General features: G+C 38.7%; 5 protein-coding genes, 2 long non-coding RNA genes and 1 pseudogene across 10 annotated transcripts; 3 read left to right on the top strand and 5 right to left on the bottom strand.

The window, feature by feature from the left end:
- Window positions 1-34,028: 34,028 nt before the first annotated feature.
- On the bottom strand, window positions 34,029-36,509 carry LOC103415017 (putative disease resistance protein RGA1). Its single transcript, XM_008353374.4, has one exon. It carries the CDS (start codon window positions 36,507-36,509, stop codon window positions 34,029-34,031), a length of 2,481 nt encoding a protein of 826 aa, XP_008351596.3.
- Window positions 36,510-39,842: 3,333 nt separating this feature from the next.
- On the top strand, window positions 39,843-52,071 carry LOC139191320 (uncharacterized). Its single transcript, XR_011575334.1, has 3 exons — window positions 39,843-40,162; window positions 40,635-40,915; window positions 51,851-52,071. It is a non-coding gene; the product is annotated as an uncharacterized lncRNA (long non-coding RNA).
- A 685-nt stretch (window positions 52,072-52,756) lies between these two features.
- Window positions 52,757-55,211, bottom strand: LOC103454448 (disease resistance protein RGA2-like). The gene is made up of 2 exons (XM_070811697.1): window positions 53,579-55,211; window positions 52,757-53,484 (listed from the first exon to the last, which is right to left on the bottom strand). The coding sequence occupies exons 1-2, from the start codon at window positions 55,209-55,211 to the stop codon at window positions 52,757-52,759; spliced, it is 2,361 nt and encodes a 786-aa protein (XP_070667798.1).
- Window positions 55,212-76,722: 21,511 nt separating this feature from the next.
- Window positions 76,723-83,032, top strand: LOC103431022 (magnesium-chelatase subunit ChlH, chloroplastic). The gene is made up of 5 exons (XM_008369169.4): window positions 76,723-78,814; window positions 79,129-79,211; window positions 79,840-81,642; window positions 81,757-82,233; window positions 82,383-83,032. The coding sequence occupies exons 1-5, from the start codon at window positions 77,413-77,415 to the stop codon at window positions 82,758-82,760; spliced, it is 4,143 nt and encodes a 1,380-aa protein (XP_008367391.3). The 5' UTR covers window positions 76,723-77,412; the 3' UTR covers window positions 82,761-83,032.
- Window positions 79,215-79,794, bottom strand: LOC114820857 (uncharacterized). Its single transcript, XR_003768317.2, has 2 exons — window positions 79,655-79,794; window positions 79,215-79,449 (listed from the first exon to the last, which is right to left on the bottom strand). It is a non-coding gene; the product is annotated as an uncharacterized lncRNA (long non-coding RNA).
- Window positions 83,033-83,799: 767 nt separating the features above from the next.
- Window positions 83,800-88,263, bottom strand: LOC103431023 (probable glycosyltransferase STELLO1). 2 transcript variants are annotated; one of them, XM_017331115.3, is made up of 4 exons: window positions 86,138-88,257; window positions 84,686-84,812; window positions 84,077-84,549; window positions 83,800-83,916 (listed from the first exon to the last, which is right to left on the bottom strand). In XM_017331115.3, exons 1-3 carry the CDS (start codon window positions 87,826-87,828, stop codon window positions 84,079-84,081), a joined length of 2,289 nt encoding a protein of 762 aa, XP_017186604.3. In that variant the 5' UTR covers window positions 87,829-88,257; the 3' UTR covers window positions 83,800-83,916; window positions 84,077-84,078. The 2 variants fall into 2 exon arrangements, with proteins under 2 accessions (XP_017186604.3, XP_008367393.3); XM_008369171.4 differs by having other exon boundaries at window positions 83,800-84,549; window positions 86,138-88,263.
- A 23,600-nt stretch (window positions 88,264-111,863) lies between these two features.
- Window positions 111,864-121,488, top strand: LOC103454420 (exocyst complex component SEC6). 3 transcript variants are annotated; one of them, XM_008394012.4, is made up of 26 exons: window positions 111,864-112,089; window positions 112,173-112,406; window positions 112,618-112,656; window positions 112,910-112,998; window positions 113,142-113,232; window positions 113,367-113,456; window positions 113,659-113,738; window positions 114,035-114,127; window positions 114,755-114,781; window positions 115,220-115,330; window positions 115,484-115,622; window positions 115,716-115,760; window positions 116,210-116,265; window positions 116,843-116,951; window positions 118,063-118,203; window positions 118,303-118,482; window positions 118,766-118,849; window positions 118,941-119,027; window positions 119,400-119,444; window positions 119,677-119,755; window positions 119,897-119,966; window positions 120,088-120,175; window positions 120,327-120,416; window positions 120,579-120,695; window positions 120,997-121,059; window positions 121,172-121,488. In XM_008394012.4, the coding sequence occupies exons 2-26, from the start codon at window positions 112,278-112,280 to the stop codon at window positions 121,301-121,303; spliced, it is 2,274 nt and encodes a 757-aa protein (XP_008392234.3). In that variant the 5' UTR covers window positions 111,864-112,089; window positions 112,173-112,277; the 3' UTR covers window positions 121,304-121,488. The 3 variants fall into 3 exon arrangements, 2 of the variants coding, with proteins under 2 accessions (XP_008392234.3, XP_070667692.1); XR_001785623.3 differs by having other exon boundaries at window positions 111,868-112,089; window positions 119,677-119,760; XM_070811591.1 differs by lacking the exon at window positions 111,864-112,089 and having other exon boundaries at window positions 112,145-112,406.
- An 11,908-nt stretch (window positions 121,489-133,396) lies between these two features.
- Window positions 133,397-139,487, bottom strand: LOC103454439 (insulin-degrading enzyme-like 1, peroxisomal; annotated as a pseudogene).
- Between the last annotated feature and the right edge of the window lie 4,692 nt (window positions 139,488-144,179).

Genomic DNA, 144,179 nt, shown 5'->3' with positions numbered 1-144,179 from the left:
TGGACTACCGCCAGATCGAGAAGTGGATTTCACTATTGATTTACTTCCAGGTACTAATCCTATTTCCTTAACTCCATATCGAATGGCTCCTACTGAGTTGAGAGAATTAAAAACACTGTTGCAGGAATTGGTTGATAAAGGTTCTATTCAGCCTAGTACTTCACCTTGGGGAGCTCCAGTTTTATTTGTATGGAAGAAAGATGGGACTTTGAGGCTGTGTATCGACTATCGATGGCTAAATCGGGTAACAATTAAAAACTGTTATCCGTTGCCGCGTATAGTGATTTATTAGACCAGCTTTAAGGTGCCTGTGTGTTCTCCAAGATTGATTTTATTTCTGGGTATTATCAATTAAAGATTAGAAGTGAAGATGTTCCTAAAACAACTTTTAGGACTCGATATGGTCATTACGAATTCCTCGTGATGCCATTTGGGTTAACTAATGCACCTACAACTTTTATGGATTTGATGAATTGAGTATTTAAGCAGTACCTAGACAGGTTTGTTATGGTCTTTATTGATGACATCTTGGTGTATTCTAAGTCTAAAGCGGAGCATGTTCGACATCTCACGTTGGTTTTGAAGAAATTGAGGGAACACCAATTGTATGCTAAGTTTAACAAATGCCAATTTTGGTTAGATCAAGTGGCATTTTGGGGCATGTAATATCGGCCCAGGGTATTCAGGTGGACCCTCAGAAAGTAGCTGTCGTTGAAAATTGGGACCAACCATGAACCGTCACTGAGGTATGAAGTTTTCTGGGCTTGACAGGTTATTATAAACTGTTTGTTAAAGATTTCTCAGCCATAGCATTACCACTGACAAGGTTGACGAGGAAAGATGTTAAATTTGAGTGGGACGATAATTGTGAACGGAGTTTCTAGCAGTTAAAGTATTGTCTCACTCATGCACCTGTTTTGAAACTTCCAGATAACAGTGGTAACTTTGAGATTTATAGCGATGCTTCCTTGAATGGGTTAGGCTGTGTGTTGATGCAGAATGGTAGGGTGATTGCGTATGCTTCACGACAGTTGAAGCCTCATGAGATGAATTATCCTCTGCATGATCTTGAGTTACCAGCCATTATCTTTGCCTTGAGGATTTGGAGGCATTACGTATATGGGGAAAAAGTGTAAGATTTTTACAGATCATAAGAGTCTTCAGTATCTTTTCACCCAGAGAGATCTTATCTTAATATTCGACAACGAAGGTTGATAGAATTGCTTAGGGATTATAATTGCACGATTGAGTATCACCTTGGTCGTGCAAATGTGGTGGCAAACGCGCTTAGTAGGAAATCTCAAGGCCAAAGTAATGCTTTATATGCTTGCCGTATTCCTCTTCTCACAGATTTGAGGTCTACTGGAGTGAAGTTAGGGGTGGAAGATCAAGAAGAAGCTTTACCTGTTAACTTTCAGGTTAGGCCAATTTTGATTTATCATGTGCTCGAGGCTCAGGTGAATGATGAAGAAACTCAGGAATTAATTGAGGTAGTATCACAAGGGAAAAAGAAAGATCTCAGGATTCGAGAATCTGATGGCATGCTTATGCAGGAGAAACGGATGTACATGCTGAATATTGCTGAACTAAAGAAAAATATTCTTGATGAGGCGCATGTTTCAGCCTATGCAATGCATCCTGGAAGTACTAAAATGTATCACTATCACACGATTCGACCTTTCTACTATTGGTCGGGCATGAAAAGGGAGATTGCCGAATATGTGAGTAGATATGCGATTTGCCAACAGGTTAAAGCAGAGAGAAAGAAACCTTTTGGGTTGATGCAGCCACTTCCAGTTCCCCAATGGAAATGGGAAAATATTACTATGGATTTCGTGTACAAGCTTCCTCGTACGTGGAATGGTTATGACGGCATTTGGGTGATAGTGGATCGTTTACTAAGTCAGCACACTTCATACCAATTCGAGAAAACTATTCCTTAAGCTGATTAGCTGAGTTGTTCATTTCAGGGATTGTTAAATACCACGAGGTTCCGGTTAGCATTATTTCTGATCAGGATCCTCAGTTCACTTCGAAGTTCTGGGTGGCATTTCAGGAAGTTCTTGGTTCAAGAATGCTTTATAGTACTGCTTATCATCCTCAGACGAACGGGCAATCTGAGAGGACTATTCAAACGCTAGAAGATATGTTGAGATCTTCGGTATTGCAGTTTGGTGACGCTTGGCATAAGTGTTTGGATTTGATGGAGTTTGATTATAATAATAGCTACCATTCCAGCATCGAGATGTCACCTTTCGAGGCATTATATGGTAAATCTTGCCGTACCCCTCTTTGTTGGTCAGAAGTTGGTGAGAGAGCATTAATGGGCCTAGATATTGTGGATGAAACTACTCAGAATATTCAGGTAATTAAATCTAACTTGAAAGCGGCCCAGAATCGACAAAAGAGTCTTGCTGACAAACACGCCACATATAGGGTGTACAACGTGGGAGATTGGGTATTTTTGAAGTTATCCCTGTGGAAAGGCGTTGTACGGTTTGGTAAGAAAGGTAAGTTAAGTCCTTGCTACATCGGACCATACCAGATCACCGAGCGAGTCGGTGAAGTTGCTTATAAACTTGAGTTGCTTCCAAAATTATCTAAGGTGCACGATGTTTTTCATGTCTCCATGCTTCGTCATTATGTTTCTGATCCATCACACGTGAAACCTCCTCAGCCATTAGAAATTAATCCAGATTTGACATATGATGAGGAGCCAATGACGATATTGGATTGGAAAGATAAGGTTCTGAAGAACAAAACTGTGTGCATGGTGAAAGTTTTGTGGAGGAATCACTCGGTAGAGGAAGCCACTTGGGAAACGGAAGATCGTATGCGAGATATGTATCCACGCTTGTTTTATGGTTATTAGTGGTTGTTATGTTAATGTATGAAATTTCGGGGATGAAATTTTCTTAAGAGGGGGTAGGTTGTGACGATCCGTCCCGAATTAAAATATATTTTATCCTAGAAAGCGTGGAAATGACGATTATGACCTCGGGGCGTTGTGATGTGGATGTATGCATATGGTTTTAAATTATTTTTCCGTTGACGTAATTAAGTCATGCTTGATGTCACGAGCGCTATGACGTGAGTTAGGTTTAAATTGGGTTCGTAACGAAAATGTTACAAATAAACGAAGGTGTAAATTGGGCTAAGGAAATGAACCAATCACCACATATGTTATGTGCTTGGGTCCAATTAGAATTTTGGGTTTGCTATTGGACCAATTGCTAGTTTTAAACCTCATGGCCTAATCAAGGCCTTGCTTCTCTTATTTCCACCCATTCCCGTGACCAATACACACACATATAGACGTGCCAAAACCTCCCACACTCTCTCTTTTTCTCGAACTCTCTTTTTCCGTACAACCTGAGCTCAAAGCTTTCAAAACCTTTCTAAAACTCACAGATCGAGTGATTGGAGGTCACTATTGTTTTCCTTGTGGCTCCACGAGTCTAGTGATACCTTTGGGACGAAGAACAGTTCACGGGAACCCGAGAACTTAGAAGCTCTGGCGGGGTACCCTGTTTTCTCGACATGATCGTCGAGGTTTTACTTGCTATTGAGACTTAGAAAGGAGTAGCCGATTTTTCAAGGATTTTTCTGGTCAGTTTTTGTCGAATTTAGGACTTCAAATAGAAACCGGCGAGTGCAGCGACAGTCGGCGTTGGAATTCGGCGAATCATCGAAGAAGGAAGGGGAATATTGCGTCAACTTTGACGGAATATGCTAACGATGTAAGTTGTTTCACATATAGGTGAGATGTTTCCAGAGGATGAGTGCAACTAGGCGAGACTTAGGGGTTACGACCTGGCTACATACTAGTGAGTGGGCTTTTGGTTTTATATATATGCGTATATATGCCTTATGTTTTCCCATAAATTGTTTAAATGGTTTTTACGTTTTAAATGCCATGTCGTATGCATTACATATTAGACTATGCATTAGTATAGTTGTGAATAGTACTGCTTGACGCTGTGGACGCTCAGGTAAGCTTCAGATGAGTATATATTGATGGTTGTGATGGTAGTGTGTATGATTATGATGAGTTACATTTATTGATTAATATCCTGCACCCCTGTGTTAGTGTTCCTCCCGAGGTCAGGGCCTAGCCTTCACGTGATCGTTCACCTCCCGCACCACACGCTCACCTTGGATCCAAGGCAGGTGCCAGCCTGTCGTACAGACCACCTTAGGTGGTTCCGACTCATAGGTGACTTGCAATACTTTGCACAACCTTCACGTGATCGTAGCACTTGAGTGTATTTATTTACACCTAGCTTGTCATACAGACCACATTCGGTGGTTCCGACTCGTGTGCAGGGTTTGATTTGATTGTTGAGCTATAGATTCAGCCATATAGGTCAAGTTAGGTGACTCCGGCTGATATGTCTCTTTATATTAGTTCATTTCACCTGGCTTACTTATTCATGATTGAGATGATTGACATGGCATATATCTGGTTTTATTATTCTCGAGCATGGTTCTTATATACGTATTGTAGTATTATTTTCTGGGAAGTTATACGGGTTTTACGGTGAGGGGTTATTACTTTTGGAAAGATAAATGGTTTTGAAAGGCTTTGTTTTTGCCCACTCACATTTTCTGTTTTGCGCCCCTCCAAGTTCTAGGTAGACTTCGGTGTTGGTGGCTCACGAGGTCTCTTCGACGGTTCTGACAGACATCCATCAATGTAAGGTTGCCTTTATGTTATGTATAAGTAGTACTTAGTCTTTTGGATTGCATTTTGATACCTATGATCTGGTTGAGTGTGTATCTATACTCTAAACACCCTTACTCGTACTTATATGCTAGTCTAGGGTAAAATAGATAGTGGTTTTTATTTATTCACAATTTCACATCATTATCACTTCCACACAGCGCACATGGCTATGTCACCCTCACGTGACGGCCAGCATGCCCCGATTGAGGTCGGAGTGTGTCATGATCTTTTTTGAGGTAAAACATAAAGGATAGACGATTGAATCGTTGAAGTACATTATAGAGTAGGTTCCACAAAAATGTGTGTAAAAAATATATGAATAATGATCCAAAGACAACTCTTCACGGTGGCATGCAGTTAATATCATTTATCCTATATTTGTAGTCCATCGCGTTGGTCTTTTTAAAGGGATACTTTGGATGCGGTCCCTAATCCTTAACATTCTTTGACTAAAACCTTAATGATATTCAAAGTTTGATCAAAGTCCCTTGACTTTGTACACCTCATTATATTACAATTAATATTTATATTTTTATAGTTTTGACATTAATTGTTTGATATTTTATGAGATTTATAATCCTATAAATTTAAAATCCCTCATAATACTATCAGAAACGGTTACAATAAAAAAAATTCAAACATTTTAATTGAATAAATGGATAAAAACTATGTAAAAATAAGAAATAATAAATGGCAAAAGAATGTATCCATAGTGTTAAAAAAATTGGTACATTTCACATATAACAAAGTGACACATTAATAAAAAAGAATGGATACATTATAAATAAATTAGGGTACAGATAAAAGATTAAAAAATTATGAGTACAAATGAATTTTTAAAAAATATAGGCGCTAAAGGAAATTAATACTTGGGTACGAAATAAAACTAAAAATAAAATACTACAAATTTAAAAAAATGTTGCAAATTAAAAGTGGGTACAAACGAAAAATATAAATATATGATACAAAGTTTAGGCATAAAACATAAATATACCATATGTAATTTTTCTATCATTGATTAAATATACAATGTCACGTGACAATATACACATGGGTACAAGCACAAAAAAAACTTTAAAAAATATGGGCACAAAAATAAACTAATATATGGGTACAAATTAAAAAAGGAAAAAAAATTGGTACAAACTAAAAATAAAAATATATGATAAAAAAATTTAGCCATAAATATAAATATACTAATTGTAACATTTTTAACACTAAAGGAATATATTTAAAAATAAAAATATTTTATTATTCAAATAATTAATGATGTTATTAATATCCAAGGACCTTGATTAAAAATTAAAAAATAATAGGTTTTTAATCAATGGAGTAGCAAAAAGAAGGATGTGAATCTAATTTCTCCCTTTTTAAATTACTAATTCTGAAACCGTAAAAGTGAGTTGTATGATGCTTAAGAAACTACTTATAAATGTTTCTTGTTTTTACCTTTTTACTCCTTGTGGCTAAAATCGATAAGCTGCCTTGTGAATGAATGAAACGTGCAAGGATGTTCTTTATGTTTTGGTATCATTTTGTGCTTTTTTTTCTTTTTGGGTTGGAAATCATTTTGAGCTTTGATTAATCGAAGTAGAATATTTTGTTTAAAATCACTCTAAAGTGAAATGAATGATACGAAAATGGGAGAATGCGTACTCCTTTTATATAGTTAGATGATGGTGAAATCGTCAGTAATCAAAATTCGTAGACTGGAGGAGGGTAAGCTGCCAATAGGGCTGTGCAAATACCCATAGGTTATGGGCAACCGCGGTTATCCGCTCATTTAAATTTTACGGTTACGGTTATGGGTAACCATTTAGATAAATAAACGGTTATGAGTATAACCGTTTACCTGCGAAATTTAAATGGACGGTTATGAGTATTAACCACGGTTATAAAAGGGTAACCTTTTACCCATGTATTTTATATATGTAAAATTAACACAAACCATGTTCTCTATCGGACAAAACTTAGATCAATACTATTGACTATAGTGCATGATTTATGTAGCTAATATAATATAGTTTTCCTTAACCACTTTAAATTTCATGGTCCATTATTTATATTATGTTAATACTTTACATTCCGAGTTAAATAACCCAATAATACTGTCTTTTAACAGTTTTCGTAACCCAAGAATACTTAGCAAATTTTATAATACCTTCATTGTTAACAGTTAAAAATATCGTCCGTAAACTATTATTTCAATTATTGGAATGGTATAAAGACTTAAAAAATTAAAATGCGGAAATGTATGATGTACCTATAACGGTGTTTAATTGTTGAAAAGAAAAATTATGACAAATTTTTCTTTTTTAATTTTCAAGTTGTTAAAAAAACACTTAGACGGATGAAAAATGAATAAATGGTAAAAAAGAAAGGATAAACAGGTTAAAAAATGATAAATGGGTAAACGAGTACTAAACGGTTTCGGTTAAATGAGTACACGGTTATGAGTATGGTTAACCATTTATAAACGGTTATGGATATGTGTATAACCGTTTAGGCAATTACCCAACGAGTAAACGGTTATGCGGATATGAGAATAAACGGTTATGGATAAATAACCGCAGTTACCCGCCCGTCATAACTGTTGTCCATCCCTAGCTGCCAATTGTTCCTCCAAACTGTCACAAGGTTGCCAATTACCCGTCGACCTATTTTTCTTTCCATTTTACTCTCCTTAACTGGTTTAAGGCAGTCAAATAACACCCTATCGTTGGATCTGAGAGAATTTCATCCAAGTTTCCGTTTAGTGGTGTCATGTGAGAGACATGAGACACATTTTTTTAGTCCAACTTCACATCGATCTCTGCTATATCTGTCCCTAATTAATAGCCGTATTATTTTCAGTTGTTTGCCAAATTCGACTTTTACACAAAGGGAATGTAGAGGGAGGAGCTAGCTCAAAGACAGGTTTGCGCTTGAAAATGTGTCTCGTGCTTCTCACATGACAACACTTAACATAAATTTGGATGAAATTCTCTTAAATCTAAAGGCAATGAGTTATTTTGTTGTCTTGTACTAGTTCAAGGGATAAATCGATAAGAAAAATAGTTAAGGGGTAACTTGTAGCCTTGTGATAGTTCCCGAGGGGTGGGAGTAGCATTTTCCTTTCTCTTTGGTGCTTCTGAGAATTGGATTTCACCTAAAAGATTGTATAGAGCATTGCATATTTAACTTGAATGACAAATAACAAAGTTTTCACTCTGTGTAAGTCTTCAGGGCTTGAAATTCAAGAAGTTGATTATTGTTTACTAAGATTTTTATTGTTGTGAGACGGGTCTAATATTTTCGCATAAAATTTGATTAGCGGGATGAGCACCTGCCTTTGCTTGTCCGACGTAAACTGTCAGCAAAATCACTTGTTGGTTTTCCTAGGTCGTGTTTGGTCTAAAATACATATACAAATACTGCAGCTTCTGTTTCGATATGCTTAATTAAAGTTTGTGGTTAGGTTGTGCCGCGTGGTAGCCCCCTCCGCCGTGCCCAAGCTTTAACTGCTTTGCATGTGCCTAATTAAACGTTCAATTCCTATGATACTTCAACCTAGTTTGATGATGGTGAAATCACCCGCCGTTGGAATTACTAGATCGGAGAATACCGCTTCTAATAAACTTCAGTTTCCAAGAAACAAATAAGCACGTACACAGAGACAGGACTTTGATGTAAAAAAGGCGTTGATTGATCTGGAGTAATACAAGCAACTAAATGACAATAATGTATATTCCAACCTCAAAAACTCAAGAACCTGCACAACAGCGAGGTTAAAGATTTTTTTTTTTTGGGGGGGGGGGGGGGAGGAGGTAAGATTCCACGCCATTTTTCAAAGTCGAGGGCAGAGGTTTTGATCGTCCGAAAAAGCAAGTTTGTTCGTGTTTTTACATTTTACAATCTCAATTTTAAGTCACATAACAAACTCATAACTCATTTTTTTAACATTGCAATATGATATATCAACTTATAAATAAAGAAAAATTAATGAAAAAAGCTTCAAAGCTTTGCATTTTAATAAAAAAATCATCTACTAACTTTATTTAATGATAAAAACAAAAGAATAAAAAACAAGGTTGTTAAGATATAGTCCCTTGTTGCTGTTAAATCAGCTGTTAACTAGTGACGTGACGCTCACGTGGACAGTAACTAAACACCATGTGTCATAGGGATCCACATAAATATTAAAAAATTAAAAAAAAAAAGTGTCCCCTCCCTCATTCTCTCCTCTACACACCCTCTCGCACACCCACCCTCAATTCCCTCTCCCAAACCCTCAATGCCATTAATCCCCACTTTCTCTCTCTAACACTCCTTTCTCTCCTCCACTTCACAACCTCCTTCACTCCCTCAGACAACTACCTCATCAACTGCAGCTCACCATCCAACTCCTCCGTCTTCAACCGTGTCTTTTCGACGGACCCGTACAGATCTAGGCGGGGCTCCATCTTGATCGCCGACCAAAACCCACCTCCCAATTCGACCCACCTCTATCGCACGACCAAAACCCATCATCCCTTCCCTCTGCACATTGTCGTCTCGAACCCAAGAACGAACTCCCGCCGGCCACCTCTTCTTCCAGATTAGATCTGTCGGCGCCATTTCTCTTGTCAAGAGACCCATCCTCATTGATGCAATGACTCCTTAGTCCCCGTCTATTCGTAGGCCCATCCCTTCCCGTAGAATTGTAGGCCCACCCCTTCCCCTCGTCAAATCTCCAAAATCCTAAATCATAATTGTTGATGCACAAGATCAGTGAGGACTTTGGTACAACAGAAAGTGTCAAGTTTGTGACCTTCGCTAGATTGCTCCGGTCACTAGTGTGGATAAGTATGTAAATGGATAGAGACAGGGAAGCAAACACAAGATATACGTGGTTCACCCAGATTGGCTACGTCCACGGAGTACAGGAGTTCTCATTAATTGTGAAGGGTTTACACAAGTACATAGGTTCAAGCTCTCCTTTAGTGAGTACTAGTGAATGATTTAGTACAAATGACATTAGGAAATATTATGGGAGAATGATCTCCTTTTATAGAAGAGAGTTTCTAGCTTTGTTTTGACATTGACACGTGTTGTGTTGTGATTGGCTTCTGATGTTGACATGTGTCGCGCTATGATTGGCTTCTGATGTCGACACGTGTCGCGCTGTGATTGGCCTTCTGGTTGGAGGGAAACTCTTCTGGGTCCTTAACGGTATAACGTTGATCGGTGCTCGGTAGTTTCTGGATTGGTCAAGTATGGTACAAACAATAATCAAAATCAAAATCCAAAATTTTCGAATTCGATTCATAAAATTAGGTCCATCACAAGAATTTAGCAGAGACTTGAAATTGAGGAATTACCTGAAAAGAAGCTCGAGGCTTTCGTCGGAGATCACCATCCTCTTGAGGCGGAGGTTTTCGATATTTTATGGGGCTTCGACGGCGGCGAGGGGGCGTATGTGGGTGTCGCGGTGGGTGAGGGAAGGATTTTAGGGGTTGAAGGGGAATTTGAGGGTGGGTTTGGGGGAGTAGGAGGGGGAGGGTGTAGCGCGACGGCGTTCGATGACGCCAATCCCTTTAGTTATGAACATCAGATGATGGCTGCGGACCGGCTTTTTTCCTAACCTTGTGGTTAAATGCTCCAGCATGCACACCCATGGTTAATGGCTTCGAAAGCTGGTACTGGATAGACCTATAAACGGGTCGGGTTAATTGGGTTTGGGTCAGGTTGAACCCGACCCGTTAAGTTAATGGATCACCCGAACCCAACCCGTTAAGTTAACGGGTCACCCGAACTCGACCCGTTAAGCTATCGGGTCGCTCATTTCACCTGTTAACACCCGTTAACAATTATTATTATTATTTTTTCCCATAGAGTTTATATTTTGTTGTTAAGACTTTATTGAAATTACTAAAACATCATCAACTAACGGGTGCAAACGGGTCTAACAGGTTGACTCAAAGTGACCCGTTATTTAACGGGTTGTTAACGGGTTCATCCGTTAGTGACTTGACCCGTTAAGCATCCACCCAAATACTAATATTAACGGGTCGGGTTGGGTTGGGTTAACGGGTCGGGTCCAAAATGCCAGGTCTAGTACTGGATACGATGGTGAGGAGATCATGAAATTGTTATCCCAAAAGGTCTGATGGCTACGGTGTGTTTTAAATTTTAGGGTTAGTTTTTCTAATTTTTTAATTTTTAATTTTTTTTAATTTTTTAATATTTATGTGGGCCCCTATGACACGTGACGCCTAGTCAATGTCCACGTGAGCACCACGTCACCAGTTAATGGCTGATTTAACAGCAAACTTAACGGATGTTTGAAAGTGTCCCAAAATTATGACTTTATGTACTACTCTGGGATGAAAAAAACTTCAAATGTTAAAAACCAAAAAACTTCAGAGTAGTAAACTGATATTAACACATATTATTATTACGCACCTTAAATTATGCTCAATGAGCAATGAGCAATGAGCTCCTAATTTAAAACCACGTATTACAAACTATTTACCTATATTTTAAAAATTCACTAATTTACCTACATTCTTTTGATGCAAACTAATTGACCTACTTTTTTGGAGGCAGATTCTTTGCCCTCCCACTTTTCGTGCCCTCCTGTTTGTGTGGTCACGGTTAAGCCACGTCAACATTTTATATTATTATTCATTTTTGTCTTATTATCTCTATAAAAAAAATAATATAAAATGTTGATGTAGCTTAACCGTGACCACACAAAATAGGAGGGCACGAAAAGTGGGAGGGCAAAGAATCTGCCTCCACATTTTTTTGATACAAACTATTTACCTATATTTTTTTCTTTACAATATCACGCTTATGGGGTAGGTAAAAGTTTTTTACAGTATTTCTATTCTAAGTGGGTACTAACATATAGATAGGCAAATTATTTTCTATGAAAAGAAAAATAATACAACCCAATATTTTGTACAATTGTTTTTGACACAAATTATTTGTCCATGTTTCAACGTAAAACACCATAATATTTTTATTTATATTATATATTGCATGCTAATAAGGTAAGTTAGTTTCAATATAAAACAATTGTTGGTAAAAAAAAAAATTGAGAAAACAAAGCCTAATAAAATATTAGGTTAATTGACATTTAAAATGAAAAATGTATTATTAATCATAAGTCAAGCCCTCACCTACGTTACAATCTATGAGGGTATTTTAGGAACACAAGAATTATAAAAACTGACATACCAGCTTGTTAAGGAAATTTGCTTAGTTAGACTCTAGTAAATGGGGTTTAAGTCTTAAAAATTAAAGAGGATGGGTTTTAAGTGAGAGAAAATAAGTTTTAAGGGGAAACTCTCATTTTTAATAAAAATGGTAGATAATAAAATAAAATAAAAAAACAAAAAATTCAACTCGCGCTGGACGCGTCCCCCGACCCACCCCAACTCCCCCTTTCCACACTTCCCTCTTTTCTTCCATTGTCAGTTGCATTAAGAGATTTTTTTCTTTCTTAGAATAAGAAAAAAAACTTCAAATTAAACTACATTTCCCTGTTTTATTTTTGTGATGTTGTTTCCTAATAGTAGTCAAGATGACGAGAGATTTTTCAAAGTGCTCGGAACACGGGGTGATATACCACATGTCTGTATATAAGTGGTGAGATTCTTATAATAACATAAAACATAAAATTTCCCACCACTTACATAATAACACGTGGTGTACTACTTGTGTTACGGGCACAAGGAAAAATTTCTCCAAGATGACACCCAAGATCAAGAAATTGAATGGAGAGCTACATTTATTATTGTAGGTATGTAAAAAATGTGAGGGAATTTTAATTTGGTAATTGAAAACAACCTTTTAAATATAATTACTGAGAATGTAATCTTCTCAAGGTTTTGATCTAAATGATCACTTCTGCGTTCATGTTTTTTGGCGTAATAGGTGCTTTTATAGGACCAAAAAGGGTCGAAGTTTCAAACCTTATAAAACAAAACCAAGAATTAGGCACTATTTATGGAATCAAACCAATAGGTTGAAACTATTATGAAACTGGACTATACACTATTTATGAAACTTGATAAAAAACTAAACATTATTTATAAAACATGACCAAGAACTAGGCATTATTTATGAAAGTGGCAATATTTATAAAACCAAACCAATAGGTTGAAACTATTATGAAACTGGACTATACACTATTTATGAAACTTGATCAAGAACTAGACATTATTTATGAAACATGACCAAGAACTAGGCATTATTTATAAAAGTGGATCAATAACTAGGCACTATTTATGAAACTAAACAAAAAAAGAGACACTATTTATGAAATTGTACCAATTACTATACACTTTTTATGAAACTTGATCCAATAACTAGGCACTATTTATGAAACATGACCAATAACAAGACACTATTTATGAAAGTTGACGAAGAACTATGCACTATTCATGGACCAATAAATAGTGTAGTACCTTTCAGTTTTATAGATAGTGTAGTAAATCGTTCAGTTTTATAAATAGTGTTCAATTTCATAAACAGTGTCTATGATGGACATACAGGTCCCGCGAGTCAGGTTTTTTTTTTAAAAAAAAAATTTATATTAAAATTTAAGTTCTTTTATCCTTTTGATTAAAATTTAAGGGATTTTCATTAATATTTAATTCTTTTTCATTAAGTAAAAGTATATCATAATTTTTTGTTAAAATAAATTTAGCCCAACCCTTTTCATGAAAGTTCTTTATAAATAATTGCAATATCAAAGCTTTGTTCGTCAATACATCAAATTGAACAGTAAGTGATGGCGTGTGACCTGTCAATCGTCTAGGTTTTCTTTAGGTCTTAGGGTTTTTATCTCTCCCTTTCTTCCTCACGTTCCAACGTCCAATAATATATATATAAGAGCCCAAGTGTTGTCATCCATGACTAGAGATCCGACGTAAATTGAAAGGGTCTGCACAATCCGAATAATAATTGTGCTTCTCTCTTTCTAAGTACCTTTCTTTCCCTCTCTCTCACTCAGTACAATGCACAATTTACATCGGCCAGAATAAAATTTTTGAAGTTCGAAAACATGTTCGGTGCTTTTATTTGGTGGTCTATAGATGTGTAATCTAAACATAGTGAATCTTTGATGATTCAAATCTGTGGGGTACCCATTTTTTGCAGCAAGTGAAGGAGAATTCATTTTCAAGCTTTGGTAGATAAGATTAAAGTTTGCTTTCCAGGTTAAAAATGTTGACTTTTCTCAATGGTTGGACGGCTCTAATTGGTGCAATTTGTTTATCAAAGCTTGTTATAGCTTCTTAGTTTATCAATTGTCAGATTGCCTTCTAAAGCATATTTTTGCGTGTGGGGAATTGGCTTCCCAATAGTTAGTAATTGTTCATTGGAATATAATGTGTGTGGACCTAAGCATGAAGGTGGGCTTGGTGTTCGTGATTTGGCTGCTTTGAACTTGACTGTTTTGCTTAGTTTTGGCTAGGAGCCTGAGATGCTTTACAATCTTCTTCTTTGCGGGATTCTTTCGCTCGTCTGCGTTTTCCTCTTACGCCTTACAAAAAACAAGTTAACTATATACAACTTTTCTGTGTGGCGTGATTTGAAGCATGCTTTGCCTGTTCTAAATAATAATAATCGTTGGATTATTGGTGATGGAAGGTCGGCCGTGATCTGTCATTACATGCGACGATCTCCACTATAGAAATAAAAAAAAGGAAAGAAGGAACAAATTCGTTAATAAATACTAGAAACAAAGGGTAGGCTTTCTACATATATATCGTTCAAAACAACGATTTTTATCAGCTGTAGCAAAGAAATAAACTTCATAAAAGTCGAAATATGAAGAAATAGGTATGCCTAGATACTTTATTCTATGGATAAATGATCTAATTGATAGAAGAAGCGCCGTAAAGATCAATTCGCGAGGTTTTGGTCCGATACAATAAGAACTGCTTGTTTATGTCATGATATGAGATAAAAGTTAGGAATCCACTTATGTAATAGAGTTGATCCCCTAAGGTATTAAGCAGCGGTGTAGCATCAAATCCCAAATATAGTAAGTCTTTTCCTTCTTACGAAGGAAGGTCTTTTTCAAAGATTCTATATCAATTTATATATGAAACCGAGATAGTTACCTTTCAGAAAATTAGAATGATAGTGAAAATGCTTATGCTTTAGTTTTATGAAGGTGGGAGAAAAGATAAAATTGATTATTAAGAAAAATTTGAGTTTGAAACTTATGCAATTAACCTCTTTCTTTTGGTTAACTTGAGAAAAAAAAAGGATATATCTCTGAGAATCTCATTCAATTAGATAGGGTAATTAAAAAATAGGACACCAAAAGAATTTAATCGCTGAGCCGTATGAGGTCGGAAACTCTCAAGTACAGTTCTAAGGGAAGGAATTTACCCCCTATTCCGACCGGAGAGAACATGTCGTTCAACAAGGAGATTCTGAAATTGCGGAGGCTTGGTTCGATCAAGCCGCCAAGTATTGGAAACAAGCAATAGCGCTTACTCCTAGTAATTATATTGAAGCACATAATTGGTTGAAGATTACAAGGCGTTTCGAATAAGAATAGTTTATTATTTAATTTAGATATTTAGTTTTATAGATTTTTTTATTCATTTTCTAATTAATTGTTTGTTGTCCCTATCGAGGATCATTTCTCTGGGAAGAACCAATCAAAGAATTTCATTATATCCCTTCTAAGATCATTCTATTTCGTAGGAATAAACGATATATACAGATAAAGTGGAGAATCCATTTTTTTTCTTCTATTAAAACTAATAAAAGAGACCTTCGAATGACTAAATTTAGATACTGAGATGTCTCTTAGTAATGACTTCTCGAGATATTTTGATTTGGAATAGAGTACGGAATAGAGTAATATGTTCTATGTAAGACATAAAGTATAAAGTAGTTCCGTTTAGGAACTTATAATTGAGATATGAATACACTACGTTGCACCAAAAAATGGTTTTTGCGTCAATTAAAGCCCAGAAAGGGGTTTTATAAGATTAAAAGGGTCCGTTAAGCGCCTCACTGCTATGTCATAATAGATCATTGATTATTGACCATTCATTATCTTCAGTTGTTTCACCTACAGTTCTTCCTCGGGTTTCAAATGCTATTGAAGCTCAAACGCGGTCTTTACCAAATTATTTTGTAGATTTTTCCCTTCTGTGGTCCATCAGATTCTTCGTTTACCTTTGCCTTTAAATGTAGAGGATAACAAAATGATATGGGAGCCTTCGTCTACTGGAAGATGTTCATTTTCTTCTAGTTATCATCTTATTCAGAAAAAAACATAGCGATTGTGCTTGGTCTAAGGTTATTTTGGCGACATTTTATTTCACCTCGACTATTTATTTTAGCTTTGCTGTTTTTTCATGATAAACTTCCTACAGAAGGTGCTCAACATTGACATGGTATTTCTCTAGCATTAATTTGTTTATGTCATAGTTCTAAGGAATCTACTTTTCATCTTTTCAATTTGGTACCTCTTTACCTTTTTTGAATTCCATTACTGTTTTTTTGTAGATAACTACGTACGTAAGCCCTTTTCCCAACAATTGCACAATCTCTAGATTTTTTAGGGTCTTTCTACTATTTCGACTATATGGAAAGCTCGAAATAAGTAGGGTCCCGCAATCTATTTTCTTTGTCTTTGCATGTCTCTCAATTCTAGGATCGTTCATAGTGGGAAGTCTATTCCTAGTTACTCTCAGGGTTTTGACGCTGGTATCATTTCTTCTTTGCTGATCCAATCTGCCACTCGCAAGGCACCAACTATTCTCCATGTTCTTTGGTCTTCTCCTTGATTTCCTTGGATTAAACTTAATACATATGGTTTATCTAAAGGAAATCCTGGTCATGCTGCTTGTGGAGTAGTTTTTCGAGATTTCCATGGTCAATTTCTTGGTGGTCAGACCAGGGGATCTGTCATTGCAACTCTTTTTTTTTAGAATTATTAGTAGTTATTATTGGTGTAGAACTTGTATATAAGTAGGGTTTGCATTGTCTTTGGCTGGAAAGTGACTCTTCTAGTGTTATTTATGTTCTCCGATTGACTAATTTTGATCCTCCTTGGTGTCTTTGTACGCAATGATCTATTTGTTTGGACTGCATTCAGAAGATGGTTTTCTACGCCTCTCACATATATCGTGAAGGAAATGTGGTAGCAGACAATTTTGCTAACATGGGCTTGTCATCTCCAACTTTGGTATAACATGATTCCTCTCTGATGGCGATTCGTGCTGCTTTGTTTTCAGACTATGTTGGCTTTCCTACTTCTACTTCTCAAATTAATGTGCATCTCGGCATACAAGTTTGTCTCACTTTCTTGTTTTTTTTTTTAACCTTGCAATGTTGATTGTTCTGTTTTGCATGTTTAGACCTTTAGGCTCGGCTTTAGAGGGGTTATGTTTCATGTCCCCCTTCTTTTCCTTGTATCTTTGTTGTTTTAATTTCTAGAGGGGTAAGGTTCATGTACCCCTTCTTTTCATGTATTTTTTTTTGAGAAATTAGGTTTACATCATTCTTTTTACTACTCCATTGATTAAAATCCTATTCATTTTCAATTTTTGTTCAAGGTCCTTGGATATTAATAACATCATTAATTATTTGAATAATAAAATATTTTTATTTTTAAATATATTCCTTTAGTGTTAAAAATGTTACAATTAGTATATTTATATTTATGGTTAAATTTTTTTATCATATATTTTATTTTTAGTTTGTACCTATTTTTAATTTGTACCAATTCTTTTTTCATTTTTAATTTGTACGCATATATTAGTTTCTTTTTGTGCCCATATTTTTTAAAGTTTTATTTCTGTTTGTACCCATGTATATACCGTTACGTGACATTGTATATTTAATCAATGATATAAAAATTACATATGGTATATTTATGTTTTATGCCTAAACTTTGTATCATATATTTATATTTTTAGTTTGTACCCACTTTTAATTTGCAACATTTTTTAAATTTGTAGTATTTTCTTTTTAGTTTTATTTTGTATCCATGTATTAATTTCTTTTAGCGCCTATATTTTTTAAAAATTCATTTGTACTCATAATTTTTTAATCTTTTTTCTATACCCTAATTTATTTATAATGTACCCATTCTTCTTTATTAATGTACTACTTTGTTATATGTGAAATGTACCAATTTTTTTTAACACTATGGATACATTCTTTTGCCATTTATTATTTCTTATTTTACATAGTTTTTATCCAGTTATTCAATCAAAATGTTTGAATTTTTTTATTGTAACCATTTCTAATAGTATTATAATGAGGGATTTTAAATTTATAGGATTATAAATCTCATAAAATATCAAACAATTAATGTCAAAACTATAAAAATATAAATATTAATTGTAATATAATGAGTTGTACAAAGTCAAGTGACTTTGATCAAACTTTGAATACCATTAAGATTTTAGTAAAAAAATGTTAAGGATTAGGGACCGCATCCAAAGTATCCCATTTTTTAAAATTTTTTTTATTGTATTATGAGGGGTTAGGTTTATCTCATCTTGACTAGGTGTATTTGTTTTATATATATATATATATATATATATATATATATATATATATATATATATATATATATATATATCAATAAAATTCCCCTAGTAATGTCCAGTTGTTTTTTGTGTGGAACAAATGGTAGTATCTACACTAGGTGGTGGGGGAGTAGTCTAAATCTTACAATGAGCTTTGCAATAACAATATTGTTCAACTTTACCTTTGACGAAAATCAAATCTAGAACATTTCATTTACAAATGTTCTTTAGTTGTTGGGCCTTGCATCAATTTTCTGATGAAAGCCTCCCTAGTTTTTTGAATGAAAAAAAAAAAAAAAAAAGAAGAACAAAGGCTAGTCGGACTGTTGTTTGGGTCAAAAATATCTACCAAAATGGATATGTAATATGTTAATATTGATTAATATATAATACTTTTTTATTTTCTTTTGGGTTTTGGATGAAGGGGGTTTTAACTGTGGGATGTGAACCGGCACCTCGTAACACTACCTATCAGTAAGATAATATCTAATTGAGAAATCCAAGAGAATACCCAATGCGCAATAAGTCATGCCCAATAGAACCCAAGTCAGTCAGACGCGAGCTTCATGATAAATATCACTTATTATTATTATTATTTTTTTTTTGGAGTAATTAGGTTTTCATCCTTATTTTTACTACTCTATTGATTAAAACCTTATTACTTTTCAATTTTTGATCAAGGTCCTTTGTATTAATAATATCATTAATTATTTCAATAATAAAATATTTTTTATTTATAAATATATTCATTTAATATTAAAAATGTTACAATTAGTATATTTATATTTATGGCTAAATTTTTTATCATATATTTTTATTTTTAGTTTGTACCCATTTTTAATTTGCAACCCTTTTTTAATTTGTACCAATTTTCCTTTCAATTTTAATTTGTACCCATATATTAATTTCTTTTTGTGCCCATATTTTTTAAAGTTTTATTTGTATTGTACCCATATTTTTTTATTTATTTGTACCCATTTTTATTTTTGCTAAATGTACCCATTTTGAAGAATGTGCCCATGTTTTGATACAATAATTTTTTGGTTATTTTTTATGAATGTACCCATGTTTACACACACACACACAATAGTATATTTATATTTTAATATTTTTAATCCCACAAATTATGTTTTTTATTTAAAATCTCATTAATATAAACAACTATAATTTTAATTTTTAGTTTAAAAAATATAGTAACATACATAGAAATAAATTATCAATTAATTTTAGGGACTTGGATCAAAAATTGAAAACCAACAAAGTTTCAGTCAAAGATTGTTCATAACTAGGGACCGCATCCAAAGTCTCCCTCTTTTTTTTTTAGAAAGAGAAAATAGTTTCGTCACGGTAGTCCACCATTTCGATAGTCAGAAATATTCAAATAGGCATTTCAGATGCTCTATAGTCACCATCGTGTAATTCATCAATGCGGAACCGAAACCAGGACGTGCCGTATGAAAAACGGATCTGAAATTCGTCTCCAACTACTAGGCCACCACACGGTGGTTGATAAATATCACTTATTTGAATGTCTTCTATGTTAACCGGAACTTGGTAGTTTGATACAATGCCTTGTCATTCACAAGGCTGGCCCTGATGGTCGCCCAAGTAGGCGCCGGCCTAAAGCCCCCAAAAAAAATTTATATTATGTAATTAACATATAAATACAAAAAAAAAAAGAGTAAGAAATATCATAATTCATTTGCTAGTGTAGTGGAAATGTTGGCTTCAATTTTCTTTGGGATGTTGAGTTTGAAACACGAAGTTGCCTTTCAGTCACTAGATTTTTCTTGTTTTTCAAATTTACTGCCAATCTATCTGTCCAAATCCCAATCCATCTGTCCAAATGCATATAAAGTTTTAAAACTCAAGTCTCTTTGCAATTTTTTTTCTTTCAACTTCTCATTCTCTCCATTTTTATCGAATGTTTAAACCAACTTCCCATTCTCTCAATTTCTATTGAATGTTTAAACTAACTATCATATGGTCTTAAAGATTGTACTTTAAGGTAATCAAAACTTTGAATTTATATTTTTCTTTTCAATAACTTTTTATTCAATGGATTATTTTAATATTCAATTCGTTAGTGTGATGTTGTTTTTAGAAGAAAAAAAACACAAGAGAAACAATTGGCTTTGAATTTATTGTACTTGTCAGTCAAGTTTTATTGTTCTTCACTCTCAATCTTAGACTCTTGATTGCAAACATTTAGTACATTTGTGTCAAAAAAAGTGAATCGTGTAATGTTTAAATAATGTTTGTATATTTATCTTCTTTTGATATTAATTTTTAATGATATTTGATGTGAAAATAGAACTTTTTATGACACACCCCGACCTGGGATGTCCACTAGGACTCTGAATCGAGCTGTGCTGGCCGACACCTGGAAGGTGACAAAGTCATAAAGTGTGATGATGTAGAAAAAATGTGAATAAATTTAAACCTAAGAGTGTCTAAATACCAGAGTGCGCTGGTGAGCAGGAATAATCCCACTTCACACGTGATGTCAGAGCATAAGTTGGGCAGTATTGTATCCATCACACGCGTGATGAAAGCATTCTATGTTCTTGAGCCTAATTTTCGAAACTTGCCACCTCGTCGACTACGAAAAATGTGTTAGTTTTTCCTAAGTTTTGGGCAGTTTTGCTGACTTGTCGATATTTTAGAAGGTCACTTTGGTGAACGTTTTTAGACTTAAAGCGAAGAACTTTCCTGCCAAGGAAAGATGTAGACTTGAGACTAGTTGATGGCCTTAAAGCAAGGTTAATGTATCGATATCGGTGTATCCAGGGATTTGTAAATCAATTCCATCATTATTCTTTAGCCATCGTTATCAACCCTTTAGAGATAGGAAACTAGGACTGATGTTGATCCCTTGGCAGTATCCGTTAGTATACCATTTATTGGGATTTCTACGAAGTTTACTACGACAAGATTCCAAAAATTATCTTAAGTGACAGTAGGGTGCTAAAAAGATAGCACTTGACGTAAGAACATCAGGGGGAACAATCATTTTTGGTCCCCGATAGTACAAATCTTCTTAAACACTAGTTATCATTTCGGATCTTAAGGAGAAAGATCGACTTCTGTTTAAACTTGTTTTAAAGTAGATTATTAGTAAATTTCCCTTTCTGGCTTGGGAATCCTAACCAATATCAGTACCCAAATTTTTTTGGTGATGTACTCGTCATTTCGATGAGTATAGGCACCAGAGTGCGAGTTGTTATACCTATGAATGGTGCAAAATCTTTGAGGTAGCGAGTATTTCCCCTAGAATTATGGAACCCCTCATAGGACCAATTCCTTAGCAGTCGTCTAAAAACCATTACCTAAGCGGGCTCTAGTCTATAATCATCCTATAATGGCGATACTAATTGACGATATTGTCCGATATCCATGAACTATCAATTAGTATTCAGGCGGTATGATTTTAGATACCAGAGACTTGCTAGTATTTGGAAGTGATACCCTTGTGCCAAAATGCCGAACTACAGTTTCAAGGTTGCAAACAATTTCAAAATAATCGTATATGCGTCAATTAGCGGCACAACTAATGGATTTGATTAACAGTGACTGCTGAAGCCGAAGAAACTAAATTTCGGAAACTTAGGAGCAAGCTTTGTAGTAGGACAGTAAACTCATAGTTGTTTCTACCTTATCACCTATCTAGGTAAATATAATCTTTTCGACTAGCCACCTTCTGGATCACTTCCACGGGTAGATAGGAGAATCGAAGTACGAGTTAATTTCTCACTGTTAGAGTGAGCTGAGTATCGAGAAAGTTGTGAAGACCTATTAACACGTGGAGTGGTGAAAGGAAATAGTATGGTACGTTTTGAGGACGTATATTAAGGCATCATATTCTAAAGTCTTACTTGAGATATTATCATCGATTTACTTTCTCATATTACACTAGTTTCCTTGCGTCCTTTCGAGCAACTCCTACCATTTGGAAGAATTTAGTTATTAAAGCTTACCAATTAGGGAATTATCCAATCAAGCATTTTATTTGGGGAACTTCAAACCTATTTGCGAAGGCAAAAGACTGAACCCTAGGTTTGTACCTAGACTTTAGCAACTTGATTGAGTTTGCCTCCATGGTTTGACAAATTTATAGTAGTCTCATCGACGACCTTCTTATCTACCTAGATAGTGAGACCAAATTTCTTAAGCTCTGTTAGTCAGCTTATTACCATATTCTTCGACTAAAAATCCTGAGTAAATTGATACTCTTCTTGGGATACGTGATCTTAGTGGACGAGATTATTTTCTTTTCCCAAAAAGCTTGTAACGGAAGAAAGTTGACATTCTCACAAAAGGGTTGTGAATTCGAGATATTCTTGGTCTTGTCAATTTTATCGACAATTTGTCAGTTAATTCTCGGCAACAATATCCTTCTTCACTTTTCGACCGAGAAAAGTTAGCTTGTTTTGAAAAGTTGGATATGAATAAAGTTTCTGGTAAGTAAATTATTGTCTTAGTTCACCATTGTTGTACACTCTTGGATGACGTTGATCTTTTGGAGATTCATGATGTATCTTTGAATGTTTCAGTTATGCAAAGGTAGCATGACGGATTATCATCTATATTTCCAGTGTGTAGAATTGTTTAGAATGAGCTAAGTATGGTTTTGAGATATGTATATATATTCTATTTTTTGGGAAATTATACAGGTTTTACGGCGAGGGGTTACTATCTTTGATGTTGAAATGGTTTTGAAAAGCTTTGTTTTTGCCCACTCACACTTTCTGTTTTGCACCCCTTTAGTTTTTAATTGCTGAAAGTTCATATCGACGAGGATTCTTGGCAAATCTCAGGATAGGTGGTTACTTTTGAGGGTATAATCCTTATCCACTCTACTGTACTTACTTATGCTCTAATGTCACGTGTGAAGTGGGATCATTCCTGCTCACCAGCGCACTCTGATATTTAGGCACTCTTAGGTTTAAATTTCTTCACATTTTTTCCACATCATCACACTTTATGGCTTCGTCACCTTTCAGGTGTTGGCCAGCACAACTCGATTCAGAGTCCTAGTAGACATCCCGGGTCGGGGTGTGTCAATTTGGTATCAAAGCCAATCCCTGGCCAGAAGTGTGCTGACGAGAACGTCGGGTCCCTAAGGGGGTGGATTGTAAGATCCCACATCGTTCCGGGGTGAGGATCCTGTAAGCCTTATATGTATATTTTCATCTCTACCTAGCACGAGGCCTTTTTGGAGCTTATTGGCTTCGGGTTCCATCGGAACTCCGAAGTTAAGCGAGTTCGTGCAAGAGCAATCCCATGATGGGTGACCCACTGGGAAGTTTTCATGTGAGTTCCCAAAAACAAAACTGTGAGGGCGTGGTCGGGGCCCAAAGCAGACAATATTGTGCTACGGTGGAGTCGAGCTCGAGATGTGGTGGGGGCCCGGGCTGGGATGTGAGTACGGGTGTTCTTTGTGAAATAACGTTGAAACTCGTCGATTTTGGATCAATTTGGATGCTGGGATATTGTGAAGGTGTTTGGGGGTGATGGGAGGTTGAAGAAAGCCGGAGAATTCAACGGAAAACTCGTCGAAACAGTCGTCAAAAGTCGGGTCAGGGTCGCAGGTCCAAGGGATCTGGCCGATCCTTTCATTTTCTCCCTTCTCCTTTCCTTTCCTTTCCTCTCTTCTCATTGGGCAAACTCTCCTCCTTCCTCTTCTAATTCATTCCTCATGTCCCTCTCTATGTTTTTTTTTTCCCGATTGGGCATCTTTGCCCAATCCTTTTTTCCTCTGTTTTCCTTCCTCCCCACTTCCTTCTTCTTTCCTCATTTTCCTAACAACAAACTATTAAAATAATATAATAATATTTATGAGAAATTAATAAAATAATAAATAACAGTCCTTACCACGTACTTTCCGAATTTGTAGTTCCGTAAAACCTCCGTTGTAGTTCCGAATTCAATTTTGCGTGCATCTACGCGTTTGCACCACCAAGTACTTTTGGAATATGGTAAGGTATAGTTCATACGCGACATAAACTAGCGGTCAACGAAAATCAATACCCTTGCCTCTAGGGTATTTTTGTAAATTCACATTTTAAAAATTTATAAAATTCTAAAATTAGGAACAGGTTGTCACAATCTACCCACTTTAAAAAAATTTCGTCCTCGAAATTTGAAATCACTAGTTATACATAAAATGCTCCGAAAGATCATAAGAAGATGTACACATAAAGAAGAAATCAAACTAGAGCGGTTGCATAAAAGAGAATGTCATTCCGTCGCGATCGGAGTGCAGTGATTCCTCTTTTATGCCTCCAAGCTCAAACTTTCCTTCCCATTCAGTACCATGCCAAAATATAATTGTAGACATCGAAATTTTGGTGAAATAAATGTTGATCAATAATTAAAATTTCAACGTTCATGTGTCACATAAATTTTACACATAGCATGTGACTCAACGAAAAATCGAGAATCATCAGAAAAGTCATCAAACATGACACGTGTCAACACTTGGCAGAAATGATTTATTTCATCTGATTATTTAAATCCAAAAATCAAGTTTTGGAATTTTATAAATAGGAAGCCAAGGCATTCATTTTGGGGACACCAATTCATAACCAATTCACCTCACACCAAAACCTTGAAGCTTTGAAACTCCAAAGCTCCCAATCAAATCCCGAAAGATCAAGAAAGCTCTCTTCGTTCTTCGTCAAATCCTCATTCAAGATCAAGCCCCAACGGCCCTTGAAGAGCATCCACCAAATCCCCCTTCAAGATCAAGCCCCCAACGGCCCTTGAAGAACTTCCTCCTTCAAGATCAATCCCCAACGACCCTTGAAGAACTTCCATAATTCAAGATCAAGCCCCGACGGCCCCATTGAAGAAAGCGTTCATCGTTCATCACCTGTTCATCCTAAGATCAAACCTCGAAGGCCCTTAGATCAACAGCACAATCCACAAATCTACACATTACAAAGATCGAATCAGAGGCTAAATTTGTAGAAGAGATTGTAACCCCTAAATCATTAATACAAATATTATTTTCTACACGTGTTCTTGTCTCGTTCATCGCAGGAATTTCCATGTTTACAAATTTCGCACGCTCGGTGGGACTTTCTCTACCTTTCATCCTTATCTTTGAATCCGCAAAAAGCACAAATGGCATCAAAGAAGGCTCAAGTTGTTCTTGCAACCAATGCAAGGAATAAGAGCGTCATCACCGCAGGTGGTGTCACTTCGGGTGTCATAACTTGAAGCAAGGCAAGAGCTTTTTCTGCCGCCTCTTCCACCCCTACATCAACTCCGTTGAAGGAACAAGAGCACCCGAGGCACAAACCTGTGATCACCCTGGCCTCGCTAAGGGCACCAAGGAAGTACTCTGGTTCCATGCTTTCCGATGCCGACTCAAGCGGCAACTCAGCCATGCAAGTCATGACCACTGGAACGACTTCAATCGATGAGCAGCTGGCTCATATGAATGAAGCCTTACTTGCTAATTTTCTGGTCAGGCCAATATTAATTGATCGAGTACTCAAGGCTGAAATGAATGATGAAGTAATCCAGGAATTAATTCAGGCAAGAAATGATGGGAAAAAGAAAGATCTAAGGATTAGAGAATCGGACAGCATGCTTATGCAGGAAAACATAATGTATGTGCTGAATAATGTGGAATTAAAGAAAGAAATTTTGGATGAAGCGCATTGTTCGGCTTATGCAATGCATCCTAGAGGTACTAAAATGTATCGTACCATTCACCATTTTATTATTGGCCGGGTATGAAAAGAGAAATTGCCGAGTATATAAGTAGGTGTGCTATTTGCCAGCAGGTTAAAGCTGAAAGGAAAAAGCCATTTGGATTGATGCAGCCACTTCCCGTTCCATAGTGGAAATGGGAAAACATTACCATGGACTTTGTGTACAAGCTTCCTCGTACACGAAATGGTTATGATATAATTTGAGTGATAGTTGATTGGCTTACTCAGTCAGCGCATTTTATTCCAGTGAGGGAGAAATATCCTTTAAGCCGATTAGCCGAATTGTTCATATCGAAGATTGTTAAGTATCATTGAGTTCCAGTTAGTATTATCTTGGATCGGGATCCTAGATTCACTTCTAAATTCTAGGTGGCATTTCAGGAGGCTCTTGGTTCGAGGTTACTTTATAGTACGACATATCATCCCCAGACAGACGGACAATCAGAGAGGACTATTCAGACACTAGAGGATATGCTAAGGTCTTCGGTATTGCAGTTTGGCGACGTCTGGCATCAGCGGTTAGATTTGATGGAGTTTGCATATAATAATAGCTACCATTCGAGCATCAATATGTCACCTTTTGAGGCACTTTATGGTAAATCTTGTGGTACACCTTTATGTTGGTCAGAGGTTGGTGAAAGACTTTTGGTGGGCCCTAAGATTGTGGATGAGACTACTCAGAATGTTCAGGTAATTAAGTCTAACCTGAAAGCGACCCAGGATCGACAGAAAAGTTTAGCAGACAAGCATGCCACTGACCGGGTGTATAAAATTGGTGATTGGGTGTTTCTGAAGTTGTCACCGTGGAAAGGTGTTGTACGGTTCGGGAAGAAAGGTAAGCTAAGTCCTAGGTACATCGGACCGTATCAAATCACCGAGCGAGTCGGTGAAGTTGCTTACAGGCTTGAGTTGCCTCCCTAGTTGTCTAAAGTGCACGATGTGTTTCATGTTTCCATGCTTCGTCATTATGTTTCAGATCCGTCACATGTGATACCTTCTCAACCATTGGAAATTAATCCAGATTTGACTTATGATGAGGAGCCAATGACGATTTTGGATTGGAAAGATAAGGTTTTGAGGAATAAGACCGTGCACTTGGTGAAAGTTTTGTGGAGGAAGCCACCTGGGAGACGGAAGAGCGTATGAAAGAGATATATCCACGTTTATTTTATGGCTATTAGTGATTGTATGGAATTTCGGGGACAAAATTTTCTTAAGGGGGGTAGGTTGTGACAGCCCGTCTCGAATGTGTATATTATTTTATCCTCGAGAGCATGGAAATTACTATAATACCTTTGGACGTTGAGTTATATTGTGTGGTGGTGTGGTTTAAGCTTAAGTTTTGGACCAATCTAGTTTATTCCTAAGTTTTTTGAACTTAAAGTAAATTGTTTTTGTTGTTGTTTGGTAGCCCAAAGCTGGACCACACACACACACACTCACACATACACAAAGTCGTTGACTCTCTCTCTCATCCCTCTCGGTTTTTCTTCATTTTCCGTACAATTGTACGGACAACTTCCAAACCAACCCTTTAAGTCATGGATCAAGGCTGTGAAAGTGACTTTCGTACTCCTTGCGAGCTTAGGAACTTATCCATACTCTTGGGTGGACGTGAAGACGTCGGGAACTCGTGAACCAAGAAACCCCGATGTGGTGCATAGTGACTCTGTGATGATCGTGGAGGTTTCATTGAATTTTAAGGTTCTAGTGAGCCTTAAGACTGCTTCACAAAGCTTAGGGAAGAATTTTGAAAGGTTTTGGAAGTCGGGAAGCTCAGTTTTGGCGAGTTGCAGAGGTGGCCGGATTATCAAGATTCTTCCGGTGAGATTTCGTGAGTTTTAAGGCATAAAAGTGGTAAGGATGTTTTCCTTTCATCCTAAGCTTCATTTTGGTATAAAATTCGTGAATTTTGGTTAAGAATTGAAAAAGATATGAAGATTTGAATATTTTCCAATTTCCGGCGACGCGACTCGCAGGAGAAGAAGATGAATATTCCTTCAACTTTGAAGAAATATTCCTAACTGCGACTAACGGCGTCAAGTATATTTAACGGTATATGCTAATTTTTAACGGAATATTCCCTAACGCCGTTAGGAAATCCGTTAGTGTGACAGGCACGTGCCTGCGTGTGGGCGGTGCATCTGGCCGTGCTTTGGCCGGCATATGACGGCGCGTGAGTGATCGAAAAAATTTTCTTAAAATATGGGGATGTTTGTGAGGTTGAGTAGATCACGTTGGTATATTCAAACACCTCAATTGAGCAATGTATGAAAAGTTATTACCTAGTTTTGGTTATGTGCTTTAAAATAACGTTTATATAGTTGTTTCGCATGTAGGTAAGACCTATTCAGAGGACGAGCGTAATCAAGCGAGACTCGGGGGCTACAACCCTTCCACATATTAGTGTATGGGCTTTTGGTTTTCAGTATATCCTTATATACTTGGTATTTTTCCCAGAAAATGTGTTTAAATGAAATTATGTTTGCCATGCCTATTGATTTATGCTTAGACTATGAATTTGTATGGTATGCATAAATGTGATTTGACGTTGTGGATGCTCAGGTAAGTACCAGGTGGGTTGTAGATTGTTTATGTGAATTGATGATTATGTGAAATGTGTTGAGAGCTCATAAACCTGCACCCCGGTGTTAGTGCTCCCACCCGTGGTTAGGGCACAGTCCTTCACGTGATGTTCACCTCCCACACCATACGCTCACCTTGGATCCAAGTTAGGTGCAGTCCTGTCATACAGACCACTATAGGTGGTTCCGACTCGTAGGTGACCCACAATTATTCGCACAGTCTTCACGTGATCGTAGCACTAGAGCGTATTTATTTACACATAGTCCTGTCGTACATTGTAGGCATACTTGTTGAGCTATGGATTCAGCCGTACAGGCCACTTTAGATGGATCCGGCTCACATGTTATTTCTCATGAGTTAATTCACCTGAGTTACTTATTTAGTTATTTTGAGATATTTGGCATGGCATACTTTTGAATATTACTATTTTGAGCATGGTTTTGAGATATTTATATATTCTATTTTCTGGGAAATTATACAGGTTTTACGGCGAGGGGTTACTATCTTTGATGTTGAAATGGTTTTGGAAAACTTTGTTTTTGCCTATTCACATTTTCTCTTTTGCGCCCCTCCAGGTTTTAGGTAGGAATGCTTGTTGGTGGCTTACGAGGATTTGACGAAGGTTCTAACAAATTATCACCAATGTAGGATCACCTTTGGGTGTTGTATAATTAGTATTCGTCATACTGGACTACACTTAGGCTACTTATGCTCTGGTTGTGCAATCACAATTCATATTGCACTTGCACCTTATCTTATATAGTGCTCTAGTTGGTTTGGTTTTTGTTTATTCGCATTTCATATATTAATATTGCTTCCGCACTATGCACATGGCTACGTCACCCTCACGTGACGGCCAACATGCCTCGATCTAGGTCGGGGTGTGTCAGTTTGAGTTTGGTATCAGAGCCAATCCTTGGCTGGAAGTGTGCCGACAAGGACATCAGGCCCCTAAGGGGGGTGAATTGTAACATCCCACATCACCCAGGGGAGTGGATCATGTAAGCCTTATATGTATATTCCCATCTCTACCTAGCACGAGGCCTTTTGGGAGTTTACTGGTTTCGGGTTCCATCTGAACTCCGAAGTTATGCGAGTTCGCGTGAGAGCAATCCCATGATGGGTGACCCACTGGGAAGTTCTCGTGTGAGTTCCCAGAAACAAAACCGTGAGGGCGTGATCGGGGCTTAAAACGGACAATATTATGCTACTGTGGAGTCGAGCCTGGGATATGGTGGGGGGCTTGGGCCGGGATGTGACATTTTATGTATTTAGTGAATTATTTTTTACACAAATCAATATACAAAGAACCAAATATTAGAGAATTTTAGGGCCCCACTTCGAAGGTTCGCCTAATGCCCCCAAATTCTCAGGATCGACCCTAGTCATTCACTAGTGAATATTTTTATGTAATTTTCTTTTTTTATCTATAAACATTTTACGAGGGTACTTACCAAACTTCTAACTCAATATTTGGCTATATGAACATGATGTATTCAAATTTAAACATGCTTTTGCACCTAGTTTTACGGCGTAAAGTTCTGGAAATACCTTCATAATGGATCCACTTTATGGATTTTTTTTTCTCATGTGATTCTTTTCTCTTTCAATATTGGGCTAAATTGCCAAAATGGTCCCTGAGATTTGCATAACTCATCACTTTGGTCCTTGAGATTGTCCACCATCCATAATTTTGGTCCTTCTGTTAAAAACTCCGTTAAGTGTCCCGGAGCTCTTGGCCGGAAGTTTGGGCAATTTTCAAAGCTTCGTAACTCAATCGTTTCTTAACCAAATTCGACTCATAATATATCAAAATGAAGATAGGAAAGTGTAGAATAAGATTATACCTATTTTGAAGCCCAATGGTTACCGGAGATGGCCGGAAAATAGCCTCAAAGTTGACTGGTCCGAGCGAAAACTGGAAAACTCGCCGGAAACTGGGTAAACTTTAAACGTTCATAACTTCTTCAATACTCAACGAAATCAAGTGATTCAAAAAATTAAAATCATACTTCTCAATGAGACAAATAGAATGGTACCTTTTTCGATTGCTAGATCGTCGTGGTTTTGCCGAAAACGGCTCGAAAATGGCTAACTCGAGACCAAGACAGCCACTTTCGAGCCATTTTCCGACCAAACTATGGCGATTTAGCCATCTAAAAAGGTACCATTCTCTTCCTCTCGTCTAGAAGTATGATTTTCATTTTTGAATCACTTGATTTCGTTAAGTATTGAAGAAGTTATGAACGTTTAAAGTCTACCCAGTTTCCGGTGATTTTCCAGTTTTCACTCGGATCAGTCAACTTTGAGACTATTTTCCGGCCATCTCTGGCAACCATTGGGCTTTGAAATAGATATAATCTTATGCTACACTTTCCTATCTTCATTTTGATATATTATGAGTCAAATTTGGTTAAGAAACGATTGAGTTAAGAAACGATTGAGTTACGAAGCTTTGAAAATTGCCCAAACTTTCGGCTAAGAGCTCCGGGACACTTAACGGAGTTTTTAACGGAATGATCAAAATGATGGATGGTGGACAATCTCAAGGACCACTTTTATCGATTTGGAATCTCAGGGACCAAAGTGATGAGTTATGCAAATCTCAGGGACCATTTTGGCGATTTACCCTTCAATATTGTGACAGGGCTCCTTGTGTGAAGCAAGGCGTGCTGCTGCTTTAGCGCGTGGGGATGATGTGCTTCAAAGTACCTTTAAAAGAGATATCAAAAAGTTCAAATAAATAATAACGGTAAAAAAAAAGACAGCAGTAATGTTTTCTGATCGAGAAGCTAAATTTGACATGGCATGACATGAAATGACATCTTTTCTCTTGCTGCCAAATTTGACAGTTGCTTTAAAAAATTATAATTAATTATTAAATACTTTTTATTAATTTTTTATTGGTTTAATTAAACCCTTGCCTTTTAATTTATTTTCATTACCAATGCAGTGTTTAAATATTTTTATACTTTTTAATGCATTTTCTTTCATTACCAATGTGATGCGTAAAATAACTAAACACACAAATTAAACCCTCTTGTTGACAATTGTAGTATGAATAAGTAGGGATCGTTCTAGACCGGGGATTAGGATGGATTGCTAAACACTTGAAAACTGACTTAGAAACGTAAAAACAAAGTTTAAAACACTAGATTAGACTCAAAGAATGCAAAACTAAAGTTTAAAACACTAAAACAAACCAAAAACTCAAAACAGCAACCAAAAGACTCAAAACTGCCTTAAAAACACTTTTTGGGCAGTTTTGAGCACGAAGCACCAAATTGGACGAATTTGGGTTTTAACTTGTACCAAAACACTTAAAAACATAAACCAAAACATTTTCTAACCAACCTAGGACTTCAAAATAAATGGGGATTTGATTTGGACGAAAATAAACTAACAAAACAGATTGCAAAGTAAAAACAGATTTGAAAACGATTTTGGGGTTTTAAATGGATGATGGATTAGTTAGAGGCTCTTTCTCCACACATAACAAGTATGCAAACGACTCGATTTCCAGTTATTCCTTCATTGAATTATGAATGACAATGCCCCAAATTAACCGTGACATCACCAGTTAATTCTCAAGTTTTCCTTGTGTTATTGGATTGGATGACATCATTCAACAACCCAAAGCATTCCTCAAAAGTTCCCTACATGACATCATAATAAAGATACAATCAAAGATCATTACGTTCAATGAAAACTATAAGCATTGACAAAGCATTTGCAACTATGACATCATGTCACTCATGCTAGGAATTGGACTTAACGCGATCGTGACTAGCGACCTTCACTACATATGAATATAAGTGTGTGACGATTATGTGAAACAACCTTATATTCTAGCATCATATTCATGCAAGCCAATTAAGTGTCGACCCCTAATTAACAAACACAAATAAGTTATTACTCGCACAGTTAAGCCAATTGCATTCACGATTCAAGAACTCATAACTGGAATTTATCAAATCAAATTGCACACATAGTCATGGCTTCGAAATCACCCCTAACCAATAGGGGTTTAGCCACTCATGTTCATAGCAAAACGAAAGGAAAAGAAATTAAACATTGAAATCATAAAACGAATTACACCTAGAATGCACCAACGATGAAGCTTGAGCATCCAAGAGTCCTTCCTTCTTTCTCCTTGCTACGGCACAAAGGTGGGTGAAGTGTTTGGGATGTGTTTTAGGGTCAGAAGTTATGGAATTAGGTGAATGGTGGGCACGGCAAAGGTGTAGTGATGGCTGAAAGTTTGTAGAATTGTGTAAGGTTGTGTGAATTGGTGAATGGTCCCCCTAAGGCTGCGGCAAAGCTTGGTATTTATAGAACAAGGCTCCAAAATAAATTAGGTAATCAGAAATTAAACTAAAACTTAAAGGAAATAGGAAATTAGAACCAAAATACTAAGGGAAATAGGTTAAAGGGTGCGGCAAAGGCTTAGAAAGGGGTAAGTGTCCTAAAACTAAAGGGAAAGGTGATTCCTTGTGCGGCAAGGCAAGGAAATTGGTGGGAAAGATGCGGCTGAATCCTAAGACTAAGGGAAAGGGTTTTTCAAAGTCCTAAGGGGAAAAGGAAAGGTTTTTACATGGTTTAAGGATAGGGAAACATAGCAAGGGGATTTGTTGCAACAAGGGAGACAAGGAGGGAACACAAAGGGGACAAGGCGCCACCTTTGTAGGGATGCTTCAATTTGTATCTTTCTTTGTCTTCCAAGCTTCCAAACTGATTTCTTATGTCTTCTAACACCTTTCTAGCCTCATTTGATCTTCAATTTCGTCTATCTTTCTTGCTCCATGCATATGCAATCCAAATAAGTCGCATAAAAATGCTCCTATCACAATGCAAATATATATATATATATATATATATATATATTAATCTTTATTTTATGTTTAAAATTTGACATGTTGGATGAAAAACAAAACTTTAAAAGATGTCAAAGTGCCACATAACTTGTCAAATGTAAATTTTATATAAAAAATTTGACATCTCTTTTGGAGATGGTCACTCAAGGTATTTACAGAACTGGCTTATCGATACAAGGGAACCTCAAACCTCTTGTTTTTTAAGGGGTAATGCTATATAGACTAAATTTATAAACAAAATTTTGTAAACTAAATGACATGAAAGTTGACGAGTGAATTATTGTTAAGTGTTGATAAATATGCTCATTTTCCATTGGTGACACATCGTTTAGTTTGCAAAATTTGTTTATAAATTTAATCTCCCTAGCACTGCCCTTTTCTAAATCTTCTATATTTTCATTTGTTACATTGGTTCGATATTATGTTTCAAGGAGGTGGATAAATTAGACACGATTTACACCGACGGGAACAAAATACAAGCAACTCAGAAACAAGAAAATATTAGACTATCAAATAGAGCAAATAAGAGGCGGGCGGCATTGAAGACTACAGCTATGTTTCTATTTGCCTCTCGAAAAATTCATATAAAATGAACAATTGGAATATGAGAAATCTTTGGCCATTCTTCTCCTGCGTCACGTTGGCATCTCCTCAACATATCAGGACAGTCTATTATCACAAGATGTGTTAAGGCAGTGAGGCGATGCATCTCCTCTGGCAAAGACAACAGTTTGGGACATGATCCGAGGACAAGCCTTCTTAGCGATGTGAAACTCGTCAACCACCCAGGTAATGCCTCCAAATTCTCACAATCTGATATAACCAAGACTTGTAGGGTGTTTGTGGCTCCTTGAAACCATTCAGGCAATGCCACCATTCGTGGTACTCCCACAATCCCCAATTTTTGGAGCCTTAGTGGAATTACTTGATAGTTTTCCATCACCAAATCAAGTTGTTTACAGTTGTCTATGATCAGAGTGCGTAATGATACAAGATAACTAGTATCACACGGCAAACACGTTAGATTACTACACTCCCAAATAGAAAGATATCGAAGTGATTTCAAGCATCCCACTCCATTCTCTGGAAAACTTGTTTGTTTTGTGGTTAATTCAAGGTATCTGAGGCTGATCAACTTGCTCATGTCTCTAGGCAACTCTTCAAGATTCACACATCCACCAAGATGCAGAGTTTGCAAGCTCTGCAACTTACAAATTGAATTGGGTAGTTCAGTGATTCCTCCATTGTCAGTGAAGTCCAGGCTTCTCAAATGCTTCAAAGAACCAACGGAACTCGGCAACAATTCCCAAGATACGTTGACTAACCTAAGAACCCGTAGATATTTGAACCTTGAAATGCAAGTGCGGAGGAAGGATTCATCAATATTTTTACAACTCACTGCTGATATAGTCCGCACTTTGTTCAACTTTTGCAAGGCTGTTGAAACATTTTGGCCAATTTCCAAAAATGTTAGATGTCTAACATTTTCAGAGAGGCCTATGGTGCCTTCAGAGTCTACTGTAAAACTCTCACCTTGTGCAACTGATTGTACAAGGTCATGGATGAGATCATGCATATCAAATGTATAGCAGAAAGTGCAATCTTTAACATTTTGAAAGAAAGATCTCTCCCATAACTCTTTGAAATACAGTTCACCAACATCTTCCAACTGCATATTTCCATGATCACGAGATTCAAGGATTCCATGTGCCATCCAATGACTGATTAATTCCCTGCTATCAAAATCAGTGTAATTCTTTGGAAGAATTGAACAGCAAGCAAGGCACTGCTTCAAATGAGAGGGCAATTGACTATAGCTCAATCTCAAAGCAGGTAGAATGTGACCAGCACCCTCTCGTTCTAATTCCCATATTTCAGAATCTTTAATCAATTTCCACTGACGCTCATCAGTCTTTGCGTAAAGTTGGCTCCCTAAGGTTTTCACAGCTAAGGGAACCCCTCCGCACTTTCTTACAATATCTTTTCCCATTTCATAGAGGATTGGATGTTGTCTTTCTTGTCCTCCTTCAAATGCACACTTTACAAACAAAGACAAACTATCCTCAAAAGAGAGAACGTCTAAATTTATGTATGTTCCAACCGTGCCCATGATTGAAGCAACTGGGATATTCCGTGTCGTCACCAAAATCTTAGTTCCTACCTTGGCCCCCTCTATCAACAAATCTCTCAACTCGGTCCATTTGATACGATCTTCGTTCCACACATCATCCAAGACAAGCAAAAATTTCTTATCCTTTAAAACGTCTCGTAGCTGTTCTTGCAAATGATCCATAGACAACCCTTCACTGATCCTTGTACCTAATGCAGAGCCAAGGATCTCTTTTGCCAATCTAGTGATATCAAAGTCTACTGACACATTCTGCCACATTCGTAAATTAAAACAACCAACGACTCTCTCATCATTGTACACCAACTTGGCAAGTGTGGTCTTCCCTAAACCTCCAAATCCCACTATAGGAATAACAGATACATTCCGATTACCTTGATGATCATCGCCTTGTACCAGAAGATCTACAACTTCATTTTTTTCTGTTTCTCTACCAATAACCTCCGAAGCGCGGACAAAGGAGTGGGTCGTATTACTATTCTCCCTCACATGATCACAGAGATGAACAGTGCGAAGATCAGCAAAATTCTTATCTTCTTTAAGCTCATGTAACCTCTCTCTTATGTCCTTAATTCCCTGACATACTCCTAAGCGGAACGCAACTGGATTAGAGCGGGAAAAGAAACGGCGTACCTTTCTAGTTGTGCCACTGCCACGAACCACTTGCCTTCGCAAAGCTTCGCATTCAAACTCGTCCAACAGATCCTCTGCATCAAGGAACGCATCTTTAAGTTGTAGTAGCCAACTGCGTAACTCCTTGTTACGTGCTTGCTTTTCTTCGGCATCCAAGAGCACGTCTTTGATGGTGGACATGGTGCGCTCAAGCTTTTGCAGATCAGCTTTAACGCCCCACGCCAAGCAAATCTCCTCAGAAGCAATGGGGCTGAGCCTTTCAATGAGTTTGGCTGCCAACGGAAATGCAAGCTCGGCCATCTTCTACTTGATGAGGTGAGCTCAAGGTAATTGAGATTTCCGTCTTAATTCAGTAATGATTCTGGATCTTAGCTAAGTTATGATCAAACTCTTAATATGCTTTTGAAAAATCAACAATTATAAAGAGAGACTTGTAATATAATATTTTTCCTTTTGTTTGTTAAGAAAAGTTGGGAATATTAGGAAATTACCAAGTGGTTACTGGCAAGTCGATAGTGGGGAGGACCATTGTTTAATCGAATACCGTGGCCGTCCACAAATACACAATGTCTGGGGCTGTCCCCACTCACCGACTTGTGTGTCTTATTTGGATCAATCACCGACTTGTGTGTCTTATTTGTATAATTTTTTTAATTTTTATTATTTGATATTCATTAATTCATTTGATCCGACAATCAAAAAGTAAGAATTGCGTTGATAATACCACTCTTAAAAAAAGTGTTGAAAGATTTTCCTTTCCGCATATCGCCCATCTGACACCATCGCGGCAGTAGGTAGGTCTGCATATATCATACAAAAACAAGAATAAGTAACAAAAATAAAACGGAGTAGGTAGGCTTCCATGTTCAAGTCCGGAAGAACAATCTGTGCAAGGGCAGATTATTGAAGTTGACGTTTGGGGTCTGCACTTCGGACTCTAGCTTAATGAAAAAGGCACATTTATATTAAGTATCGAGATGCACTCAACCTCTGCTGTGTTATTGTTGAACCAATATGTATAAGGTACTTTTCACCCTCTCGCCATCCTTTTGAAGAGTTGCATGGATATGATGAGACAAATTGCGCATTATGAGCTAAAACATATTTCCAGGAAATTGAACAATGTTGCAGATCAGCTAGCTGAATGAAGCTAGGATTTGGACCTTTGTTTGTATATTTTTGAGCTTCCTCCCCAATGGTTTATGCAACATTTAATAGATGATATTGTAGGAGCTTCTAAGGCCGCTCTATTTATATTAATGATATGGTATAGTTTGGTCCGAGTGTCTTCACTCCCTTTGTTCACCAAAAAAGCAAAGAACAAATCAATAACTTGTGCTAATTGTTACATGGATAAATTATATTTTACCCTCTCAGGTTTGAGATCGATTTCAATTCCTTACAACATCTTTAAAACATTTCAATTTCATACATTTTCTTATCCTTTTATTTCAATTTCATACATCCATTAGAAAATCCGTTAAGTAAACCATTAAGTGATGACATGAAAAATATAGAATCTACATTTGTACTGATGTGGTTGCCAAATTTATGATACCTGACAAAAAAAAAATTTTATACATTTAAAATATTATAATAATTTACCCTATTTAATATATAGATGTAAACCATCTTCTTTCTCGAGCCCTTCCCTTTTCCTGCAACCCAAACACCCCATCCCCCACCCCACCCAAAACCCCAAAAAAACCCAGCTGTTCACCCCCCCCCCTCCCATCCAAAAGAACCCACCACAAACTTCTCCGACGCCGCATCCACCGTCTTCTCCTTCAGCAGAGCTCTGCCGCGCCCTTTGACCAAATCGAGATTTGGGTCGACCTCATCGGCGCCGTCGACCCAACTAGCGAGCTTGGTCCTCCGTGAGCATGGAAGTCGGGACTCCAACAATGCCCCTCAATTCGCTGGATTTGAGGAGCTCGCCGAGCTTAGAGACCACGAAGGTGGAGGTGGAGCCGATGCCGAGGCCTAGGACCATTCCCGATTTGACGTACTTGACAGCCTTGTCGGCGAGCTTCTTGAGGCATTGTGGGGGGATATGAGGGATAGGGAGGAGGAAGCCATTGGCAAGGTGGAGGGAGAAGTGGGTCGGGTGTTGCAAAGAGGTGTGGGGGAAAGAAGCGGATATGGGTGTGGGTTTGTTTTTTTTATAAATAAATAGTGTAAATTATTATAATATTTTTAATGCATAATAAATTTTTTTTGATCACGTAACATAAATTTGGTAGCCATGTCACCTCTTAACAGATCAATAGATGAAAAATGTAACAGATGTATTATATTGAAATCAAATAATATGTGAGGTATGAAAGTAAAATGTTTTGAAAATATTGTATAAGATTGCAATAAATCTCAAACCTGAGGTGGTAAAATGTAATTTACTTGTTACATTTGTGCCTCCTGATGTTTTTCCTTTTTTACATCAATGGGGAGGAAGATAAAAAAAAATGGAGCTCTTTCGATGTTGAGAAAAGTCTACTTGCAACAATTTTATAAGTATGTTTAGTAAATTTGTTGAAGCACTCAATCTTCTTCTAATGCATATTAGAGTATTGACTATTTTATTGTACAATACTGATGAAACAAGCCTAGGCCAGTCTCACTTCTTCTATTTTTTATTTTTTTTAATTTTTTTGGAAACACACCAGTCTCACTTTTGTTCTTGCCTTTGTTATCAAACACAAACAAATGGACAAGGCTTGGTTGTTGTTGTTAGAGAAAATACAAAGTTCAATATCCATGTTGCTCCTCCACACACCTCATCGGTCGGCAACAACCAAACCCAGCACGGCCAAAAGGTAAAGCTCACTGATCCCGACCCGGAATGCAGTTCAAGTTCAAATTTTTTAGGCTTATATTTGATATGCCTTATGAAACTCAAACTTAATTCCACTCTCTTTAGAACAAAAATATCGCCATTTTGCCTTTAAAACTAGATTTTGCTTCACTTTGCCGAGATTCTGTCCATTCTGTCAAAATGTAACGAAATGTGTTGACATGGAAGGGTACATCAGTAATTTAATCCTAGTTGGCAATTAGGGTTAGATTTGTAAAGATGGCATGGCAATAAGTTTTGCACATTATAATCATAAACCCAAAAGACTACAAAGACAAAAGATCATCCTTGCAAAATATTAGCCAAATCGGAAACGGTTGAGACAGCTAATTGAGTTCATAAAAATTGATGAACGCTATGTTCTAAAAAACATAGAAATTTCACATGACAATCAAATAAGTGAATAGTTTTGGATTGAACTGATTAACAATAATCTATGAATGAAGACAAAAACATAAACAATTATAATCATTAAAGTTCAACGTATAATGAGCCTCACAAGTAGTCTTTACTTTTTAAACAACATGGAGGTCTCTTTAGATAAAGGCTCTGTATAAGTTGATAGCTCAAACGGGTATGATCATATAAAACCTACCTTATTTATTTAAAGGACCATTGCTACAATTTATACGTCATCAGAAAAATGAACAAAGAAACAAAAACCAAACCTGTTGCATTTAATAAGCAGGGGCTTCAAATTCCTCTCCGGGGTGTCAGCTTACAAATGTTTTTACATTACTGGGTTTTGTTCCTTTTTGTGAAATTTGAAGACGGGGTCTGTCAATTTTAGTTTTTTTTGTCTTCCCCTCCCCTCCCAATCTTCATTCCTAAAGTTCAGTGTTTTCAAGAACAATCTGGTATTTACTATGTTTCTCAATGTGGGTGTCTCTCGAGTCTGAGTGTTGAAACTGAAGTTTGTATCAATAACCTTTAATGTGGGTGTCTCTCGAGTCTGAGTGTTAAATGGTTGTCCACACTTTAACCTTTTCAATTTCCGGCTATTGAATTCCACATGCCTACAATTTGTTCTCCAACTGTTAGGCCTGGCAGGCCCGCTGATGCAGCACCGGTTGTGTCAAAGCAGCTATCTGACACTTTCAAGGCAAGTGAGTTGTCAATCTAGTTGTTTTTCATTTCTCAATTCTACCTGAAGTTTCTTTAGTTGAACTTCTCGGTGATATCAGTTTTGTTTGAATTGTCTTTCCACATTAATATAAGAGGTATTTTAGTTGTGTGCCGAATCTGCCGATTCCTATTGCTTGTAGGAGTGCTTCTATTTTATCGGTTCAACCAAGTCTCATCTCTTAGTGTCAGTTACTTTGAGTACTTAATGGATTCACCTGAGGCCATAATCGTATAAATGAATAAGTGATTGTCATTTTACGAAAGTAGTTTTACCGTTGAGGATCTCAAATGACTATTTTAAAGGGAATCTTTGATGCTGAAATCAACTTCGTGGTGGACAATGGCTTTAGTTGAATTGGTTTTTGTGCTTGAATTCAGAACATTTTAATTTTATGCTTAATTTGATATTTTCAGTTCTGGAATTTAGCACTTGTCTTCGTTTGTTGCAGTTCGGGCATGATTAATTTGAAGGAGCAATCCTTGATCAGTGGAAAAGCTGCTTGGATGGCCTACTTGGTATTTACTTAGAAACCTGGAAAATCATAGGTCTCAATGGCTCTGGCACTTTTTGGGGTGTCATTGTAGGATATATATTAGAATAATGTACGATTTGTATCATGCAAGACATATATTGTTTGGATGCTGATGGCGACCTTTTCAAGCCCCTTTGCTGTCAGCAGTTGCTGCCTTTTTTCACTCTAAGTGTTACAACCATCAGTTGTTGCGCAGGGTAAGTTCTGAATTCATCTGATACTTGCGTATAGTTTGATGATGGTGAAATCGTCAGTAGTTATAATTAGTAGACTGGAGAACGGTAATGTTTGGATCAAAATTTGAACTTTGGGCTCAAGGAATGAGCTGGCCCGAAAGGAGGCCCAAAGGGGAAGATAGCCAGAGCCCAGTCAAAGCCCAGAAGGCAGGAAAAGGCCTTTTCTGACTTGGTGCAGCGCATGAAGACCACTTGCTTACCTACCCAAAGGCCAAGTGGTGTAGACTGATCAGCTACACAGCCCATAAAGCACTTTATGGTGGCATTACATGTAAAATAGCTGATGAGTCATCACCCTCAAACCGCATTCGGGCAAAGCTGCTGCTACAGAAGGCCAAGCCGAGTTGTCTATATAAGAAGAAAGAAAAACCAGGAATAAGGACACTCAATCAAACAAACAAATGCAAGCACAAACTCTGCTCAAAGCCAGATTTGCCTTCAAAACAAAGCTGTAGTCAGCCTTCATCCCTCTCGGGACAAGCCTTCATCCCTCGCGGGATAACCCTCCCTCCAAACCTTTGTAATAGCTCTGCTACCCTGTTCAACCTTGCTGTAGTATCGATTCATCTTTTGTAATCTCTCTCTCTATCCCTCTAAAGCCTTCAGACCCATGACAAAACTACAAAGATAGGAACCTACAAGACGAGCAGCCTTACCCGATAAGGTTTAACCTTGCCCGACCTTCTTTGCTTTGTTTTTGTCTTTTCAATATGTTGTATACATCTAGTTATATGCAAGTTATTTCTAGCAATATGACTATTAAAAGGCTTTCTCAATACTTGAATCCGATTTGAATATATCTTAAGTGTTCAAACCAGATCCAAGTCCTAAGCCCTCGGGCATGTAAATCTGATCAGTTAAAAGTCCTTGGCCTCAAGGCATAAAAAAGAACTTTATGTGGACTTAACCCATCCACGACAGTCCTTGATAAACGAGAAGTCCGAAGTTACTTGGGGCGCAAGTAATCGACCTACCCTCTAGTTTTATTTCTATTATATTATGATTACCATAGAACGCTTGAGCATGGAATGGATTCTGATGGAAAGCCTCAAGGCCTACACCTAAGGCCCCACAAAGGCATCCATTTGGATTCATTCCGTTCTGCGATCTAGAGAGTCTAAGTATAAGAATGAACTCTGATGGGAAGCCTCAAGGCCTACAACTAAGGCCCCACAAAGGCACCTATTTGGGTTCATTCTACTTCTTAGACTCGGGTAATCAGAAGTATAATAGTTAGAAAACTCCGGCAATCATGAGAACAAATATGATGTGTTCGAGCACTGGTTTAGTTATTTATGGGAAGCTTCAAGGCCTACACCTAAGGCCCCACGAAGGCACCTGTTATAACTAACACGGTTTCTCGAATATATACATATATACAACTAAAACTCGACATCTATTTTACATCTGCCATGCTGAAGATGGCAGTGGCACACCTGAGCACCTAAAAGTTAACCTTGATTGTGAGCCTCAAGGCCTACACCTAAGGCCCTACAAAGGCACCTCTCAAAGTTAACTTTGTCCTTCTCTTTCAGCCTTGCCCGAAAGTCTTGCCCAATGAGACTTGCCCGACAAAGCCCGACAGCGAAGCAGAAGCCTGACAGCAGCCCTCAACCGGCGCCAACCTCCAGGGGAGCTGTGTGCTCGTCGGCCAATAAACATCCCCGACGGAAATTCCTGACGCGAACATAGTTTTGGCACGCCCAGTGGGACAAAAATCATTTGATCCGAAGATATATGTTAAAATGCCAGAAGATGTGCAAACCACGTTATTACAAATGTTACAAAGATTGGAGAAAGCCTCCACAAGCTCCAGAAATGATACAGACTTGGTTCCTCCCGAAGGAAAGAGACGTAGAGCCAGCCAGCCAGAAGAGTTGGTGATGACCAAACCTGTAGTTCCCTTCACAGAAGCCCCTGTAAATATGATCAATATGATATGGGTTGAGAAGGGAAAAGAAAGAATTACAAGGGAACCAGAAGAGGAAAGATTGGCTGAAAAACTTACAGGAGGGGTGATTAAAAAACCCGGATATCCAAAAGCAGCCATAATCAAGGGGATGGTTATGTGTAGTAAGTGCCAATGCGAGTGTGAGCTCGAAATTCCCCCGGCTGGAATCCTCATCGATGATGAACTGATCAGGAGAAAGGAAGAAGAAGTCAGAAGAGAAGCCCGCGAAAAGATTAAGTAGGCAACAAAAAAGGACATTTCCCGGAGCGTCTTTCAACGACTCGGAGGTGATTCCCAACCCAAAGCTTTGTCAGAAGTATTTCGAAACCATGAAGTTTCTGATGAAGCAGAAGACATGGAGGCCAAAATACGAAGGGGTGCAGATCATCCTCAATGTGGCCAGATGGGGAGGGAAATCAAGAGGATTGATAGCATGACCAATCCTGTTAGAAAAGGAAATCCTGCCCACCTCGGGCGAAAATGGTATGTAGTCGGGAAGAACGGACAGCCTACCAAACCGATGGGAGCCTCCATGGTCAGGAGGGTTCAAAGGCAGCACAAAGCCTACATGAATTCCTTGAAGACCCCCACAACATCTGAAGCCTCAAAAAATCAAAAGTTGGAGAAAACAGCATCTGAGGGAAGTAGTCAGCTCCGTTGGAGAAGTAAGAAAGAGGTGGAAAAGGCCAACAGCAAGACAGAAGGCGAGGGAAATCACGTGCCGCAGAGCCAACACCCTGGGAAGTATAGGATCTTGAGGAGAGCTCAAGAAGATCTAATCATGGTGCCAACCCCTGGGTGGAAGCCAGGTCCTACCTGTGCTGGAACTATTTCATCTGAAATGAGACCACCTTCTCTGCCATTAGTGGATCCTTTTGGTGAAGTTCCAAAACAAACACTGTATGCGGGCATGAATCAACAGCAATAGGAGGGGGCACCAGAACCATTACTTCCAGCTGATGCGATGGCCTGGTTGGATGAATTTATGGACCAGATTGGGGGCAATAAAGAAAGTCCGCCAGAGCCTAATAATTTCCATATCAACATGACATATGTATTGTCCGCCACGTTTGGTGCCAGACCTGATCAACCCGCTACTATGGAGGGTGATTACTTGACAACTGAGCCAATGATGGCACATGTCAATGTAGAGGTAGTTGAAGAAGAAAACTCGGACAAGGCTGAATCTTCAGAAGCATCCAAAGGTGGTCATCTAAGGATTTACACAGACGAAATGGTGTTTAGTCGCCCGAACGGCTCGTTGGCTAATCATCTGAAACCCATATATGTTACAGCTCACTTAGAAGGTGTACCCTTCAAAAGAATTCTAATTGATGAAGGAGCAGCTGTTAATGTGTTGCCAGCCAAGCAGATGAAGAAAATAGGAAGAGGCACGGATGACCTTATTCCCACAGACCTCACGGTCTCTAGCTTCTCAGGCGCTATCACCAGAACTCATGGGATATTACCTCTAGAAGTGAATTTGGGATCTAAACAGATAATGTTGGCATTCTTTGTGGTGGACTGCACTTCCACTTATGGGGCCTTACTCGGAAGAGATTGGATCCACCAAAGTTTGGCCATACCCTCCACTCTTCATCAACAAGTGGCTGTTTATCATGAAGCGGGCACAGAAGGACCAGGCTTTTGGGAGATGGTAGAGGCCGAATCACGGCCATTTCTCCCCACAGCCAATGTTGCGGAAGCAAGTTTCTACAACCCCAATGTAGGAATCTTGAATTGTTCAGGAGCTGACGAGAACGGCCGCCCTACCAAGGTGACGGCCCAAAAGCTTTTGGAACAATGAATGCTCTTTACTAGAGAGAAGTGGGATAGACCTTGTATCCTCCCAAATCCCCTATTCCATCAATGACTGGACAAAAGAAGAGAGATCAGGTAATGGCACTTAGATCCCTGATTAAAAGACTGCTGGTATACGGGAAGGGAAGAAGACAAGAAAGTGAGCTCTTGGACAGGGAAGAGCATGAATGGCATGGGGAAACTTCAACCAGCCAGCATGAAACCAAGGAGGAATCTTGCAGAGAAGAACTGGATAGGGCCATTCAAATGGCCGAGTGCATATATGATCTAGACGGACCAGACGACTTGCCCGAGAGCCCGGAGCTGGTCGAATTTTTGTGTACAGAACCGGATAAGCCACCACCAGAAGTCCAGGATCTTCTGGAAGTTATTAATTTAGGAACAGAGGAGGATCCGAGACCAATACAGATCAGTGGTTTATTGGGGGTTGATGATCGGGCAAAGATTATTTGTCTTTTGCAAGAATTCAAAGACTGTTTTGCTTGGCATTATACCGAGATGCCAGGGTTAGATCCAACCTTGGTGGAATATAGAATGCCCATCAAGGAAGGATATAAACCTGTCAAGCACGCACCACGGAGGATGTCAAATGAGATAGAAGAAAATGTCAAATAAGAGATTGAAAGGCTAGTGAAAGCTGGCTTTATTAGACCAGCCAAATATGTGGAGTGGTTGGCCAACATTGTACCCGTTTTAAAAGCTGTAACAAAAGCGGTACGATGTTGTGTGGATTACAGAAATATTAATGGCGCTACACCAAAGGATGAGTATCCTATGCCAATGGCCGATTTATCCATAGATGCAGTAGCAAAGCATAAAGTCCTATCTTTTATGGATGGGAATGCCGGGTATAATCAGATAAAGATGGCTCCAGAAGATATACATAAAACAACTTTTAGGTGTCCCGGTCATGTGGGGGCATATGAATATCTGGTCATGCCATTCGGACTCAAGAACGCTGGTGCAACTTACCAGAGGGCAATGAATGCCATCTTTCACGATCTGATTGGCCAAAGAATAGAGGTATACATCGATGACGTAGTGGTGAAGTCCAAGACAGAAGAACAGCATCTGGAAGATCTCAAACAGACATTAGTAAGGATGAGGATCCACAAATTGAAGATGAATCCAAAGAAGTGTGCGTTTGGAGTAAGAGCGGGCAACTTCTTGGGATTCCTGGTGCATCAAAGAGGTGTAGAAGTAGATAAGAACAAATCTCGGGCAATAATGGAGTCACCTTCACCCACCAACAAGGTGCAACTCCAGAGGTTACTGGGCAAAATTAACTTCTTGAGGAGATTCATTGCTAATTTAGCAGGCAAGATCCAGCCGCTGACTCCTTTACTAAGATTAAAAGATAAAGAGAACTTCGAATGGGGACCACCACACCAACAGGCCTTTGATAGCATCAAGGCCTATTTAACTTCTCCACCAATGTTGGTGCCACCCCAAAGGGGAAAACCTTTGAAGCTGTATATTTCTGCCTCTGAAAAGTCAATCGGGAGTTTGCTAGATCAAAATAATGAAGGCGGGAAGGAGCAGGCAGTATACTACCTCAGTAGAATTCTGACCGAGGTAGAGACAAGGTATTCCCCGGTAGAGAGATTATGCTTGGCTTTATATTTCACTGCCAGTAAATTAAGGCATTACATGTTACCTTGTCACGTGCACATCATCGCCAAGACGAATGTGATAAAGTACATGTTGTCAAAGCCAATGCTCACAGGAAGGATTGGGAAATGGATTCTAGCATTATCGGAATTCAGTTTTCAGTATGTACCCCAAAGGGCAGTCAAAGGTCAAGCAATTGCCGACTTCCTGACCGAGCATCAAGAATCTCCAAGTGAGGTGATCAATATCCTGGGAAGCTTAGAGGTTATTAGCATTTGGATCCCGCCAAGAGAAGATATTTCGGGCAAAGAAGACTGGGTCCAGTGAGAGATAAGAAGAGTAGCTGGTCTCTGGATCACTCCTTGGAAGTTGTATTTCGATGGGTCCCATACTCAGAAGGCTTCAGGAGCGGGAATTGTAATTGTAAGCCCTCATGGAGTTTATCATTATTATTCATTTCTCTTGGACTACCAAGGAAATACTAATAATCGGGCAGAGTATGAGGCCTTAATTATTGGTCTGGAAATCTTGATGGATCTAGGGGCAGTGGAGGTAGAGGTCTTTGGGGATTCAGAGTTAGTAATAAACCAGTTAAATGGGGAGTTCAAGTGCAGACATATTACCATGGCAAGGTATTACTTGGCAGCTACGCAATTATTGAGTTTCTGGGATTCTGAGATATCGGTCAATCATGTTCCCAGAGGATCCAACTTAGCGGCCAACGAGATGGCACAACTAGCCTCAGAAGTGCCAATACAAGAGAGGAAATATGGGGTAGATGTCGAGATCCAAAGAAGAAACCTTCCTTCCATCTTAGAAAGGGGATTCAGTCTAGATATAATGGTATTGGAGGCCGAAATAGAAGATTGGAGGTCACCTATCGTTCATCATTTGAAGGATCCTTATTCACCTACAAGCAAGAAGGATAGACAGCAAGCAACCAAGTATGTCTTATGGGCGAAGAACTTGCTAAGAAAAACTCTAGATGGGCTACTATTGAAATGCTTGGGCCAAGAAGAATCCATAAGGGTAATGGCCGAAGTACATGAAGGAGTATGTGGAGCACATCAGGCTGGAACGAAGATGAGATGGTTGCTTAGGAGGTATGGTTATTTCTGGCCTGACATGGAAAAAGATTACAAGTCTTATGCCCGAGGTTGTGAAGAATGTCAGAGGCACGGACCTCTCTAGCATGTGCCCTCGGTGTCTTTAAATCCAGTGGTCAAGCCTTGGCCCTTCAGAGGATGGGCGATGGACTTCATCGGGCAAATTTATCCAGCTTCTAGTAAAGGGCATACCTTCATAATTGTAGCAACGGATTACTTCACCAAGTGGGTGGAAGCATCAGCAGTAAAAACCATAAACTCAGCCATAGTCAAGAATTTTATCGAGACCAAGATTCTGCACAGATATAGGGTGCCCGAGACCATAGTAACGGATCGTGGGCCATCTTTTATTTCAAAAGAAGTTGAGGAATTTACAAGCAAGTACAAAATAAAGATGATCCAGTCCAATCCGTACTATCCTCAATCAAATGGTCAGGCAGAAGCTAGCAACAAGATCCTGGTCAACATTATCAAAAGGATGGTGATTGATAGTCCAGAAAAATGGCATGAAAATCTGGGGAACACTTTATGGGCATACAGAACTTCTAAGAGAGCAGGAACAGGAACAACTCCTTATGCTTTAACTTTCGGGCAAGATGCAGTGCTCCCCGTGGAAATCAACGTAAGTTCTGTAAGAATTCAAAGTCAGTTTGAGTTGCATAGTGAAGAGTATATCGAAGCCATGTGTCAAGGGATTGATGACTTGGATGCCGCCCGAATTGAAGCTTTGAACCAGATTCAAGAAGGAAAGCGAGTTGTTGCCCAAGCTTATAACAAAAAGGTGAAGATGAAATCTTTCAAGGAAGGGGATTTAGTATGGAAGACAATCCTCCCTCTAGGAGCTCAGCTCAGGGGCTTTGGAAAATGGAGCCCAACATGGGAAGGTCCTTTCATTATTAGTCGTGTTTTAGATAAAGGGGGATACTACCTGGCGGACCTTGAAGGAAACAAACATAAACATCCCATTAACGTTAAATTCTTAAAGAAATATTGTCCTACGTTGTGGGATGTCAGAGATTGTTATATCGAAGAGGATGCGAGGTAAAGCAAGCTTCAGGATATCATTATGCATTGTGTATTTATCAAACATTCAAGAAGATGGAAATACAAGAATTGCTGAGATAATGTATATTTCATTTCGAAAAATTGATGAAATTTACAAAAGATTCAAAGCCAACGTATTACAATCAATTCTCCTCCTGGATGCAATGGTATCTTCAGCTGATTTTCCGATGTCTTCATCGATGGAACCCGATCAGGTGATCGGGTTGTGCGGCCAACATGGGCCTGGTAGAGAATCCTCAGACAGGGCCATCACCGTAGGTGATGGTCAAGCCCGATTTATCACCGCAGCAAGCAGGGAGACAAACCTTCGAGAGGAAACCACCTGACCAAAGATGTTGGAGATAGCGGGGTGTTCGACCAAGGGTGTTGGAGATAGCAGTTCTTTGATGAAAGCCCTTTTTCTCACGGAAAGGAAGTTTTAGGAAACCCTACTCAAAGACTAAGGAACCCATTTTCTGAACGCTCGAGGAAGATGGAAGAAAAGAGTGAAGAGGATTTGATGGCTTGACAGAAGAAATTCCGAGCCAGAATTTATAGAAAACCAGAGGGTAGTTCAGAGGTTGTGAGAAGCGCAAGGGGCACGTGGTTGCCTTCATCTTGTCTAGGAAACACGAAGTTCCAAAAGATTGAGATACACGCATGCGGATATTCAATCAATGATGGCGCCTGGGATTCCAACCTTAACATTAATTGAAGGGGCACTGTTTGGATCAAAACTTGAACTTTGGGCTCAAGGAAGGAGCTGGCCCGAAAGGAGGCCCAAAGGGGAAGATAGTCAGAGCCCAGTCAAAGCCCAGAAGGCAGGAAAATGCCTTTTCTGACTTGGTACAGCTCATGAAGACCACTTGCCTACCTACCCAAAGGCCAAGTGGTGTAAACTGATCAGCTACACAGCCCATAAAGCACTTTATGGTGGCATTATATGTAAAATAGCTGATGAGTCATCACCCTCAAACCGCATTCGGGCAAAGCTGCTGCTACAAAAGGCCAAGCCGAGTTGTCTATATAAGAAGAAAGAAAAACCAGGAATAAGGACACTCAATCAAACAAACAAATGCAAGCACAAACTCTGCTTAAAACCAGATTTGCCTTCAAAACAAAGCTGTAGTCAGCCTTCATCCCTCTCGGGACAAGCCTTCATCCCTCGCGGGATAACCCTCCCTCCAAACCTTTGTAATAGCTCTGCTACCCTGTTCAACCTTGCTGTAGTATCGATTCATCTTTTGTAATCTCTCTCTCTATCCCTCTAAAGCTTTCAGACCCTTGACAAAACTACAAAGATAGGAACCTACAAGACGAGCAGCCTTACCCGATAAGGTTTAACCTTGCCCGACCTTCTTTGCTTTGTTTTTGTCTTTTCAATATGTTGTATACATCCAGTTATATGCAAGTTATTTCTAGCAATATGACTATTAAAAGGCTTTCTCAATACTTGAATCCGATTTGAATATATCTTAAGTGTTCAAACCAGATCCAAATCCAAAGCCCTCGGGCATGTAAATCTGATCAGTTAAAAGTCCTTGGCCTCAAGGCATAAAAAAGAACTTTATGTGGACTTAACACATCCACGACAGTCCTTGATAAACGAGAAGTCCGAAGTTACTTGGGGCGCAAGTAATCGACCTACCCTCTAGTTTTATTTCTATTATATTATGATTACCATAGAACGCTTGAGCATGGAATGGATTCTGATGGAAAGCCTCAAGGCCTACACCTAAGGCCCCACAAAGGCATCCATTTGGATTCATTCCGTTCTGCGATCTAGAGAGTCTAAGTATAAGAATGAACTCTGATGGGAAGCCTCAAGGCCTACACCTAAGGCCCCACAAAGGCACCTATTTGGGTTCATTCTACTTCTTAGACTCGGGTAATCAGAAGTATAATAGTTAGAAAACTCCGGCAATCATGAGAACAAATATGATGTGTTCGAGCACTGGTTTAGTTATTTATGGGAAGCCTCAAGGCCTACACCTAAGGCCCCACGAAGGCACCTGTTATAACTAACACGGTTTCTCGAATATATACATATATACAACTAAAACTCGACATCCATTTTACATCTGCCATGCTGAAGATGGCAGTAGCACGCCTAAGCACCTAAAAGTTAACCTTGATTGTGAGCCTCAAGGCCTACACCTAAGGCCCTACAAAGGCACCTCTCAAAGTTAACTCTGTCCTTCTCTTTCAGCCTTACCCGACAAGCCTTGCCCGACGAGACTTGCCCGACAAAGCCTGACAGCGAAGCAGAAGCCCGACAGCAGCCCTCAACCGGCGCCAACCTCCAGGGGAGCTGTGTGCTCGTCGGCCAGGAAACATCCCCGACGGAAATTCCTGACGCGAACAGGTAAACCGCCAATTACCCCTCCAAACTGTCACAAGGCTGCCAATTACCCCTGGAACTGTTTTTTTTTTTTCGATTTACCCCCTTAACTAACATAAGACAGTCAAATAACACTGTCATTGGATTTGAGAGAATTTCATCCAAATTTCCGTTTAGTGGTGTCATGTGAGAGACACGAGACACATTTTCGAGTCCAACATCGATCTCTGCTCTCTCTGTCCCAAATAACTGTAATCTTTCCTGATGGTTGCTCTAATTCGACTTCTACATGAAGGGAAGGTAGAGGGAGGAGATATATCATAAGCCTTCAATACCTTGCTTGTTCTTCTTTATGCTTTAGATGAAACCATTCCTCATTCAAAAGTATCTGATTCTTGTTTTTCAGATTGTCACTTCTTGAAAAAATAATGAATGTGTGGAACTCCCTTTGGTTTTTTTTTCTTGCCATCAAGAGGGTAACTCCAATATGATTTGTTCTTATAGTAATGCCATATAAGGATTGAAACTGAGCCTCATATGTGATTTCCTTCTAAGTAGCTGGATGGTGCATAACTTGCCTGTGTTCAGGTTCATGCCAAGCTCATGCTTCTTGTGGCCGATTGTTATAAGTTCTGTTTAGATTGAAAGAAGAATCGTTTTGTATAAATTCCCTAACGAGCTACATCAGTCACGTGAGAACCATTATCTAATTCTTAAGATGTATCAGATTCTTGATTTTGGATTGTCATTTCTTAGAACTTCCTTTGTTTCGTGTTTATGCGATTAAGAGGGTGACTCAATCTAATTTTCTCTTTTAGTAATGTCAGATAAGATTTAAGAAAATTGGTTGATTTTTAGATAGTAGCTGAAAGGTGCAACATGCTTCTTATTGTCGATTGTTATAACTTCTATTTTTTTTTTGTTCTGGCATTGAACTTCTAAAAGCTATTTGCCAAGTGAGGTGGCGAGTAATGCACAACAGAAGTGAATTTATTTTTCATGGGTTTAGTAAACTTGTGCAGATGGATTGTACACAACCTGGATGGTTACTTTCAAATCCGTGCTGAAGATGCAGTGACAAGAACAGGAGTTGATGTGACTAATGCAGTTTTTACTCAAAAGCTTAGTGTGGTTGTAACAGAAAATCAGCTGGAGTTCTTCTTTTCCTAGCTTCCCTTAATGTATGGTAATTCTCTTGTCAGCTGGACCTAGTATATATAAAGCCCTATCTTTTTCCGGCTTCCGACTGATTTACTTACTGCTTTGCATTTGGGATTAGTTCATTCCATTTCCAGCTGCATCTTCCTTTCTCTGTAGTGCTTCTGAGAATTCGATTTCGCATATACAAAAACTGCAGCTTCTGTTTGTGAAGCTTTTGATTTGCATAATTAAAGCTTGTGGTCAACCAAAAACTAGAAGGGAAGCCCCCTGTGCCATGGCCAAGCTTTAACTACCAGTTGTAACAATGGAACGGCTTTGTATATGCCTAATTAAATGCTGAATTCCTTGGATACTTTCGCCTAGTTTGATGATGGTGAAATCACTTACCGTCGGATTTACTAATCGGTGAATACCGCTTCTGAAAAACTTGAGCTTCCTAAAAACAACTAGTCAAGCAAAATAGTGAAGTAAGGTTGACTGAAAGTATGACTGATAAGGAAGGAGTCTGATGTAAGAAAAGGTTGAATGAAATGGAGTAATATTCCAATAAACCAACATGTTTGCACGCATCTAAGCAAAAAAAAAAAAAAAAAAAAAACACACGTTTGCACGCATGCTTAAATCTACTGAAATAATAAATCAACACAATTTACATCGACCTGAACAAAATACAAGCAACCCAAAAACAAGAAAATATTAGACTATACAAAAACAAACACAAACACAAACAGAGAAACTGAGAGGCATTAAAGACAGTGCCCATGATTCTATTCAAAATCAACATTTGGAACATGAGAAATCTTTGGCCAATCTTCTCCTGTGTCGCGCTGGCATCTCCTCTCCAGATCAGGACACTTTCTGATTCTAAGTGTTGTTAAGGCAGTGAGGCGATGCATCTTCTCTGGCAAAGACAACAGTTTGGGACATGATTTGAGGCCAACCATTCTAAGCGATGTGAAACTCGTCAACCACCCAGGTAATGCCTCCAAATTCTCACAATCCCCAATAACCAAGTCTTGTAGTGTGTTTGTGGCTCCTTGAAACCATTCAGGCAATGCCACCATTCGTGGGAATCCTACAATCCCCAATTTTTTGAGCCTTAGTGGAATTACTTGATAGTTTTCCATCACCAAATCAAGTTGTTTACAATTAAGTATGGTCAGAGTGCATAATGACGCAAGATAACTCGTATCATGCGGCAAACACGTTAGATAACTACAATCCTGAATACAAAGATATCGAAGTGATGTCAAGCATCCCACTCCATTCTCTGGAAAACTTGATTGTTTTGTGGTTAATTCAAGGTATCTAAGGCTGATCAACTTCCTCATGTCTCTAGGCAACACTTCAAGATTCACACATCCACCGAGACTCAGACTTTGCAAGCTCTGCAACTCACAAAATGAATTGGGTAGTTCGGTGATTCCTTCACTTTGATAGAAGTCCAGGCTTCTCAAATGCTTCAAAGAACCAATGGAATTTGGCAACACTTCCACTGATACATTGACAAACTTAAGCACCCGCAGATATTTGAATCTTGAAATGCATGTGCAGAGGAAGGATCCATCAATAGTTATACAACTCGGTACCTCGCACTTTGTTCAACTTTTGCAAGGCTGTTGAAACATTTTGGCCAATTTCCAAAATTGTAAGATGCCTAACATTTTCAGGGATGCCTTTGGTGCATGCAGAGTCTACTGTAAAACTCTCACCTTGTGTGACTAACTGTACAAGGTCGTGGATGAGATCATGCATATCAAAATTATAGAAGAAAATGTGATCATTAACATTTTGAAAGAAAGATCTCTCCCATAACTCTTTGAAATATAGCTCACCAACATCTTCCAACTCCATATTCCCATGATCACGAGATTCAAGGATTCCATGTGCCATCCAATGATTGATCACTTCCCTGCTATCAAATTCAATGTAATTCTTTGAAAGAATTGAACAAGAAGCAAGACACTGTTTCAAATGAGAGGGCAATTGAGTATAACTCACTCTCAAAGCTGGTAGAATGTGACCAACTCCATCTCGTTCTAGTTCCCATATCTCAGAATCTCTAATCAATCTCCATTGACGCTCATCAGTCTTTGAGTAAAGTTGACTCCCTAAGGTTTTCACAGCTAAGGGAACCCCTCCGCACTTTCTTACAATATCTTTTCCCATTTCATAAAGGCTTGGATGATGTCTTTCTTGTCCTTCTTTAAATGCACACTTTACAAACAAAGACAAACAATCCTCAAAAGAGAGAATGTCTAAATTTATGTTTCCAACTGTCCCCATGATTGAAGCAACTGAGATATTCCGTGTCGTCACCAAAATCTTAGTTCCCACCTTGGCCCCCTCTATCAACAAATCTCTCAACTCGCTCCATTTGATACAATCTTCGTTCCACACATCATCCAAGACAAGTAGAAATTTCTTATCCTTTAAAGCGTCTCGTAGTTGTTCTTGTAACTGATCCAGAGACGACCCTTCACTGATCTTCGTACCTAATGCAGAGCCGAGGATCTCTCTTGTCAATCTAGTAACATCAAAGTCCACTGTCACAGACTGCCACATTCTTAATTCAAAACTCCCAACGACTCTCTCATCATTGTACACCAACTTGGCAAGTGTGGTCTTCCCTAAACCTCCAAATCCCACTATCGGAATAACAGATACATTCCCATTATCCTCACTTTGATGATCATTGCCTTGTACCATTAGAAGATCAACAACCTTATTTTTTTCTGTTTCTCTACCAATAACCTCCGAAGCACGGACAAAGGAGTGGGTCGTATTCCTATTCTCCCTCCCATGATCAGCAAAATTCTTATCGTCTTTAAGCTCATGTAACCTTTCTCTTATCTTCTTAATTCCATGACCTACTCGCAAGCGGAATGCAACTGGATTAGAGCGGGAAAAGAAATGGCGTACCTTTCTATTTGTGCCACTGCCATGAACCACTTGCCTTCGCAAAGCTTCGCACTCAAACGCGTCCAACAGATCCTCCGCATCAAGGAACACATCTTTAAGTTGTTGTAGCCAACTGCGTAGCTCACTGTTATGTGCTTGCTTCTCTTCGGCATCCAAGAGGACGTCTTTGATGGTCGACATGGTGCGTCCAAGCTTCTGCACATTCGCTTTAACGCCCCACGCCAAGCAAATCTCCTCAGAAGCAATGGAGATGAGCTTTTCAATGAGTCTGTTTGCCAACGAAAATGCAAGGTCATCCATCTTCTTTCTTTCTTTCTTGATGAGGTAAGTGCAGGGGAATTGAGATAGTACGAAAGATAATGATGATGCCTCCTTATGATAAGGTATGCAGAAAAGCAATGGACGATATAGTATGAAAGATAATGATGATGCCTCCTTATGATAAGGTACGTAAAAAAGCAATGGACTGTAAGTAGTCAAGGTGGGTCTAACAGCCCAGTTCCATCTGGTTTCTTGTCATAACAAATTGAGTTGTCCAAGAACATTACGAGTTCACCTAAAATTTTGCTTAGATGTATTAACACACAAGAAATATGATTAACTCACCTCAATTTTGTCCCAACACGCCCACTATATGCATATATACATATGGATCGTTAAAAAAAGTTGTGGAATAACACCACATGTTGTCCCTCACTTTAGACACATATTTTGACATTCATTTTAGACACATAGTTTGACACCCATTTTGTAGGGTCTACTTTGTAATATTTTCAACGATCCGAATCATCTATATTTTAGTATATCATTCATAAATCATTCTTGCAAAAAAATAAGATAAATCCAAAATCATTAAAATATTCATTTGTATTGAAAAAAAAAAGATGAATATGGTTCAATAAAGCCACACACTATATATATATGGGTTTCGTAAATTTGTGCAAATGGAACTGTACACAGCCTGGATGATTACTTTGAGATCCGTGCTACAGATGCAGTGACAAGAACATGAGTTGATATAACCAATGTAGTTTTTACTCAAAAGCTTGGTGTGGTTGTAACAAAAATCAGCTACAGGAGTTCTTTTTTTGGCTGCCAAATGAGTTTCTCACTCGATCGCATTTCGGATTAGTTCATTCCGACTGAGTTACTTCCTACTAGTATTTTGGTCTCGTCCTCCGATGTGGGTTATGTCAATTAATCACTTGGTCTAGTCATCTTAACTAAAGAATTTCTCCTACCATAGGTGTTTGGTTTGACAATATAGTCGACTAAAGAAAAATTGACAAAAGGAACAAAGGTTCGTTCCTACTAACAGAGAGTCACTTATTTTTCTCTTGGAAAATGATTCACTCCTATTTTTTTTTCTTCTGCACTCTACCCTTTGCAAGGCTTTTAATTTACTTAATGCAACGGTTAGGATTAAAAAAAAAGGTGTGTTTGGATCAAAACTTGAACTTTGGGCTCAAGAAAGGAGCTGGCCCAAAAGGAGGCCCGAAGGGAAAGACAGCCGAAGCCCAGTCAAAGCCCAGAAAGCAGAAATGGCCTTTTCTGACTTGGTACAGCTCATGAAGACCACTTGCTTACCTACCCAAAGGCCAAGTGGTATAGACTGACCAGCTACATAGCCCATAAAGTACTTTATGATGGCAGTACATGTAAAATAGTTGATGAGTCATCACCCTTCAAACCGCATTCGGGCAAGGTTGCTGCTACAGGAGACCAAGCCGAGTTGTCTATATAAGAAGAAAGAGAAACCAGGAATAAGGACACTCAATCAAACAAACAAATGCAAGCACAAACTCTGCTCAAAGCCAGATTTGCCTTCAAAACGAAGTTGTAGTCAGCCCAAGCCTTCATCCCTCGCGGGATAAACCTTCATTTAAACCCTTATAATAGCTCTGCTACCTTGTTCAACCTTGCTGTAGTATCGATTCATCTTTTGTAAATCTCTCTCTCTCCCTGAAGCTTTCATACCCTTGATAAACAACAAAGATAGGAACCTGCAAGACGACCAGGCTTGCCCGACAAGGTTAAACCTTGCCCGACCTTCTTTGTTTTTGTCTTTTCATTCATTAGCCTAGCAATATGTTGTATACTTCCAGTTATATTCAAGTTATTTCTAGCAAGATGACTATTAAAAGGCTTTCTCAGTACTTGGATCCGATTTGAATATATCTTCAGTGTTCAAACCAGATCCAAGTCCTAAGCCCTCGGGCATGTAAATCTAATTAGTTAAAAGTCCTTGGCCTCAAGGCATAAAAAAGAACCTTATGTGGACTTAACCCATCCACGACAATCCTTGATAAACGAGAAGTCCGAAGTTACTTGGGGCGCAAGTAATCGACCTACCTCTTAGTCTTATTTCTATTACATTATGATTATCATAGAACGCTTAAGCATGGGAAGGATTCTGATAGGAAGCCTCAAGGCCTACACCTAAGGCCCCACGAAGGCACCTATTTGGATTCATTCCGTTCTGCGGTATAGAACGTTTGAGTATAAGAACGAACTCTAATAGGAAGCCTCAAGGCCTACACCTAAGGCCCTACAAAGGCACCTATTTGGGTTCATTCTACCTCTCGAACTCGGGTAATTAGAAGTATAATAGTTATAAGACTCATGCATTCACAAGAACAAATATGATGTGTTCGAGCACTGGTTTAGTTATTGATAGGAAGCCTCAAGGCCTACACCTAAGGCCCCACAAAGGCACCTGTTATAACTAACACGACATCCATTTCACATCTGCCATACTAAAGATGGCAGTGGCACGCCTGAGCACTTAAAAGTTAACCTTGATTGTGAGCCTCAATGCCTATACCTAAGGCCCCACAAAGGCACCTCTCAAAGTTAACTTTGTCCTTCTCTTTCAGCCTTGCCCGACGAGCCTTGCCCGAAGAGTCTTGCCCGACGAGACTTGCCCGACAAAGCCCGACAGTGAAGCAGAAGCCCGACAGCAGCCCTCAACCGGCGCCAACCTCCCGGGGAGCTGTGTGCTCGTCGACCAGGAAACATCCCCGACGGAAATTCCTGACGCGAACAAGGTGCAGTAAGATTTCCCTTTCTGCTTAGGCTATCTCCAACTAGGGAAGGCAACAGTTTGATTTAGAGACGGAAATGTTATATCCATCCTTATAACCACGAAAATTAACCATATCCATAACGACTAATTAACCATCGGGTATTATCCATAACTATACTCATCGGGTAGCGAATTTCGCATTGGTTAACAGTTATACCCATCTTCATCAATACAAAAAATATATTTGTTCAATTGACTCATGATAATTTAGTAAATATTAATTTCATCATTATATGTTTGTTATATAAAATGATTTAATGAATGGATCTTGTGGAGCATAAAAATTAAAGCTAAACATTGATAATGTTGGCTGATGTTTGATATCTCCTATAAGTACTATTGGTTTGGATTCTCGTAGATTTTGATTCATATCAAAACTTTTTAACTTACCCACAAAATGCAACTCACATAGTTCAACTTTTGTATTCTCAAGGTAATGGATTGAGTGAATAATAAATATATACATATATATATACACACACTATATATAATACAATTATATTATTTATAAATACTATTATATGTATATAATTATATTATATATAATTCAGTTCGGATTCGGGAACGGATACGGATTAGGGACACCTATAACCATATCCAAAATCATAACTAAATATTATTCACGGTTTTTCCCTATATCCAAAATATACCCGAAGTTTCATACCCAAATCCAATCCATTCGGGCGGTTATCCACGGTTATCGAGTTTAATGGTTAGAATTGTCATCCCTATCTCCAACCCAAGGGTCTGAAATCTCATATTTTAGCCCCGCATTTTGAACTATTCCTCTATAAATATGAGGTTAGGCAGTTTTTTCCTCCAACGGTAGTGGACCTATAATTCCCACCTCCAACTTTATAATTTGTTAAAATTTTGTATTTCATTGATTTCTTTTTTTTTTTTTTTTTTTTTGTCTAGGATTTTGTGGAATTAATTTTTGTATAATCTGTTTTGTTTTATTTTTACGAACATTTTGATGTAAGAAAAAAAATTCAAATTACAAACCTTTTGAGAAAATTGAACTTTTCATGGATTGGTATTCATAGAGTTTTGGTGTCGATTTGATTTTGATTGATTAATAATATTATTTTGACCGTTAGATTTAAGTTTGAGCCATTGGATCTTTACTTTTGCCATTAAAATTGATTAAATTAGATTTGAGCTGTTATATTTAAAAAAATTAAAAGTTGGAAACAAATTTAAAGCTGACTTTTGAACGGCAATGTGAAGTCGTGAGCATCAACATCCATGGATTTGGGGCTCAATTTTTTGTTGATTTCGACTGGCAATGGAAGTAAATTGAAGAAAAGAAAGAAGACATGATAATTTTACCAAAATAACCTTCTCTCTTAAGTTTTAATACAAGCCACATTAGCACATACTTTCATATTTTGACGGAATAGACGGAATCTAGATAACGTTGAGCAAAAATTGAATTTTAAGGGGCAAAATGACGATATTTTTACTATAGAAAAAAATGAGATTAAGTTTAAAGTTTAAGATGTTGTAATATTATAAGCCATTCAATGTGCGGATGGCCAACCCACTACAATCCCACTCATCCTACTCTGCAGTCCTCCCATTGCAACTTTGTCTAAAGTTTTGCCTATAAAATTGATGAGGAGGATAACAGATATATAGAGAAACAAAAAGCCATATGGCTGAGAGAGAAAGAAAGAAGAGAGGAAGAAGAGAAGAGATAATACAAAGAGTTGTCTTTGTAATCTTATTATTTCAGATTATAAATAAAAGCATCACTGCTGCCATGAGGACGTACTACAAGCACACTGACTATAGAGGAACCTCGTAAATTTTGTGTATTGTTTCATTCATTCCATTGCACACACCGTAGATCATGTTCACCTCTGTCGGCTGAAATCTCACAGATAAGAAAATCTTTTCATTTCATCTTAAAATCTTTGTACAATTAATTTTCTTGAAGTAACTATATATATATATATATATATATATATATATATATATATATATATATATATATATATATATATATTGTTGTATGACTGTATATCATCTTTTGCAGAAGCAAAAGGGTACAGACTAAAAAATTCGTATAGAATCTGACAGCCATGTAAACAACCTCGGAACTCTAACCTGCAGACCTCATATCGAAATACTTTCTCTTCAAAGTTGTTCATCCGCCCAGTACCTACAACATATAAAATTTTTAGAAAATTCCAACGGTTCGATCATCGCAGATGCCTGAAATAACAAACCAGTTTCCAATTTCCGCTGAAAATTGGACAGGCACCTTATGAGTACCAAAACTTCATTTTGGTAGCTCAGATCGAAATTGTTTTTTCATAAAAGTTGTTCGGTATCCTCTTATCCATATCATACTAAAATTTGAGCTAAATCTAACAGTTTAATCTTCTCATAAGTTGCAGACACTCTTGACTTCAAAACTTATGGGAACCGTTTCGACTCTTTCGAAACTCACCGGAGGAGGAACTCCAATTGAAACTTATTGTTACTATTATTTCCTGAGTGACCAAAATGACTTCAGAACTGTGAAATAAAAATAAAAGGAATCAAACGAAAGAAATGGCAGACCAAGAAAAAGAAAAAGCAAAAGATGATGACTTAATCATTGCATTTGTTTTTGCATATTTATGTGCATGGTGTTGGTTTAAAGCCCTATCACAAGTTCTGTTTATCTACAGTGGGTAGAATTATTACCCATTACTTTAAAGCTTTGATATTTATGTGAATGGTGTTGATTCAAAGCCCTTGTCACAAGCTTTATTTACTTAAAAGAAATTTATTTACCATGGCTGGAATTACCGCATATTGCTTTAATTTATTTATTGTACTTCTTTTGTTACGATAAGTACATACTAGACCCAAAGTTCCTTGATCAGATCAGAACTAGAAGTTTCTTGATCATCATCACATAAAATGATTAGACTCGAAGTTCCATCGTGCAAAAAGATCAAGAATGAAGTCCCTAGATCCTCAAGATTGGACATGAAGTTCCTTGATGAGTACCTTAAGTTTGAAGAGCCAAAGTGCCACAACTTAATTGTAATAAAAGCCATGAGAATCCCAATTCATAGGCTATTAAATAAGGACCATAAGTTTCTTGATTTATGTAAATGATGATATAATGCATATTTGCTGGAGAGTTTACATCTCAAAGTTTTGATGATTATTGCATGTCATTGGGCATTGATTTTGAACATCATGTTCCTCATGTCCATACCCAAAATGGTTGAGCAGAAACATTTATTAAGCGAATGAAATTGATTACCCGCGCTCTGCTCATGAAAACAAAATTGCAAGTTTTCTACATGTGGACATGCCATTTTACATAATTCACTATTAAGTTTGGTTGAGATCAGTTACCAACCATCGATATTCCTCAGTACAACTCATGTTTAGGCATTAGCCAAACATTACACATTTACGAGTTTTTGGTTATGTTATCTATGTGCCTATTGCACTGTCATAACGTACTAAAATAAGGCATCGATACAAACTGGGAATTTATGTTGGATTTGATTCACCATCTATCATTCAATATTTAGAACCCTTTACTAGGGATATGTTTACCGAATGGTTTGCAGACTGTCATTTTGATAAGACAATTTTCCTGCTGTTAGGGGGAGAAAATAATACCGTTCCAAAAGAACAATGAGAAAATATCATTCCAGAATTATGATGAGAAAAGATCGTTCCGGAAGAATGAAGAGAATTTGTCTTATTTTGATTCACGAAGCAATCAATGAGAAAATGAAGTAAGAATAATTGAATGATGCAATGAAAGTGATAAAATCACATATATTTGCTACAAATGTGCCTACAAGAATTGATGTTCTTGTTGGACAAAATAATATGGCAACAAAATGAGTTATCTATTGCACACCTGAAGCGTGGCAAACTCTCAGACTCAAAATTTTCAGTCATTCGAAAGAAGAAGAATATAACACTGCTAAATTATTGCATTCCCGAAGCATAATTGTTGCATGTCAGAAGCATGACAGTCGCCGCATGAATACACGTCCCAGAAAGGACAATCTGCGGACATGGGAATGTTGATGTCTCATGCATGAAGCATGATAGACGTATAGGTTCCAATGACTCAACTCCCGAAGTAGGGATTAAAATCCAAGCTCTATAACGCTCAAGAGGAGGTTATGATCTGCATTCTCTAAACCATGACTATCCTGGAAGAGATAGTGTAATACCCTTGAAGAGGCAATGGATATCCAAAGAAATGAAAAGCTTTTATGCATATGCATGCACATGAGAATAAGGGATCACATATTGATGATAACCAATGGTAATGTTGGTTTTTACAAGTAGCTACTAAATTCATCAATGAGCTATGTTGATATCAAGTCCCATTTTTTTCCGTCAACAAAATTTATTGGCCAAAAATGGAGAAAGGTAATTTCATTACAATTTTGTAAGAGTGTGGAAAAATGGACTTATCTACTTGAATACAACACAAATAGCTAAAAGATGTTGAACCTAGAAGGTTACATATGAGCATTTGTAATACAGTGAAATACACTTACATGATATGACATAAGGTTACTAATTGAAACCTGAAATTATACTCATGTAAATGAGTTCTTATAAATGAAGAATTATATACAAAGGGTTATGAGTCACCCACATCTTATCTCCGTAAGTAAATCCCTCAAATATACATGGGAGCAAATTACTCTGTATAAATTCCAAAGGAGAATGTGTCATGAAGTGTTGAAAATCCATGAAGGATTCAGATTGCTTGAAGTAAGCCTCCGAAAGCGTAAATTATGTACTCCATATCAATGGATGATATAAATTGCCTTAATGAGTACTATCATTATGATATTGTTGCAACATACTAAAATCTCTTGATATTATTAAATTGGAACTCCTGAAGAGTCAAGAGAGATTATAAAGTGTTGAGAGAAATATTGTCTCGAACTGCAAATCGAACAATATGCCAACACGAATCTTATCCATGATGTTTATGATATTAAAGAATCATATGGATTGAAGATCATGAGTTGAACACTCTGGTTATTAATATTTAGACACTAAGAAAAATCATTCATCCTCGTGAGGGAGAAGATGAATTGATATTTGGTCCAAAAGTACCGCATCTTAGTGAAGTATATGCTTTATTGTATTTGAAACAATACATTGAATGAAATAAAGTTTACATATTGATATCTCTGAGAAATTACAGACATGTACATACACATAAAAACATGAGGAAGCCTTCACAAAGGTTGCTCATGTGAAACCTCAGTGCTCGAAAGTACCCCAGAAAGATGAAGCACCAGAGGTTGATTATGTCGAGCCTCAATACTTGGTAAAACTCCGGATGGCGAAGGCAATACATGCCTTTGGAATAAAGCATCGAACCTTTGATTGTCACTTTGAGTCCGACTTTCAGATTCCAGCAGCTGGTCAAGCTTTCTTTTCATGCTCATTGAGTAATTATTTGTAAGCATGTGTAACACTCTATTCTCGTGCTTGAGCCCTCTGATCTCTTGTTTAAGACTTGCCACCTCAGTTATCAATGATTCAACTTGGCGAGTTCGAGCAAGTAGGTGTTGGCCCATATTAGAAATGGAGCCAGCACACTGAACACTGAGAGCCAATAAGTCTTGAACGGCTGCCTCATCAGACCGGTTTGAAAGGGTTCTGTTATCCTTTGGAGTAAGAAGATTCCTAACTACTACTGTAGCGGTTATATTATTCTTCATCACATAGTCTCCAACCGTAAGAGGACCATTTGAAGACAAGAATGATGGACGCCATATATTATCATGACACGGCTCATCTGTATCAGTCATAAGACTCAAATTTAAGCAAATGTTAAATGGGCAAGCCTTTTTTAGAAATTGATGAAAGAAAAATGTTAGATATAGTGAAATCTCAGAAATACAGCAGAGACAATTCTCACAAATGGTAAATCTTCAAAGTGTGCAAATTTGAATACAATCAATACCTTTATAAAGAAGAAGCAACATGGCTACCTGTTCAAAAATCGAAGAGACATTGCTCTCCGAATTTCAAAAGCCGGATTTCCTTGCATAAAGTTAGTCAACATTTTTCAGACGCAATCTTAGCTTTTCGGATATCACGTGTAGCTTTGTCAAAATATCTCTTACAGAGTTGAAAATACGTGAATTTCACTATTCCAACTACAACACTGTTGCTGACAAGCATGGATGACAAAGTCATATCCACACCACTACCTGTTATTGGGGAAATCCCTATATATGTCGACCTTCATCCTCCATGGCAAGGCACACATCCAAAACTCCTAACTCTCTCTCATTGCTGAAAATGCATCTGCAACCAAACCTCTCAACATACTCAGTTTTCTTTCTCTCCGAGAATACCTCTTCAAAACAAGTCACACCAGAGCAATAGTATCTCATATCATCAGGGTCGAGAGCAAGAGTATCTCATATCATGCAATCTCTCTGTCATTTCCTTTGTACTTGTTCTTACCTGCAAGACAAAGATAAAGAAAGCAATATGTTGGAACCTCCAATGAAACTACCAGTAAGGAACCGACTGCCTGGAAACTTTCCTGATTGCTTACCTAGTATTGCTTTCTAGTAACCATCTTCAACTGTTGATGAAGGTGGGTCTCAAGTCACCAATATCGCATAATAATTGGTCTGTTGTTGGCTCTTTACAATGAAGCTGCCAAGCATGATGAGTCGTTGAGAAGCGATGTTTTGAAGGACCATCCAAATGCAAGGTTTGCATTCCACTCCTACATCAGAGGGCAAATACTACAAGAGAAGATGCCAAACCTGCATAGGGAAAAACCAACGAAAATGATATATTGAAGCATATGGAGACAAGCATAACAAAATACGTGCCGATTCATCCCTGACGGAGCTGAAAATCACTTGTCACATGGAGCGGCTCATAGTCTCATTTCATTCAAGAACAAGTCTCAATGCTCTTGAAGAAATCACAAGTCTGATTCAAGATCAAAAGTCCACCACTCTTGAATAAAATTTAGCTCCAGATAAATGAAGTAAATTTAGACCCTTGGAGGAAACCAGAAGGCCCTTCAGCCCAGTTCAAGAATAAGCCTGTGGAAAATCAACAATAAGTAAAGCAAGTGAAAAGATACATCATCTTAACCATTAACAGAAAGTACAGGGGTAGGTCCCCAAACATCACTGTGAAGTAATGCCAAGCTTTGAGATGCAGAGGAACTTGTAGCTTTAAAGAGAAGCTTGTGGTTTTTAGCTATAGTACAATCAGAACAGAAAAATTCAACTGAAGATGCACCTTGCACAGCAAGTTTATTCCTAGAGATAACCTTGCAAAATATAGGAGAAGAGGGATGGTCCAATCTACTATGCCATATCTTTACTGGAGCTTTAATACTAACTAAAGCTGATGCAGTGAGTGAAGGAGGAACGGTACCAGAGGCAAAATTACCAGTTGTAGGAATAGATTGCAGAGGATAGAAACTGTCTTTAACTAAGCGCTGCAAAAGCGTCTTCCCCGTAGAACGATCCTTAATGACGCATCTATCAGAATCAAGGGTCAATGAACAATAATTGTCTCAGATAAATTGAAAGGTAGACAATAAATTGTGCTTCATGTGAGGAACATGAAGGACATTGTTCAATTTAAAGGAAGCAGTAGGTGTACGTAATGTAGAGGAACAAACATGAGAAATGGACAGACCTTTACCGTCATCGATGTATACTTTTTCTTCACCAATGTAAGGAGTATGAGAGTTGATGTTTGAGATGTCATTGGTGTTGTGCGAGATGGCTCCAAAGTCAATCATCTAAAAAGGAGAAGGCTTTGCAGTGTAGTATGCACACATTGCTTGAAGTTTGGCAAGAGGAATACGACCAGAAATCTCTGGATTCATGTGATCAAAATAGTCAAGGGCTTCATGACTATGATTGCCACAGATTTGACATAGAGCTCGATGACCAGAAGATGAACCACGAGAATGAGAATTGTTATTGTTGCAATTAAAGCCACTGGTATAATGATTTCCTCAAAAGATACCTCTAGTGCCACGAGTATTATTGTAACGGTTGGTCCGTCCTCAATTCAAATTGTAGCGAAAAGAGTTTTGAAAGGGTGGATTCTATATTGCATACACCTGAGGCGGTGTGGGAATGAGCGGTGGTTGAGCTTGGACAAATAGAGCATGAAAAGGTTCAACATTACTGGATGAGGCAGCTTTCATGCGACGATTCATAAAGAGCTCCTTGGTGAGTAACAACCCATGCAATTCATCCAAAGAAGTGGAGGATAACCTGAGCATGATGGAATCGGTGAAAGACTCAAAATCATCAGGAAGACCGGCAAGAGTGGTTGCAATCAGATCACGATCAGAAATTAAGGCTTCAGCGGTAGTGAGAGAGTTGGAGATCTCTTTAAGTTCTTGCAAGTAGTCAGACATGGATTGTGAACCTTTTTGAATGCTTTGAAGTCGTGACTGAAGCTAATGAATGTGTGCATCAGAAACACCTCCAAATCTTTGCTTGAGTTTGAGCTAGAGATCGTGAGAAGACGAAACTCCAACCGTGAATGGAATTACCTCCTCAGACAATGTGAAATTGAACCAAATCAGGAGGTTTTTATCTTTCTCGTACCAAATTTTGAATGCCGGATTCAGAGAGCGATCGGGCAGAAATGGCGCTGGACAGGTTCTGTGCCATCGACGATACCAAGAAGCCTATATCGCCGAAGAGTTGGGGCAAAGAAAGCTCGCCATGGTAGATAATTGGATTGTTTAAGCTTGATAGGCACCATGCTGCCAATGTTTTGGATCGTGAGAAAGGTATAAGGTTGAGAGGAATTAAGGTTTGAAGAGGAATTGGGATTCGGAATTGGCACCGACTCAAAAGGGGAAAAAGACGCAGATGGAGACACCATTAGAGATCAAGAATACAGGTCAAGATCGATGATCAGAGTACAAAAACAACGAATAAATCGATCGAATTGTACATAAATCAGAGAAGCAGAGCAGAAGAGAGAAGGATCGAGAGAGGCTATGAGGCGGTTGTCGATGAAACCATATAGGAAACCAAGAACACTATATTTCTGAATGTTTATTGTTTCATTGAAATGAATAAATAATTACATCAGTTGTTGTATATATAGCCAAAGCTATGTACAATAATCTTTCTAACAGATCGAACAAACTTTGTACACATGGCACACTATAATTGGCTAACTAAAACAGAATGTATGTCATGATTTGGCATCCTCATGTTTACTATCCAGGTCACTTACTTAGTGTTCACCCCCAAGCTATTATTTTGATGGTACCCCACACAAACTTTGTAGGATGGTTACAATTACAATTCCAGAATCTGTTCCTGTGATCCATTTGCTCAACCATGACAACCGAAAGTAAAGAAAACGTATATCGGTATGTGTGAAGGGACTGTCATGTTCATGTTACATTCAAGGATTAAAAATTGGTTTTGACATCAAATTTTCAACCCTTTTTCTATTTGAACCAATGTTCTGAAACTTGGTAACCTTTGAATTAGTGGAACTTTGCGGGGAAAAGGTCCTACTTTTCAAATGGCTTGCAACTTAATCAAAATGTAAAGCAGTTCTGAAAGTTGATTCCTCGTCCTGAAACTATCTTGGTGAATTATTACTTCTTTATTTATATAGTTGCTCCGGTTTGTAAAATATGCAGAAAGATGCTAGTGGAGCGGAGTAATAATTAACTTAGATATGTTTAATAAGAGATGGCCTATGAAAAAAACCAGTTAAGTCATGATCCAGATTCTTACAAGGAATACTCTCTGTGGTTGCAGGATTGTGTTGCACTGGATAGAAAACGAGCGAGGGAGCTTCAGGCCATTTTAGATGAAGCCACCTCCGGTAGGGAGATTGACTAGTTTCGTCGTCCTTCAACTCCTTGGGGAATGTGTTACTGATTTGCAGCTTCGTTCTATCCTTGTATTGTGTTGGCATTGTTACCTAGAGAAAGGTTTCTAAAAGGTAGAATCGTTCGTCAATTTTGGTTATTTTATATGTCGAATGGTTCTGCATTTATTTTGTTATACACCTTCGAAGTTTTAATTTTCTCATATTTGAAGCAATTAGCAACTGTCGGATACTCACTAATTGCTACAAGCATTGCAGAATGGTTAAAATACAGAAGGAGTGTTTTACTTGTCGATTGACTTTGGTACCATTAGAAACTTGGCGCGGTGATTGGCCTCGTTAGACGAAGAATATAGAACTGAAATCTGCAGTGCAAGTGTTCATCCCGGACAGACAATATCCCAAAGTATGCGGGGGAAAACTATAGGTCCAATCGGTGCCACTAAAAAGCAAGGAAACCTGAATGAAAATTAGAGCCATCGATTTCACAATCGTGAAGATGCATATTAGAGAATAGAGATGACGGAAAATAACATGAATGAATTGGTAATATCATTTTGTGGTGTTATTGTCTCGTGGAAAATATCATATTGTGGTGTTATTGTCTCATGAACTCCGCCGTGTAAGTTTATCTTACATTGCCGGTCCCAAGCCCGGATAAAGGAGGAGGGGGAGGGCGTCAGGTAGTCGACAGCCGGCACTCCATGATCACGTCGAATCCTTATGAAAATGAATCCAGAACGAAATCGCGCTAAAACTAGGGCGTCACCCGTAAGTGGCGCGCTGTGTGGCCCGAGCACAGTGATAAGTGAGCAAGGGTCGCTGTATCTCCATCGGCACCCGGATGCGGTGTTAAATGAGCAAGGGGGCTATAGAAACTTCTTTTCGAATGACTCCACTCAAAGTTGTTTGGGAGCATATGCTCCTATCAACTTTACACGGGACACACAAAAGAAGTACTTTGATCCTATTAGACGAGGAAGGGTAAAGAAGCTAGGACAGAAGGGTAGAGTTCAAGAGAGCAAAATGCGTTTAGGAACGTGGAATATAGGAACCTTGACGGGAAAATCTATGGAAGTAGTAGAAGTTATGGTGAGGAGAAGGATAAATATTATGTGCCTACAAGAAACTAAGTGGGTTGGTCATAAGGCAAAGGATCTAGAAAACTCAGGGCTTAAACTATGGTATTCGGGCACAAATAGAACGAGAAACGGTGTTGGCATCATCGTGGACAAGACCTTGACACAAGATGTTGTAGATGTCAAGAGGGTAGGAGATAGAATCATGGCAATCAAGATTGTAATAGGATAAGAACTTATCAATGTGATTAGTGCGTACGCACCTCAAGTAGGGTTGGATACGAGTTCGAAGGAGAAATTTTGGGAAGACCTTGGAGACTTGGTGCAAGGAATTGCTCAGACGGAGAAGTTATTTATAGGAGGAGATTTAAATGGACACGTGGGCAGGGAGATAGGCAACTATGGAGGTTTTCATGGTGGCCATGGTTTTGGGGAGAGAAACGAGGATGGGGAAGCTATCTTGGATTTTGCAATGGCATATGATATCTTCTTAGCCAACAGCTTCTTTAAGAAGAGAGAAGAACATGTGATCACCTACAAGAGTGGGTCGTCAAAAACACAAATAGATTTTCTTCTAATGAGGAAAGGGGATCGTATAACTTGTAAGGATTGCAAAGTTATACCAGGAGAGAGCGTGGCTAATCAACATCGCTTGTTGGTGATGGATGTACATATCAAAAGAGTGAGAAAAAAGAACAAGACTTGGAAGTGCCCAAGGACTAGATGGTGGAATCTAAAAGAAGAAAAACAAGCCATTTTCAAAGAGAAAGTAATCACCCAGTGTGTGTGGGATAGAGAGGGGGAAGCTAACCAAATGTGGGATTCCATGGCTAGTTGTATCCGAAAAGTAGCAAAAGAGGTATTAGGAGAGTCCAAGGGCTTTGCCCCACACCAAAAGGAATCTTGGTGGTGGAATGAGGAGGTACAAACAAAGGTGAATGCTAAGAAGGAATGTTGTAAAGTCTTATACAAGGATAGGACCGATGAAAATGGTGAAAGGTATAGAAAAGCGAAGCAAGAGGCGAAGAAAGCTGTGAGAGAAGCTAAGTTAGCGGCTTATGACGATATGTATAAGCGACTAAATACCAAAGAATGAGAGTTGGATATCTATAAACTAGCTAGAGCAAGGGAAAAGAAGACAAGGGACCTAAACCAAGTGAGGTGCATCAAGGATGAGGATGGAAAGGTTCTTGCTACAGAGAACGCGGTTAAAGATAGATGGAAAGGTTATTTTCATAATCTTTTCAATGAAGGACATGAAAGGAGTGCTTCTTTAGGGGAGTTGAGTAACTCAGAAGAGTGTAGAAACTACTCTTTTTATCGTAGAATCCGGAAGGAAGAAATGGTTGTAGCTTTGAAGAAGATGAAGCATAGAAAAGTAGTAGGCCCAGACGATATACCAATCGAAGTGTGGAAAGTTTTGGGAGAGACAGGTATAACATGGCTCACTGACCTTTTCAATAGGATTTTGAAAACGAAGAATATGCCAAATGAGTGGCGAATGAGCACTTTGGTGCCTATCTACAAGAATAAGGGCGATGTACAAAATTGCATGAACTATAGGGGTATTAAGCTAATGAGTCATACAATGAAGCTTTGGGAGAGAGTCATTGAGCATAGATTGAGGCAAGAGACACGGGTTTCGGACAACCAATTCGGGTTCATGCCAGGGCGCTCAACCATGGAGGCAATCTATCTCTTACGAAGATTGATGGAAAGATATAGAGATGGAAAAAAGGATTTACACATGGTCTTTATAGATTTGGAAAAAGCGTATGATAGGGTCCCAAGAGACATTCTTTGGAGGATTTTAGAGAAGAAAGGAGTACGAGTAGCATATATCCAAGCTATACAGGATATGTATGAAGGAGCAAAGACTGCCGTAAGAACTCATGAAGGACAAACCGAAAGCTTTCCCATAACTGTAGGATTACATCAAGGTTCATCCTTAAGTCCTTACCTTTTTGCGTTGGTAATGGATGAGTTAACAGGACATATTCAAGATGATATTCCTTGGTGTATGCTTTTCACAGACGATATAGTGTTGATAGATGAAACTCAGGAAGGGGTAAATGCAAAGCTTAACCTTTGGAGAGAAGTGTTGGAATCTAAAGGGCTTCGCCTAAGCCGATCAAAGACAGAATATATGGAGTGCAAGTTCAGTGCAAATGGAGGCCAAAACGAGTTAGGGGTGAGGATCGGAGATCAAGAAATACCAAAGAGCGACCGTTTTCGTTACCTAGGATCTATCTTGCAAAAGAACGGAGAATTAGATGGAGATCTCAACTATAGAATACAAGCTGGATGGATGAAGTGGAAGAGTGCATCCGGCGTGTTGTGTGACCGCCGTATGCCACTGAAGCTCAAGGGAAAATTTTATAGGACGGCAATAAGGCCGGCGATGCTGTATGGCACAGAATGTTGGGCGGTGAATCATCAACACATACACAAAATGGGTGTAGCGGAGATGAGGATGCTTCGTTGGATGTGTGGGCACACGAGAAAGGATAAGATTAGGAATGAGGATATCCGGAGTAAAGTAGGAGTAGCCGAAATTGAAGGAAAGATGAGAGAAAATCGGTTACGGTGGTTTGGACATGTGCAAAGACGGCCTACTGACGCTCCGATTAGAAGATGCGACTATAGGACAGAGGTTCAGGGCCGAAGGGGTAGAGGAAGACCTAGGAAAACTTTGGAAGAGACCCTAAGAAAAGACTTAGAGTACTTGGATCTAACGGAGGACATGACACATGACAGAACACAATGGCGTTCTAAGATTTATATAGCCGATCTCACTCAGTGACTTGGATTTTCCAAGTCTCCAACCGAGAAGTTTTCCTCACTCGGGAAATTAAGGGAACACTACCTAAACCTACATGCTCCACTCACAAAGCTTCAACATACAAGCTTTAACAAAAGAAAATTCAAAGAACTTAGCGAAGAAGGCTTTGGTGTATTTAACACAATACGTTGAAATGAAGGAAAACTTATTTATTGATATCCCCGATAAGTTACAAATATGTACATATACTTGAGTCAAAATAAACAAACAAGAGGGAGCATTCACAAAGGTTGCTTAGGAGAAGTCTCAGCAGTCGGTAGAGCCCCAGAAAGAGAAGGCACCGGAGGGGGATCATTCGGAGCCTCAGTACTGGACAAAACCCTAGAAGAAGGAGGCATCAAAGGTTGATCATTTGGAGCTTCATTACGCAGTACAGCCCCAGAAGACGAAGGCAATAAATGCCTTTGGAACAAACCCACAAATCTCTGATGATCAAGTAAAACCTGACCATCAGATTCCTTCATCTGGTCAAGCTTCCTCTTCATGTTTGTAGCATAGTCATGTGCGAGCCGGTGCAACTGTTTATTCTCATGCTTGAGCCCTCTAATCTCCTGTTTGAGACTCATCACTTCAGCCGCCAATGATTCAATTTGGCGGGTTCGAGCAAATAGGCGTTGGGCCATATTAGACACAGAACCTGCACACTGAACACTGAGAGCCAGAGAATCCTTAACAGCCAACTCATCAGACCGTTTGGAAAGTAGTCTGTTATCTTTGGGAGTGAGAAGGTTCCTGGCCACTACCGCAACGGTCATATCATTCTTCATCACGGAATCCCCAACGGTAAGAGGACTAGTAGGGGAGACGAAGGATGGGCGCCATATGTTATCTGGAGAAGGCGGGGCTGCCTCTTCAACAAGGTTCAAGTCAAAACGACGGTCGGAGGGGCCAGACATTTTCAAAGGTGTTGAAGAGAGAAGAGGTCGGACAAATCAAGATCTTAGAAGTGTAAGAATGGAGCTTCTACTGATGGATATTCAAGTGTGCTTTGGAACTTAATGTCAGCCCTTATAAAAATCTGCACTCGACGAAGCTTCAGAAATCGAAGAGGCGCCTGCTCAGAAATCGAAGAGGCGTTTGCTTTCTCAAAAGTTGGGCTGCTCAGAGACCACGAGGGTCGATCTCAGAAATCGAAGAGGCGTTTGCTTTCTCAAAAGCTGGGCTGCTCAAAGACCACGAAGGCCGATCTCAGAAATCGAAGAGGCTTGCTTTCTCAAAAGCTGGGCTGCTAAGAGACCACGAGGGCCGATCTCAGAAATCGAAGAGGCACCTACTTTTCCAGCCTTGTCAGCACCTGTCACACGCACACTCAGCTTTGCGGAAATTATGGGCATTCTGTCGAAGATTTCTGGCGAAGTAGAAAGCACATGAATCGTACTGTTCAATCACCCACTTCCCACACGCAACAGTAACTCATGGGTACCACAGATAACTTTGCCAAAGTTCTCTGACAAAGTTGAGACACGTGAAGCTTGCAGCTCCCGCTACATCGTTCTGACCAAGAAGGGTAAAAGAATTGCAAAGAAACAACACTAACAAAGTTTAGACACATAAATTTTGAAGGTCTAGCTACTATATTATTACCCACAAGGGTAAAGGAACAGTACCACTGCTGGATAATTGGAAAGTCCCGGTGTGTCAACCTCTGTGCTTTGTGGCAAGGTAGACTAGCAAACATGCTCAACCTTTACTCACATTCGAGAAAACACTCCCAACAGGATTGCTTGCTCCAAAATCGAAGAGGCACCGCCCTTCGAATCTCGAGAGCCAGACTCCCAACATGATTACTTTCTCAAAAATCGAAGAGACACCGCTCGCCGAATCTCGAGAGCCAGACCCCCAGCAAGATTACTTTCTCAAAAATCGAAGAAGCATCGTTCTCCGAATCTCGAGAGCCAGATCCCCGATAGGATTGCTTGTTCGAAAACCGAAGAGGCACCACTTTCCCAACTTCAAGAGCTGGATCTCCTTGGATAAAGCTTGTCTGTAATCTTCACACGCAACATCAGCTTTCCAGATACCACAGACCACTTTTTCAAAGTGCTCTGACAGAGTTAAAACATGTGAAGCTGGCAGCTCCCACTACCGTGCTATGACCAAGCAGGGTAAAGGAATAGCATTATTACTTGATGTTAGGGAGACTCCTATATATGTCGACCTCCATCCCTAACGGACAGGCAGACCTGCAAAAATGCTCAACCCTTTCTCTTATCTGAGAGGGCACTCCCAACGAAGCCTTTCGAAATATTCAGCTTTCTTTCCCCCCGATAATACCTCTGTAAACAAGCTATACTAGAGCAAGAATATCTCATATCATCAGTGTTAAAAGCAAGAGTATCCCATATCATGCTTTTTCCCTGTCTTTTCCTTTGGCCTTGTTCTTACCTGCAAGACAAGGAGAAAGAGAGCAATCAGTCAGCACTTGGAATCAAGCTTCCAGCCAGGAACTGACTGCCTTGAACCCCTTACCTGATTACTTACCTGGCATTGCTCTCGAGTACTCATCTTCAACATCTTATGCTTCCAGGGAAGATACCGCATCTACCTGAGGAACAGATAGAGCAAGTGAGAAGGATACAAGGAAGCATGTGGAGACAAGCGTAACAGCACATGTGCCGATACATCCACTTCTCTGTCAAAAGCAAAAGTATTCCATATCAGCAGGGTCGAACGTACTCTAAATTTGATGGACTTGTTTTGACCCTCAAATTCTTTAGTTGGCCTTATACTCTGGAGGAAACCAGAAAACCCTCCAGCCCGGTTCAAGAATAAGCTTGTGGAAAGTTACTTCTTCAAAAGCAAAAGTATCCCATATCATCTCTTCTCATTTTTCTTCTCTTTATCCTTCATGCTGCCTGCAAGATAGGGAGAATGTGAACAATCAGCCGGAGCTCTGATTGCTTACCTTGTCTATCACCTCTTTCAACAGATCCCCTAGCCCGGCGACTTGGGGGACTCCTACTACATGGTTTGTATCGCGCTTGACCAAGCCTGAAACTACAAGTAAGCTTCAAGTGAAATTGATACATTACCTTGTGCATCTCCACCAGTTACAGATACCACCCCTGGATGGAGGAAGAGTACTTCCAGAGAAGATGCCACATCTACCTATGAGACAGATAAGGCAAGTCAAGACGATACCACACTCCGGTACTTAGAAGTTTCGTGGTTACGAGATCATTCTCCCACAATATTTCCTAATGTCATTTGTACTAAATCATTCACTTGTACTCACTAAAGGAGAGCTTGAACGTATGTACTTGTGTAAACCCTTCACAATTAATGAGAACTCCTCTATTCCGTGGACGTAGCCAATCTGGGTGAACCACGTACATCTTGTGTTTGCTTTCCTATCTCTATCCATTTATATACTTATCCACACTAATGACCGGAGCAATCTAGCGAAGATCACAAAAAGTGACCGTTTTCGCTACCTAGGATCTATCTTGCAAGAGAACGGAGAATTAGATGGAGATCTCAACCATAGAATACAAGCTGGATGGATGAAGTGTAAGAGTGCATCCGGCGTGTTGTGTGACCGTCGTAGGCCACTGAAGCTCAAGGGAAAATTTTATAGGACGGCAATAAGGCCAGCGATGTTGTATGGCACAGAATGTTGGGCGGTGAAGCATCAACACGTACACAAAATGGGTGTAGCGGAGATGAGGATGCTTCGTGGGATGTATGGGCACACGATAAAGGATAAGATTGGGAATGAGGATATCCGAGGTAAAGTAGAAGTAGCCAAAATTGAAGGAAATATGAGAGAAAATCGGTTCCGGTGGTTTGGACATGTGCAAAGAAGGCCTACTGACGCTCCGATTCGAAAATGTGACTACGGGACAGAGGTTCAGGGCCGAAGGGGTAGAGGAAGACCTAGGAAAACTTTGGAAGAGACCCTAAGAAAAGACTTGAGTACTTGGATCTAACGGAGGACATGACACAAAACCGAACGCAATGGCGTTCTAGGATTCATATAGCCGACCCCACTTAGTGGGAAAAGGCTTTGTTGTTGTTGTTGTTGTTGGTGTTATTGTCTCATGGAAGAAGGTAAGTGTACTCGTTTTTTGTTAAATCACTTTTTCTTTTCCATAATTGCTATTCATGCTTCTAGATTATCATTGTACACTCAAATATAGGAAATGATCAAGCTCTTTTTATCTTTTTCCTCATACATGGTTTTTTATTTCTAGATTTTCGATTGAATAGCTCAAACATAAACAACGAACAAGATTATAAAAGGTTTTGAGGGGAGAAAGAGAATATGTAGTTATCATTTCTCCAAATATACTAAATGCACACTATTCTAACCAATTGAGCTAAGCCAACGAAATTAAATTGATATGACATGCCTTTATGGAAAACTCAATTTAAGGTCATTCGAAAACACTCACATTCGGAATTTTAACTGAGCTCTACACAAAAATTAAACTATGCTCCGGTGTATTCTATACATTTGTTTCTTTGGCCATTGAATCTGTCCAAGAACTAAAGGACGACCCCAAACCAACAAGGCTCGCCACTTTGCGAGGGTCAGGGAAAACGTCTATCGTATGCAGCTTTACTCTTGCTTTGCAAAGCGGCTGTTTTCATAACTCAAACCAAAGAAGAAACATTTCCATTGCGTCAAGGCTCACCCTCAATCTTTATCCAAGAACTATCATGCAAAAATCTCGGTATAAGATACACCGGAGTATAAGCAGGACCTGCATCCAAGCGGGTCATGTGTCATTGCCTTCTCCAGTTGATTATAACTGGCTCTCATTTAACCGTGAACACAGACACAAAGAGTCACACACACACACACACACACACACACACACACACACACACACACACACACACACTCTCACTCTCTCTCTCTCTCTCTCTCTCTCTCTCTCTCTCTCTCTCTCTCTCTCTCTCTCTCTCTCTCTCTCTCTCTCTCTCTCTCTCTCTCTCTCTCTCGGAGTTTATGCTTCCGATACTTGGTCCCAGGGATTTCACACAAAAAATATCCTCCCCTTTTTTACTAAAAAGGACACAAATTTTCTAAAAAGACTATTTTTTTTTGCAATAAAATGAAATTAAGGATTCTCTCTCTCTCTCTCTCTCTCTCTCTCTCTCTCTCTCTCTCTCTCTCTCTCTCTCATCATCCAGTCTCTCTCAGGCCTCCTTATAAGAAATCTATTCCAGCCAATCAGAATGCAGCAAACTCCATCACAATGTCCCCAACAGATTAGATTACCACTCTTATTGCCCACTTCTTTATTCTCTCTCTCTCTGTACTCCTAGTCTCACTCCAAAAATTGTAGACCAAATTGAAACTCTACCTCATAAAATAACTTCCCTCATAATTCCCTGACTACCCATTAAGCCACGTGTCCCCAACTTCCACCACTGGCCATGAAAACCAACTGTTTCTTCCTCACTCCCCCCACCAATTGTAGTTCTGCTCTCCTCCCTCTCTTCTCCACACAAACTATAAGACTCCAATCTTCTCCAGAACCAAAAGAAAAAGAAAGAGAGCTCTCTGCTTCTCTCTCTCTCTCTCTCTCTCTCTCTCTCTCTAAATCCACTTTCTCACTCCTCAATTTTGAAACAGAGGAGTCGTCTCTGCTGTAGGTGGTGGAGAGAAGCTGATTGGCAATGGCTTCTTTGGTATCTTCACCTTTCACCTTACCCAACACAAAAGCAGACCAACTTTCTTCCCTCTCCAGAAAGCAATACTTTCTCCACTCCTTCCTCCCCAAAAATATCACCAATTTGGGCTCTAAGTCCTCCCTCAAAGTGAAATGTGCCATGGGCAATGGCCTCTTCACCCAAACCACCCAGGAAGTCCGCCGCATCGTCCCTGAAAACAAGCAGGGCCTCCCCACTGTCAAAATTGTCTATGTGGTCCTGGAGGCTCAGTACCAATCCTCCCTCACAGCTGCAGTCCAGTCCCTCAACGCCGGCAACCGCTACGCCTCCTTCCAAGTTGTGGGTTATCTAGTCGAAGAGCTTCGTGACGCCGACACCTATAAAATGTTCTGCCAAGACCTTGAGGACGCCAACATTTTCATTGGGTCGTTAATTTTTGTGGAGGAGCTTGCCATCAAAGTGAAGGAGGCTGTGGAGAAGCAGAGAGACAGGATGGATGCAGTGTTGGTGTTTCCGTCAATGCCGGAGGTCATGAGGCTCAACAAGTTGGGATCTTTCAGCATGTCTCAGCTCGGCCAATCGAAAAGCCCATTCTTCCAGCTATTCAAGAGGAAGAAGCAGTCCGCCGGGTTTGCTGACAGCATGCTCAAGCTTGTGAGGACTTTGCCTAAGGTGTTGAAGTACTTGCCGAGTGATAAGGCGCAGGATGCTAGGCTTTACATTCTCAGTTTGCAGTTCTGGCTTGGAGGGTCGCCGGATAACTTGCAGAATTTTGTTAAGATGATATCCGGGTCTTATGTTCCGGCTCTAAAAGGGAAGAAGATTCCGTATTCAGACCCGGTTTTGTTTTTGGATACCGGAATTTGGCACCCTTTGGCACCTTGTATGTATGATGATGTGAAGGAGTACTTGAATTGGTATGGAACTAGGAAGGATGCCAATGAGAAGCTTAAGAGCCCGAATGCGCCTGTGGTCGGGTTGATTCTGCAGAGGAGTCACATTGTTACCGGAGATGAGAGTCATTATGTGGCTGTGATCATGGAACTGGAGGCAAGAGGGGCGAAGGTGATACCGATTTTTGCTGGTGGGCTTGACTTTTCAGGGCCGGTTGAGAGGTTTCTGATTGATCCTGTTACTAAGAAACCATTTATCCATTCTGCAATTTCGCTTACTGGTTTTGCCCTTGTTGGAGGGCCAGCAAGACAGGATCATCCACGGGCCGTTGAAGCTCTGATGAAGCTCGACGTTCCATACATTGTCGCGGTGCCTTTAGTGTTCCAAACAACCGAGGAGTGGTTGAATAGCACTTTGGGTTTGCACCCAATTCAGGTGGCCTTGCAGGTGGCCCTCCCAGAGCTGGACGGAGGCATGGAGCCCATTGTTTTCGCTGGCCGGGATCCTAGAACAGGTCAGTAAAGCTTCATTCTCTTACGATGTCCATAATTTATAACCAGTCTTCAATTAGCACTTTGGAATGACTACTAAAGAGAAAGCCGGAAAGATAAACGGCTTTTTGTTTGGAACGCTAAACCGAAAAAATTAATCTTTCCGTGCTTTAACTGAATGAGTGAACCAAAGTTATTTACCTACCTTATTGCTTAGACAGTTAACTCCTACTTGTTTCCACTTTCCTTGCTGTTCTGGTTGTCTCTGTTCCTCTTCGCGTGAACCGCTATAGTCGAAATTTACAAAGTGTTGCTGAATATTGTAATGTGATTGCAGGGAAATCACATGCTCTTCACAAGAGGGTAGAACAGCTCTGCACCAGGGCAATCAGATGGGGTGAACTGAAAAGGAAGACAAAGGTATGTACTTTTACGTTTTATTATTTCTTCGTAAAACAAAGGAAGTCGCTTCGAGCACCTGACATGAAACTGAAAGAGAGAACTTTCATGCCTATTTTCAATATACAATATTATAATTGCACCTCTCCATAAATGGGGGTAAGGCTAGCCGACATTCACCTCTCCCAGACCCTGCGTAAAGCGGGAGCCTTGTGCACTGGGTACGACCTTTTATAATTGCATATATCTTTAGAAATGCCTACAAAAGAAAGGAACTTATTTCATGAATCCGCACTTCTTCGGCTCCCAGGGGGAGGGTTGGGGGTGTTAAGCAGGCATATCAAGAATTATTATGAACTTGAAAACCTTGAATACGCCTTGAGTTTCATGCTTTGTGTTAGTCATTGCTTAAGAATCTAAGATAGAAATTTGATCACAACGAGGATGAAAAAAAATTAAAGTACCTTTAACTTTGGCTGGTAGAATGCCATATAGGCCGGGTTCTTTAATACTCTGATGCGGTCGTGGATGATTCCTCTTCCCCTCCATGCTATGATATCATCAACAGTTCACGAGTAAAATGTATTTCTTAAGCATGATGTCTTCACCCTGTGATTATTCGCTGAATAAACTTTGTTCGTTGATGCAGGCGGAAAAGAAGGTAGCTATCACAGTCTTCAGTTTCCCTCCAGACAAAGGAAATGTTGGAACAGCTGCCTACCTCAATGTTTTCTCCTCAATCTTCGCTGTTCTGCAAGAACTCAAGAGAGATGGTTACAACGTTGAGAACCTTCCAGAGACTTCAGATGCCTTGATTGAGGATGTAATTCATGACAAAGAAGCTCAATTCAGCAGCCCAAATCTGAATGTCGCTTACAAGATGGGGGTCCGTGAATATCAAAGTCTGACTCCATATGCCACTGCGTTGGAGGAAAACTGGGGAAAACCTCCTGGTAACCTCAACTCCGATGGAGAGAATCTATTGGTATATGGAAAACAGTACGGAAATGTCTTCATCGGGGTTCAGCCCACATTTGGCTATGAGGGTGATCCGATGAGGCTGCTGTTCTCCAAATCTGCTAGCCCACATCACGGCTTTGCAGCATACTATTCATTTGTTGAAAAGATTTTCCAAGCTGATGCTGTTCTACATTTCGGTACACATGGTTCACTCGAATTCATGCCTGGAAAACAGGTGGGAATGAGTGATGCCTGCTTCCCGGACAGTCTGATTGGGAACATTCCCAATGTCTATTACTATGCTGCTAACAACCCATCTGAAGCTACGATAGCTAAACGTCGGAGCTATGCCAACACCATCAGCTATCTGACTCCTCCTGCAGAAAATGCTGGACTTTATAAAGGTCTTAAGCAGTTGAGTGAGCTCATCTCCTCCTACCAATCCCTGAAAGACACAGGCCGCGGGTCACAGATCGTTAGCTCAATAATCAGCACAGCCAAGCAGTGCAATCTTGACAAGGACGTAGACCTACCTGAAGAAGGAATGGAAATCTCAGCAAAAGAACGAGATCTTGTGGTTGGAAAGGTGTATTCCAAAATCATGGAGATTGAGTCTCGCCTGTTACCTTGTGGGCTTCACGTCATTGGTGAGCCTCCAACAGCCATGGAAGCAGTTGCAACTCTGGTTAACATTGCTGCACTTGACCGTCCAGAGGAAGGGATTTCTTCCCTCCCATCTATATTAGCTGAGACAGCCGGAAGAGACATAGAGGATATATACAGAAGCAGCGATAAGGGGATATTGAAGGATGTAGAGCTTCTTCGGCAAATAACAGACACATCACGGGGAGCAATTTATGCATTTGTGGAGCGTACGACGAATAGCAAGGGCCAGGTAGTTGACGTTGCTGATAAACTGACCTCAATCCTTGGGTTCGGAATAAACGAACCTTGGGTGCAGTACTTGTCAAACACAAAATTTTACAGGGCTGATAGGGAGAAGCTCAGAACGTTGTTCGTGTTCTTGGCAGAATGCTTGAAGCTAATTGTGGCTGACAATGAGATAGGGAGTTTAAAACAAGCATTGGAGGGTAAATATGTAGAGCCAGGTCCCGGTGGTGACCCAATAAGAAACCCGAAAGTGTTGCCAACAGGAAAGAATATTCATGCACTAGATCCACAATCTATTCCCACAACAGCAGCAATGCAGAGTGCAAAAATTGTGGTGGAGAGGCTGATAGAGAGGCAGAAGATCGATAACGGGGGAAAGTATCCCGAGACTGTAGCACTCGTTTTGTGGGGTACAGACAATATCAAGACTTATGGTGAGTCCTTGGCTCAGGTTTTGTGGATGGTGGGTGTATTACCAGTTGCTGATGCCTTCGGACGGGTCAACCGGGTGGAGATAGTACCTCTTGAAGAGCTTGGAAGACCGAGGATTGATGTTGTTGTCAACTGCTCAGGCGTCTTCAGAGACCTGTTCATCAATCAGGTATTGTCCCTCTCTCTGCTTCCCATTACTTGTGGTACATGTTAGAAACATATGGCACTCACAGTATATAAAATAGTTACTTACGATTCTTCACCGAAATCTTATTGTCTACAGATGAATCTGCTCGACCGGGCAGTGAAGATGGTAGCTGAACTAGACGAGCCAGTGGAGCAAAACTTTATCAGGAAGCACGCACTGGAGCAAGCAGAAACCCTAGGAATAGGGGTTCGTGAAGCTGCAACTCGTATCTTCTCCAATGCCTCGGGATCCTATTCCTCCAATATAAATCTTGCTGTGGAGAACTCCTCGTGGAATGATGAGAAGCAGCTGCAAGACATGTATCTAAGCAGGAAGTCATTTGCTTTTGATTCTGATGCCCCTGGTGTAGGCATGGCTGAGAACAGGAAAGTTTTTGAGATGGCTCTGAGCACAGCTGAGGCAACATTCCAAAACCTTGACTCGTCGGAGATCTCACTCACTGATGTGAGTCACTACTTTGACTCGGATCCGACCAATCTGGTGCAAAGCCTAAGGAAGGATGGAAAGAAACCCAGTGCTTACATTGCTGACACCACCACAGCTAATGCCCAGGTGAGAATCGACACACTACGTGTACTAGATTATTCCAACTCTAAGTTCAGACTTTTAGCTGGGGAATGATTTAGCAGATTATACCGCAGAAGCTCGGAATACACAAAAAATACAAAGTTCCTAATTAACAAGCTCGTGTTGCAATGCAGGTTCGCACGCTCTCTGAGACCGTACGTCTTGATGCAAGGACCAAGTTGTTGAACCCTAAGTGGTACGAGGGAATGTTGTCTAGCGGATACGAGGGTGTTCGTGAAATTGAGAAAAGGCTGACTAACACAGTTGGGTGGAGTGCAACTTCTGGCCAAGTTGACAACTGGGTGTACGAAGAGGCCAACACAACTTTCATTCAAGACAAGGAGATGTTGGAAAGGCTCATGAAAACAAATCCAAACTCCTTCAGGAAGCTGGTACAGACATTCCTTGAGGCCAACGGACGTGGTTACTGGGACACTGCAGAGGAGAACATTGAGAAGTTGAAGGAGTTGTACCAAGAAGTTGAAGACAAAATTGAGGGAATCGATCGGTAAACTCATACTCATTGTTGAGAACACTGTAAATTAATTTGAAAATATCAGTAACACTACGATTTACTTGAGCTCCTGCCTCCCCCTTCCCTTCCTCCAGCTCCTCCTTCCAAAAGGAGCATAGGCAAAGCCTCTAGGACCTGTCTAGTGTCTAATGTGAATTCTTTAACCAGTTCCCCACTGTAGTTCAATCCGTCGGGGATATGTATCTGTACTGCTACCTGCAGATTTTTAAGTCCTATTCCTATAAATACATGTTTTCACAATTTGTCAAACGCATTCTCCACATCATCTGTTAACTCTCAGTTCCCATGCATTGACAACTCTCAAATGCTACAATAACAGAAACAGTATTGATTACTATCAGGTTCTTAATCTGATGACAGTACGGTTAGTGATTTCGGGTCGTGACACTTCCCTCACAGAAGGATGGTCATGAGTGAAATCGCACAATCTTACTCATTCCCCCGACTGATATTACAATTTGGCATTTTTGTAACAACGAGTTGCAAAAGAAATATCCTTAATCCTCTGCTACCTACCTTTCCCCTGAATTAGTAAGAGACGTCGACTATCTAACTAATACAATCTTGCTGAGCTAACTCTTACTAGTAATGTGTTCTGAGAATCATACCTCCTGCTTTCTCTAATATAATCTTCAAAAATTCCCAAATAATTACATGTAAGCTCTTTTTAACTTTCATTTTTAAGAAACAAGAAATCTTAAAAAAAAAGTTTGAATGTTTTATTTTCATGATGTCCACCCCGACTCACCAAGATGAAATTTAAGTATTTTATGTTTTGTCAGAATTTCAGTGCATTTCAATTTCTAGCAAAACAAGCACAGCATTTCATAATTCCAAGATACTCTTTGGTTTTGAAAGCCAAACATAAAGGTTGGACAGTTAGCCATCTGTACCGCTAAGTTTGTGGGAGTTTAATATTTCCAAGATGATAATAGGTTTGAGACATAAACATTTTAACAAAAATCCAAATGTACCAGTTTCAAGAATTTGAATCAATCTACAGTGTCAATGTCGGATTGTAGAACACACAATTCTAATTTCATATATTGATGAGCAAAAAGAGATGGATGAATACATGGGGGGGGGGGGGGGGGAGAGGATCTTCAATCAGTAATGAATGGTAAAACATAAACCTACAGAAAATGAAAACCCAAAAATAAAATAAAAAATAAAAAAAATAAAAAAATAAACGAAAAAAGAGTTCTGTATGACAGTTAACGAAATGGTACATGTTTCTTTGTTACTCCCTTTTCATGGTATTTTAAATTTTAGTACCAAAAGAGATGAAGTTACCTTCAAACTAACTCCATTAGAAGAGGGTCACCTTCTGCCATTACTCGTATTAGTTTAATGAACTCTTGTTCGCTAGTCACATTGCATGGGTGAACCGCAGGTACTTTAGCCGAATATAAGGATGAAGAATTAGTAGAAGGTGGTTGTTCCTCATAGATCATTGTACTGAGCACTGAGTCAAAGTTCTGAGGTGAATCTATTGCTTGAAAGAACATTGGAATGGCAACCTTGTGATGAATTTCTAGGTTTCCGACTAGATTAACAAGATCAACGAAGTCAGCTACAAACCGACGAGGAATGTAGAACACCTCAGAACTGCATATTGTGATGCTCTTGTGACTGGTTACACTGTTCTTATAACTGACTTGGAAGTGAACTGGCATCATACTAACAACCTTCTTTACCATGCCTGCTTGCTTTGAAAACCAATCTGAGTTGTCGTTTGTTGATACTGTACTCCAAGACCTGGATACCTGAATCCCATTGAATTGTGAGGGAGAAAGTGATACTACAACGATTTGAATTTGAATTTTGTATCTATTTTCCTTTTATGGAAGGTTTATACGTGTGTAAAGAAATGCCGAAAGGGGTTAATAAAAGTCATGTCACCTCATTTGTAATCCACAATTTAGTTTTGTCTGCCTGTAGAAGATTCCAGTAATTAAGAATGGTATTGTCCTGAACAAATAAAAATCCATCTGCACCGGAATATTGATCAAATATTTTGGGCATGTACCTGTAAGGAAACATTAAAAAGCACAACTAGAAAATTAGTGATGGCCCAACTTAACTAATTCCAGGTTAGTCTCTAACCAAAATGCTAGAAAAATAGTAGGATTTCACATATAACCATTTCTGCCATCAATATAAACAATGAAAATGAATGCCTATGGAAAAGTAAAATTGACAGCGGAACTACCAAACTTGCTTTCTAAAGAAGCAATTCAACAGTGCTTCAACTAAAAGCATACTTTGTAACAGACGCTATGCACAGACTCTGAAGTCTAAAATATAGAATTGGGGGTTACAGGACCTGCTTCTGAAGCTGCCTTCAGTTAACTCATCTTATTTAGCGGAAATTCTATAAATGTAACTAGCATATGGGACATACCAAAAGGCACCAATTCACAAAACCAAGAAGAAAAGAAAAACAAAAATACTCCTCTAAAATTAAAATCTTTTCTAAACCGCAGGGTTTTTGGGTATAACTAATACCAACCATTAACTGCAGAAATTCAACAATATCATAACAGGAAGACATGCAATTGAATCTCAAATTCTGGTAACAAGCTACTGAATATGTTGTGGGATCAATAATGCAGATATCTACCAAATATCTACCAAAAAATAAATAAATGTCCCCCGAGACTACAACCCCTTTAAGTGATGAAAATTTCTGCACTGTGCCTTCAAGAAATGAACAGAGCTAAGAATGACATCTCCTACTTGATGACAAAAACCTATAATGTTGGCATCAATCCCAAAGTTCTTATAGATGATGAACTCTGTGTAACTTAGCTAGGTCACTGATGCTACTAACTATTCGTAAATGACATGTACCCACCCACGTACATTAAATTTTACAAGTAAATTTCTAATATTAACTGCAAATGGATCCAGTTATATGAATTTGCATGCCTCAAAAGATGCCCTACTTTTACTGTTAACTGCACGTTTAAGTTCCTATTATCATCCACTACTACGCCTAATTAAGTCTTAAACTATAAGCACTCTAATACAACTATATCAAGATGGTTTATTCCGGTTGTTATTGCAACAATTAATCAATACCTTTAAAAATAGAAAACTCAAATGTCCAGAATTTTGATATCACTTAAACTTGTATCTAACCTAATCCCTGGATTAATGTTTCTAAATCAAACACAAGTTTCAATTGATTAGCACGGCATCCCCTTCTCTTCTTAAACCTTACTCCCCAACTACCCAGAAGAATATCCGAAGTGGAACTACATAATTAAACATGATTGAAAGCCAACAAAGTAATCTAGTAAAAGCGATATAAGCAAGATGAGGTTCAAATTCATGAGAAAAAGGACTTACTTGTATACATTCTCCAATTTTCCTTCTTCAACAGCAAGGTCAATGTTCTTTAGATCAGACAAAATGATCACAGTTTTAAATATCCGCCCATAAAGCAATCTCCATTCCAAAGCAGTACGTTCCACAGGTCCACTGCAAAACATGATAAGCACAACATTCCCGAAATTCTTCCTCCATCTAATCAAATTTCCGATTTCATAGTTCACTGTTCCTGATTCCTCAACTCCAAGATGAACAGATGGAAACTTTTGCGGGACAAACTCTTTTGTATCCCCATGACCAATATTTGCACGAGGCCGATCCAATTCCAATGACATTAATCTAGGCTGCTGATACCCTACAGCAATTAAGTCATGAAGCCAAGCAGCAGTAAACTTCAGATCCTTCTCAGTCCAAAACCCCTCTTCGGCCATAGCAAAACTTAACTCCAAAATCTTTTCAAACAACCTATGCTTACCCGATCTCCAGGAAACCAAAAATTTGATCAAACGTCCTACATTAACATGAAGATCCTTCTCTTCAGAAAAGGGATATGCCTGAATTCTATCATACCGATGAACAGTTGGGGGATAAACTACAACATATCCACCTATTTCCCACAAAAGCCTCTGCCCCCAGTAACCCCTTAATATATCAGAAGCCATTGTGCTAACAGAAACAGGAAGCATCAAACCCCAAAATGCCGATGAATGGTAAATTGTATTGAAAGAATTAACAGGCACCATTGTTCCCTGCGGCAACGCCACTTTCGGGGCATGGTCATCAAACCTAATATCAAAAGCTTCCAAACCCGATTTTCGTGTAAAATAAAACACAGAATCGACATCAGGAAGTCCATTGGATATACCCTGTTGTATAAACTGCTTTCCACCAAAAACCTCAGTGTAGAACTCTTCATGGCCAAGCTCACCAACATTCTCCAATGGCAAACCTCTCGGCCACACAGAGCGTTGCCCGAAATGAATATACGGGTTCACAATAGTCCTGTTGGGATTCTCATGGCTATACTGCAATATAGTCTCTTGCCTAGCACCCTCTCCCATCAACTCCACATCAAAATGTTTACTCAAATCATCACCAACCACCTCTCCGCGATCATCAGTGTCGAAGATCTTCTTCGCGCCGTGCTGGATCGCAAACAAGTAACCCACACTCTTCCTAACATAAGAATCATAAGGCAAGTACTCCAAAACCCTAAAGCCCAATTGAGCTTGTTGTTCAAGGGACAGAAAGATAGCACCTTTGAGGCTCCAATCTGACGGCGTCTTGGAGTTCCCAATTGCCAGGACCTGCCACCCCTTGAGCTTCACGAGCTTCTTGAGCGAGTCGGTCGGGTAATCGGAGACGGAAACGACAACCCACTTCTCAGACCGGAAGCTGGCGTAGGGAGACGAGGTGTCGGAGATTGTCTTGACGGTGGATTCGAGCTGCGGCATCCGAATCTTCTCGAGGTTCTGGGCCTGGGTCTCGAAGCAGAGCAAGGCGGCGGTGTCGCCAATATTACGGAGGACGAAGAGGGCAGCGACAGTGACGATCAGAAGCACGACGGTGACGATTTTGTACAGATTCTCGGAAACCCATGTGGAGAAATCGAGATTCGGAGCGAAGGAAAGGGATGCTCTGCTCTGAGAGTGAGAGTTGGAGTGAGCGTACTTTGGGGATTTGGTTCCGTTGCGTTCTTGGACCAACATTGAAACGAAATTCAAAACCCCAAATTTGTCTCTCCCTCCTCACTCCTCTCCTCAGTCAGAAATGGCTCGACTCAGAAGCTGTATCGACAAGTATTGAGCTCCTATCGACAAACATCCACTCGCAGCGCTGCTTCTGTACAGTAACAAGATGTCGAGAGCTGAGCTGCCGGCTGCGTGTGATTTGAGCAAGCTGTTGAGCGTTTGCTTTCTTTCTCGCTCAAGTGGTTGCACTGCCGACAGGTGCGCTAAGTCTTAAGACAGAAGGAGAGTAGCTTAAATTTCAAGTCTTGGTCTTGCAGTTTGGTGGGGGCCCGGGGAGGTCTGGACTTGCAGTTGGTTCTTCTCCATTGCAGCTCTGCAAACCATTGGATCGATTGTGTGTTTGAGAAAATTAATATGTGATTACCATCTGAATTTTAATTCTTTTTAGTGATCACCTGAATTTTGCAGTACGTTGCAATATATCATCTGCCGTTAAAAATTTTATTAACTGATGATGTGGACCACATAGATCCTACATCTTGGCTGACATGGACTCCATGTGTGCACCACTTTGATAAAAATTAGTTTATTTTTTTAATTTTGGAAAATACAAATAACAAATAACAACCCTAACAATGATAGCAGCTCTTGTTCCTACACCTTGTTCTACCCTCCCCCACCAGCTTCCCACCGCACACCCTTCATCTCAACCACATTATCCCCCTCAAGTCATTGGAGGTTCAGAAGTCGCGGATCATATGCGACTTGGTCAAGTTTGTAGGTGGCTCCACTAAGAATTGTTGATTTCATATAGAGATAGTAGGAGAATAAGGTCGTAGGGCATGGGAGGTTGGTTGCCGTACGAGTTGCTGGTTGATGAAGGAAAGACATCATTTGTTTTTATTTTATGTTATTTTATAATATTTTTGTCACTTAGTACTTCCGTCTAGTGGTATTCGTCTTTATTTGTAAGTGAGAGGTCTTAGGTTCGATTCATGTCAAATGCGAATTTCACATATTGCTAGTTTAGTGTGAGGCTTAGCCTACTCCCCCACCCCTTATTATAGATAATATCGTTTGTTAAAAAATATTTTTAATTAATAAATATTTATTTACCACATGACATCTATGTTGGAATCAAACTTGCACATCACTATGTATTGAGGAGATGCACAAATCCATTAACCTATAAAGAACAAACAACATTGAACAGTCAAGGATCGGGGGCTAGCCAAAGGCTCTCTGGCGAGCAAGTTAGTAAGCAAATATTTGAGACTCAAGCTTTAGGCAAGAAAATATGTGTGCGATTATAAGGGTGTATTGTTACCAATCGAGATATGGCCCTTTTAGAATATGGAATTCGTATTAAACCGGGAGAATCTTATAAGATATCTAGGAGTAGATATTGTATCTTTTTAAAAGTATGATTACTTGATGTGCATGGCAATCCTTAGATTGTAAGGATTCCAAGAATATAGGAAACCTAACTGATTCCTTATTAGATTAGGTTTTTGTGTTCTTCAGACCAAGCATGGTCAATTTCAGTGAAACGTTGGATTTTGTCCACTGCTCTGGAACAGATGATGGTTTTGCTCCCCACTCTGTAATTCTTAACAGAACTTTTCCTCAAGTGCCATCTCTGTCCAAGTTGACATTCACACCTTTAATCTCACACTAGCCTTCATGCACGAGCTCACGTGTGTGCATAAGGTATTTTTTTAATCACGGCATGCTACGCGCAACTTATACGTTTTAAATGTATTTATATGCATAAATTGACAAAAGGAAAGTCAAATATTTGAAGTAAATGAATAATTTTAAATCATGCTAGAAGAAACTCATCATAAACCAATTAAAGCAGCTGAATTCACATAATAAAATACATCTTTATAGAATTTACATTAAGAATTGAAAAAATAACATTTAATAAACAACTGATTGAATCACATTATTGCGAGGCCATTGTGAGGCTAAGCCCACCCCTTTCCCTTTTGTGCAGATAATATCGTTTGTTAAAAAAAAAAAACAATCATTTGACAATTAATGTAATCACATTATTATCCACGTGAGAAAGACTTTTTTTATAACCGGCATTACATGCCTCTTAAGATGTTTTGAACTTGTTTAAAAATAGAGAAAGTAATATTTAATAAATAACTGATTGAATCACATTATTACTAGCCCATTGTGAGGCTAAGCCCACCCTCATTCCCCTTAGTGTAGATAAAATCGTTTGTTAAAAATAAAAATAAAAATAAAAAAACAAACAAACAAACATTTGACAACTTATTTAATGACATTATTATCCACATGCGATGGACCTTTTTTATAATTGGCATTACACGCTTCTTAAGATATTTTGAACGTGTTTAAAAATATATAAATTGAATCACATTATTACTATCATATTGTGAACCACATTATTGCTAACCTATTGTGAAGCACTGTTAAAATGACGAAAATGCCGCTGCCTTATTTGATGCATTATTTTGGGATGCCCTTGAAGTTTTTTGCCTTGGAGGCATTTTTGTCCAAATATTTTTGTTGAAGCTTGATCACATCAATATTCATGTTTTCCCTTATTTTTTTTATTATATTTTTCTTTCCCTTTCACGTGGGCACCATCAACTTTCACTCATCCTTTCCTTTTTTTTATTATTTTCTCTCTTCCCACTTATATTTATATTATATTTATGATGACCAAATTACCAAATTATCCCTGCATTATTTGATATATTATATTGGGCCACTTTTGGATTTTTTTTATTGAGGGACAATTTTGTCCTAATATTTTTGTCAAAGCTATGACACCAAATCGGCACTATTCCATGCCATATTCGCTTTATATATAATAGATAACATCTCCACATTTGATTTAAAGCAAAAAGTCAAATGTACTATTATTTATCATATGATTCTCAAAGATATTAGAAGTCACAAAATTAAAATTAGCACCAAAGGCATAGTAATTTGTAGAGCTAGTTGATTTAATGATATCAACTTCAAGGTCATGAGTATAAAGATCATCAGCCTCACTATGAGGTCAAAGACCATGATTGTTCCTTGTCCCAAACAAATTATCTACTAAGGTATTTACCCCCAAGGAAACAGAGTCCTTATAAGAACTTGCTCTCCTGTTCTAAGCCAGGTCAAATCTAGAGACCCGATACGTGTGAACACCTATTGCAGCATCATTGTAGCTTCCCACTTCGAACATACTCGTAGTCTTTTTCTCCTTCTAAAAACTATTGTAGTCCATGTTAGAACAAATCAAATGTCAAGTGTATAATATATAACAACTGCACAGTTTATCTTGAATAGAAATTTCACAAAGATACGATATATCTTACAATATGAACAATTTAATGAATTTGAAATAACAAATCACAAAAACACACTGACTTGTTTGCGGAAGATAGAGGCTTGCAGAGCAATCTCCTAAGATAGAAATACGCCCCTACACCAGTGCAGTAGTTCAAAGGATGTCTATCTTGCAAGATACAACTATCTAATCCAAGTTCTTGCACAAGAACTTGGATTCTAGGCGAATTTGTTGTGATGGTTCTCTGTGAAGTATAAAAGGAAATGATGGAAAATTATATCTTGTTTCTGATCTGATGGCCATATTTATAATGGCGTAATGGAGCAGTTGAAGCCGTTTTTAGAACGGTTGTAACTGTTCGTCATCATTTTTATCCTTTCGAAAAATAACTGAATGCAAAAATCAAAAACGTCAAAAATTAAACTTGTGTTTTCGTCAATCCGAGCCCAAGAGCCCCAGGCACAAGGCCCATCTTTGACATTTAATATATACACCCAAACCTCCATTTATAAGGCCCAAGGTCCATAGCTTTGGCCCAATTCTTTTCAAACCATAAGGGAGGGAAAAGACTTATAAAGTGGACTTCCACCATGTGTTTGGGCGATGTGGGACTAAGTCCCACTCACAAGTTCCAACAGTCCAACCGTCATGGCTTAGATGACACGCCCCAATCTCGATATCCTCCAAACATCAAGATGAGCACGTGCTAGCTGACACCTTAGGGTGATAAAGCCATTTTAGCAAGCATGCAAGTTATGAAGAAAGAACAAACGTAAATAAAATATGTAAATTTAAATGTATGGAATATGCAAATGTGGGAATACTGCGAAAAGAAATTATAAATGTTAGAAATTTAATAATTTAAATATTATCATTATTAATATTTAAATTTTAAATATTTAAGTGAATGAAAATTAAAGTAGTCATGGGATGGGATGGATTTGACCTGCAGCTTTTCCAAAAGGTTATGTATGTTTGAACAAAGGTCACAACCTTTGTCCTTTGGAAATAGATGCACCTTTGAACAAAGGTTGCATTTTGTCATTTGGAAAAGCAGACGCAACCTTTGTGTTTTGGTAGCAAATGCAATTTCGAACAAAGGTTGCATCCTTTGTCTTTTGGAAGCAGACGCAACCTTTGAAAATGGGGCATGTTAAAGCCTATAAATAGACTACCAAGTCAAGCATTCTAGATATATTTTTGCATCAAGAAATCATATAGAAATTATAGTAGTTTAGTGTTTAAGAAAGAGAGAGTTTTAAACACTTTTGGTTCGCTGTTCTTTGTGGATTAGAGTGCTACTTCCGCAAAGAGAAAGATCGTTGTATCATGGAAGACATTTGCCAACGCAAACCTTTCAAGTAGCTGCAAAAATTGAAAAATTACCTCCTGTTTAGAAAGATTTCAAAAACTATCTCAAGCATAAGCTTAAAGAGATGGGACTTGAGGATTTAATCGTAAGATTCAGGATTGAGAAGGATAATCGTTGCTCTGAAAAGAAGTCTAATAGTCAACTTATGCAAGCCAAGGCACACATTGTGGATGGTGGGTCTAAGAATAACAAAAATATGAAGCACTCTGGTGAAAGTTCAAGCCAAGGGAATTCTAAGAAGTTCAAAGGCAAGTGTTTTGTTTGTAACAAGACAAGACATCGTGCTAGCGAATGTTGAAACCGTAAGGGCTAAGACAATTCCAAAAAGAAGAGTAATGAAGTACACATAACCGAGGAAGATAGGTTGTCCAAAGAGATCTCTGACATAAATTTTGCGGCCGTGGTATCTAAAGTCAACATGGTGGGAAACACTAAGGAATGGTGGGTTGACACTAAGGTTACTCGCCATATCTGCTCTGATTGAAAAATGTTTACCACATATCAAGAAGTTACTCATAAAGAGCATATGTTCATGGGAATTCTTCTAAATCCAAGGTTCAAGGCCTAGGAAAGGTAATTCTAAAGATGACTTCTGGAAAGAAACTTACTCTTAATGATGTGCTTCATATGTCTGACATCAGAAAGAACTTAGTCTCCGGACCATTGTTGAGCAAAAATGGTTTCCATTTGGTTTTTGAGTCTGATAAGTTTGTACTAACAAAGAGTGAAATGTATGTTGCGAAAGGATATCTCAGTGATGGTCTTTTCAAAATGAATGTAATGACTGTTGTACCCAAAATTATCAATAAAGTTAATTTTTCTACTTATATTGTGGAATTGCCAAATATATGGCATGGAAGGTTAGGACAAGTGAATTATGATACTATACCTAGGCTAATTAACATGGACCTATTATCTAAGTTTCATATTGATATAAGTCATACATGTGAAATTTGTGTGGAAGCAAAGTCAACTAAAGCACCATTTCACTTTGTTGAAAAAAGTACGGAACCTGTAGAATTAATTCATGGTGATATCTGTGATCTAAAGTTTGTGCAAACTAGAGGAGGCAAGAAATATTTTATTACTTTCATGGACGATTGCACAAGGTACTATTAGGTGTATTTGCAAAGAAGCAAAGATGAAGCCTTAGAAGCGTTCAAAAATTATAAGAACGAAGTTGAGAATCAACTTAGCAAAAATATAAAGGTTATAAGAAGCGATAGGGGAGGTGAATATATTGCACCCTTTTCTGAATTTTGTACTCAGCATGGGGTTATTCACCAAACTACTGCTCCCTATTCACCTCAAAAAAACGAAGTTGCTGAACACAAAAATCGTACATTGAAAGAAGTGATGAATGTTATGTTAATAAGTTCTGGGACAACCTAGAATTTGTGAGGAAAAGCATTGCTTCCTGCAAACCACATTCTTAATAAATTACTTCACAAGAAGTTAGATAAGACACCTTATGAATTATGGAAAGGTAGAAAGCCTTCTTATAAATTTCTCAAAGTTTGGGGGTGTCTAGCTAAAACAACGGTCCCTGATCCTAAGAAGATTAAAATAGGACTTAAAACCATTGATTGTGTTTTCATTGGTTATGCCATAATTAGTAGTGCATATCAGTTTCTTGTACATAAATCGGATAATCCCAAAGTACATGTTAATACAATAATTGAATCAAGGAATGCCACATTCTTTGAAAATGTATTTCCATGGAAAATTGCACAAGAACAAAGTTCTTTGAAAAGAACTTATGATGACTTTGATAGCAGTCATAAAGAAAGTAACGAGAATTCTGTTGACCGAGAACATGTACAAGAAATTGAACCAAGACATAGTAAGAGGGCTAAAATATCAATGTCTTTTGGACCTGATTTACTTATTAGAAAATGAGCCTCAAACGTATAAGGAAGCTATATCATCTCCAGAAGCTCCATTTTGGAAAAAGGCTTTTAATGTTGAAATTGAATCCATCATGCAAAATCATACAAAGGAATTGGTGGATCTTCTTCCTGGAAACAAACTTTTAGGTTATAAATGGATTTTCAAAAGGAAGATGAAATCAGATGGATCTATTAATAAGTACAAGGCAAGACTTGTCGCCAAAGGTTACAAGTAAAGAGAAGGCTTAGACTATTTTGATACATATTCTTTAGTCAAGAGGATAACATCCATCCGTATGTTGATTGCTATTGTAGCAATTTATAATCTTAATATTCATCAAATGGATGTCAAGACTGCTTTTCTAAATGGTGATTTGGATGAGGAAATTTATATGAAACAACCTGAAAGATTCATAGTGCATGGCCAAGAGAAAAAGATATGCAGACTTGTTAAATCACTTTATGGTTTAAAACAAACACCTAATCAATGGCACCATAAGTTTGACATTGCAATGTTGTCAAATGGATTTAAAATAAATGAGTGTGACAAATGTGTTTACACTAAAAGCACACAAGAGGGATATGTCATTGTGTGTCTATATGTCGATGATATGCTAATTATTGGTAGTAATCATGAGATTATTAAATCTACCGAAAGAATGTTGGCTAGTAAGTTTGATATGAAAGATATGGGAGTTGCAGATGTTATACTAGGAATCAAGATTTCTAGAACGTCTGAATGACTAATTTTATCTCAAATCACATTATATTGAGAAAATACTTACAAAATTTAGTAATTATGTAAGTAGTCCTTCAAAAACACCATATGATGTCAATTTGCATTTATCAAAGAATATTGGTCAATGTATATCTCAAAGTGAATATGCACCAATAATTGGTAGTCTAATGTACATTACTAATTGTACACGTCCGGACATTGCATATTCAGTTAACAGATTGAGTAGATATACGAGTAATCCTGGAAATGATCATTGGAAGGCAATTGCAACGGTTCTTGGTTATTTGAAATTTACGCAGAACTATGGATTGCACTTCACAAGATATCTAGCAGTACTTGAAGGCTATTGTGATGTTAACTAGATATCTGATACACAAGACTCGAAGTCCACAAGTGGATATGTTTTTACTTTGGTTGGCTCGGCTTGCGACGTTTGAAGGTGAGGGAGTCCTTTTTATAGAACAAGGGCTCGCTCCTCAATACATGAATGATGGGCTAGAGTTGATGCTCTTTAATGATGGTGAAGGAGTTCCTTTTATAGAATAAGGGCTCGTTCCTCAATACATAAATGATGGGCTAGAGTTGATGCTCGCGGCGAGGTAGTTGCTCAGTAGGCGGCGATGCTCTCTAATGGTGGTGAGGGAGTCCCTTTTATAAAATAAGGGTTCGCTCCTCAATACATAAGTGATGGGTTGGGAGTGATGTTCGCGGCGAGGCGGTTGCTCAACTGGCGGCGTTGCTCTCTAATGATGGTGAGGGAATCCCTTTTATAAAATAAGGGCTCGCTCCTCAGTACATGAATAATGGGTGCTCTCTAATGAAAGTGAGGGAGTCCATTTTATAGAATAAAGGCTCGCTCCTCAATACATAAGTAATGGGCTAAGTCCCCAAAGTATTTTTCATGAGGCCCGGTTGAGGCCCAATATATGGTACATAATGTAGTCTCCCAAGTCTTCGGTCAATAGAGTCTGTTAGCTGGAGACTTCAAATTGAATCCATGTATGGGCCGAAGTGGCGGTTGTTCGGATGTGGTATTTGTATACCCTGCACTGAAGCTTTGTAGGTGAAGCTTTGCAAGTGAAGCTTTGAAGCTAGAGCTTTGTAAATGAAGCTTTTGTTCATGAGGCCCAGTTGAGGCCCAATATATGGTACATAATGTAGTCTCCCAAGTCTTCGATCAATAAAGTCTGTTAGCTGGAGACTTCAAATTGAATCCATGTATGGGCCGAAGTGGTGGTTGTTCGGATGTGGTATTTGTATACCCTGCACTGAAGCTTTGTAGGTGAAGCTTTGCAAGTGAAGCTTTGAAGCTAGAGCTTTGTAAATGAAGCTTTTGAAGCTGATTGACATGAGTGATGCTCAGGAATGTTTATGTTGATTGACATGAGTGATGCTCATGCATGTTGTCATGGGTGATGCTCATGAATGTTAACATGAGTGATGCTCATGAATGTTGACATGAATGATGGTCATGAATGTGTATGTATGATTGTCATGAGTGATGCTCATGAATGTTTATGTATGAATGACATGAGTAATGCTAATGTATAATTTGGAGTACTAGGCGTACTTTTGATCACCTGGTTGGTGGCATGAATGGGAGTACAAGTTGTACATTTCATCACCTGGTTGGTGGCATGAATGGCTAGTTGCCAAATTAGAGTACGGGTTGTATATCTCATCACCTCGTTGGTAGCATGAATGGCTAGTTGCTAAATGATATTAGAGTACGGGTTGTACATTTCATCACCTGGTTGGTGGTAATAGCGGCAGGTTGCAGAATAATTGTGGAGTACTGGGCGTACTTTTGGTCACCTGGTTGGTGGTAATAGCGGCAGGTTGCCGAATAATTGTGGAGTACTGTGCGTACTTTTGATCACCTGGTTAGTGGTAATAGTGGCAGGTTGCGGAATAATTTTGGAGTACTGGGCGTACTTTTGATCACCTGGTTAGAGCTATTTTGGGCTTATGGGCCTTCGCCCTCCACAACATACCAGCCCATTTATTTTGGGCTTTTCCGTTTTTTTTTAATTTTTAATTACCCTCTAATGGGGTTTATATAGATGTCTTCGAAAGATAAAAATAAATTACATCATACAAAAACAAAGGTGTAGACATTGAAATTTCAGTGGCATAAATGTTAGCCGTTGCATTAAGATTACATTTGTAAAACATTGAAATTTTAGTGAAATAAATGTTGACCATTGTATTAAAATTACAACCTTCATTCAATTCACCTACAACACCCACCAAAATTCACCTACAACATCCACCCAAAACAAATGGATGGTGGTGATCCATTCCCAAAGCCTATAAATAGGCTCCTCCATCAAAGAATCAAGGGGGATTTGGACATACACTTTCTCTACTCCCAAATTGGAAGAGAATTCACACCACACCAAAGCCTTGAAGCCTCGAAACTCTGAAGCTCTCAAGCAAACCCCGAAGGACAAGAAAGCCCTATTCGTTCTTTGTGAAATCCTCCTTCAAGATCAAGCCCTAACCCCCCTTGAAGCACTTCCACCAATTCAAGATCAAGCCCCCGACGGCCCTTGAAGAAGGTGTTCATCATTCATCAACTGTTCGTCTAAGATCAAGCCTCGACGGCCCTTGGATCAACAACACTACATCTACACGTTTCAAAGATAGAATCAGAGGCTAAATTTGTAGAAGAGATTGTAACCCCTAAATCATTAATACAAATATTATTCTGTACACGTGTTCTTGTCTCGTTTATCGCAGGAATTCCCGTGTTTACAAATTTGGCACGCCCGGTGGGATAGTCTCTACCTCTCATCTCTATCTTTGAATCCGCAACAAGCACAAATGGCGTCAAAGAAGGCCCAAGTTGTCCTCGCTGTTAATGCAAGAAACAAAAGCGTCATCACGGCAGGAGGCGTCACTTCAGGCATCATAACTCGAAGCAAGGCAAAAACTCTTTCTGCCGCCTCTTCCGCCCCTGCATCAACTCCGCCGAAGGCACAAGAGCACCCGAGGCACAAATCGGTGATCACCCTGGCCTCGCTCAGGGCGCCAAGAGAGGAAAGCCAGAGGAAGTACTCTGAATCCTTACTTTCTGATGCCGACTCAAGCAGCGGCATAGCTATGCAAGTCATGGTTGCTGGAGCGACTTCAATTGAGGAGCAGCTGGCTCAGATGAATGAAACAATCGCAAAACTCACAAGGACTGTTGAGGACAAAGACCTGCAAATCGCAGCACTCGTTAACCAACTAGATGCAAAGCCCGATGAGAAAGCCAGGCAAGGGGATAATCCAGTAAAGAAGGAAAACGACGAGGATGAGGAACCTCCAGTGGAGAACTTCGAAGAGACGCTGAAGCCAGACCAAGCAGCGACGCTCATGGGGTATCTCTCTATCCAGCAGCTGCAGGAGATGATCGCCAACACCATCAAGGCGCAGTATGAAGGAAGCTCACATGATTCCGTACTATACTCAAAACCCTACTCCAAGAAGATTGACGCTTTGAAGATGCCGAGGGGTTATCAGCCACCAAAGTTCATGCAGTTCGATGGAAAGGGGAACCCGAAGCAACATGTCGCCCACTTCATTGAAACCTGCAGCAATGCTGGAACAGAGGGAGACTACCTCGTCAAGCAGTTCGTGCGCTCGCTGAAAAACAACGCCTTTGACTGGTACACCGACCTCGAGCCCGAGTCTATCAACAGTTGGGATCAGCTAGAAAGGGAGTTCCTCAACCGCTTCTACAGCACGCGCCGCACCGTAAGCATGCTGGAGCTGACCAGTACGAAACAGTGGAAGGAGGAACCTGTCGTCGACTACATCAATAGATGGCGTTCATTAAGTCTGGATTGCAAAGATCGGCTTTCTGAAACCTCTGCCATTGAGATGTGTGTTCAAGGTATGCATTGGGGGTTACATTACATTCTCCAAGGCATAAAACCAAGAACGTTTGAGGAGCTGGCAACTCGTTCCCACGACATGGAACTGAGTATTGCCAATCACGGAAAGAATGAGCCGATCACCCACTTCAAGAAGGATAAGGTGTTCGCCCCGAGTGTAGACAAGACCGGAAAAAAGCCCGCCAAGGAAACTTTTACTGTCAACACTACCCCCATCAAAACCCCATCCGCGCCTATCAAGACCACCTCTGCACCTATCAAGATTTCCTCCAAGACCAAGGCAAATGAGACAAAGAAAAGTGAGCCTCCTCGCACCCAAGACAAGTATAAAAACACCTTGAGAGAGTTGGAGCAAAAGACGTACCCTTTTCCTGACTCAGACGTGGATGCGATGTTAGACGACTTGCTGGAAAAGAAGGTAATTGAGTTACCAGAGTGCAAGCGCCCTGAAGAAATGAATCGAACGAACGATCCTAGGTACTGCAAGTACCATCGCATCGTAAGCCATCATGTGGGCAAGTGCTTCGTCCTCAAGGAACTCATTATGAAGCTAGCGCAACAAGGGAGAATCGAGCTAGACCTTGAGGACACAGCCGCAACACATACTACTACAGTGGCGTTCGGATCCTTTGATCATGTGCCTCTCCAAACGACACCCGACCATTCCTATCAATGTGCAAGCTACACGACGCCTTCTACACAACCATCGCCGGGGGCAAACGAATAAAATACGTATACCGATGATGATGAAGGATGGACGTTGGTGACCTACAAAAAAACAAGGAAACCAAAACCACAAGCCACAAGACCAAAGGTGGAACAAGTGAGAAAACATCGTCGCCGCAACAGTAGGAAGCCTAAAAGAAACGTAAAAGTCGATAAGCCAACGTATGCTGGGGAACCTATGGAGCAAGAGCCACGCATTCCTGTCTCCTTGTACGAGTACTTCCCGAATGACTTCTTCCAACAGTGCACTATCGCTGCATGCCATATGGTCGAAGTAGAAATGGAAGAACCTTCAAAAGGCAAAGATATCACCACTGAGGGAGAAGAAACTTTCACGCTCGAAGAAGGTCTGCCAACACACTTTAGCATTGAGGAAGCGTTACGATTACCAAAGAAGATGCGAATAGCATTAGCAGCTGTCTTGGAAAGTCCCAATGAACACGAAGTACAAGAAAGCAAGAACGAAGGCTTGAAGCCTCGGCCACATGAATGTGCCACATGTTGCGCCATCGATGACGCAATCCATTTCACCGATGAAGACTTGCTGCTAGGATCCAAGCCTCACAACCGTCTTCTCTTCGTCTCTGGGTATGTAAAAGGGCACAAAGTCAACCGCATGCTTGTGGATGGTGGATCAGCCATAAACATCATGCCAAAGTCGACAATGACTACAATCGGCATCAAGGCGGATGAACTGTCCCTAAGTCGTCTACTAATCCAAGGTTTTAATCAAGGAAGATAAAGAGCGATGGGCATGATCCGAGTGGAGATGACTATTGGTGAACTCAAGTCGAGCACGATATTCCACGTGATTGATGCAAGAACTTCCTACGGTTTACTCTTAGGAAGGCCTTGGATCCATGCGAACGGAGTAGTACCGTCCACCCTTCACCAATGCTTAAAATTCTACCGAGAAGGAGTGAAGGTGATCTATGGCGACACCAAACCATTCACTGAAGTCGAATCACATTTCGCAGACGCCAAGTTCTACATGGATGAAGACATGGTGCCCGAAGCTCTTCCAAAAGAGATCAAATCCATGGGCAAAGCAACACCTAAAAAGCAGGAGCGACAAGCCATGCCTAAGAAGCAAGAAGAAGAAGTTACACCGTCTTCAAGCAAGAACGATAATGAGCTGGCTAAACGTGCAACAACAAAGGGGAGTAGGACGCCCTCAAATGGACCAAACACACTCGTCTTTCGATACATCCCGATGTCGAGAAGAAAGAATGGTCAATCTCCGTTCGAAACTGGAACAAACAAAGCCGATGCACGGAGGCATATGGATAATGTAAAGTTGCTCAAGACGAATGCAGTTTTACCTCTGACACAGCTAGGCGGCACTAAGGTCGTAAGACTACCACAAGGCTTCATAAAAGCTCTACCAAAGGGGGTGGAACCAAGCTTTCTCCCAACCCAGAGGACCGAAGAAGGTTTTGATCCAAACGCCTATAAACTCATGTCGAAAGCTGGTTACGACTTCGCTTCTTCTTCGAATCATGGAAAAAATGTTTCAAACACCGTTAACAATAAAGAACGTGACCTCACCGAGACTCAAAAGAAGTTGAAGAAGCACGGTTACGGAGTTGATAACAACAAAGCTGGACTAGGCTTCACACCAAATGCACCCATGAAGATTTCAAGCAAAGCGAAAAATGCTAGCACTCAACACATCAGCGTGAGTATTGAACAAGATCATGATGAGCCTAAATCCACTCCTTGGACGTCAGTCTTCGATAGGATGAATCGTTCAAGACCCAGAATGTCAGCACTTAACCGCATTGATGGTCAAAACCGAACCTCCGTCTTCAAGAGACTTAACATGCCAGCATCCCAAAACTCTGTTTTTGAAAGGTTGTCAAAACCTAAGAAGCAAAGCAACACGACTAGCTCTCTTCCTCGTCAGTCAGCTTTGGAAAAACTTGAAGACAACAAGAAGTTTTCTAGAAACAGGAAGACAACGTCAAAGGAAGAAAAGCTCGACATGATAGCAGAAAAATGTGATATTCGAAGCTCAATTCATTCAAGGATGAAGCGCCAAGCAATCTTGGAGGTGGACACAAATGGACCACTGAAAGTAAGAAGGCGCACCATCATCCACACTGGACAATCTTCATGCCGACCAGCCCAAGATGACGACACCGAAGAGGAATTCCAAGATGTCTTCCACATCACGATCCAAGAAAGCAGAGAAGATGAGATCCCCGAAGAAGATGTCGTTGCTGCGCCACCGCAACTTGAGGATGGGGGGCAATCCACGGTTGATGATCTCAAGGAGCTCAACTTAGGCACAAAAGAGGAGCAGAAACCTATCTTCGTGAGTGCACTGCTAAGTGCGGACGAGGTAGAGGAGTATTACCTACTGTTATCAGAGTACAAAGACGTCTTTGCTTGGACTTACAAGGAAATGCCCGGCCTTGACCCTGTCATCGCTGTGCATCATCTTGCAGTTAAGCCTGGAACGCGACCGATAAAGCAAACTCAAAAGCGCTATCGATCCGAGCTCATTCCACAAATCGAGGTAGAGATTGACAAGCTAATAGAAGCAGACTTCATTCGAGAGGTGCAATACCCCAAGTGGATCTTCAACATCGTCATCGTCCTTAAGAAATCTGGACAAATACGTGTTTGTGTAGACTTCCGGGACCTCAATGACGCTTGCCCGAAAGACGACTTCCCCTTACCGATCATCGAAATCATGGTGGACGCAACCACTAGCCACGAGGCACTGTCATTTATGGACGGCTCTTCTGGATACAATCAAATTCGTATGGCTCTCGAAGATGAGGAACTAACAGCATTCCGCACTCCAAAAGGTATCTACTGCTACAAGGTGATGCCCTTTGGTCTAAAGAACGCTGGAGCCACATATCAGCGAGCAATGCAGAAAATCTTCAATGACATGCTACACAAAAACGTAGAATGTTATGTAGACGACGTGGTGATCAAAACAAAGAAAAAATCAGATCACTTAAAGGATTTGCGAGTAGTGTTCGAAAGGCTGCGAAAATACAACCTCAAGATGAACCCGTTAAAGTGTGCGTTTGGCGTCACCTCTGGAAAGTTCCTCGGCTTCATTGTCAAGCACCGTGACATTGAAGTGGACCAATCAAAGATCAAGGCCATTCAAAACATGCCCGAGCCAAGAAACCTGCACGAGCTGAAAAGTCTACAAGGACGACTAGCCTTCATCAGACGCTTCATCTCCAACCTTGCAGGGCGTTGTCAACCGTTTAGCCGACTCATGAAAAATAATGTTCCGTTCGTATGGGACGAAGCGTGCCACAATGCTTTTGAAAGCATAAAAAAATATTTATCAAGTCCACCTGTCCTAGGGGGGCATGTGCCCGGGAAACCACTCATATTGTACATCGCCGCTCAGGAAAGTTCAGTGGGAGCACTCTTGGCACAGGAAAACGAATTCCAGAAAGAATGAGCGCTTTACTACCTGAGTCGAACACTCACCGGCGCTGAGTTGAACTACTCCCCAATAGAAAAAATGTGCCTTGCCTTGGTGTTTGCCATCCAGAAGCTCAGACATTACATGCATGCTTACACCATCCACTTGGTTGCTAAAGCTGACCCGGTTAAATACGTCATGTCCAAGCCAGTCTTGACAGGGCGACTAGCTAAATGAGCGTTGATTCTCAATCAATACGAGATCATTTACGTCCCAGCTAAAGCCGTCAAGGGACAAGCATTAGCAGACTTCCTTGCCGATCATCCAATCCCAGCCGATTGGAAAATCTCAGACGACTTGCCTGACGAGGAGGTATTCTACATTGACATATTCCCGAGATGGACGATGTTTTTCGACGGATCCGCACGAGCAGACGGAGCGGGGGCAGGAGTAGTATTCATGTCGCCACAAAGGCAAATACTACCTTATTCATTCCAACTAAGCGAATTGTGCTCCAACAATGTCGCTGAGTACCAAGCACTAATCATCGGGCTCCAAATGGCGATCAACATAGAAATCACAACCCTTAAGGTATATGGCGACTCCAAGCTCATAATTAGTCAACTCTTGACTGAATATGAGGTGAGGAAAGATGATCTCGTTCCGTACTTCCGACTGGCAACTCAGCTGCTACAAAAGTTCGAGGCCGTAACACTAGAACATGTGCCGAGAAAAGAAAATCAAATGGCAGACGCTCTCGCTAACCTAGCCTCGAGTATGACACTAGGAGAAGACGAAGCTGCAGATGTGCCAGTTTGCCAAAGATGGGTCATCCCCCTTGCCACCGAAATGCTACTAGATGATACAAATGTCATCTCGGTACTTCCAGTCGATGTTGAAGAATGGAGACAACCATTGATTGACTACTTGGAGTATGGAAAACTTCCAAATGATCCTAGATACAGCTCTGAAATACGTCGACGAGCACCTCGCTTCCTCTACTACAAAGAAACACTCTACCGGCGCTCTTTCGAATGAGTACTTCTGAGATGCCTAAGTGAGGAAGAAGCCAATCAAGCCATGGAAGAAGCACACTCAGGCGTGTGCGGGGCGCATCAATCTGGACCAAAGCTACATTTCCAGCTCAAAAGAATGGGTTACTACTGGCCAAGTATGGTGAAGGATTGCCTGGAACATGCTAAAAGGTGCCAAGCCTGCCAATTCCACGCCAACTTCATACATCAACCACCTGAACCATTACACCCTACAACTGCTTCATGGCCATTCGATGCATGGGGATTGGACGTCGTGGGACCAATTACTCCAAAGTCATCCGCAGGAGAAGCCTACATCCTAGCTGCAACAGATTACTTTTCCAAGTGGGCTGAAGCCATACCCCTAAGGGAAGTAAAAAAGGAAACTGTTGTCCGTTTCATCAAAGAACATATCATCCACAGATATGGTGTGCCTCGCTACATTATCACTGACAATGGAAAACAGTTCTCCAACCGACTTGTAGACGAGCTCTGTGAGAAATACAAGTTCAAGCAGCACAAGTCTTCCATGTATCATGCTCCGGTCAACGGTCTCGCAGAAGCATTCAACAAAACATTGTGCAACCTCTTAAAGAAGGTGATCGGCCGAACAAAGAGAGACTGGCACGAAAGAATAAGCGAAGCACTTTGGGCATATAGGACGACGCATAGGACTCCTACCCAAGCTACCCCTTATTCTCTCGTATATGGCGTGGAAGCTGTTCTACCGCTAGAAAGTCAAATCCCCTCACTTAGGATGGCTATACAAGAAGGCTTGACTGATGAAGAGAATGCAAAGTTGCGCCTTCAAGAGTTGGAATCACTCGACGAAAGAAGGCTCGAAGCTCAACAACACCTGGAATGCTACCAAGCACGGCTATCCAAGGCATTCAACAAGAAGGTCCGCCCAAGGTCTTTCCAAACTGGAGATCTCGTCCTTGCATTACGAAGGCCTATCATCACAATTCACAAGACAAAAAGCAAGTTCACATCAAAGTGGGATGGACCATACGTAATACAAGAGGTCTACACAAGCGGCGCCTACTTAATCATGGCAGAAGACGGCTTGAAGATCGGTTCCATCAATGGCAGATTCTTGAAGCGATACTACCCCTAAAAAGGCGACGACCAGGCTCCTGGCCCGCAAGAGCATAAACTGTGTACGGCAAAATCATCATCAAAATCACCATTAAAAAAAAAAAAGAAATTCATCGCTCATTTGAACTACGTCATGACTTGATCCCTCCTCAACCGAGGGTACGTAGGCAACTTGAAACTTCAAAACTTCAAGTACAGTCACATCACCAAATCCACATAACTGTTCATCCTAAGATCAAGCCCCAACGGCCCTTTAGATCAATAACATCAACAAATCCACACAACTGTTCATCCTAAGATCAAGCCCCGACGGCCCTTTTGGATCAACAACATCACCAAATCCACATAACTGTTCATCCTAAGATCAAGCCCCAACGGCCCTTTGGATCAACAACATCAACAAATCCATACAACTGTTCATCCTAAGATCAAGCCCCAACGGCCCTTTGGATCAACAACATCAATAAATCCACACAACTGTTCATCCCAAGATCAAGCCCCTACGGCCCTTGGATCAACAATCATCCATCTTCAAGATCAAGCCCAAAAGCTCTTGAAGATCCGTTCATCATTATTCTTCAAGATCAAGCCCCGACGGCCCTCGAAGAAAGTGTTCTTCGTTCTTCGTTCATCGTTATTCCAAGATCAAGCCCCGACGGCCCTTGGATCAACAATCCACCAATCAAGATCAAGCCCCAAAGGCCCTTGAAGAACTTTCACCAATTCAAGATCAAGCCCTCGACGACCCTTGAAGAAGGTGTTCATCATTCATCAACTGTTCGTCCAAGATCAAGCCTCGACGGCCCTTGGATCAACAACACTACATCTACACGTTTCAAAGATAGAATCAGAGGCTAAATTTGTAGAAGAGATTGTAACCCCTAAATCATTAATACAAATATTATTTTGTACACGTGTTCTTGTCTCGTTTATCGCAGGAATTCCCGTGTTTACAAAAGGTTTCGACACAAAAGCTTCGACAGTTGCAGATTGTTGGTGCGTTGCTTTTACTTTTGCTTTTGTTTTCTTCTTTGTTTTTGCTTTCATTTTTTGCTCTCTGTTTGGTTGTTGCTAGGACTTTGTAGTGGGATGGCATGTGAGGAAAGCCTCCATTTTCTTTTCCTAGCGCTCCGTGGTCCACGAGTCCACAACTTGTTATCCACCTGCACTCTTGATTCAACAGCTGTTGCGCCATATGCTAATTGGAGAACAAATTGCTTTCAGTCTCTTCAACATAACTTTGGTTGCTAGAAGGCTGCAAAAGAAAAGGGTGAAGATATGCACATGCTATCTGGTATGCGTGGGTAGCTCCAAAAGGAGCTAAGTTGGCATGGGTTTATTCCCGACCGTGAGTGCAATGAACCATGTCAGAGATGAGAAAGACGGTGAGTTTGGAGTCAGGGGAGCCGGTGACATGGGACTTGAGCACAAGTTCTGCAGCCTGCCCTTGTTGAATTCAAGCATAAGGGTAAATGTGGTGACAGTGTAGGTACCATTAGCAACAAAAGTAGGAATGGACCTTGCAGCATATTTTTGCCCAGTAAAAGCAACCATAAAACCCATAAGCATTCGAATTAAATCGACATGAAACATATCAAGCAGAAGCTCCAAGACCTCTCTGGCCTCGGCCTTCTCTGATCTCTGTTTTAATCCGTTCGTCAAAGCCATGAGCAACTTCTGCACGGAGTCTTTGAACCGCTCGATCTTCTCTTGTACTGCTACTCAATTAGTAACGCTACAACTCACTCCCTCACTCCCTCTTAATTTGCAATTAGGGTTTTCCATTGCCCCATTTTCCGTCATTTTTACACCGCTTACATGAAGCGCGGGTTCGACGATTTCGAAATCTTCGACGAGGAATGGGATAAGCACTCATCCACCTTCAAGCCCTCATGCGTCCTCAAGAAGCCTCGCACCCTGACGCCGCGCCCAATCGAGTCCTTTGACTTCCAATCATCCCCCAAACCCCAACAACTCTACGACGAAGATGAAAACTTTGATTGTGTCGAGATTAAACCCGAACTGGAGGACAACGATTCCGATTGTGTCGTGATTAAGAACGAGTGGGCACCAGGCATTATCGTATGCTCTTCGAAGCTCTTAAACCCGAACGTTGCAACCAAACCCACCTCAGATCGTGAACTAGAGTTACGAAATCTGAGAAACCCGGCATCTAGGTGAAGGAAGATTTTGTGAAAACATGTTCATTTGAATAACATCTATAAGCATGCAATTAACAATTAAAGGCGGAATCATGCTAGCATGCATTCAAAAACAAAACATTACCCATGAAATTCAAAGCCTAGTAGATTGGTGAACCAAGACTCAACTAAAAAACAAAGTGAGTTGAGATTTATACCTTTGTAGATTCCTCTTTGCATAAGCAAAGGTTAATCACTCAAAGAGAGAGCATTCATTCCTTGCTTCTTAAATCTATAGATTTGGATGGAAGAATAGGATTCTCCAAGTTCCCAAAATAGAGAACCTCTAAGTTTCTACACCAAGGTTAGATTAGAGAAGAAATGAGTGACCTTGGAGGAGTTGGATTGCTAGCTAATCCCTCCAAGGGGGCCGGCCTCTTTAGAGAGAAAGGGAGAGACATGTTATCTCCAATTTTCTCCAAAAGAAACCCTTAATGAATTTAGGCTATAAAGTCCTTTATATAGTCCCTTCAAATAAGTGACCTAAAGAACCAAAAAGCCATTCTCTCTAACATGGCCGGCCATAAGGGTTTTATTGGGCTTTTGGGCCTTTGTGAATTAAGTTGTCATACAACTTAAGTCAATGGGCTTGACGTTCGAAGTCCATTGGGCCTTGAGGCCCAAAACTAACCCTTGGTCTTTTAACGAACTTTATTCGTTTGATTAATTAACATATTAATTAATCCTTGCCATAAATGATTAAATAATTAAACCATTTAATTATTCTTACTCATCTCCATTGTTTCTTCAATCTCCACCTTACTCGGTGTACGATCCATTAGGTTCCTTTTAGCGAGGCAGTGGGCGATTAAAACCATTTCAAATCGATTGTGAATTGAAACTTACTTTCAATTCTTCCTTTAGTGATTATACACGTTTAGGGCTTCCACAAACCATGAGTGACACCTAGCAGCATATCATGGTTACCCAAGCTAATCAGAAGAGGTGGAGAACCTATTCAGTTTAGGATTACAAATGCAATACGGTCTTTCTCTAATACAATACTCTTGACCACATTGTTTGGTTTGATAGTTTATTCATGTCTACTATCCAATGTGATTCGTGTGCTTATATGATTACCTTGAATGTGATTTGGAACGTCTTCCTAAATCTCATTCATACTCTGATCAGAGATTTTCAATCATATCATAGAGTATTCTCCCTCAAACGATTTGAAGGTTAGAGATCCCTTGTTGCGCATTCACTTGCCTCCACGGCTAAGTGGCTTAACCCCAACGATACCGTGGACACCCGCAGATGGGGTGACTTTGACATAATCAAAGATCAAGAACTTAACCACAAGATAACTGTGATGCCTCAGGTCAAATGACTACTTTGCATTATCCCAACCATGAGTTCTCATGTGACATGAATATGAGAACTCTTCGTTGATCGTGTTCAGTGAACTCATTCTCTATTGAGCACCTACGTATTTGTCTTTATGTCACACACACCAATGACTCGAGACTAGTCACTCTCCCTGAGAGAAGACACAGCACGTACTGATCTTAACGGACTGTCAATGCCCAATTGGCAATCCTATGATCAGGAACGTTTAGGATGTGTCTACGAAAGAATGGTCTCATGAATCTAACTTCTTTAGATTGCATTCTCCCAATCACATATTCCTTGGACTTATCGTTTAAGCATATAACATTTATATGAGACGGCTCAAACAATAACCTTTGCCCTTTATATTTAAACTACGTTAGTTTAACTTGTGAAATGTCCGTAAAGTATCATCATATGATTGGTTTTAGGGCACATTTCCAACACTAGGTAATCTTGAAATCGGGGGATTTAGTGGTTTTCAGGAGATGTAGTGGCGGAGCAAGGCGGATGAAGGAAGAATATATGGATTTGGTGATGGGTCAGAGTCAAAGGGAGCTCCAGAAATCGCAAAAATTGAGATTAGAGCCGTCGTGAGGACCTGGTGCGACGAGGCGTCGCAGGAGGATTTGGGGAAGCAGAGGTGGGGCTTGGGGGAAGAACCTGGTGCAACACAGATGTCAGGGGTTTTGAGAAGGATGAAGACGAAGGTGACGGTGTCGATGAGGATGGCGACGTAGGAGAGCCTCTTCAGGAATATCTCGATGTGCCTCTCCATAACGGAGGAGATCGGAAACAAGCTTTGTATCGATGGTGGGTCTGAGTAGAAAACTGGATCTTCGTTTGCTGAATGATGTTACACTTGTCGCTTTATCCGACAGTTGAATTTTCTGAAAAGCCCTCGTGTTTGATAAAATTGCATCTTTGGCCTGTTCTTTTTGCCTCGATTTCCAAACCTCTCTTCTCAGGTTTGCATCATTTTGGGTTTTGCAGATTTTGCAGATTCTGCAGATTCACGGTGGAGGTAAAAAAAAATGAAAGAGAACCGACATAGTTTTTTGTGTCAATTCCCACAGACGGCGCCAAATGTTGATGCACAAAACCAGAGGTCTTGGAACAACGTAAATCCGACTGTGAATCTGCAAGAAATGTAAATAACACAAGATGTATCGTGGTTCACCCCAATGTTTAGGCTACGTCCACACTGATTGTATTGTATTTCTCTAAGAAGCGAGGGAAAGAGCCTCTGTAATATGAGAGGGGATGTGAGAGGGTTTCAGGTATAAGAGTTGGCCTCAGAAATGGCCTCCCCTAATTATGAGGGTGAGGGGTCCTTTTATATAATAAGGACTCTTCACTTATTACATATTTGCCCTTTCTTTTACCACATAATTAGATTTAAGTCCCTCGAGTATTTATATGAGATCTAAATACGAGGCCCTAAATATGGTATAAACACTATCCACTGTAGCATACTTAGGATAAACCATAAGTTCATCCTCAAAACATGATTTATAAGAAAACACATTTCATCAGAATCATCCTTTGGACAAACATGTCCTTGTAAGCTTTTTCGTCCGCAATAAAAGCAAACTTTAAACAAATTTCTCATAACTAACCAATATCTGATTGTCCTAATCCTTGCTAATAATGACTCTCTTAAAAGGAAAACGTAAATTGACTTCCATCAAAATCTGGACAAAAAGTCCATTTAGTCTCATCGACCTTGACGGTAGCACCCATAGGCTGAAAAATATCAGCAATGATTCGTTGCTCATGAAACTAAATAGGTAGTCTAGGTAAACGAACCCAATCCTACAGATTTGACCCTATCCACATCCCTGAACTCAGGTGTCCATATCTCAAAATGGAAAATTTACCTTTTGCCATACTATGGGCTATTATCTAACACAAACTACAGTTCATTTTCGTTAGTGAACGCAACCGCAAGCAATTTGTGACCAAAGTGGTCCAAATAAAACTAGTCATTGACTCCAATCTTCCAGATTAAGCTCATCTTCCATTTGATCAATCTAGCTTCCAAGTGCTTGCCAAACATTTTACCCATGAGCACTCTCATTTCCCAATGCTCGACAATAACAGAAGAGACTAAGTTGGTTTGCACTATGGTCACCCCTTCTATATGGTGAAAGTGTTGTTGGCTCTCTCAATCACAGTGGGTTGTCACCCAGGTTGAGGAACCGGAAAAAGGTTTGACCCAAGAAGGTAACCTAGGATTAAGAACAAGTCTTTGTCTATGAGAAAAAGAGGCCTCAAGTTGTGATCTAGGAGCTATATGGTAGTAAGCTAAGTGAGTAAAGTTTGGCCTCAAGATATAGTTTCAATTGTCTTATCCTAGCCAAACTAGAATCCTAGCCAAATTAGATACAGCTTAGTTGTCTACATCAAACAATATACAAAACTCCAAACCTATCCACTCTAATCCTAACTTAACTGTTTCGAAATGTGAAATCCAATCTTAACTGGGCTATCAAACGTGCCCTAAATCTTCCAACAACCCGTTTCTTAGCATGTACAAATAATACTTGTCCTGCATACTCGTTGATCATTCCGAGCAAATCCAAGTTGAATCTTTATATCAACTACTGCGTCGTACCATGCTTCGCAACCTTTCTCTATTTAAATTGTAAAGTAACGTGAGAGTGAAATCTCACTTTAATACTTGTTAAGAATATTATTTAATAGTAGTGACTTGACAAATGTCTAATTTGTTAAGTAGTAGGTAATTATTTGAAATGTTTTAAAATGTTAAGAGTCGAAACAAATTTGTTAGACGACTTAACCCATATTTATTTTAGTTTGAGAAATGCTAAAGACATTCTCTTAAAGTCGATCTCCATAAACTCTCCATCATCTCATATATTTTTATACAATATTTTATAGGAGTGTGATATTTATACATCCTTTTAATTTTCGACCGTCGGATCAGATGAATTGAAAAAGATCAAGAACATAAATCAACAAAAGGTGTGTAAGAAGTAAAAATGAGTGTGTGGATAGCACACTCCTATTTTATAATGTTAATCCCTTTACCATTTTCTCTAATTTTTTTTCTGGAGATCTCTTTTTGTTTTGCCCATTTAGGAAAATCCATTACTTTTCTCTGTTCCTCCACTCTCTCTCCTGGACTCCTTCCCCTCCCCGCATTCTCTCTCTCCCTTTCTCCCTTTCTCGCTTTCTCCCTTTCACGCTGCTACAGCAGCCAAGACGCAGCACGGCAGGGACGACGGCGCCGCTGTCCTTCGACCTTTAATGACCCCAAACCTGGTATTCCTAGAATCCTCTCTTCATACCATTCCAAATCTTTACCTTATTTCATCAAATTCGAAGCTAATAGGTTCGATTTTCAGATCTAAGCCGTGAAAGTTCGTGGATTTTCCGGCCGGAAGTTCGTGGATTCTGCGCTAGGGGTAGAATTGTCATTTTATTCTTTTCCGGATAAAACACTTCCTAAGATGATGGTGGAGGATCTTGGGGTGGAAGCCAAGGAATCGGCGGTTCGCGAGGTCGCCAAGCTCTTGCCGCTTCCCGAACTCCTCCAGTCCATATCTTCCATCAAGGCCGATTACATTGCCCGCCAACAGGTTTTTCCCCCTTTTCTTTTTCTTCAATTTATTTTTTAGTAATTTTCATTTTTTCCTGATGTTATTTATGTAATTAATGAGAGTGTATTTGAATTGGAAACTCTAATTAATGAATATATGCTTGCATATTTAGGAGATTGCAATACATTTTTTTAAATGATTTTAAATGTTTGAAAATTCAACATAATTTGGAGTTGTTCTGTGTTTTCAGGCAAATGATGCACAGCTTAGTACGATGGTCGCCGAGCAGGTACACCATGTGTAAATTTGATCAATATTTCCAGAGGTCTTTCTTTTTGTCATAGTCGAAAGTTGCTGGTTGATTACCAGTAGCATTACGGTCTAGTGGTATCGCTCTCGAGTTGGTCAGAGGTCTTATGTTTGTTGTGTAGCCGAAACCCCACTTCCAATATTGTTGTATAGAAGTTATGTTTCTTGTTTATAGTCTGTTGACTCTTAATTAGTATCACAAGTGTCTTACAAAGGAACTGTTTTTCTTGTAGGTTGAACAAGCACAGACCGGGTTGGAATCGTTGTCCTTGTCTCAAAAGTCAATAAACCAACTCCGCGAGAACTTTGTTTCTATTGAGAAGTATGTTGTTCATGGGAATTTCTAGAGGCTTTATGATTTAAAACAGATTTCTTTTGTGTGTTGCACTGTATAATATTAATAAGCAATTGTGCAACGTTGATGTGTTCATAATTCTTTGGTTAATATGATTTCCTTGTCATCAGGCTATGTCAAGAATGCCAGACATTGATTGAAAACCATGATAAGATAAAGCTCCTCAGCAATGCAAGGAATAACTTGAATACAACCCTGAAGGTTGGCAAGCTTTTCCTTTGTGATTCTGTTTGTGTGTATGTGCATAGTTTGGTTGATAATAATTAGATGTGCGAAGCTTTGGGATCTCACATTGTTCTATGGTTGCTCACTAGATATATATTGATCTTTGATAGGATGTTGAGGGTATGATGTCAATTTCTGTTGAAGCCTCTGAGGCTCGGGATTCTTTGAGTGATGATAAAGAGCTCATTAATACGTATGAGGTAAAAGTAGTGTTGCAAATTTAGTGTATTATGATATTTTTAAGCCTAATCTCTTATACTTTAGTTTGTTTTGGTTGCTACCTTATTTTTCTCATCTAATGATCCACTTATCTTTAAATTTAATAAAGCTCAGCAAACTTTACATTCCACATTGTATCTTTATGCTCCAAATTTTTCATTTTCATCCTTAAATTTGTTATAGAGGTTAACAGCTCTTGACGGAAAGCGGAGATTTGCATTAGCAGCTGCAGCATCTCACAAGGAAGAGGTTGGCAGGCTAAGGTATGTACATATCCTCTTTTCTAGTTCACATTGGCATTTATAGTTCTTTTAGCAATCTCAATACCTATGATGTTCTGTAACTATTTGTGTGTCCTGTTCACTTTGGGTCAGTTTGTTGAAATTGATCCCATTTGGGGTTGGCTTGATGAACCTGACAATGTAATAGGACTTGGGTGATGGTAATGGTCGCAATAATAGTTTTGTGTCATTCTATTTTGTTTATCTGATGCTTGCCATACATAATTCGTGATGACTTGTTACTATTTTTTTTCAATTTTGAATTTTGTGTACTGTAGTGTATATTTCGAAGATGTCGACAGGACCTGGGAGACATTTGAGAAGACCTTATGGGGCCATGTTTCCAACTTCTATAATCTTTCCAAAGACAGGTGCTTTTCTCCATTCTATGGATAATGGTTCAATAGGGGCAGTTGTATGAATCTGCTCTATGTGATGTTTGTCATTTAGTGTTCTGTAGAATTCTCTGCAGTGATTGAGGTTCAGGTATCCATCCAATAGAGAACAAAGTTGAGACTCTGAAGCTCCTTCAAACACTCCTAATTAAATGATTCCAACATGCTGCAGCCTTCCATTTGGGAAGAGTTGCTGAGAGGGAGTTCTTAAATTCCATAAATACTGAATTCCAGGGTGATCACCAAAATCTGGCCTTATACCAAAGTTCATTCGTCCTCAACCCGCTAAAATCTTTAAAATCCTTATATTTGTTTCTAAACATATGACCCAAAGGATGGCTAACATATTGCATCCCTACAAAGCATTTGTTTTTTTCTTTGATGATAAAAGATTTGCTTACGATGCTTTTAGTGTCCTCTCAGAGTAAGAGTATCATTAATTATTTTTGTTCTCACACTTTTCCTGGCTTTAATCTTTCTTTCTTTATGTATATTGGTTTCAGATCACAAATGCATTGAAGCATCCTGATAACTTTAATATGTATGTCGTTCTGAGTATGCTCAGATCCATCTAATGCTCTTTTTATCATTTCTATGTTGCAGCCCTCAAACTTTGGTTCGTGCTTTAAGGTATGAATCTGGGATACATTTCTGCAATTGTCTTCTTGTTATACAATGAACTGCTGTATTTTTTTTTCTTTACCGTAGCAGACTATTAATAATCTCTTCACGTCCGTTGAATACAGAGATCCTTGATAATAACCATGTATTGAAAATTAACCACTCTCTGGCTGTGAAATTTCATATAAAAATATTTGACTCAAATGGATTTAAAACCTAATTTTCTGCTACTTTATCTGGCTTAAACTGGAGTTCTATCTATTTTCTTAAAGCTCTGAATTCCTTTTTTGTGTTTATGAAATTATGGGTTCATACAGTTATTGTGTTAGATCAATGATAGTTTATATGGCAATGTTTTGTGTGTTGTTATCCTTTTTTCAATTTTTTTTTATGCTACTTCAATAGTTGATAACCATTTTGTTCTTCTGTTTTGTGTCCCCCTGTTAGGGTTGTTGAAATGCAAGAAATCCTTGACCAACAACTTGCTGAAGAAGCAGCTGAGGCTGAGGGAGGTGGTGCCATGGCAACAATTGCTGCAAATCCTCGTAGAACTGCCAAGTAACTATTTTGAATTGATTTTCAGTTTTATGTCTTATCTTCTGATTGGTGTATGACTCTTCTCATGATAGTCACCAAATATAATGCTAACATAGGGATATATCGTGTATGCATCTCCAAGTCATGTTACACATCAATACATCTTAACTGCAGAAAGTCTACCACATCAACGGCTTCTTCAAGAAACCTGGCACAACAGAAGTTGAATGTTCAAGGCAAAGGCTATAAGGACAAATGCTATGAGCAAATTAGGAAGACTGTTGAAGGACGATTCAACAAGCTACTGACAGAGGTACATTTGAAAATAATCATTTTGCCACATATTGATGAAAATTCCATGACTTCTTGTTGCCTTATCTTATTGGTATTGCAATTTTTGGAACAGCTTGTTTTTGAAGATCTTAAGGCAGCCTTAGAGGAAGCTCGAACGGTACACGCATTTATCTATTTATCTTGATGATCTGATAAGTTTTTCAATTGATTTTTGTGTAGTCTGGAACCAAGGATCAAAATGTTGATGTTGGTAGAAATATCATTAGGATTTATGGAAATGCCAACATGAATATTGATGTCTCTGGAAATATTGGTAGATTTTTAATGGAAGCTTGAAATTTTGTGTAATTTCGTTTGAATTAAATAAGAGTAGGTTTGGGATTTTATCCTTTTCTACCTTAACAACTATATGGCGGCAAATGATGTTTGTTTTCGTTTTAACACATTTCTCATGAAGGTTGTTGAATTGTACTTCTGTTTTAGTATCATGTTGTTCACTCTTGTTAGTTGTGGTGATTGGCTTTCTTGTGTTTCACTTTCTTTAATGATACCAGAACTGAATTGTTGTATTCAGTTTCCACTTTTTTTTTTTTTTTAATGTTCTAGATTGGAGAAGAGCTTGGAGATATATATGACCATGTGGCTCCTTGTTTCCCCCCAAGGTTTGTGCTTTATATTTTCCTTGGTTTACGACCTTTGAGCTATGCAACTGTTTGTTTTGGCTCCGGTCCTGAAAGGGTCTGATTGTCTAGGATAGATCTTAGAATTGAATTTATCAAGCATTATTGTGCAAACAAAAAGTGTTAAGGTTATTCTTAGCTTCTTATTTTTTATTTTTCCTCTAATCTATCTCTACTCCCTTGGTCATCACTTTATGTTTGTAATTTGGATTTTGGGTGGAAATTTCATTCGTTTGCTGGTAGTACCAGTTAGAGGGCAATGTAGCTAAGAAGAATAGAGGCTTTGGGGAATGAGAGTTTCGGAGCCCAAAACCTTTGAAAATCAGAACTTAAATACTATACTGAATATGTTTTATAACACAAGTTTAAGCTATTGGAGAATAAAGTAAGCAATGTATATGAAGCTTTCATAATTGATCTAATGGGTCAAGAGTATTCTAGGAAGTGGGTGCTTGCCCAAATTTTTCATGCACATGCTATGAATTTGGAAAGCATTTTGTTTAGAAAACTATCTTAACTAAATGTTTTATTTGATGCGATGGAAAATTCATTCTGGCAGATATGAAATATTCCAACTGATGGTCAATCTGTATACGGAAAGATTCGTTCAAATGCTTAGATTACTCAGTGACAGGGCAAATGAAATGACGAACATAGAGATTTTAAAGGTACTCTCCTGATTCCTTAATTGTTCCAAACTTGCAGACAGTTTTGCATTTCTTGAGAACCAACCTTGTATGCTATACATTTATACTAAATATAAATTATAAGTTTTGAAGATACCTCTTCTGCATGAAACTAAATGTTTGTCTGTATTTGATAAAAACATGTGTATGCTAAGAAATTGGTGTAGTGGTGAATGATATTTGTTTTATATTCTACTCTAATAAATACAATTAAGGGGCCAAAAGCTTTGACTCTTGGCATTGGGAGGGGTGGGGACAGGAACTAGGAATGCAATTATAAAAATAATAAAATCAATGTATTGTATTTTAAAAACTAAAACTGAAGTAATAAGACCTAACAAAACCAAATTTTGGATACAAAAAAGTTGGGTTACTACCTGTTGCTAAAGATAGGGTGAGAATCAATGTTCTAAAAATCGCTAGGTTGTAGGGAGGGGCCTAGGTGGTTTTTGTCTTTTAATTAAATTTAATATAAAACATATGAATAATTACATTCTTATATTTAAAAATCTCAATAAAACCTAATGTAAGTCCACTAGGTATAATAAAAAAAAAAAATTAGAAATGAAAAAGCCCATATACTTTCATTTGTATTACTAGGTTTATTTTGGACGTTTTTGATTGGGTCAAAAAGTCCATTAAACTCCAAGTCCATTTAACTTTTAAATGGAAAATTGAAAGATGCTGACATCCACTTAGATATAAGTAAATGTCGTTGTATAGCGTAAGTTATTTTAACAAGTTTCTATTCATCATCTTCTTGTTCTCGGTCACCACTATTCATGTATCATCTTCTTCTCGGTTGCCGCCAAACTTCATGCTTAGTAGGGTCGGCAGGCAGCTGCCTAGGCCTATTTTTAAAACACTGGTGAGAATGAGATGTAACAATCATAACTCTAAAACGTTTAAATAGAGTAGAAAATGTTAATAAAAAACCAGGACACCAAATATTCTAGAATACCTGCAGATCCGAGTAATTAGTTTTACTTGTGAAATTATCTTTCATTACTAACTATTCTTCAAGTTCAGAAGTTCATCTTACAACGTGAATTTCTTAGTCCTATTCCTACTGTCCTTTCTTGTTTGGAACTAGGTAACTGGTTGGGTGGTTGAATACCAAGAAAATCTTATTGGGCTTGGGGTCGATGAATCTCTTGCTCAAGTATGTTCTGAGAGTGGTTCCATGGATCCCCTTATGAATTCTTATGTTGAGAGAATGCAAGCTACGACAAGGGTAACAATATTCTTCTAATAATCTTCTTATGCTTTGTTTTACAGTTTTTCTTTCATGTAAATTCTGATGTCTTAAGATGTTTGCACTTATATTTTCTAGAAATGGTACTTGAATATCTTAGAGGCTGATAAGGTACAACCACCAAAGAAAACAGAAGATGGGAAGCTATATACACCAGCTGCTGTTGATTTATTCAGGATCCTAGGAGAGCAGGTGCAAATAGTTCGTGAGAATAGCACTGATCTGATGCTCTACAGGATTGCCTTGGCAATTATTCAGGTTATTTCAGCTAAGCTTTCATGCTGATACACTATTATAGTGCCTTGGCAAATATTTCTTGTTTTAATAATTTTTAGGCATTTAATCATATTTTGATTGCCCATATAAGTAGAGCTTAAATTTACAAGATTCAAAAGTTTTTGCCTGATGATTTGAGATAGGCATGAGTTTCCCTGGATTTGCTAATGTTCTTCCTCGGTTTCCTTGATTTAAGAATGCTTCTTCACTTGGTATTAGATGAAAAAATTAAAGAGCTGCAATATTGGTCTCTCTTATTCTTCAGGTAATGATTGATTTTCAAGCTGCTGAAAGAAAGAGACTTGAAGAACCTGCTTCGGAAATTGGTTTGGAACCTTTATGTGCAATGGTTTGTGAATTTCTTACCTTTAATTGTCTGTATTTTATTGATTGGTTGATAAGTAATTTACCAAAGGTTCTCTCCATTAAATTGTATGCAGGTTAACAACAACCTGCGCTGCTATGATCTTGCGATGGAGCTAAGTAATAGCACTTTGGAAGCTCTCCCACAAAACTATGCTGAGCAGGTTACGCAGCATCCGTAGTTGTTTTATTCATTCTGTATTAATCTTGATTCTTTTTATTACGACCCTCTGTTTCTTTGTTTTCAATCTTTCTGTTTAAAACTTTATTATATCCAGGTAAGGGGCTTATTTATTAGCTGCAGCTATTATCTGAAGTTTTTTTTTTCGTTTTCAATAAATGATTTCATTGCATGACTTGTACTAAATATGGGCTGAACTAGCCCAAGCTAAGTCCTCCTATTTGTTACTGTAATGAGCCTGTCCTATGGGTATTTGGGCAACTTAAGCTGCATATGCTGTCATCAAAACTGTGGCATTTAGGGGTGATTTTGAGATCGCCATGATAATATCAACCTTTCTTTTTCATTATGACAGGTCAACTTTGAAGACACATGCAAAGGTTTCCTAGAGGTTGCAAAGGTATTTTGGCTGTTGGAGTGTGTTTTCCCTTTTGGTACCAGGATTTTTATGTTTATTTTCCTTTTACATACAGTTGTTCTATATACACATATAGAAGTATATTGAGTGCACTAAAGACTCACGAAGAAGGATATTCGTTTGTGTTTAGATATAAATAATGAAGTGTCTTTCAATTATTATCTTCATGTCATTTCATAGCTATTGAGTTTTAATAATATTGCCTTAATGGTAGGAAGCTGTGCATCAAACAGTCTGTGTTATCTTTGAAGATCCAGGAGTGCAAGACTTACTTGTCAAGCTTTATCAAAAGGGTAAGGTAATTTACTTGCTGGTATTGTGATTGATATTACTCCCTCCCTCCCTCCCTCCCTCTAATGCTATTATTAAGAACCTGTTGTTTTATTCTTGTTTATATGATTCTCTATTTAATTTTTGTTTTCTATATTTTTCAGAGTGGAGTGAGGGACAGGTTACAGAGTATCTTGTTGCAACATTTGGTGATTATTTTACAGATGTTAAGATGTAAGTTTCTTTTGTTCAAACACCGGCAAAACCTTATTCATTGTTTTTCAATGCATTTATTGTTTTCTCATTGTGACCTTGAATTCATTGTTTTTCTGGGTTGTGCTGTTCTGAATTTAAGGTACATTGAAGAAAGATCATTTAGGAGATTTGTCGAGGCCTGTCTGGAGGAAACAGTGGTCGTTTATGTTGATTCTCTTCTAACACAGGTTAAATTTCTCACAAGTAGCTGACTTTTTATTGTGAACAACATAGGTTTGGGACTCCAGTGTTGAATAGTATTTCCAGACCATTTTATCACTTAATTGTATCTGTTAATGCGTTTTTCTAATTAATATTTGTTAATGCTTGTGATGGCAGAAAAACTACATCAAGGAAGAGACTATCGAGAGGATGAGATTAGATGAAGAGGTTCTGATGGACTTCTTTAGGGAGTATTTAAGTGTTTCCGTGAGTGCTAATCCTTGCTTTTGACGTTTTGTGAAAATATTGTCATCCAATATTTTATCGGAATAAATATTTGATGACAGTGTTTTCCATTTGCTTGTGGGATATGCTTATATTGTTAGTGTCTAATGCTTTTCCATTCTGATTTCGTGAAATTGGCTACAGAAAGTTGAAAGCAGAGTCAGAATATTGGGTGATTTGAGAGAACTTGCTTCGGCGGAGAGCTTGGATACCTTCACACTCATTTACACAAATATTCTTGAACATCAACCTGACTGTCCGGTAAACATTAACCCCAGACTCAATTGTTAATAATGCACGACTAGAACACTACCAATGAACTACTAACGCACTACAAAGCTATTATTAAAACACAAGAAATGCACTACAAAAACACTAAACAAACTGTATTGCATCTAGTCATTTTTCAAGCCCATTTTATCTAATTCATACAGTACATTCAAAACAAGTTATCCCAAGTTCCATGGAACTTTAAAGTCCCTCATGCAAACGCTCTATTAGAAATAATTACCAAAGTATTTCGCGTTTGAGTATATTGTAAATATTTATTGTCCATTTGCAGCCTGAGGTTGTTGAGAAGCTTGTTGCACTGCGAGAAGGCATACCACGGAAGGATGCCAAAGAGGTATGTGCAATCCCATGATTCCCTTTTTTTTTTTCTTCGTTTTTCCCCGGAGGAAGAATAAAACTATAACCATGCATTTCCCCGGGGGTGTAATAACATGTTTGTCAAACAGGTCGTCCAAGAGTGCAAAGAGATATACGAGAATTCTCTTGTCAATTCGAAGCCCGTAAAGCCGGGTTTCGTTTTTCCGCGAGTGAAGTGCTTATCGAGCTCCAAGGGATCCATATGGCGGAAGTTAACCTAGTCGAACATGAACCGCTACTTGCAGATTTGTGCGTGTATCAGAAACACTGCTGCCAGTTATGTATATTTGATCAATTTTCTTCTTCGTTTTGTTACTTGTGACTTTGTAAGTATGCTACATTTCCCACACCATTAATTTTTGTTCTTTTCAATAAAATTCGTGTTTATATTTTTATTTTACATAAATTATGTGCTATGAATTACTTCTACTCCACTATTTGAATTAACTTTATGCAATTACTTGCAACTAATTGTGGCTCGAGAGGTTTATTTCTCTTTGTTGCAAAAATCATTTTCCCAAATATAGTATACCAAACACTTAGAGCATTTCTAACAATTTGTTAACTTTTTGATAGTGTAGAGAGTGAACAGCATCGGAAAACTACTTTAACTAATTTCTTTAACTTTTCATCTTCAACAACACTCTATATTAACAAACTTTGAATAACAATTCATTTCAAGTTAATATTTTATTATCAATCATTTCAAATAGTAAAAAACCCAACTCACTCATTTTTTAGAACCACATTCTCTCTCTTTTCCACTTGGATCCATCCACCCTTGAGTTTTATTAGTTTGTTAACATTTAGCATTTGAACATAAACTCTATAAATTTAAAGAGCAACTGTTTATTTTGTTTTTATATTGTAATCATTTGTTGGAGAATTTAATAAGTTTTATACTGTTTGAAATAAAAAATAAAAGAATTCATCAATGCACTCGAGAGACTATGTTTGAATTCCCCTCCTGTTGTTTCATAAGTATTAACAGGGACCAAAAAAATAAAATAAAAAAATAAACAGGTCTCACGGTGGGTCGGGTTATGTAATTATCCTAAGTCCAATGATAACTTGCCCCAATCAAACAGGTCAAGTAGCCATTGAGCACTTTAACAAACTCCGAGACCCGCAGGCCCATTACCAAAGGCCATCCCCTCTCCACGTGATCACGAAAAACGGATTTAGAGAGAGAGAGACGCAAAAGGTTTTAGAGAGAAAAATTTTGAAATATAGGCGAAGAACCGTCAGTTTTCAGAAACGGAGAGAGAAGCACTTAGAATGTTAGGGCTTGCTTGATATCCTATTTGAATTTTTTTATAATTTCTTAAAATATTTCTTAAGAATTTTTTTTGAAAACAACTTTTTTTAAGATTCAAAAACTTGTTTGGTAAGCGATTTAAAATTTTTAAATCTTACAACTTAAACTGGACAAAAAGATCCATAAAAAGGGTTGAGAGAGAAAGAGGAGAGAAGAGGAAAGAAAGTAAGAGATGATTGGAGGAAAGAGAAAGAAGTGAGAAGATCAGAGAAGATAGAGAGGAAGAGGAGTGAGAGAAAGAACTGAGAAAATCAAGATAGCGGATTGAAGGAGAGACGAAAGAGGTAAAAAAAAAAAAAGAGAAGGGGGAGAGAGAAAGAAGAAAAGAGAGAGAGATTTGGAGTGAGAGGGGAGGAGGAAGAGAAAAGAAAAGAGTGAGTTTAAGTTTAAAAACTCTAAAAACTCACTTTTTATGTTTTTAGATAATAGACTATATTTTTTAGTTAGTCTTGAGTTCAGTTTTTGAAAATAGTCCTACCAAACAAGTTTTTAAGGCCTAAAACTTGAAAATTGTTTTTGAGTTTAAAAAGTTGGATTCAAGTAGAGTACCAAACATGCTCTTAGCATTCTCTCTCTCTCTTGATTTTTTATTCCAACACTTGCTTTAGTCTCTGTTTGTTGTGACATAAGTCCCTCCCTACAACTAATCAATTAATAATTCTCACAAGAACAAGGCCTACTCGACATAAATTATGAAGTTAATGAAACATTTCATAGGAATCTTTCACAAAACTATCAACTAATATTATCAACTAATCACAACGGTTCGTTATTAGATTGTGGTATTTGATTCGCCATATATTTGTATACTCTTTCATATGTATGGGAACATGGCGTGTGCTATGCATGAATGGTTGGAATTTTTCGAATGTCGGATCTAAACTGTGGAAAGACAAGGAAGAGGATCTGACGGTTGAAATGCATCTAACTATACTGATTTGTTATATGTTAGTTAGAACTCAGAACACAATTTTGTCTTACGTTGCGATATGTAATTGATTATTCATGCAGGTTGCTGAAGCTTGAGAAGGTCAAAAGATCAAGCACCGGAGGACGTCCCAATCCTTATGTTGACTCCGTATACATATATATTAAAGTTCGTTATTTACGTGTGTATATTTGCTCACCACTTTTAAATATTATAAAGTATTGTAAGAAGTGTTAAAATTTTGAAATTTGCGTCGTAATCAATTTCATCTAACAACTATTAATCAAATCCAAATAAAATAGTATGCCTTAAGTTCACTTGATGTTTTTGTTTCATATTAATTTATGATTTACTGTTTTAATTTGCAGATAGCATGAGAAGGTAGCTAATGGAGACCCGGTTGAGCAAGCACGGGTCGAGTTGGCCAGAAATAATAGGGTTTTGGATGTGCTATCCACTTACCCTTTTTTACTTTATACATATCATCTTAATTTGATGCCGTCAGAGCGACTGAAATAAAAAAGATTAAATGATAGAAATTAACAAAGAATGTGAGAAATAAATAGAGGTGTGTGGATAGCATATCCCTAGAGTTCCAATCCGGTGGCTGCTCCCTTGAATCGGGTTGGGTAAATTTTGTTACGATGGATAGCTAAACCTGAGAGAATATATATATATAGGTATAAATATAGTGACACAAAAAAAGAAACAATTAAATTCTAAAGGTTTCAGCAAATACATAAGCAAAGAACAAAGAACCAAATTAGGGCGGTTTCAGCAACCCTTTTCATATTGTTATTAGCTAATACCAACCCATTTGTGCTAAAGAAACCGACAAGGTAATATTTTAATTAAAATGCTAATTATATTCTTAATCATGACAAGATCGATGGCAGGCTTATGATCGTTCAAGTAGCTTGAGCCTTGAGGCAATTAGAAAACTAAACCAGAGAGGTTCATGTGTACGACTATTGCTTGTACTACATTTAGGGTGTTTTTCTTACCGTTACTGTTATTTGTATGACATTTTACTAATGACTACCTTTCGTAATAAGAAAAGTTTATTTGTACGATTGTCCTCTCATGTGGTTATTAACACTTACAGGAGGAATCAAGAATTCATAAACACAGAGAAATTCTAAGAGAGAAGAAAGGAAACTGAATTGTATTTGACTAGAGGAAAACAGTTATTACAACCGACCTTATCTATTACAAATGAGAGAGAAACAATACTTATACACTAACACTCAGTCTAGGTTGCTTAGGACATAAGCCACAACTGATGTGGCAAATATACTAACCAAGCTTAAAATTGAAACAACGCTTAAGAAAATCTGGTCCATGTAGACCTTTAGTAAGAACATCAACCACAACTAAGTCACCCTCTTGAGTTGGGTGTGAGACCTTCATGCAGGCTCCATACATTAGCAAGAGACTTGCAGCATAATACATTCATACATTAGCAAGAGACCTGCAGCATAATACATGCTTACGAAATAACTTATCGTCTAATAGTATGTCCATTCAAATATTTATGTAAGCCTTATCTCTGTTAAAGAAGTCGATACTAAAAATAGCAACACTATTTTCTTGAGCATAAATATCTTCTACAACTAAAAGTAGTACGTATAAAAAAAGACTTTTTCATCTTGAATTTTGTTTTAATATTTACAAACATTCAAGGTCGGTACATATTTCATCGTTCAATTTAATTTAAAACTAAAATTAAGATTGTTGGGCCTTAGTTTGACTTAAGTGACAATATGGAACCATAAAGTTGAAAGTGCATTGGCACTAAGGTTGGTCCTAAATTCTAGTCGTCACGTTGAATACCAACACAACGGCAGCCACAAGTTAAAAAATGGTTAAAAAAATGGTCCAATGAGCCATTGAGGTTGAGGGCATGGGATATGAATCCTCTTCTGAGCTAATGGAGAGGATCCTCCTGACCCATCATCTTGGGTCGTTGAATTTTTATCCAACGGCTACAAACAGGAAGATTCCTTTAAAATTATAATAATTATAACCATTGAATAAAAATTTAACGGCCCACGATGATGGGTCAGGAGGATCCTCTCCATTAGCTCATGAGAGGATCCAAATCCAAGGACATGAACGTTCGCGGTAATAGGGGCCGTCAAACTAACGACCAAACGCGAATATTCAACGCGTAGCTGAGAACGTGACGCAGTATTTCCTTGAACCAAACTGAAAAAAATTAAAAGAATAATTAAACGAACTAGTCAAATCGTGGCCTAGAAAAATATGTAGGGGTCATTATTTTGACGTATGTCATTCAACTCTTTCTATATTTTGACTTTGCACAAATAGTGGAATTTTATTTCATTCTGGTCACCACGTTGACACATACAAAACATAAAAACCCCATGCAATTATATATTTTATGTCTATAAATTTGCATCTGAAGCGTGTAAATCTGAAATCATATTTAAATATGGAGAAATATTTTTTCTTATTACCCTTAAATGATGGTATAATGCTCATTATTCTATTTATTACTGTTAAATGCGTTTAAATTTAGTGATTTGTGTAGTGAATAGACACAAATCTTAAAATTTAAACTCATCAAATGAAGATAAATAGGTGGTAAGCATTACCATCACTTAATAGTGGTCAGCAAAAATACACATAAATATGAGTGTTTTCTAGCTGTTGAGGGTTGAATACTATTGCGGTTCATGACAACTTTATTTTTATTTTTTAATTTAACTTGAAAATTAAAAAAGAAAATGCAAATAAACTAAAAATTACTTTCATAATGCAAAGGCATAAATACTTAGGATTTTTCATTTTGTTTTTATCATACAACTAAAGTCTTATTTATTTTTTATAAAATCGTAGAATTTGATTCCCTACCCCCTCTGTTGTTAGTTGTTGAAATCGTGCTAACCTTATACACCAACCTAATCTAAACTACCTACAACAAAATCCTTTTTATTAATAAAAAAGAGTGAAAAGACAATTTAATTTTTTAGCACAAAATAAAATTATGGACTGTAATGTAATTTTGCACAAATCAAATTTTGTAATTTTTTTTCTTCCCTCATCCATATACCATCATAGCATCATATCTTATTCGTATCTCTACCCCACATCTGCATAAACCCTGCCAAAAACAAATAAAAAAAGCAAAAAAATTGCATTCGCCCAATAAGTGTGCGCGCTTAGGCTAGTATCTAATCAAACAACAGAATCTAGCATGTTATTACTAACCTTATTCCATCCACTTACCCTTAAAGAAAGAGTAAAATGATTTGTTGAAGCTTTCCACATAAGAAGAAAATAATTAAAATAAAAGGGCACCACGGCAATTGACAGAAAATATGGGCCCTTAATATAAAAACCCAAACTATGGGACCGTCGGGAAGGCTATATAAAGGACCAAGTCTCCCCTTCTTTCTCGCAAACCATTTCTATTTCTCTTTTGTTGCATTGAGTTCTATCTCTCTAGATTTTCTGTCTTTCTCTCTCTAGGAAAACAAAGAGAGAGAGAGAAAAAGATTGACAGAGAAACATAAAAATCTAGGAAGATGGCGGCGAAGTGGGTGGAATTATTGGATACGGGGGTGAGAATAGCAGCAAGGTTTCACTCTCACTGCCCACAAACTGGACGATTGTATTACCATCCTCCCTGCAGCTCCTCTACGTCTGGTCAAGAACACCGCCATCATCTTCAACCCCAGAAGAAGCCCACCACCAATGTCAGATCCGTTGATGACGTCATCACGGCCAGTTGCGGCGTCAGGGCGGCGTCGGCAGCTTATGCGGAGGCCAACACCACCAATGAGTTCATGTTGTATTCTGTTTTGTGATTAATTATAGAGAAACGAAGGAATGAAATATTAATTTGATTTTTCCTAATGAATTAGTACCAATATTTGTGGCGAGTTTTTATTTTTTATTGATATTTTTTTGTACAAAACGATAACAATTTTTTTGCTCTTCTTCGTTATTCTGCTTTTCAAAAAGGAGGGTGAGGGTTTTGCGGAGGATAAAATGCTCTACCACTACAATATGAAAATTGGAAATGTTATCAAACCTGCAAATTATATAAAACCCATAAACTACATAAAAAAAAAGGCAGAAATTATGAATTTACAAATTCTAATTGTTGCAATAATCAACATCAAATACTTACTGATAAATGATGATGTTGAGATGCATCATGGTGGATAATAATGAGTTAATGTCTGTTACGCTTAGGGTTGGTTTGGTATTACTGTGCTTTGAAAAAAAACTGCTGTGAGAATAAGCGGCTGTAAAAAAAATCAGCAGAGTGTTTGGTAAACTTTTTTGTAAAAGTGCTTTTGAAAAAAAAGCAGTTTGATAGTGGGTCTTTTCATTAAAGGAGCACTGTAGCTCCGTGTGCTTTGAAAAAAAGCCAGTTTTCCAAAGCTACAAATAGCAGCTTCAGCTTTTTCCTTTGATTTCAGCTTATTCTCATAGCAGCTTCCAAAATAAGCCTTTTTTTTTTCAGTTTACCAAACACCTAAAACTCTCACAGCTTTTTTTTATGGATGTTTTTTTTTTTAAGCACATCACTCCTAAACCACCCCTTACTGCGATTATTCCCAACATTCCCAAATCTCTGGGATGGCGTGTAGAGCTTTGTCTCGGGTATTCGCATCACCGCCCTTGTTGGTCCTTCCCGCTGTTGGCTTTTGTCGGCGATGTTGCAGGTGGGTTTATACCTGCGTGCCTTTTTCACCAATTTTGGATTTCTTCATGGTGAGATCTCATGTGGTCATGGAGGAAGCGGATCGAGCAAATTTCTGGTGGCCGCGTTGCCTGCAGCTTCTGTATAGTTTGTTTGTGTGTAGTGGGCTCCAAGTTTGGTCATGGGCCGTTTTCTTCTATGTGTTTGTTGCCCATTTTCTTTTGTTGTGAACTTGTTTTGGGCTTTTGTTGTACTTATTTTGGTTGGTAATGGTATTTACTTTCTATCAAAAAAAGAAAAGAAAAGAAGACATAATTCCATATCACATAAATCTTGATCAAGATAGAAATGATAGAACAACTAAATTGCATTCAAGGTTCGAAATAGTATCATGATTAGTTCACGTATACTTCTACTAATTTGAATAGTCATAACATGCTCCAGGATGTTTTGGGCTTTTGTTGTACTTATTTTGGTTGGTAATGGTATTTACTTTCTATCAAAAAAAAAGAAAAGAAAAGAAGACATAATTCCATATCACATAAATTTTGATCAAGATAGAAATGATAGAACAACCAAATTGCATTCAAGGTTCGAAATAGTATCATGATTAGTTCACGTATACTTCTACTAATCTGAATAGTCATAACATGCTCTTAGATGTCAATCATAATTTGTGGATATATGTATTGATCAAATACTAAAAAATTACAACCATTGAAACTTGAATTTATTATTTCAGCCAATTTCTCAAATTAAATTCACTTGTAATTGTTTATAGGAGGGAGGAAATGAATTTAGAAATTTCGGTCTCTTCCAAATTGGAAAAGCAACCATGAAGTAGTTGTTTTTTTTTTTTTTTAGATCAAATAGCAATTAATTAAAAAAGACCTAGATTTTACATAAGATATACATGCCAAATGTGATCAGGAACAAAATGCCATATGTACCCAAAGAAACACCAGAATTATACAATTATAAACTCAATAGAAATATAATATAATTCCTCAACTACATATAACCTATATCCAACCAACGTAAAAGATAACACTTATGAGGACTAAATCTTGCATGTCAAAAATAAAGGTACCACAAGAAAAAAACTGCACTACCCTATGATGATCTTGCAATTATCGACAAAAACATTGCTCCAAGGCTCCTCCAACAAATGTCATCAAGGTCCTCTAGAACTCCAATTTCCTCTCCATGTATCTCGCCCTCCAACTCCTTAGACTTCAAATCACGCACGGCCAACCCTCTATTGCTTTCCTCCTATACCAAATTCGCCCCGTGATATGATTCATCTGTATTCATCTGTAGCTGAGGAATTGTATTATATTTATGATGAGTTTCTAATTCTATAATTGTGGTAATTCTTTGGGCATGTATAACATTTTGTTTCTAATCCAGGAATTTCCTATGTGTTTTTTTATTTTATTAAAGTTAACTAAAATCACTTCCCTTCACCCTTGGTCCATCTGTCACTAAAAACCGCCTCGCCCATGAAAACTTGACATGCAAGGAGAAAAACATGTGGCCATGTAGCTGCTTTGATCCCTAGCTGGGTCTTTCTTGAGAATCCCCTCGAAGATGTAGGCCATGGGGAGGACAAGGCCAATGAGGACGCCGAGGACGAAACGCCACTTGTATATCGTGGTTCTGTGAGAGCTCCTAAGGTTCTTGCAGATATGGTGGAGAGTAGCTGTGTATGTTAACTTGACTTTTGATCTGGAAAAATTATGGATGGTGTGTATTTGACACCATCCATAATTTTTCCATACCAAAATTTAAGCCAACAAACACAGCGTCTGCCGCAGACTCCACCATATCCGGCGTCTCGTCTTCTCCAGTGACCTAAAATTTAGAACATATTGCACAGAAATACCCAGATTATAACCATTCAATTAACACCAAAATCTTTGACCGAAAAGAAAATCAACAACCCAAAGCCTCAATAAAACAACAGAAATTATCTCCAGCCGACAGATTTATTAAACTTCTTAACGTAAAATTCATAACAAATTGCACACAAATCCTAAAATTAAACCGTTAATTGACAAGAACAATCCTGTTAAGAAAATTAAGCCGGAAAAAACAATGGGAAAAATCTAAAAAGATGACAAAATTAATACCTATGGAACAGTTGAGTTTTCCGGTACAAATCCAGACAGCAAGAAAACATGAAAAATAAATAAAAAACCTAAGTAAAATGTTCCTTTTCTTGTTCTTTCTTTTCACAAATAAAACAGAGAATCACTTTTTTGTTCTTTCTTTCTTTTCACAAATAAAACAGAGAATCGCAAAAAAATGAAATTGATTGAGGACAACGAGAGTTAATTAATTAATATCAACAACCTTGTGGCGGAGCGCAGGTGCATTGTGGCGGAGGTGGCGCTAAAGGCCGTGCCGGACAGGCAAACGTGCTAGCCTGACATTGGCGGAGCGCAGCAGAGAGCGGCGTTGCCGATGAATTTGAGGCGCTGGAACGACGGCGATTCAGAGTAGGAGGAGTGGGTCAGTGCTCCTTTGTTTCTGAAATCGTAGCCCACGATTTGCTCCACGAACCGCTGCATTTCCGGCGATGGCTATGGGAATGATGATTTGCGGAGGTTTTTTTGTAATACTGTTTTTAATTTTTATGGGTTTTTGTTGTGTTTTATGAGGTTGGCACTTGGAAGTTGAAGACTACTCTTGTTGTTTTCAGTTTGAAGCACCTGATTGGTTGGTGATGGGTTGGAGTGCAACTACTTCTTTTAGATCAATTTCAGTTCTTGAATTTATAAGTGGTCATCAATTTCTGCTCCAGATTAAAAAAAGAAAAAAAATTATATTCATACACATCAAATTACTTCTCCCAAATCTTTTTAATTTTTTAATATTTATTTATCAAGTGCTAGTGGTGTGTAGAAAATATTAAAAATGTGTGGAAGAAGTAATTTGGAGTGTGTGAATATAATTTCTCTAAAAAAAAAAAGGATTAGCATCGATACAAATGGCCTTCCGTGCGTATGGAAAACCAAGTGAAAATGATGTATATCAAGATTTTTCACACATTTCTTGTTAATTTTTGTTATGTGATATTCTTCAATTTATTCTATCCAACAATGGTATGTGGATAGCACCATCCGAATGTAAACTCAGATACTTAGGGCTTACTAAAAGGCAAAATTTGGGTATATGAACACTAAATGTCACCCAATCCTTAAAACATAAATTTCAGAACCTAAAATATATTAATTGTGGTGGAATGATTATAACCCTAATTTTTTTGGGTATGAATTTTTTTTGTAATTTTGAATTATGTTATCTTAATTTAATTTATATGAATGTTTTAACTTTAAAAAAATTAAATTAAATTCCAACAAAATTCTCAAAACCGAACAAATCATATCAACTAACCAAACTTCTTCAATATACAAACTAATTAACCAACCAAAGTTTCATACACACACCAACAAAACTTCAACATACACCAACAAAACTTCAACATACAAATCAACCAACCAAATTTCAATACACACACTAACCAAACTTCAATATATTTGACGGTTTTCATAAGGAGACCAAGATGGAATCAAAGCGCGGCTGCCCCGCACGTGTTTTTACTTGCTAGTCAAGCTTTTGTGGACGGAGGCGTTTTCCAATAAGTTTTCGACCCCGATTAGGGTTTTCGTGCAGCCTTTCTTTAATGCCAAGAGGATTTTCACGCTTGTGGATTGGGTTAGGAACCTAGGAATGAATTTTGCCAAGAACAACCAATCTTGGGCAACTATCACTATATATCTAGTAATAACAAAAATGCTACTTTTATAGCTTACTGGATATTTTAAGAGATCCAATTAGGCTATTTTTCATACCGTATTTGGTCAACTTCTCTAATAGATAAAGGATCCACATGTGCTCATGAGTCTTATCTCTGTTAGGTGGTACAAATGTGATAACTGATAAGTGTAGTATTACTCTAGTAAAAAAAAAAATAGAAAATTTTGTTAACGAATCACAATGAAGCTTTAGTATGTTCAACTCAATACCTAATTAGAAAAAAAACACATGGGAAATTCCTAGATCATGAACAAAATAACAGACATGCCCAAAGAATCGCCACAATTATACAATTATAAACTCATAATATAATACAATTTTTGAGCTACAGATGACTTATATCCATCCAACATAAAAGATATAACACTTATGAAGACTAAATCTTATATGTCAAAAATAAAAGTAACACGAAAAAAAAAAAACTACACTACATATGGTGATCTCAAAAAACCATGACTACGAGTCTGCTCCAACAAATGTTGTCAAGGTCCTTTAGAACTCCAACTTCCTCTCCACGTATCTCACCCTCCCAACTCCCTAGACTTCGAATCACCCGCCGCCACCATCTTACTCCGCTGAACGCCACCTTCATGCGCCTTTGTAAAATCACTTTTCGTTTCAATCTTACAATTGGTTCATTGCTAACAACCTGGATAGGATAGCAGGTTTTCAAATTAATCGACTTTTTGCACTCAACACCCTCAAGTTCCTCCGCCCAACACCAAAATCTCGTATTTCAGTTTTTTCATTTCTTTGTTCTTTTATATTTTCTATTTGGTCGCTTTAATTTTAAAATTTTAATTCAATATGTTTAGTTCATATGATGTATAAACGAAGACCTATTCCGGTTAGAAGATGCGATTACGAGACAGAAGCTTAGAGCCAAAGTACGTAGAGGAAGACCTAGGAAACTTGGACATATACTTTAAGAAAAGACTTGGACTACTTAGATCTAATGGAGAACATGACACAAAACCAATCGCAATGACGTTCTAGGATTCATATAGCCAACCTGACTTAGTGGGATGTTGTTGTTGTCGTCGTCATCGTAGTTCATATGATGTGTTACCACATAAACAACCTTGAAGTCGCATAACTTGAAGACATAAATAAATATAACAGATACTTAACAAGCTTGGCGGAATCTAAGAGAAGTCGGACGAAAAATAAGTTCAAGGGTATTATGGGCCGAAACTAGAGTGTCAGGAAGAAAGGTTAGGTTGAAATCGAGTTTTGGGGCATAACAAAAAGTGAGCCTACTCCTAACACGTTGACAACTGCAAATTTGAATTGTTCTCTTTTAGTGTCAGTGAAAACCCTGAAGTTTAAATTTCGTAAATAGTAAGTTCTATTAATTTATTCTCCTTAGTATTAATATTGTCAGTGAGACAGTGATGAATAAGTGTAAACCTACTAACACTCTAATTAGGATGAATCAAAAGTTGACAAAGAAGACTCTGTGCCAACCAACAAGGATCAATACCGGCGTCTTGTTGGACGGTTATACACCCTTTTGAATGATCTTGTGTGAAGGACATATAACTTTTGTGTTAAAACATTGCTTAAACTTTTAAACAAATCTATCATCTTTCACTTATAAAAATATTACTTGTATAACAAACGCTTTCTGTATGAGAAACTTCATATAACAATGTATGTGAAAAATGGAATTCGAGATATCAATGCCCTGTAAGAAACATCATTTTATCCAATAGACTCGCTTTGTCGATGAACTTCTTGGGCGTTCTTTCTGCCGAATCTGCTGTCTGCAAGCCTTTGGTATTCTTCAACTTTGTCCAAGTTGAAGTGAAGAAATTCCATTTGCAAATCCAGATATGTAATTCCCAATTCTCTACAATTTCACGTCGTTTCCCTTGAATGAACCGTAAAGAGATTGTGAGCTTCTGAAGCTTAAAATATCGTCTATTTTGACGCTGCAAGGTTGCAGCAGCGAACTTTTATATGTCATGTACTCGGATGAATGTGAGTTCCTGTACACACGTACGCTTAATGACCTCTTTTGAGGAGCACCAACCTTTATATGCTCATTGAAAAAGTCCATCATTTCAATTTTCTTGCTGTGTATGCTGCCTCAGTGCTGCAATCTGTTTCAAGTTTCAACCACATTAATAGGGGCCACATTTTCTTTCCTGCTTTTTTCATTCTTACAGTTCTTAAACGTTTACCGTTTTCTGCTAACTAGTTTGTAATGTTACTTGAATATATCATGAATTATTGTAATGAAAAGGATGATAGGCATCGATCACCTCGAATTGTACTAGTATCTTAAAACATTGAACTCAAGTTAGGGAGATATTCATACCTCAGACTCTTTCCTATCAAACTTGAGGGTCCCGACAGATATCTCTCCCCAATAAAATCCAGCTTCTTCCCTTAAGTTCCTGTGCTTCTCAAGCTTCATGTCGATCAAAGCATTTACATTGCTCTACATAACAAGAAGTTCAACAGTTATTTATTGGGGAGAAATCATATACGACATCGTACAATAAAAATCTTCTATCGGGTTCACATTTTATCCAGAAGTGATTGAACATTGACATTGAAAGACATCTACTATCTGTAAATGGGGATACGAATCATCGCAAGAAAGACTGATGGAAGGCGGAAGATAATATGGGTGAGGAGAATAAACAAGGCAGACAGACCGATGCAAGTTAAAAATGGTATCACATATAAGGAAGTCTAATGATTTTCCATACAAAAGAGATTAAAGCTGCATAAAAGATGCAGTGATGTGAAACCAGAGAACCGGAGTTAAGGATAGAGCCTAGTTTATCTCACCTTAAATTCGTCATTTGGCATCTCATAAAGTTTAGTCTCGAACCCCTTGAGGAATTCCTCCACTCTCAAATCGATATGTGCTGGATCCTGTTATGTTGACGTACTTTGGAATAGGTAGATAAAACAACAGGGCAACAATAATAGAAGCATGACCAACCTTCACTTTCGATTGTGTAATAAACTGCACCCCAGAATCATTCCTGCATTAGGAAAAAAGAAAGGAACGTAACTGAGAAAAAATAAATCACAAGATGATTAGATGAGGCGTGAAATTTAGGGATAAGGCATTTGAATTTGTCTCATGCCTCAGCTGGAGGAACGTGATGTGACCAAAGAAAGAATGAAGTAAACTCTTGTTCAGGAAAATAACACCTTTGGTGTAACGATGTAAGCGAAAAACATTACAGGTCACCATCAATGGAAGCAAGTAATTAACTGTATATACAGAATCTTACCATATTCATTCAAGTAATCGTTCAACAACCGAGTAAAAATATTAGTTAGGACTTCTGTTTCAGGGGAGGCACTTGTGTGGGGACAAGTGAAAGCAATCTTAATGTAAGCTTTTGGAGTAAAGAACATTGTATCAGGCTTGTACCACAGTGTTGAATATGGTGACCTTCTTAACAGAACTGGACATTTGGCCTGTAAAAAAAAGACACATTCGCATCAGAGCATTTAACTGTTGTGCTACTGCTAACTTAGAGATAGATTGTACCATTCATCGCACCTTCTCAAGATCATTCTTAAGTGAAAGGTCAGTGGGAATGAAAACATTACGGGCTGGTAAGTGCAGATTCTCATTTGGGGAAGATAATATCCATTCCTGCAATCAAATAATAAAATTTCAAAATGTAAGAGGTTTCCTCTTATTCCCTTGAAAAGATTCACAACATCTCTTTAGTCTAAACTGATGAAATTTACAAAAAGCACCATACCATACGCATTCTTATTGCGCTGAAAAAGAAAACAAAAACTGCTTGATTGACATAAAGAACCCATAACCAACCTGAATCATGGAGCCAGTAATTCTCTCGACAGAATAAGGAGTTCCATACCATGGCTCAGACATGTTAGTATGACCTTCAAATTTCTTTGACTCCCAGAAAATTCTGTACAACGAAATTACCATGACTTCAGAAATTCATGAGGAAACTTATTAGAATTATCAAGAAGGATCAACTTGGAAAATAGACTTTCGCCTCACCAAGCTCTAAAGAATCCATCTTCGTCATAGACTCACCTGACATTGTCCGAAGAAAGCTTGTTCAGCACCATTTGGATAATGTCCAGACTGAAGTTACAAGGCAAGGATGATCTTACTAGCCAATCTTTTGGGGGATATTTTCTGTATATGAACTTATCGTGGACTAATAAGCAAGTGAATATTAATTACCGCACTAGAATAATTCCTCTTGCCTACAACTTCCCCCAAAAGAAATAAAGGGTAAAGAATTTCTTCAGAAACAAAAGAACTTTAACAATGTCAACAGTACAATAATAGGGAACAGGCAGCCGCCTGAAGGTACAAACAACTAGCAATACACTAGCATCACAGCGCCAAATAGCAGCTCCCAAATTCACTTGAGACCGATGTCCACAAAGCTGCCCATAAGTTATTTAAAAATTGCTACAATTTAAATTCACTTCAGTGTCCTTAACAGAAGCACGAGCACGACTAAACGAAAAGCCTAATACCTGCATATTTGGCGAAATGCTGACCACATAATTAATAGGCTGAATTTTGTCCTGATAATGGAACTTCGTCTCGCAAACAGAAGAAAGCTACAATAAATAAAAGTCCTTTCAGAGTCCTTGAGAAAGAATCAGAAAGACAATTTCCACACTGAATTTTGTACATGAAACTTAACAAAAGTTCTATGATTCATTCGTCAAATCAAACCACATAAAACTGTTTAGAATTATAGAAATCAAGAGAACAAGGTGATGAATCATATAAGTGCACCCGGTTTAACCCCTGGAGTCCTTGACATGACACCACCAACCAGAAGAAATCATCCTTAAGACTTCTGTCTTCTTTAACGATGACTAATAAATGTGAAGGATTTGATAACTCGGAAGCAAGAAATAATATGAAACCTTGACTTATTAGCCATGTTGTTGCTAACACTATACACCAGTGATTCATACTGTGAAAGATACTACACTTGATCGTAGACAAAATTTAGAGGAAGGTATCATACACCAGTAATTCATAAACTTGAACGCACATGCATACCTCATCGAAAATCCATTTTGCAGACACCCGACTGCTGTAAGAGGGAAATGTATTTGAAAAGCAAGCCTACTATGTCTTGCATGTGGTCTGAAATATAAGTAAAAGAAGGCTAGAAATGAAAATACAGGTTAACGGAAAGCCTCCCTTCAAACAAAAATACAAGCTGTCTTAAGGATAAGTGGAAAACGCTTCCAAAACGAAATGAAGCCTAAAGAAAGAAAAGTCCAAACTCCAAAGTCCAAAGTCGAATCCAAAAATGAAACAGCTAGAAAATAAACTAACCATGACCCGCATCAGTGAGATTAATATCTACTTTAAAGAAAGAAAATTCCAAAGTCAAATCTGATTCCCCAGCAGACAACAGGTTATTTTGATTCTCTGTACCACCGCATACACATTTGCCACTAACAGTAAATTAAACGAAAAATTAAAGTATTAAAAAATGAAAATGGAGCCGCTAACCAGAATCAACAGCTTTAATTTCCCTCATTGTAGTATCAGCCGACATCAATGGGTTAATAAAGAACTGAGCAAATCTGAACAACAAAACCACACATCAATACGGTGTTCAACTTTTATAATTGTTATGATAAAGATAACAGCTAACGAAGAAAGAGCAGCATCAACCTGTCTAAAGCCTCTTCAAAACCATCGGAATTAATGTCAAAATAATAGTTCGTGTTCTCAGAAGCTGTATAAGCATTTGTTCATCCTCCATGCTGTGCATAAGGGAAATAAAACACAGAGGTTAAAGAAAACAACATAAGCAAGCAATCTCTGGACCCCTTATCAAAAAGATAAGTAACGTGTAAAGCAATAGAATCTGTTAAACATTGTCTTTCTGTACTTCCATATTACCACATAAACATATAAGAACATAAATTCCTCCAACGGATTTTTGTCATATTGGAGAGTCCTTGAGGGACAATTTAGCCAAAAAGCATCGGAACAAAACTTATCTTACAGAATTTGAACAGATGTGCAAAAAGAATAGGAGAAGATCTAGCTAGTCAATCAAAATCTCATATCTGATTCATCAAACAACATCAATAAACGGGACCATTGCCAATGAATGAAAAGTGGATTGAAGACATGATAGCGCACAACATAATCACAATTCTGTAAACCAATACCATACCTAAAGCACAGTCATGAACTCAAAAAACATAAAACAGTATAAGAACACCTGTCAAAACCCCAAGAATTATCTTCAAGCTAAAAAGAAATCTGATCTCTCAAATAAGTTTCTACTCCCAAGTTCTTTGCTTACATGCAATCAAGCATTGTAACATTTCCATAAAGTTTGATAATCAGAAATAGAAAGTGAAGGAGGATAGAAAACATAAACATCCATTCCATATTATTATTTATCGAGTGCTTGTACAGAAAGAAATCCAAAATGTATGATGTATTGCAATGAAATTTGCGGTAAGTACCTCGCTGATGTACTTGGAGTAACTATCCTCCGAAGGGTACTTTTCACTCGCATAAAACAGCATATGCTCTGCGCAAAAGTTCAATATTCAGAAAGGAATGTCAACAAACATCTTATTCTTTTCAACACCAATGCCATGAAATTCATTAACAATAAGTCATGCAAATATGTTATTAACTCTTCTAATTCAGCCATAAAAAGCAATTATACATATAAAAGTCCTTCACTGATCTATAATATAACAAACCTGATTTGTTTTATTGGATATACAACGATATATTTTTAGACTAAGGAGTCGGGAAATAATCTCCAACCCGATCTGAAGAAGAATACCGTTAGACTATAATACTCTATGCCGCGGTGCTAAAGAGACTACCGTGTACCATGATAAGATTATCCACTGGTACCCCAAAATGGCATCAGACTAAACTACAAGTGCCTTTTTTTAGTATTGAAACTTTTTTACAAGTCACAGCATACAAAATTTAGTATCCATATACAAGACAAACCAAGAGAGTATTAAACAAAAAACGGACACAGGTTTACGCTAGTTGGCAAGGGCAGTGTGTCCACCCACATTCACGGCTAAGTTTAAATCCTCGTCATATAGATTAAATTAGTTTAAAATATCATCTTGTCAAAAGATTAAAAGAGAATTAAAGTTACCAAGGAAATGGGCAAGGCCCTCCAGGCCATCAGGGTCGCTGAAAGCACCAACGTTGACATCCATGGAAGCAGCACACTGAGAAAACACAATTTAAACAAACAAATAAACTAATAAAAACAGAAACAAAATATATATATATATATATATATATATATATATATATATATTTTAAATTAAAAGAAAAAGAAGAAGAAGTTTTGCCTTGTCAGTATCATGATCGCTGATGAGTAGAACTTTGAGGGAGTTCGGGAGGACGATCCTCCTGTACTCCCTCTTATCCGTACGGGCATTCACTATTTCCTCCACCACCACCTCTTCCTTGTTCCCCACTGCCATTCTTTCTTAATTCTCCTCGTCTTCCTCTTCAACTAAACAAGAAACGCAGTGGAAGTCAACTTAGTAATTTGGCAAGAGGATGTGAAGGTTGAAATACATCGATTCAACCATAACTGGTTGCTTGTAGTGAAAAATACAGTTATCAACTATTTTGTGTTGTGCTAGGATAGCACCAAAACCGTTGGAACCAACTCTAGCCACAGGAAATATATCAAATGAAATGCAAGAACAAAATATTAAAGACACCAAGACTTTAACAAGGTTTCTCAACAGTCAGTGTAACTAGAGTAAGTCCTCGGAGCAGTAAGAGCTCACCCAATAATCCACTATCAACCAAATGGAAGTTTACAAAGTGTTGGCAATCTCACAACCCAAAACCCCAATACAACTAATAGCTCTCACACACCAAAAAAACAAATAGAGAAAGAAATATAGTGATTAATTTCTTCTCTATACAAAGCTCAAAGCTATTACAACAACAACTACCTTGATGGGTGTTACTAACCAACAAGAGGAGCACTTTCTTCTTCTCTTCAAAGAGGGGCTTCGGCACTACCTCTTCATTCTCTTCTCTGATGCTGTCTTTATTTTTCTGCTACTCTTCCCAAATGGCAGCTGCTGCCCTAATTAAAACCTAGCCACTATCTCGTGGCTTTCACAAAAGGCCAAATAAAAAGGACTTTAGACAAGTTGCCTTTTTCTTTTCCCCAAAACAAGGAAGGGATACAATGATATTGTCCCCCTTTTCTTTTCTTTTATTTAATCAAAATGTATTTGCAAGTTGGCCACTAATTTTGGCCACTATCCAACAATCTCCACCTTGGCCAAATTCTGAAAACACCATGATAAGCCAACCAACACAATCAACACAAAAAATCACTTACAAACACTAGCAAGAGAACAACTCATGCTGAGCCAAATCCTTCAAAACTCCTACTGCTCAATGCCTTCTTTATATAGGCAAAATGTGAGCCAAGTTCAAACAGTGAACAAACTTGGCTACACCAACAACTTTAGTCAACATATCAGCGGGGGTGTTTTTAGTTGGAATCTTCTGGAGAATGATTTCCCCTTCACCAACAATTTCACGAACAAAGTGATAACACACATCTATGTACTTGGTCATCGCATGATGAACCTGATACTTAGCCAAATAAATGACACTCTGACTATCACAATGTACCTCCACCTACTTCTGATCAACCCCCAAATCTCTAATCAGCCCATGCATCCAAATGGCCTCCTTTATAGCTTCAGCAACTGCAATATATTCAGCCTTTGTAGTAGACAAGGCAACAGACGACTGCAAAATGGACCTCCAATAAACTGGCCCTTTAGCCATAAAACACATAGCCTGTGGTAGACTTCCTTCCATCCAGATCACCTGCATAATCTGAATCAACATAACCAACTGCAAAATGACCAATACCATAGTCATCTCTCTCAAAGCATAAACCAACATCTCAAGTACCATGAAGATACCTCAATATCCACTTAGTTGCTTGCAAATGCTCTTTACCTGGATTATGCATATATCGACTCACCATGCCAACTGCATGAGCAATATCCGGTCTAGAGCATACCATTGCATACATCAAACTACCAACCAAATTTGCATATGGTATATTTTTCATTTGCAGCTTCTCTTTATCAGTTTTAGGACACTGTAGAGAACTCAATTTAAAATGAGGAGCCAAAGGGGTACTAATCGGTTTGGTTGAATCATAACTCCAAACTTTCGGATCAACTTCCCAAGGATCTTCTTCGCTTCACCAAGATCCTTCATCTCAAACTCATTCTTCACTTGCTTCTTCAATTTCTCAATCTCTTTGATATTCTTTGAGGCAATTAACATATCATCAACATATATCAACAAATAAATGAAAGACCCATCTTGCAAATTCTTGAAGTACACACAATGATCATATTGACTTCTAGAATAATTTTGGCCTCTCATAAATTTATCAAACCTCAAATACCATTGCCTTGGAGATTGCTTCAAGTTATAAAGTGATTTCTTCAATTTGCAAAACAAATTCTCCTTCACTTTCACTGTATACCCATCCGGTTGACACATATAGATCTCTTCATTCAAATCACCATGTAGGAAAGCCGTTTTCACATCAAGTTGCACAAGCTCAAGATCATACTGTGCAACAAGAGCTAACATAATGCAAATTGAGGAGTGCTTCACAACCGGAGAAAAGATTTCATTGTAGTCAATGCCCTCCTTTTGTGCATACCCTTTAGCAACTAATCTTGCTTTGAATCTCACATTGCTTTTCTCATCAGCACCTTCCTTCTTGGCATACACCCATTTGAAACCGATAGCTTTCTTGCCCTTAGGTAATTTAGCTAACTCCCAAGTCTTGTTCTTCAAGAGAGAATTCATCTCATCACCCATAACATTGCACCACCTCTCATTTTCCTCACTCTCAATGGCTTCCTCGAAATTGGATGGAATATCATCAATGATAATAGGAAGAGCAAAAGCAACATAGTCACTATACCGAGCTGGCTCTAGGAAAGATAGCCTTTTCGGCTCTAGGATCAAGTTTATTTTCAATTACATGAAAATAAGCAGGTGAACCAAAAATATGAATATAATCATAATTAGTAGAAGGTTTTCCAGTCCATACCTCCAATGGTGTCTTACCCTAAACAGCAGCTGATGGTAACCGGTTGATGATGTGACATGCATAATTAACTGCCTCTACCCAAAATGATTTGCTTAAACCCGATTGAGACATCATACATCTAACCTTCTCAAGCAAGGTTCGATTCAATCTTTCTGCAACTCCATTTTGTTGTGGAGTTCCTCCGACACAAAAATGTCTCACAATTCCTTCATCTTTGCAAACTTTAAAGAAAGGGTCGGATGTGTATTCTCCACCATTATCTGATCTCAAAATCTTAATCTTTCTCCCAGTCTGGTTCTCAACCATTTTCTTCCAACCCAAGAAAATACTCAACACCTCACTCTTGTGCTTCATAGTGTAGACCCAAGACCTTCTTGAATAATCATCAACAAAGGTCACAAACCAATGTCTACCACTTAAAGAGGGAGTCTTTGTAGGACCCCAAACATTCGAATGCACATAATCAAGAATGCTCTTCGTTTAATGTACTGCAGTACCAAACTTCACTCTAGTTTGCTTTCCCAAGACACAATGCTCACAGAAATCAAGCTTACAAGTCGTGGCACCTTTTAGAAAACCTTTTTTTACAAGCCCTTGTGGAGCTTTTTCACCGGCATGACCTAATCTCATATGCCACAGTCTAGTAGTATCTGAATCAGATGTGCCCATATTTTCTGAGACTACAGACGCTTCACCTGTCATGGTGCTTCCTTGGAATAGATACAAATGACCACATCGATGAGCTTTCATCACAACAAGTGCACCATAAGTAACTTTCAATATTTGCCCATCTGAATGAAACCTGAAGCCCTTGGATTCTAAAATGCCCAAAGAAATATGATTTTTCTTCAAATTCGGTACATACCGAACACCTATCAACTCTTTAACCATGCCATCATGCAACTTCAAACGAACTGTACCAATCCCTTTTGTTGTACAAGGATTGTCATCTCCCATGAACACAACACCACTATCAAACTCTTTCAAGCTTGAAAACCAATCCTTGTTAGGAGTCATATGATGAGTACAACCCGTATCCAACACCCATTTAGTAACACAATCAAATGATGAGGAAGTGGTTAAAGTAAAATCAGAAAAATCTGTTTCAACCTCAGCAACATTAGCTTCAGAACTTTCTTTGCCTTTGGTCTTCAACCTAGGACAATCTTTCTTCCAATGACCTTTATTATAACAAAAGGCACATTCATCCATTTCCAAGGTTTTTCTACCTTTAGAGTTTCCTCTAGGTCGAGAGTGTGATTTTTTTCTACTAGAAGAGGATCTCATCTCCGATGATCTACCTCTAACAAATAAAGCTTCAGAGATTTTTATCTCTATGCCTCATTTCATAATTCATCAAGTCATTTGAGACATCTTCAAATTTCACAGTTTCTTTACCATGCATAATAGTGGTAATAAAATGCTCATAAGAGTCCGGCAAGGAATTCAACAATATTAAGGCCTTATCTTCATCCTTAATATCCTCATCTAAATTTATCAAGTCGGCAATCAATTTATTAAAAGCATCAAGGTGTCTAATCATTTTTGTACCTTCTTTGTATTGGAAGCGGTAGAGCTTTTTCTTCAAGTATAGCCTGTTCTCTGCACTCTTCGTCATATACTTGTCTTCCAATTTTTTCCACAACACACTTGCTAATGTCTCTTGCATCACAAAATACTTTTGAGTTTTTGCAAGGCACAACCGAATTGAAGAGTAAGCCCACAAATTTAATTTCTTCCATTCCGGCTTTGACATAGCTTCCGGCTTCTCTCCCAAAGCGGTAAGTAGATCTTGTTGAGCCAACACATCTTTGATCTCACATTGCCACATCCTGAAGTTGTTTGTGCCATCAAACTTTTCCACTTCGAACTTTGCATTTTGCACCGTAGTTCTTGCAAACCCGAAGCTACTCCCAAAAGGATTCTCATCTTGCCCATCTGACATCTTTGGCAACTAGACAGTACCCAAGAGCAACTAGGGCTCTAATACCAATTGTGGTGCTAGGATAGCACCAAACTCGTTGGAACCAACTCAAGCTAACCCACAGGAAATATATCAAATGAAATGCAAGAACAAAATATTAAAGACACCAACATTTTAACGAGGTTCCTCAACAGTCAATGTAACTGGAGTACGTCCTCGGAGCAGTAGGAGCTCACCCAATAATCCACTATAAACCAAATGGGAGTTTACAAAGTGTTGGCAAGCTCACAACCCAAAACCCCAATACAA

Source organism: Malus domestica, chromosome 14 (genome assembly GCF_042453785.1).
Source record: "Malus domestica chromosome 14, GDT2T_hap1".
NCBI classification, from domain to species: domain Eukaryota; kingdom Viridiplantae; phylum Streptophyta; class Magnoliopsida; order Rosales; family Rosaceae; genus Malus; species Malus domestica.
The sequence above is the reverse complement of the archived record's forward strand: the minus strand, read 5'-3'. Positions and strand labels throughout refer to the sequence as shown.

Excerpts from the sequence above, each read along its gene's own strand:
- LOC103454420 (XM_008394012.4), top strand. The coding sequence starts at position 112,278 with ATGATGGTGGAGGATCTTGGGGTGGAAGCCAAGGAATCGGCGGTTCGC. Across the intron at positions 112,999-113,141 it reads AACTTTGTTTCTATTGAGAA|GCTATGTCAAGAATGCCAGA; the intron begins GTATGTTGTTCA and ends CCTTGTCATCAG. Across the intron at positions 118,483-118,765 it reads TTGCCTTGGCAATTATTCAG|GTAATGATTGATTTTCAAGC; the intron begins GTTATTTCAGCT and ends CTTATTCTTCAG.
- LOC103431022 (XM_008369169.4), top strand. The coding sequence starts at position 77,413 with ATGGCTTCTTTGGTATCTTCACCTTTCACCTTACCCAACACAAAAGCA. Across the intron at positions 79,212-79,839 it reads AACTGAAAAGGAAGACAAAG|GCGGAAAAGAAGGTAGCTAT; the intron begins GTATGTACTTTT and ends TCGTTGATGCAG. Across the intron at positions 81,643-81,756 it reads GAGACCTGTTCATCAATCAG|ATGAATCTGCTCGACCGGGC; the intron begins GTATTGTCCCTC and ends TATTGTCTACAG.
- LOC103415017 (XM_008353374.4), bottom strand. The coding sequence starts at position 36,509 with ATGGCCGAGCTTGCATTTCCGTTGGCAGCCAAACTCATTGAAAGGCTC.
- LOC103431023 (XM_008369171.4), bottom strand. The coding sequence starts at position 87,828 with ATGTTGGTCCAAGAACGCAACGGAACCAAATCCCCAAAGTACGCTCAC. Across the intron at positions 84,813-86,137 it reads AAATTGGAGAATGTATACAA|GTACATGCCCAAAATATTTG; the intron begins GTAAGTCCTTTT and ends GTTTCCTTACAG. Across the intron at positions 84,550-84,685 it reads AATTGTGGATTACAAATGAG|GTATCCAGGTCTTGGAGTAC; the intron begins GTGACATGACTT and ends AATGGGATTCAG.
- LOC103454448 (XM_070811697.1), bottom strand. The coding sequence starts at position 55,211 with ATGGATGACCTTGCATTTTCGTTGGCAAACAGACTCATTGAAAAGCTC. Across the intron at positions 53,485-53,578 it reads AAAGTTGAACAAAGTGCGAG|TGGAAGTGTTGCCAAATTCC; the intron begins GTACCGAGTTGT and ends TCAATGTATCAG.